General features: G+C 38.1%; 14 protein-coding genes and 1 pseudogene across 23 annotated transcripts; 8 read left to right on the forward strand and 7 right to left on the reverse strand.

Moving 5' to 3' along the window:
* Nucleotides 1-28,128: 28,128 nt before the first annotated feature.
* Nucleotides 28,129-60,905, forward strand: LOC137574133 (uncharacterized). Its single transcript, XM_068286266.1, has 5 exons — nucleotides 28,129-28,734; nucleotides 49,835-49,937; nucleotides 54,593-54,615; nucleotides 60,034-60,371; nucleotides 60,445-60,905. The coding sequence occupies exons 1-5, from the start codon at nucleotides 28,245-28,247 to the stop codon at nucleotides 60,814-60,816; spliced, it is 1,326 nt and encodes a 441-aa protein (XP_068142367.1). The 5' UTR covers nucleotides 28,129-28,244; the 3' UTR covers nucleotides 60,817-60,905.
* A 1,228-nt stretch (nucleotides 60,906-62,133) lies between these two features.
* Nucleotides 62,134-63,214, reverse strand: LOC137574105 (TD and POZ domain-containing protein 3-like; annotated as a pseudogene).
* A 175-nt stretch (nucleotides 63,215-63,389) lies between these two features.
* On the forward strand, nucleotides 63,390-67,494 carry Strump (WASH complex subunit strump). The gene is made up of 6 exons (XM_068285759.1): nucleotides 63,390-63,611; nucleotides 63,670-63,772; nucleotides 63,839-65,317; nucleotides 65,393-66,780; nucleotides 66,850-67,221; nucleotides 67,278-67,494. Exons 1-6 carry the CDS (start codon nucleotides 63,490-63,492, stop codon nucleotides 67,429-67,431), a joined length of 3,618 nt encoding a protein of 1,205 aa, XP_068141860.1. The 5' UTR covers nucleotides 63,390-63,489; the 3' UTR covers nucleotides 67,432-67,494.
* Pgm1 (phosphoglucose mutase 1) lies at nucleotides 67,441-69,952 on the reverse strand. The gene is given in 5 exon segments (XM_068285760.1): nucleotides 67,441-67,743; nucleotides 67,812-68,707; nucleotides 68,709-69,031; nucleotides 69,428-69,674; nucleotides 69,779-69,952. Coding segments are annotated over 5 exon segments (1,683 nt in total). The 5' UTR covers nucleotides 69,857-69,952; the 3' UTR covers nucleotides 67,441-67,604.
* Nucleotides 69,953-70,921: 969 nt separating this feature from the next.
* SsRbeta (signal sequence receptor beta) lies at nucleotides 70,922-72,114 on the forward strand. 2 transcript variants are annotated; one of them, XM_068285889.1, is made up of 3 exons: nucleotides 70,922-71,038; nucleotides 71,248-71,625; nucleotides 71,694-72,114. In XM_068285889.1, the coding sequence occupies exons 2-3, from the start codon at nucleotides 71,251-71,253 to the stop codon at nucleotides 71,889-71,891; spliced, it is 573 nt and encodes a 190-aa protein (XP_068141990.1). In that variant the 5' UTR covers nucleotides 70,922-71,038; nucleotides 71,248-71,250; the 3' UTR covers nucleotides 71,892-72,114. The 2 variants fall into 2 exon arrangements, with proteins under 2 accessions (XP_068141990.1, XP_068141989.1); XM_068285888.1 differs by having other exon boundaries at nucleotides 70,962-70,980.
* Nucleotides 72,094-72,709, reverse strand: Trs20 (TRAPP subunit 20). Its single transcript, XM_068285890.1, has 2 exons — nucleotides 72,530-72,709; nucleotides 72,094-72,471 (listed from the first exon to the last, which is right to left on the reverse strand). The coding sequence occupies exons 1-2, from the start codon at nucleotides 72,614-72,616 to the stop codon at nucleotides 72,139-72,141; spliced, it is 420 nt and encodes a 139-aa protein (XP_068141991.1). The 5' UTR covers nucleotides 72,617-72,709; the 3' UTR covers nucleotides 72,094-72,138.
* A 250-nt stretch (nucleotides 72,710-72,959) lies between these two features.
* Nucleotides 72,960-74,084, forward strand: thoc7 (THO complex 7). The gene is made up of 3 exons (XM_068286039.1): nucleotides 72,960-73,040; nucleotides 73,101-73,224; nucleotides 73,285-74,084. Exons 1-3 carry the CDS (start codon nucleotides 73,031-73,033, stop codon nucleotides 73,982-73,984), a joined length of 834 nt encoding a protein of 277 aa, XP_068142140.1. The 5' UTR covers nucleotides 72,960-73,030; the 3' UTR covers nucleotides 73,985-74,084.
* A 613-nt stretch (nucleotides 74,085-74,697) lies between these two features.
* On the forward strand, nucleotides 74,698-79,971 carry Prp4k (Pre-mRNA processing factor 4 kinase). 3 transcript variants are annotated; one of them, XR_011031938.1, is made up of 10 exons: nucleotides 74,698-75,079; nucleotides 75,321-75,704; nucleotides 75,796-76,816; nucleotides 76,885-77,127; nucleotides 77,212-77,444; nucleotides 77,608-77,716; nucleotides 77,789-78,325; nucleotides 78,392-78,660; nucleotides 79,186-79,328; nucleotides 79,785-79,971. XR_011031938.1 is itself a non-coding variant. In XM_068286145.1 (8 exons), the coding sequence occupies exons 1-8, from the start codon at nucleotides 75,060-75,062 to the stop codon at nucleotides 78,593-78,595; spliced, it is 2,751 nt and encodes a 916-aa protein (XP_068142246.1). In that variant the 5' UTR covers nucleotides 74,698-75,059; the 3' UTR covers nucleotides 78,596-78,738. The 3 variants fall into 3 exon arrangements, 1 of the variants encoding a protein (XP_068142246.1); XR_011031939.1 differs by lacking the exon at nucleotides 79,785-79,971 and having other exon boundaries at nucleotides 79,186-79,752; XM_068286145.1 differs by lacking the exons at nucleotides 79,186-79,328; nucleotides 79,785-79,971 and having other exon boundaries at nucleotides 78,392-78,738.
* A 718-nt stretch (nucleotides 79,972-80,689) lies between these two features.
* Gk1 (Glycerol kinase 1) lies at nucleotides 80,690-84,815 on the forward strand. The gene is made up of 3 exons (XM_068286018.1): nucleotides 80,690-81,425; nucleotides 83,199-84,329; nucleotides 84,392-84,815. Exons 1-3 carry the CDS (start codon nucleotides 81,162-81,164, stop codon nucleotides 84,605-84,607), a joined length of 1,611 nt encoding a protein of 536 aa, XP_068142119.1. The 5' UTR covers nucleotides 80,690-81,161; the 3' UTR covers nucleotides 84,608-84,815.
* Nucleotides 81,427-83,045, reverse strand: NitFhit (NFT-1 protein). Its single transcript, XM_068286019.1, has one exon. It carries the CDS (start codon nucleotides 82,932-82,934, stop codon nucleotides 81,513-81,515), a length of 1,422 nt encoding a protein of 473 aa, XP_068142120.1. The 5' UTR covers nucleotides 82,935-83,045; the 3' UTR covers nucleotides 81,427-81,512.
* A 1,113-nt stretch (nucleotides 84,816-85,928) lies between the features above and the next one.
* On the reverse strand, nucleotides 85,929-89,036 carry mri (mrityu). Of its 6 annotated transcripts, none has more exons than XM_068286273.1 (5): nucleotides 89,020-89,036; nucleotides 87,446-88,290; nucleotides 87,016-87,213; nucleotides 86,633-86,950; nucleotides 85,929-86,458 (listed from the first exon to the last, which is right to left on the reverse strand). In XM_068286273.1, exons 2-5 carry the CDS (start codon nucleotides 88,116-88,118, stop codon nucleotides 86,235-86,237), a joined length of 1,413 nt encoding a protein of 470 aa, XP_068142374.1. In that variant the 5' UTR covers nucleotides 88,119-88,290; nucleotides 89,020-89,036; the 3' UTR covers nucleotides 85,929-86,234. The 6 variants fall into 6 exon arrangements, with proteins under 6 accessions (XP_068142374.1, XP_068142377.1, XP_068142372.1 ...); XM_068286276.1 differs by lacking the exon at nucleotides 89,020-89,036 and adding an exon at nucleotides 88,427-88,627 and having other exon boundaries at nucleotides 87,446-88,264; XM_068286271.1 differs by lacking the exon at nucleotides 89,020-89,036 and adding an exon at nucleotides 88,427-88,627.
* A 603-nt stretch (nucleotides 89,037-89,639) lies between these two features.
* On the forward strand, nucleotides 89,640-104,884 carry rno (rhinoceros). Its single transcript, XM_068286184.1, is given in 9 exon segments — nucleotides 89,640-89,733; nucleotides 90,416-90,889; nucleotides 91,004-91,758; nucleotides 91,830-92,024; nucleotides 92,108-92,324; nucleotides 92,392-92,581; nucleotides 92,658-93,349; nucleotides 94,012-94,588; nucleotides 94,591-104,884. Coding segments are annotated over 7 exon segments (11,388 nt in total). The 5' UTR covers nucleotides 89,640-89,733; nucleotides 90,416-90,889; nucleotides 91,004-91,192; the 3' UTR covers nucleotides 103,542-104,884.
* A 3,486-nt stretch (nucleotides 104,885-108,370) lies between these two features.
* Aplip1 (JNK-interacting protein Aplip1) lies at nucleotides 108,371-111,665 on the reverse strand. Its single transcript, XM_068285944.1, is given in 6 exon segments — nucleotides 108,371-109,026; nucleotides 109,100-109,284; nucleotides 109,359-109,802; nucleotides 109,804-110,072; nucleotides 110,212-110,627; nucleotides 110,819-111,665. Coding segments are annotated over 6 exon segments (1,536 nt in total). The 5' UTR covers nucleotides 110,968-111,665; the 3' UTR covers nucleotides 108,371-108,953.
* A 2,560-nt stretch (nucleotides 111,666-114,225) lies between these two features.
* Nucleotides 114,226-117,318, forward strand: Trhn (tryptophan hydroxylase). 2 transcript variants are annotated; one of them, XM_068285908.1, is made up of 8 exons: nucleotides 114,226-114,511; nucleotides 114,581-114,899; nucleotides 115,564-115,729; nucleotides 115,824-115,874; nucleotides 115,971-116,252; nucleotides 116,316-116,442; nucleotides 116,542-116,774; nucleotides 116,837-117,318. In XM_068285908.1, exons 1-8 carry the CDS (start codon nucleotides 114,329-114,331, stop codon nucleotides 117,147-117,149), a joined length of 1,674 nt encoding a protein of 557 aa, XP_068142009.1. In that variant the 5' UTR covers nucleotides 114,226-114,328; the 3' UTR covers nucleotides 117,150-117,318. The 2 variants fall into 2 exon arrangements, with proteins under 2 accessions (XP_068142009.1, XP_068142008.1); XM_068285907.1 differs by having other exon boundaries at nucleotides 114,226-114,899.
* LOC137573850 (uncharacterized) lies at nucleotides 117,180-119,053 on the reverse strand. Its single transcript, XM_068285909.1, has 2 exons — nucleotides 118,618-119,053; nucleotides 117,180-117,847 (listed from the first exon to the last, which is right to left on the reverse strand). Exons 1-2 carry the CDS (start codon nucleotides 118,635-118,637, stop codon nucleotides 117,415-117,417), a joined length of 453 nt encoding a protein of 150 aa, XP_068142010.1. The 5' UTR covers nucleotides 118,638-119,053; the 3' UTR covers nucleotides 117,180-117,414.
* Nucleotides 119,054-121,896: the final 2,843 nt, after the last annotated feature.

Genomic DNA, 121,896 nt, shown 5'->3' on the forward strand with positions numbered 1-121,896 from the left:
GTTGCTGTCCGTTGATTTCATTTGAGTTTGTGTTTACTCGTTTCTACTTCTCTGTATACCCTTTCCTTGAAAACGAAAGAGTACATTTACTTTAACAAGCAATTGACGAGACTTTTGTTAGTGTTTCAGGGGCACTCATTTGCTTGCTCTTCCGCTATAATTCATCTCGCTTTCTCTGTCTCTGTCCACCACTCTTAAAGTGCCACGACAAGGATTAAAATGCAAAGTTAGTAAGGGTATAAAGACTATGTTGCAGAATGTGTGTATTTTGTTCTGGTATTTCTCTCTCTCTCTCTGTCTCTCTCTTCTTTTGCAGCAATTAATTGAGGAAAGACCAAAAAAGAAAAAAAAAAAAGAAAATAAAAAGGAGAGAAGAGGGAGGAAGCAAACAAACAAACAGAGACGTCATCGTCATCATGTGAACTGTGCCTGGGCCTGGACTTGGGCTTGGGCCTGTCTCTGGGTTTGGGTTTGGAAAGTGTCTTTGTGTTTTATATATCCCCTCCATACCCCCATATCCTGTGAGCTTGTCCATTAATGGGCTCCCTAATCAACTTCAGCTTAACTCAGTCATGTCTGGCTGCTGCTGCCTTTACCCCTCGCTCCACCACCCCCTTTTAACCCACCCTCAATCCAGTCATAGTCGACGTCGTCATCGTCGTCAACCCTGGCAAATTGATTCATTAGTCAAAGTGACTCTTATTTAGTCAAAGTCAGCAAATGCATTGGTTCATCGTAATTCCCATCGTTCTTTCTATCTTTTTCGTTTTCTCTGTCTATTTGTATGTGTGTGTGCGTGTGTGTGTTTTATTTTTTGTTCGAATTCGCATTTATTTATCGCATTGCATTTGATTTGCTAATTAAATATTCTATTTATGCTTATTAAGTCTATGGCTAACCGGTTTCTAACCAATCTCAAATCGAGCCGCTTTCCCATACCCTGTTGTTTCCCCGCCGATTCTCAAGGGTATATTAGAGAATAAATGAGCATTAGAAACAGAATTTGTCTCTATATATTTATATAACAAAGAACAAGACAATCGGAAATTTATTATTAAAAATTATTCTAATATTTTCGGCAAGATCGTTACAGGAAACTATCGAGTCGACTTCTTTTTTAAGTATTTCGTGTTAATAGTTTCTGATTGTGATACAACGAAATCGATTTAGGCCTATGAATTTATATTTGTATATTTTGTTAGGTTTTTTGTTTTTATTACCAATTTTAATGACAAATAAATGTTCGATTAGAGCGCGACAAAAAGCAGCAGGAGGTGGGACTTGGCCAAAACTTGAAACAAACTTGTTAACCCTTTTCTGGATTGGAGAAACGCAAACCGAACGAAATCGAGCCCAGAGACGAAGAGGGAAAAAAATCTCCCACGCCATGGCAAATCATTGGCCCGCCCGGTCTGGCCATTTCGATGACTTCACCCCCTACGCAATTTATTTTGCCATTTTGGTTTCTTTTAGTTTTGATTTTAGCGCTTTTTTTTATTTTTGCTGCGTGTTGCGTGTAAAAATGATGAAGCTTAAAGATTGTTTGTCGAAGGATGGTAGCAGGAAGAAGAGGTTGGCAGACAACATGGGAGGGAGGGGAGTTAGCGAAAAAGACTAATGACCAACATTGGCCAACTATAGGGAAAGGCCAATTAGTAGGATTGCGAAATGAAAGTTTTTCCCCTGGGGTGAGATAGAAAGAGAGAGAAAGAGTCAACCAACAGCAAATGGCAAAAGACACAGACAATCCTAGTTTTTGCCTATATTTGTTGTCTTTCAATTCCTTGTTTGGTATTTGTAATTAAACACACACACACACAGACACATCTCTTGTGTGTGTGTGTTGCTGCCATAAAATGTTTTAGCGAAAATCGAAAAAAAAAAAACTAGAGAAATAACACAAGATCATCAAAAAAAATGTTAACAAAGCCTACACTTTGGCTTAAACTCTTGCCAAAAGGATTTCATTTTAAAATAAAAACCTTTGAAAGGGTTTGAAACTAAAAATACATTATTAAAGAAAGTTATCATCAACTTTGATACGATCTGATCACTTTCACTTTGCTTGCTTAAGCCTTTTGCCCAACTGTACCTTTATCTATATACATCTTATACATACAACAATAATAATAATAAAGCCTTCGCTCACGTGGAGAGTTTTGGGGAGTGGGGGGGAAAAAAGGTGGAAGGGGATCGTCTGGGCAAGTCAAAGTGTCACCTTTTGCGGTTCAATTCTCAGCGTCCGCTTGTCAGAGCGTAATTTTATACGATCAGCTTTCGATTTGCCTGCCTGGCTGCCTGCCTGTGTCTGAATCTGAGGTTAAAAATGAACATGGTCCAATGCGAAACATTGGCGATAAGTTGGTAGATTGGGGATTGCCAACCAACGGAAAGCCCCCTTCCCAACTCAATGTAATTTTGTGGTTTTTCGTACCAAAAAAAAAAAAAGAAACGAAAACGAAAACAAAAACCCAAACGAAACGAAACATTGCAATTGATATGGCCAAGCAAAAAGGGGAGCGTATGCGGATTCGATTGTCAAAGCCAAATGGCAAAAATGCGTGTGTTTCTGTCTTGTGTGTGTGTGTGAGGTTGTCAGTTGGTTTATTCTGTGTGTGTGTGTGTCTTGTATCTTCTCTCCCTTTGCTGCCTTCGCTTGATGCGATATGAATTACACAAGTTTCCTGGCAAGGTTTTATGGTCGTTTTCCTCTTTATTATTATGCAGCCTTCACAGTGTTCTGTGTGTGTGTGTGTGTGTGTGTATGTGCGATATAATATAATAATTAAACGAATTGCCAAAGTGTGTCCGCAACAGACGTGCGTCGTTCGTCAGACCCCCTCTAGCACTGTGTGTCTCCCCCTCTCAACCATGTATAGCACCCCTCCTTATTGTCCCTATCCAACTGCAGCGGAAAGAGCTAAAAGCGCTGGGACGTGTTCTGTATGCACATATTTGTAGCATGTCTTAGAGATGGTAAACTAAAGAGCAAAGAATAGCTCAAAGAGAATATAATATAATAGGATAATAATCTTTTACCATGAATCTGGAATCATCATTATCAATTTGTTCACTAGATTTAAGGATTTGCCACTAAAAATTCTTTTTAAAACCAAGATAAATCTAAGAAGTCGATTTCGGTGGCTAAATGGAGTACAAGATCAAGTTAAGGACATGAACTTTCTAAAGGAAAAGCCCAATAAATTGCCCCTCTTGTATCTTCGAGTATCAGTCAAAGGATATAGCTTAATTGTTTTTCGATTCGATTAACTCACGTTGTCATCGCTAATATAGAAGTGCGAAATGTCAGAGTGTGAATACGTTTGGGCTGAAAATAATATAAATATGTACATACATACATACATACATATTTATGTGTGTATTAACGTACATAAGTATTTAAAAAAATACATATATATAGAAAGCCCAGCAGGACATCATCACAGCAGAGCAAGTTTCTTTCGAGCTGTCGAAAAAGAAAAAAAACAACAAAAAAACACCAAGCAAAGGGTTTAATTTTTTTTCCTGGCTTTATTTCACATCTTCCTCTCCCTCTCTCTCTCTCTCTCTCTCCCTCTCTCTTTCTCACACTTGAGGTGTCAATTTCAACGCCCTTCTTTTGTTTGGCCAAAAAAGGAGGAAAAAAAAGCATTGTACATGGTTCTCTATATATGAACAAATATGAATATTACCCTCGTTTTATTAATTTCTGCCAAATTATGCAAAAATGCTAAACATAAAATAAAAGGGGTAACATACACTGTAAGAAATTCTCTGTTCCAGAGACGCCTACAAATGGATATTTAACATGCCTCACACACAAGGGCGATAAATTAAAATGCGAACATACAGAAATTGCCTTCTCCTTTGACTTCTTGGGCTAGGGAGGGAGGGGGCGTACCAAATCAGCACCTCATACATACATAAATATTTTTCCTATTTTTGGGTGTGTACTTTATACATATGTACATACATACGTCTGAAACGCAAAGGGGGCGTGGCTTGTTGCATTTGCATCTAGTATGCATGTGTGATATGTTGTGATGTGTGTGTGTGTGTGTGTGTGTGTGTGGATGTGACATCATGTGGCTTGCTTGGATGCAACTGACAACTCAATAAAAACCGACTAAAACGTTGAGAGGAGCAAAATGTCGCTATTTTAATTTCGCGCTCGCACGGATGTGGCTAGCAAACTGATGACGATGTCGACGATACCGACGTTGATGATAGTGATGATTCAGTTGATGATGTGTATATTGCCATGTAGCATTATTTTTTTTATAGCTTTTAATACCAAGAAAATGCAACTTTGTTGAATATTGTTTGGACTCATCGAGCCAAACAACAAGTCTTAGAAAAACGCTGAGTTTAGAAAATGATTTCCAATGTAAACAATTGACTTCGTTTCATTGAAATTGGCTAATGGCCACCTGAAATATCACAAAAATCAAAGCCATTTTCGAAATCTATTCCTCCAGATGAAAGAGCTCAAATGATTCTTAAAAGAATTGCATTAAGTCTTGGAAAAAAAATGGTTAGAAAACTTTTCCGCCCATTTCAATTGAAAAGAAAATTTATCAGCTTCTAAAAATCGAAAAATGAATGTAATTTATAGCAAAAAAGAAACAAAAAAATGCATTCTCATCATTTCCAGTCATTTACTCTTGGTCTAATGCATTTGCCCATTTTGGTTTTTGGCATTCTATTAAATTAAACGTTTAAGTTTGAAATTAATTTTAATTACGAATAGATGACGATATCATCAATTTGACGGAAACAGCGGCACAGCGGAAGCAATTGCAACTGCAACAGCAACTCGAAACGGAATGGCAACAACTGAAGCATTTCCATTTGGCAATTGAGCGCAATTTTTTTTTTTGTTGCCTGGCTTTGACTTTTTATATACCCTTTCCCCAAATAAAGGTTACAAAGAGACTCGTTAAGGCAATACTGAGAGGGATAATAGAAACGATTGTGGCTAGCAAATAATTTGCTTTAACTTTATGGCTTTCGCATCATCAGCAAGTAATGGTGGGATAAGAGTATACAATGGTCGTTTTGATTTCAATTTAGCTTGGTTCAATGGTTTCTTTGCCTGCCTTTTGGTTGGTTTGTGGTTGCACTTTTATGCATCTCTCCGCCTCCCCAGCCCACATCCTGCCTGCCTCTACTTCACTGACTTTGGCTGGTTGGCTGTCTGGGGGCCTGTGTTTTACTCAATATTAATGAAGTCATTAAGAAGCGACATCTTCCTTGAGATCGCGCGTAATGCGAGCGAATTATTATTAACAACGTTCCAAAAGCACGAAAACAAGCTCCGGTTCCGCCACAATCGTCCCGGTCTACCTCCAATTCCCTCCCCACACTCCGTCACGCAGTTCAACTTGAGCTCTCTCAAGTGGCGTGTTCACAAAACCCGCCAACGGCATCAATAAACAAAACCCAAAAACAAGAAAAAAAAAATCACACACACACACACACACACATACAAAACACAAAAAAACAGAATTAATACACAAGTACCAACCAAAAAAAAAAAAAGAAAAAAATCACAAAAAAAAAAAGAAGCAAAATCAAGGAATATACGAGTACAAGGCGGCTTTCATAAATTTGCATGTCGCCCCTGTCGAGAGGTTGAGGCTGAGTCTCTCTGTACGGGGGGCGTGACAACAAGTCAATTCGACAACTCTGTGCCTCAAAATGTGGCACAGAAAAACCTCGAGCAAGACAACGGAAGAATTATGAAAAATGAACGACAAAAATACAAAAACCAAAAAAACAGAATACAACAAAATCTCGAATTTTGTGTTAACCTGGTATTAAGACAAGGCAATAAGATTGTTAAAGGATTTCCAAAGATTATTCATCATGTCTTTATATCTGAAGCGGATATAGTTAATACAGCATCGTTGCCATCGTTCCTGCAACTTGCTCCTTATAATTTACTTGAATAAACTTCTATAGTTTTTCTTACTTGAAGATTCATTGTCCATAATGTAAATTGACAAGAAATTTTTTAAGGATTCTTTCGCCTATTACAAGTCCATATAACACCACCCAGAAAAAAAAAGGGTAATACTTAGAAATGCTGTTCGCTACATTAAAAGTAAACACCATGATAGACACCAAAAAGAAAAGAGCTAAGAAGAAGAAGAAGAAAAAACAAAAAATAAACCAAAAAGGGAATTTTGCTGCAAAAGCGCTAAAAATTTTTTGAACGCATTAGAAGATTGCTGCTGGCGGCTGTTTGTACAGAGCGGTGGGGTTAGAGGGGGGTGGAACACACAGGGAGGGTTTTTGGCTATCATCCGCTTTGCTGATGCTGGTCCTGGGCCTTTGGACACCAAAGTGATTGCAATTTTTGCCATGTTTACTTTGTGCATGAGCAGATTTTCTTTTTTATTGGCATACAGAGAAAATAAGAAAAATAAAAATGGCAAAATAATAAAAAACGAAATGCAAATGCAAACACAAGACGAATAGAAGTAGTCGCCAAAGTAGAAGAAGGTTTACTTCTTTTTCAATTTCTTTTTTGTTTTTTGGCAACACAACACAAAAAAAAAGGGAAAAACTGGGTTAATAAGATCGCCTAGTCATAGACATGCTGGTTGGATGGACGGATGGTTGGTTGGTTGCCTGGGTTGGCTAACATTAATAAATAGCTGCTTTTAGCTGAAACTAAAAGCGACTCATTTATTATGCATCAAAGATAAACCTTAACTGAGATTAATGTCTCACTTCAAAATGAACGACAGAGGCAATAGAGCAAAAATGTTGCCACCGTTTCGTTGGATGTGGGGGGCTTGGTGTTTGGAGATGACAAGGGGTGTTGGGGCAAGGGGTGTTGGGGCAATTGGGAATTAATCATCACACAAGCTTTAAATGCGAATTCTGAGAAATTGCTTATTGTATTTATATTCCCTACTCAATCATTGGCAATTATGTCGACAAGTGATTCCCTATCCGGCTTGCTATCAATTCCAATTGCATTTAACTTTACTTTTTTGCCTCCCTTTTTCTTTATCTGTGAGGCTGCAAGTGCAGCTGCAGAAATGTTGCAACACGCAAACCTCAAAAGTTGTTGAAATTGAGTTAACCTTGGCTCTCGTTTGGTTTTTTTTTTTTTTTTTGTTTTTTGCTAATTTGAATTAATTTTGTTGTCAACACATAGTCATATAAGGATGTGAACGCTTAGCACGACAATGTGAAAAGTAATTGATGGCAATTTTCCAAGGGGACCACTCGTAAAGGTAAACAAGTGCTGGATCGGACTTACTTTGAGTTGGACTAAAAAAGAAATAAACAACGAAAACCCTTGCAAATATTTTTAAGAAATTACTTTTCAACAGTTTCTTCTGGTAATGAGAGTACATGAAAAAAAAAGGCAGTGCAAAATGAACCTGAAATACTCTCTCTAGCAGTATTAATCGAATATCATCGATATTACCTATCGATTAACTCGATAGTTTGCATAACAACAACAAAACAAATAAAACAACTCACCTTCATCTTTGTCCATCTCCATTTTTACTCACACATACAATTAAGCGCATTCACCTTGCCCACAACAACAAGCAAAATTGATAATTTTCTAATGCTTTTATCTTGAAAACTACTCAGTCTATTTAAATTTAATAGGCAGCAAAGTAAACACCACAGAATACACTAAACCGTTAACTGTATTTCTATTCACACAGCTTCGCAATTAAACGATTTTAAATGCGAATTAAAAAATATAAAACACTTGCAAACTATAAGTGAGCGCACGCCACAAGCAGCAAATTAGAACTGAAGAAGAGATTAGCAGTATTAGAGAGAGTGTGAGTGAGAAGGCAAACGCTTACGATGTTGGGGGGGAGAGCATGCAAGTGCGTGAGAGCTAAAGATCGAGAGAGCGCATTGAGCTTTAGCTAAGCACAAGTGTGGGTGTATGTGTGCATGTGCGTGGAAGGATAAAACAAAAGGTTTGCCATTCTTTAGCTCATGACGTCACAACACCATGTAATGTTAATGTTATCTTCTCTTTGATTAAGCTTGAACATTTATCGATAGTTTATTTTCAAATAATTAATTTGAATTTGATCAATATACAAAACGCTTTGAAAATAATAAATATAAAATATGTATAAATAAAAATAAATATGTATATAATGAAAAATCCAATAAAGAAATAAAAAAGAATTTGTTTATCGAAGTTTCCAGTTGTAACATTTTTCCACTATGTATCGCTTGATATTCTAGTTTATTTTAGGACTTAAAATCCTGTTATCCTAAGATTGACTACACTTACTGATCCATCATCCTTCTTTATAAAATAATATAATGACTTGCTCTAAAACTAACACAAAATGCCAAAACTATTAGCATTGTTACTTAAAAAAAGAAACAAAATAAACTGTATTTAGTCTCTATGTAGGTTGATCTCCTCCTACTCTCTCCTCCTGCCTTCTACTGCCGCCACCGCCACCGCTAGTTGATTTGATCAAGGCGTTAAATATATAGTATCATGATCTTTTCATAAATCAGGGGCATATTTCTCAACACTTTTAAACCTCTTATTAAAAACCATTAAGAAAAATATTCCGACTGCATAACGTAAAAGCAAAAAAATTATGGCGTAAATGATACCTCCCCAATTTTCCCACCTTCCTTTTTTTTTCAATACCTGACTCAATAAGCGTTTAAAGCCAGATTGTTGTTTGGTGTTGTTGTTGTTGTTGTTGCTGGTGTTTTTTTCTCCTTTTTGGCTCTTGGTTTCTATGTCATTTTCTTGTCTACAAGTCGAGTTTAAGCGTCAAATAAATTTTCGTCCACGAAACCAAAATTTGTGTTCTTTGCCTTAGCATTTGCAACAATTTGTTATTGGCCATTTAAGCCGTTTGTTGTTGGCCCCGTTGGCACTAGCTCTACAAAAATCTGTTGAGTGTTAATGACATTTTTATGTTTTAACGCTTGAAAAGTTTCCAGTGCCAGTGCCAGTTCCAGTTTTTCTTTTTTTTTTCTCCCTCTTTCCCAGTCTCTGTCTATTTTGGGTGGCGTGGCCTAGGCCTGGCTTTGACTCCAGTTCTCTGGCCTCTGTGCGGGCTTGATGTTCGAATTTTTTTTGTTTGTTTCAGAAAGAGAGAGAATGGGAAAGCAAGTCCAATTGAAATGCTGGTACTTGCCACAGCACTGGTGGCCACCATGTGCTCTAAAAAGAGATGAAAAACCAAATGAAATAGTGCTGCTAGTTTGAGTTATTGGCCTATGTTTTTTTTTTTTTTGGTTATGGGGGCATTTTGTGGTTTATTTTACGTTAACATAAAAGAAATGACAGGTGAGTGCCATGCCACATTCTATGCCATGCTATGCTAGGTGTGAAACAAGGAAGGTGAACCCTATTTTACAATGCTTTTTTGGCCGGGTCAAGCTTCGAGGCCTCAAATTCTCACTCTGTGAGAAAGGTGTAGGTTCCCAGTAAAAAGCGACTTCTTGTTAGGATAACAAATCGGATTTATTTGGCCAAACGCTTAATATAATATAGTTTCCATTCATCACACACACACACACACACACACACACTTTGCCACCTTTTGCCATTTCTGTCGCCGCTCCTAATTCAATTTTATTTCGGGTCGGGATGATGGAGTTTCGTTTTGTTTCTACTCCATTTTTTTTCCACCAACTTGTGTCAACATTAATTAAATTTCTGCGCACATTTGCAAAACTTTGTGAGCAGCTAATTGGATTTCGGTTGCTGCATCACCAACAGCAACACAAAATAAAAATTATAATACAAAAACAAAAAAAAAAACTAAAGGAAATTCGCATGCAACCGCGGACTAATAACCGCTGAAGCAAAGCCAATTGAAGCCGCAAACAGGAGAAGACGGCAGAGCCCAAAGCCGGAGACGAAGCCGCCAAAGTCGCGACGTACAGAGAGTAAAAAAAAGGCCTTTCAATTGTCGACTTTTAAAATATCCTATATACCTGTCTTATGGGGTTTGATTAGATCAGTTCTTATATCAATTACCCACTTTGACTCTTAGATACATTTGATTTCTACGTTTAATATCCCAACTATCCAAAATATCAATCATCACACAAAAAGATCCAAGAAACAAGGATCTCATGGACTTATTGCAAACAGATATTATCAAATTAAAGCTATTTTTGGACAATTTTAACATTCATTCGCTTTTTCTACTTATAATTCCCAACTAGTTTGATTAGTTTGTTATTTACTCAATATCCCCATATAAAAGTACAGGGTAAACCAATTCAACAGCCAAACGAAACGAAACCAGTTGGCTGTGCCAAGTTTCCTGCTGCCTTCCTTCAGAGTGAGGAAGTTTTGTTGAAACGAACACAAAAAACAAAAAAAAAGAAGAAAAAAAAACCGAAGAAAAAAAGGAAATGCTCCTATTAAATGTATTCCTTTGTTTTGTTTTTTGGCTTCAGAGGCTGAAAAATTTTGTGTGTGCAAGTGAGATTCGATAGGGGGTAGGGGCAGGCAGGTGGTGTGACTGGTGGTTGTGCTGGTGGTGCAGTGCGTGAAATGTTTGCGAATATGTCAGCAATTAACAAGTGCAACGACTTTCTGCCATCTCTCACTTCTATGCACTTCCGATAGTAGGAGCTCAGCAACTAATAACACTTAAGGTAAACCCGCCCACCTAACAACCTCAAACAAAAGACACAACTCGCTCATGGGGTTGGCCCAAAAAACCAACAGCTACTGAACGTTTCCTTCTCTGAGCGCAGGATCAACTCCAACTGCAAGTGCATCAACATCCATCCAAAAGATGCAGTTGCCATTCCTCTACACTTACCATTTTTGTGCGTTTTTTTTTTTTTTTTGCAGTTTAATTTTCTTCTTCTTTTTTTGTAGACTTCAGTCAATGCACTCTCTATGACGTCGTCGTCGTCTGACTGCACAAAATGAAAAAGTTTCAAAAAAAAAAAAAAACAAAGTACAGCAAGGAGTAAAAAAAAATAACAAAATCCAAGACCCAAAAGGAAAAAAAAAAAAAAACCAGAAACAACCAAATGTTGCCAAATCGTTGAGGATCTAGTTTATACCCTAGCTTGAAAACAAAAATATAAATCAAATTAAAAAGGACATATAAAATATTTCGCGATGAAATTAAAAAATCAAATTTTTTAGATATTCTGGCAATGGTTTCCATGTTCCATCGATGTCAGATGATCTGTAGATCTCTTTCTCCATCAAAGCTACTCCTAGTAATGTCCTTATTGAGAATTCCAAGCAACTTTTGCTGCCTTTGCTATAGTTTTTGTAGGGTATTTAAGAACAGCAATTTCAGAGCCAACAAAACAACACAAAAAAAAAAAAAAAAAAACCGAGCCTACTAGCAAAAAAAAAAAAAAAAAAAGTGGGAAAAAAGCTCGTTGCATTTTTGCAAAAAGTAGAAAAAAAAAACAAGAACAACACAGAAACATACAGAATGATTATTAACGCCTGTTGGGTATGCCACAGGACGATGTCTGCAACCGGCTACGGCTGCGATTCCGCCCACCGACTCCCGACTCCAGACTCCAGACTGTAGCACCTTCACCTTCACCCAACTCCGTTATCCGTCCAAAACGACTGCAACTCTGGGCTCCGACTGGCTCCCATCTCCTCAGCTAGGACCAGCAGCAAAGCAAAGCAGAACAGAACAGACCAGACCAGGCAGTGCTAGGCTACTGTGCAAACAGTTTTCGTCATGTTGTTGTCGTTGCATGTGTTTTTTTTTTCCTCTCAGGTTTTTTTTTTGTTTTTTGGGTGCATTCGCCTGCAGCAGCTTTTGGATGCAAAATGCAACCGGGCAAAAACAACGGCAAACATGTCGCAGCAATCTAGAGAAGGAGTCAAAGAAGAAGGAGAAGATGACGATGATGATGACGATGGCGGAGTAGGAAGTCCAAGTCATGACTGCTGCTTCTCCATCTCCACTCATTAGGCGTTTGCTGATGCTGCTGCTGCTGCACTTGCTTCACGGTCTCCTCTCACTTCTGTCTGCACTTCATCCTGTTCCCTAAATGTGTGTGTGTGTGTGTATGTGTGTGTGCAAGGAATTTTTTTGGGGGCGGAGGGTAGCCAGTGCATCCTGAGGCGGACGTTACGTGTCTCAGGCAGTTGCAAATTACGCTCTCAGACTCAATTGTCTTGAGCCTTTGGGAGCTTTGCAATGTACCCCAAAAACAACAACAACAACAACTACAACAACAATAGCCTGCATTTAAACGCAATCTTTTGCAATGGCTAGACAGACAGGCCACAGACTCCCAATGACTCCCTTCCAACCCAGACGTTCCCCTGGGATGTGTTTTCGGTTAAACAGTGAGGCAAAGAGAAAGAGAGAGACGAATGTACATAGCATTTGGTAGGCGTGGCAGCAAGGTGTTCTAAACAAAATCGTCTAGTCATCGTCGCGACTTGCACTTCACTTCTACAAAAAGAAAAACCTCTAAAAACAAAAACACATCAACATGATGCTGAATGCTTGAACGCCTTGAAGTAGGCAAAACTTTTTACCGCTCCAATGTACTTATGAAAATTGTGCTTACTCTTCCACCCACCACGAGTACAGTTGTGTGCGATCTTGGTAATATTTTCGATCCCCCCAAGGAAATTAGTAAACTCAACATAAACGCAAATCAATTTGGAATCATATTACACTTAACGAAACTTGTTGCCTGATGAAACAATTGAAACTAGATTTTCCAGTCATTTTCCAATTTGATAAGCCTATTCATATGTAAAAACGGAAATAATGCTTGCTTAGGGCATTATTTTTCTGCCAAAAAATCCTCTAAATGTATCAGAACATCAATTATTAGACTAGTTATTGCATACTTTAGAGGGCAAAGTAAAAACTGGCTTTAGAATTCTTACACTGCTTTTTGCTTACTTAAGGAGGGTAAATTCTAACTGACTTAAACTCTTACATAAAACTCTTTCCCAAAATTTGTTAATTATAAACAAAAACCAAAATATTTTGTATAAAAAAACACTTTAGTAAACAAAAGATGGCACATTTTCAGCTTATTATAAAAAATTCATCGATTCTTTTCCTTCGAAATTGTTTTTCGTATTGATTTTAGCTAGAAAATGTTAATTTAAGTATTTGTCTTCTATTCTTTTTGTTTTTTTAAGTGCTTCTAGTCATTAAATAATTTCATCATTGATCAATGTTGGCATTATATAGTTTAACTGATTAATATTATATTTTATGTTAATGTTTTCAGCATTCATTTTGAAATGAAAATTTTTTATGTAATCACAACCTTTTGCGTATTTTCTTTCATTCAGATTAATCCCCATTTAATGGCTGTAAATAAATTTACATTAAAGCCATAAAAAAAAAATAACAAAAAAAACTATATATATATTTTAAATACGTTTTTAATGCTCTTTGTTTTTCTCTCCTATTTCAGAACTCGCCCATGGTTTTATGAGGTACGTTTGAAGTTTGAAATGAAAAAAAGCGGCTTACGATTATGAGCCAAGCCCCAGCCAACTACATACATATATGTATATAATCAACCTGCACAAAATAAAGGCAAATAAAATCATAAACGAATCTATTATGACAAGTGCGTGGGTTGTACAAAGCCCATAGAGGTATTTTTTCTCTCTTTTGCGGCATTTCAACAAGAGCCAAAACGGAGGCTGATGAGCTGTCCAAATTATGTGAAGTGTGTTTGAAGTTTGGTGTGTCTTTGGTGTGTGTGTGTGTGTGTGTGCGTCTGCCCCCATCATCATGTCAAACGGCAGCCACAACATACAAAAATAAGACAACAATACACACAACAAAAAAAAAAAAGAAACCCTAACGATAAATTTAATAATAAGACCAAACAAAAGCGCCAAAAAGCCTTATGCCGCTAAAGGGCCCAAAACAGCCACGCCCCGAAGAAGGCAAACAGAAGAATGTCTTATTAGAGTCTTTACTTTTTGATTGACAACTATCTGTTGAAATATCAAATTATAATTTCATAATTTGACGAGGCGAAATTTTAGTAGAAGAAGGGCTCAAGAGGGGAAGACTCCCATGTATGTATATAAATCAGGTAATTGCCAGATCTATTAGGCTATGGGGCGGACAGAGACTTTTCAAGTTGGACCGTAAGATTTGAAGGTCAATGACAACAGACATAATTGATTACATATTAAACTGTTAAAAGGTGGGGAGAGACAGAAAACAACGTTAAAATTCATTAACCAATATGGAGAAAACATGTTTTAATTTCATGCTTAAGATAATTTCCTAGAGCCCAAAACCAAACCCCACCCGGAGAATTTTAATTGCCACAACCTTGGCATGGCTTTTGTGTGTGTGTGTGTGTGCAATAAGCTATTGGACTTTGACTACTACTATGCTTGGGTTTGGTTAGGTGCCACATAATTCTCCTGCATTGCTGCACGCGCCTCCAGCCAAAAGCATTTTCACACTAGCAACCCCATATAAATCTATATAAATATATATATTTATATACATATGTACATACATACATATATAGTCTTTCATTATATGATTCCGATATCCAAAGTGAGAGAAATCCAATCAATGCTTCGACCATTTTCAATTTGCTTATATGGCCATTTTGGGGGGAATCGGATATTTGGTTTGGGGGCGTAACTCCAATTTTTATTTATGCTCATATGTGGGATTACTTTCTCGCTAGAACTTCTCAAAATGAAATTGAATTGGCACAAAACTATCAACTTGTTTTCCTTTTGGCACGTACACGATTTGAAGTTGCCTCAAGACTAAAGCAGAAATCGAGGCGGAATTGGCGGCCAACGTGGGGACTCCCATGGCAAACTGTGACAGAAAGCTTCTTTTTCGCCCAATGTGTGGGCTAAATTTATTTAATCATTCAATTGTCACTAAGAAGAAACTTAAGGTAGATCAACTTCAAATAGTTACGATCAATTTAAAACAAAAACCAGAGGGCTGGGGCTAATTTCGACCGCGTCGAAGTTTGTATACCCTTGCCAGTTTATTTCGTTAATCTTTCCTTAACTAAAGCCCTCAAAGTGGAAAACGTTTTATCCACAAAGTCTTATGGACGGCCTTCAATCTTGGCGTGAAGTTATTGATCAAAGTCACTGTTTCCAACCGAATGTTCCCATCAGAGCCATATGACATAGTCACCCGATTTCGATCAAATTTGGCACAATCTTTTATAGGTGTAATAAAATAACCAATTTCACGGCAATAGCTCAGAAAATAACGAAGTTATTGAGAAAAGTCATTGAAAAAAGTATTAATGACTTTGCCGTTTGGATGGAAACTATATGATATAGTGGTCCGATCCGACTGAATCCAACATATACAACCTGTGCAGTATATACAAGCCTACATGCCGAATTTCAGCTCTGTAGCTCTTACGGTTTAGGAGAAGTTTGCGCTGATACAGACGGACGGACATGGCTATATGAACTCGTCTCGTCGTGCTGATCAAGAATATATATCCTTTATATAGTCGGAAATGGTTTCTTCTATGCGTTGCACACTTCTGACCAAAATGAATATACCCCTTTTGCAAGGGTATAAGCAGTGACGTGTGGAGGGGGGTAAATTAGAAACCTTAAAGAAAATCTGCTCGTAGATTTAACTATTTTTTGCGGTATGGACTGTGAAATTTATATCGCAGTGGCAAGGAAAATCATTAAAAACTTTAATTTTTCTTCTCATTTTTAGCTTTTTACAATTTCCTCTTTTAGTCTGTCATAAATCAATAAAAAAAAAAAACTAATAATAATAATAAAGGGGGGGAAACCTTTGTGAGATGGGCTGCTAAGACTCCTCCTTAAATGGTTTTGCCAAAGATAATGCTCCCTCTCTCTCTCTCTCTTTCTCTCTCTTTCTTACTCACTCACTCTCGTTTTGTCTCTGACTCCTTTTGTACATTCTTTCTCTGGGGCTTTTAATAATTATACGCAAAAAGCCAAGCTGCAAACTGTGCAGAATTTTTAGTTTACGAGCACATAAATGTAATTGGATGCGCAAAAATAGTGGCCATATATGACTAGATAGAGAAAGAGAATGAGTGAGAAAGAGAGAGAGAGAGAGAGTATATGTTTATAAATTTAACAGAGATGCCGCTTATACCAAGTGCCTTCGCCAAGTTCCCCGACCATCCCCCTTCCAATCTCCTACACCAAATGCAATCTTCACTGTCATTTTGGTCTAGTGTGCAATTTGCCGAGGCAAAAACTTTGCGCATGGGCAGAGGCAAAACGTGTCATCATCGATTACGTAGAGCTGTTGGAGCAGCAGTAGTCGCCAGCAGCAGAAGCAGGAACAGGAGCGGGAACAGGAACAGAGCACTAGGAGCCGCTGGCCTATCGCTTTGTGTTATCGTTGACGTTGGCAATCCCTCTGGCGCGTAACTCAAAGCGACATCACTTGACACTAATTAATACATACGCACCGACCTGGGAACTGGGTATGGCTACACTGCCACAAACTCTCCGGCCTGCCATCCAACTGCCACCCACTCGGTATGTCGACGCGCTCGTCGCATTTCAATCAAGACCATGTCAGTTAGTCAGTCAGTTGTGTCGAGTCGAGACGAGACCGAGAGTCGAGATTTTGACTTGATAAAGTTGTTTGAAAGTGTTGCAGGTTTGCACACACACACACACACACACACACACACACACACTCACACCACTCATATAGTTGAGTGCCTAACTGGCACAGCTGCTTCTGAATCTGGTAGTGGCAAGAAGGAAGTGTGTGCCATTGTAACTAGGCGATGCTTATCAGTTTGTCGTCATCGCTGCCGTCGCGGTCGTCACACGCAGCCCCCATTGAGAATAGGAGAGCTTGTTGATAATGTTTACCGTTGCATTTCCTATGCCTGATTAAGGCTAGTTCACTTCGTGATGGTAATTGAAGAAATTGCTGGAAAACGAACAAACTGAAGCTAAAGCAAAAACAGATGCTACACCACACCACCACATCACATTGGGCGCCACATATTTAAATGGATGCCTTTAGACCAGAAATATGCAAGAAAATGACTTCATGTGAAATCATGGGCTAAGAGGCGAGACAAATCGGACTTCCTTGACTGCGAAATGGGTTATAAACTGTGCCAATTAGTTACAGTGTACATATATATAGGAAGCCGAAATTCCCTGAAAATATCTAAGAATATGTATGGGCGCCACTTTCTTTGTTTCCTTGTACTTTCACCTCTCTTAGTAATGGGTTTTTATTTCTCCATTCGAAAAGGTTATTAACTCAAATCGAATGAATATCATCTATAGACACAAAATGGTCGTCACTCGTATGAGTGACAAGTTCCCTTTACAATTTTATCGACGAATTTAAATTTGAAAGAAAAAGATTAGCTCATCATCATGTTAGAAACATAAACACACCTCATTCAAAGGAAATTAGAATGTTAATTTTAGTAAATTTTGTTTTTATATACCACGCATAAAATGTTAAACAAATTATTGAGAGAGTTAGCATGAGAAGCGTAACAAATTTCTGGCTCACATTGTTAACTTGGTTTTTCAATCAAGCACATTCCAATTGGCCAAACTGGCAGTCACCTATTGGCCATTATTTCGGTTTCTATCGATAAATGGGGGGTGTGTGTGTGGGGGGAGCCGTAGCAAATTCTGGAGTCGAAATCGTGCCTTTAAAATCTAATCGCAATGGGAAAAACAATATCTATGCTAATCTTACTACAAGATCATTGACAATAAAATGGGAACAAGAACCTGTAAAACAACCATGGAACAACCAAAACAAAAAAAAAAACAACAACAACAACAACAGAAACAACAAGCACAACAACAAATAATGAGCCGTAATGAGCAATGGTCTATGGATGGTCTCTCTCTCACTCAGCCCCAAAAATACACACAATTAGCCAAAAAAAAAAAAAAAAAAAATTTTTTTTGGTTTTTTTTGTTTTTGCCAGCTTTTTTTTTTTTTGGAGGGATTTCGGAACAAATTAAAACAAAAAACTTGACAAAAAAATACACACGAAATTAAACAAACAAACATTGAAAAGGATGGAGACGGTTGAAGGAGGAGTTTTATATGGTGAGTTTTTTTTTTTTGGTTTTTTTTTTTTTTTTTGTTTTTGGTATCTGCTGTAGTTGTTGGAAGACTAAATTGCTGGAAAATTACAAGAAAATCGTGCAACTCTTGTTTGCCACGATAAGTCTAGGACCTAGGCTATACCCCCTTAGCCCCGTTTAGGCCGCTTGAGCCGCAGACGGTTGGCCATAAGCTCTCTTCATTACTCTCCTTTCTCTCTCATTGAACAAATTTAAACGTTACATGCGAGTAGATTTCAACGCGATCATCGATTGGGGCACCCACACACACACACACACACACACACAACGCCATGGGGCATGATGCAATGTGGCTGCAACATTTGCCCTCAGGTGTTTGCTCATTTTATTTTGTTTGGTTATTTTGGAAGCTTTTCACTTTTTAAGATTTTACTTTGAGCATTTCTGTTTTTTGTGTGTTTGTTTCGTTGATTTCAATCGATTGGATTTGGCGTAACGAAAACTCACACAAAATAACTGCAACTGTCATTTTCGATTCGCGGCGGCGACCTGCTGGGCTTGCCGCGAAACAACTGCAACAACTGCAACACTGGCAACAACTGCAGCATTTTCTTTACCTGTCAAGAGGCAAAATGTCAATTTGCGTTGTTTGCTTTTAACTTGAAATTTGTGTTGCTGTTGCTGTTGTTTGGACTTTTTGGTGGAATTGCATTCGTTGCGCCTTCAATTGCCGCAATTTACCTCTTTCCCAGCATACCACCCCCTCCTCCCCCCCTCCACTGCCTTCAACTGTCTTCTTAGTCAGAGTGAGCCTCACTTCTATAAGCACCTTTTGACTTGGGCTTTAGGCGCGCCTATTGAGTGTTAATTAAGCATTTATTCAACTTGAAGTGTCAAAGTTGGCTTTAAAGAGCCGAAAATTAATGCCATTGGCTTTTCCTTTGTTATCAATTGAAAATGTGTTTTTTTTTTTTTTTTCATTCAATTCGATACGAATCGATTCGATTTTAGGCAATAGGGCATTAAAGTCCAAGGCGCGATACTCGCCATCGATCATTGTGCGGACTGCCAAAGGGGGCCAAAGATCTCAACATTTTTTCGATGAATCATTTTCACTTCTATACAAACAATATCATTTTATTGTTGTCGTTGCTTATTTTGTTTAATTGGTTAATAAAAAATTCAGAGAGTGAGAGAGAGCGAGAGATGGACCGAAAACGAATGTTAGCCTCTTTTAATAGCTGCCAATAATAAGAGAAGGAAATGCCAAACAAACACCAAAGACCCCAACTCAATTTGCATATATTTATTGCCACAAAATTTGACAGTTAAAAATGGTTTATTAGTGTCTAAAAACCCTTAAAGCTCACTCAAAAAGAAACCAAAAATAACTTAAAAAAAACTTGCTAAAAACAGGAAAATCAAATTGGAAACAATTTACTACTTTATAAGCCGTGGAATGAAGACAAGCAAACAAATCATTAATTCTGGACAAGTTTTAATATAAGTTAAGGTCAAGAATTTCAAATGGAATTCAGATTTTAGTTTGCTTAAGTTTGATTTGTAGGAATTTGTGCAACGCATAGAAGAAAACATCTCCGACCATATAAAGTACGACGAGACGAGTTCACATGGCCATTTCCGTCCGTCTGTATCAGCGCAAACTTCTCCTAAACCGTAAGAGCTACAGAGCTGAAATTAAGCATGTAGGCTTGTATATACTGCACAGGTTGTATATGTCGGATTCAGTAGGATCGGACCACTATATCATATAGTTTCCATACAAACGGCAAAGTCATAAATAGTGACTTTTCTCAATAACTTCGTTATTTGGCATGCTAAGATTGTAGGCCGTCCATAAGACTTTTTAGGTAAAACGTTTCCACTTTGAGGGCTTTAGGTAAGGAAAGCTTAACAAAATAAACTGGCAAGGGAATACAAACTTCGGCGCGGTCGTAGTTAGCCCCAGCCCTCTGGGTTTTTAGTTCTTTAGATGCAATTAATGTTCAACTTGCTAAGTAAACTATAGAGTAAAACTATTTTCCATTCCATCTTTTCGCTTTCTGTTCATCATTTGAGTTTTGCACTAGCCGCAAAAAGCAAAATTGCTCAATTTATAATCCAACTGAGTGTCTGTATGTGTATTAAATGTCTTGCCTTGACTGAAACTTACTTTTCCACTTGCACGTTTCGTTTTTTCATAACTAAACTTTTCTTTTCTTTGGCTTTGTCCGTTACGAAGCATCATAATTTTCTCACCTTCAGCCTTTCAACCTGATTCTTTCTCTTTCATCACACTTTCTAAGAGCCGCCACACTTCAAAAGGTGACAATTACTTTCAATTTTCCGCTAAACTTTCAACGAATCGCCATCAAAAAGCAAAAGAGATATGCATTTATATGCTTGTATTTCGTTCATCTTGAATTCTGCCAGAGCAAACGTGATGCAAAACAGATTTCAACTGCAACATCTTAGCTACGGATATCCCAGAGTTTCACCTCAAAAAGATAGAGAGATGGCGATGGAGAAAAATCTTTTTGCCACAGTCACAAATTTTTTGAACTCTTGCCCTTTATGTCGAGCATTTTGTGGCCTGCGGCTGGCAAGCTGGATAGGCAGGCAGCAGGCAGCACACTCCATCGAACGGATTGCTTGAACCTGACTGCAATTTGAAATGTGCAGCAGCCGGCAGAAAGTGTGCAACATGATCAGAGCTGCACACAGACGACCAAGAGGACCAAGTCCACGACGACGACGACGATGATCGCCTCGCTTCGATTTGTATCGCTGTTGCCTCAATCTCTCTCTCTCTCTCTCTCTCTTTATCCTCCCCATTCCACGTCCTCCTCATCCACAACATCAGCATCTTTCACCCTCTTCCTGCCATGAGTTCCCATTGTGGCTTGGTCCGTGCCGCATGCTTTATAGATTTGTAAGTCCATGCCGGCATCGTTTTACATTGAAGTTCCAATATTTCATAATAAGTGAGACTGAAACTCGACAAGAGGGAGATGGAAATGGCGACCTACAGCAGACCAACTCAACTTTAGGGGGCCATTAAAAGCGAAAGTCATAAAATCATACACAAAAAAAAATATATATACATATAAAGAAAAAAAACTTTAGAAATCCCCCCCGAAGCAGAAGCAAAGGCAAACTTTGTCATATGCAAAATCCCAAAAAAAAAAAAAAAAAAAAAAGTAACAAAATTTGTGTGTCGATTTGAAACAATGGCCAGCCTTAAAAACAAAGTTTTATGGCATCTTCCAATCACGCGAAAGGAATTACATTTCCAAATCACATACATATACACATCGATATATGTATGTTTATGAGGCAAAACTTTTCGCTAGGGCAAATCAAGTTTCATTCGAATTTGAATTTTATGTAATATGTTTTTAGAACTTGTGATTTTATTGGTCACACGAGGCGCATTATAAGCCCCATGGATGATTGGTCGTCATAGCAAGCCGATAAGGCCAAAAGCGTTTCATACTCGTATTTGGAATGTTGTTTGCCCATCAGCATATTAACAAATTCATCACTTGCCATGACTAACTTTAGCCAGAAATTATTAAACAGGAACCACACAGAAATGAAAAATGAATTTCAAGTTAATTTTGAAATTTTATATCTTTATTTTATGGCTAACAATTCACACAATTTTCACAGATTTTACCCCACTTAGATTAGTGGAAGATAAAATGGAATTAAAAGAAAAGTCAAAAGGGTCTAAAAGTTTTTCTTACTTGTTGGTTTCCAATGTATTTCAACATCCTTTGAAAATCTTCTTCAGGGAATTGTTCTCAAACCTCAAAAGTTGTTAGATTTCTTTAGACTTTTCTTTAGGTAATTTCTAAAAATCATTAAAATTTTCATTTAGTTAAAAATTAATTTAGTTTAATTCAAAAGTATTTAAAAATTACAAACCAAAATTCCCTCATAAAGATTTTTCTACATTCTTTTTGTGATAGTCTGGATAACATGTTAGGCGAATAAAATTAAATTTGAAAATGAAAATAAAAATGAATATTTTTATTAACATTTTTAAGGTCTTATGGAATGTTATTGAAACTTTCTATCTAATAAAGATAGTTCATTTGATTTTTGTTCAATTGTTTTTCCATAGTTATTTGTAAAAGTTACGGTTTTTATTTTCTCCCACCTCTTTTGAAACCGAAATAAAAAATAAAATGAAATTTTTTACAATCAATGCTGTTAAAATCCAAGACACAAGGCGCAAGCAATTAATTTTTTAACTGACTCTCTTGTATGGCATTCACAACGATCTTGGCTCTTTCTTGAATAAAGACTTCAAAATCATACCAAAAGGTAGGCCTCCCTTCCCACCACACACTACATACTGCACACACACACACACACACATACCAAATCGAGGCAGTCAGTCAAGCGGGTTTATGCCTCGATTGCTTGCAACATTTGCCAGAGTTAAGAGCATTACATGGCTGCACATTTTGCCAACGGGATGCAATGCCGGCAACAATAACAACAACAACAACAACAACATCTCATCTCGTCTCGTCTCGTCTCGTGCATGTGCAACACTTATAGCAACAAAATTAAAGGCAAATCGTAACCAATCACAAAGATTACCCCCATACATTCCCTCCCACACTCACACACCAAAGTTGGAGGCGCCCCCGCTTTGGCAATCTAGGGAAATGTGGGATATATACACACATCTGTATATATAGAAAAGGAGAGAGAGAGAGAGAGAGTGAGAGAGAGGGCGATGGGTAACCCAAAGGCGCCTGTTGCATTGGTATTTTAAACACTGCCAAGGCGCATAATCAAAACGCTTAAATTATAATAACTTTATTAAGTCTCGACTCTCTGACTATGTTGTTGTCTATGTGAACATAGACACAGGCATATCCCTCCTCTCTTTTCTGACAGTGGCGTCGTAGATATTCCCAAGGGTTTTCACTTCACTTTAGTTAGACTTTTCTATTCCCTTTTTAGGTCAGGGACTTGCAACAGCTAAAAGTCATAATTAGAAACCTTTTTAGCTAAGTAAATCTGAAATCGAGTTTCAAGCAATTCACCCAACTTGAGTCTAATCAAAGAAGCTTATTTTAAGGATTTTTCCTTGCGAGCAACAAAATTTGACTCATTGTGTTGAAATAGTTTAAACATTTGTTACAACTATTTTTTGTTGTTTTGGCCCCCTATGACTATGTCCATGGTTGGTTGTTCTTTTATTCGGTCCTGGGTCTAGGCCTGTGAACAGGTGTAGTGGAAAATGAAAGCAACAACAACAGCAACAACAACAACAATGGTAAACAGGTAAAAATTGTGAACAAAAACCCAAGCAATTGTCTGTTGATGGTTGCCGTTTTTTGTCTTCCCCTTGCTTTTTTTTCGAGTGGATTTTACTTTGTACACACTCGAAGCTTTTGGTGTATCTAGTTGATGTTGTTGTTGCTGCTGCTGCTGCTGCCTGCTGTTTATGATTGTTTTTTCATTTTCTCAAGTGATGAGTAGGATATCTGTCTGCTATGGCAACTACAACAACTCAACCAACCAGCCGACCGACCGGCAGACCGTCCAACCAAACCAAGCAACAACTCCAACAACGCCAACAACCGGCAACAACAATTCAAGCAACAAGCTATTTGCGACTCACGACTTTTCATGCAATTTTGAATTTAAAATTCTTCACACACTCTTTTCATTATGTGTTGTTGTTGTTGCTGTTGTTGGATTTTATTCCCTGAGCCTTCAGTCGGCTTGGCCCGCCATCGAAGTTGGGCCACAAAATAAGATGCTACTCTTGTGGCCATCTTTGAAGTGGTTGGTTTGCCTTGTAATGGGTGTGTGCGAGTGTATATGAATGTGTGTGTGTGTGTGTGTGTGTGAGCTGAAGAGACGCCTCACGCGCCATTCAAGCCACTTACAGTGGTTATAGAGTCTAACGATGGCTCAATACCAAAAACATGTCCCACAGTAAAACATTTTGTTATCACACCGTTTAAAGCCAAAAGTGGCATAGCTTTGCCATTACCCATTACCAAAATCTAAAGGAGTAACAAATTTTAAGGACAACTCTAAGACTAAATCTTAGCTAGTTCTCAGTAAACCGTCTCAGAGTCACAATGAAACGCAACTAAAAGCTGAAAAAATATTCAGAAGAGGAAGTCAACGGAACTTGTTCAGATTTTAAAACTCAAGTCTGAGTAAAATAATACAACCCACTTATCTATAGTTTGCTGAAACCATAGAATATGAATATATGATAGTTAATCCTTTCAGGACCACGGGCAACATTTTGTGGACACTTTGTGGAAACCCATTTTAATTCGTTCCTTAAAAACTTAAAAGACAATGAACTAACTAATCTGTTGATTGTGCAAAGATTTCTCTAACTTTCCATTCCATTTTGCACCTTCCAGATTAGGTATACTTTAAGTATGACAACACTACGAGTTATCTTTAAGTAAAGGTGGCAACTCTGGAAGTAATCCTTACCCACAGTCAGAAGGTTTCCCCGGTGTCTTATCCTAGTATGAACTCAAAGATCAAGTTATTTAAAACTTCAAATATGTAGTTTAAAAACTTTAATCTTAAATATGAATGTTAGGTTTATCGCTTAATTTGGTGGAGTTGATAAACATATTTAAGTCATTTCTCAACTACTGTACTCCATGCGTACCTATACACACACACACACACTCGCACACATATTTCTGTCATTCTGAGAGATTTTTTTTTGTGTTGGTGTTGGCCAAAAAACATGACGATGACGATGACTGGCCGCTTGCCCAACTCTGATAGCTCACTGTGACTACGTCGATGTCTTGGTCTTGGTCTTGGTATACTGGGTAGTGCCGTTTGCCACTTGGTGGTCCAATTCAACGAATTGACTATAATCAGTCTAGTGCCAAGTACATTTCAAGTGTCTACTCCATGCACTTCTCTTCTATGCATGCTGTGTGTGTGTGTTTGTGTGAAAAAGGAGGAGGTGCAGCCGGTCGGCAAGTTCCAAGTAGTTTGCTCTCATATGCAAATGGGCTCCCTGAACCACTTCACTCACTCACTCACTCGCCCGCTCACTCATTCCACTTCACTCCACTGGCTGGCTCCACTCGAATACACGTCTTAAGAGTGCCGTGCGTCGGCGCACAAAATTAATTTATTACAATGCAACAAATTACATTACTCATTAATATATTTAAGCCAAGTTTACGCATACATAGACGATGGTGTGGTGTCCGACAGTGCTGTGGAACGAGCTGTAGCAGGTTCCTTGGGCTCTGGGCGTCGTTCCCAATAAATCTGTAATTTGTAATTAATGTGAAAAATTGCCCAGCCAGACATCAAACAAGACTAAATTGTTATTCCAGTTGACCAACAGCAAAAACCTGCCCCTAAACTGAGCTTATGTGTCGCACTCGTTCTCATTTTCATCCATTTTCGGTCCACACACACACACCACCACCAACACACACTTGTGGGTCAAAGCCATAACTCTTCCACAAGTTCGGCAGTTCGACGTGTGTCGGTATGTTTCATAAATATAAATTAAGTCACCTGACTAACGCAACATGCGTGTGCTTAAGTCTCCGCGAAACCAGAGAACCAAACAAACTAACAAAAAGTAAATGTTGGTCAAGTCACCAAATTACAAAAAAAAACAAAAAACACATGTAATGAATGCACTTAACGACCTCCAAAAGAGGTGGCGGGTGGGTCAACATTTACAACTTTCAGAAAAGCGGTCATAGAAGAAAATTTATAGCTTCAACTGAAAAGCATTTCTTCCTTGGAATGTTCCATACAAGACGAGGCAAGAGAAAAGCTCTTTTAACTGATCCATATTCTAGTATATATACTGATCTTTGATATCGTTAAATGTTTCTTTGATGTAACTCCTCTTCAAAGTTTTCTTTATAAAACAACCTTTTGAAGTCTACAACTTTGGAAACAGTGAAACGAAACAGATCTTTTAAGAAGTTGAATCTTTTAGTTATGATTCCCAACTGGTTCATGGCATTGCAACTCTGATGTTCTGATGATGATCCAATAGAAGTTCTCCATTTTGCATTAAATCTTTCTCATGAGACAAACATTCAATAAATCTCAAATACATTTTCAGTGATTCTAGTTGTAGATTTTCAAAAAGTTTTGAAATTTATATTGTAAAGTTTTGTGTTTTATTCCCCTCTCTCGGGGGGAGAGTAACACAATTTATCCATTAAGCAAATTTATGATGTTGTAAAACATTTGCTTCCGCCGACACAAAAATGGAGAGGAGGCGGATTCTGAAATGTCTGCCTTCGATATGATTGATAATATTACGGAAAGTTCAATAACTTTTTTGATATCCAAAGAAATCAAAATGACCGCAATTCGCAATATTTGTCCCCCAACCCCTTCCAAATAAAATTCTCTAACCATATCCATCTATCTCTGTCTAACAATTCGCTGCGGTCAAAAGTTAGTTCAATTGCTACCCCGGATCGTTTCAGTCAATGGATTCAAAACAATTTTCAATACCCTACAAAGTAAGGGACAAAGAAAAGGTTATACTAGTTACGTCAAAAGCCTATACATATATATATTTTTGATCTGTGGATTGTAGAAAGAATTTGTAAAGCTAAATTGTAAGTTTAGTTGATGAAAATTTTGAACCGTCTCTTTCACTTCCTCCCCCTTTTGGGTAGTGGGTATCTTTTGGGTCGTCGCCATGGCTTTAGATTATGGAATTTGCTTCACTTTTTTTTTTTTTTTTTTTTTTGTGTGGTTGCCCAAAAGGTAAAGAAACGCAGCTTGAGTGAGTGATTCAATGGAGCAAAACGTGAGTTAAGAGACGTGATACAACAACAACAACAAAGAAATCGCCGTTTATACGCCTGATGAGCGAAACTGAGCGAACGAAACGATCGAACGATCAGACGGGTCGGATCGGCCAGTTTTTGACCAAAACGATATAACATTTTTGTGTGATATTTTTTGGTTTTGGTTTATTTCTTTGACGGTTTCTGTCTGTTGTTTAGCTTTTCTCAACGAATCAATCACAATGATTATGATAAATGATTTCGGTTATTCACTACATTCATTGTTTGATAGTTGAATAAATTTTTTGTTTCCCCCTTGATTTTTTTTTCGCTCTCTTGCATTCTCTCTCTTTCTATCTATCTATCTATCTGTATGTCTTTCTTTTTTTTGATTTCGCATTATTACACTGGATAATAGACGATCAGCGGAGTGGGAGTCTGGTCTGTAATTGCTATTTGTGGGGGAGGAGGAGGAGTTTGCTTATAAATCACAATGGAAATGTATAATTTCTGTTGGACGATCATCTACCTCTTTTTGATTAGCACATTTGTCTGGCAAAAAAGTGAAACTCTTTTGTTCCCTCCCCCCATTTTCGTAACGCTGACCCATTGAACTTTATGCGTTCAATTGTCTCCCTCTCTCTCGCTCTGTCTCTTTTTCTTTGTACTTGCCATTTCACGATAGTCTCTCTTTGTCATATCTCATAACTATCTTGTTTTCTTACCTTTTATCTATTCGCTGTAATCTTGTTAGAAGGAAACTTCATTAGTGTCAGCTTCCTTTGGACATTTGATTAATGTTTTTTTTTTTTGGCCCGATACTTCAGGGGGACGACCACCAGGCAAGTGAGACAAACTTGATTTGCCACCAAGCAAAAGGCAAGTCAAAGCCAAGCCAAGCCAACTAACTGAACCACTGACTATGTTTGCATAGTGGGGCCACGCCCATTTCATAATTAAATGACAATTTAAAGTCTTTATATAAAGTGATATTGATGGCAGATGGAAATTAGGTTGCTTATTCAGAGAAGGCAAATTAAAAGTTGCCAGGATCCATCAAAATCAAAAGGGGTGAAATTTTTAAAGTTTGCTTATTAACAGTTTCGACGATTTCCCAATTAAATATTCAATTGATATTCATATTTAATTAACATATAACGTAATATTTGTTTTGGGCAGGACAACTTTCGAAAATGTTTCGAACTGGCTTTTGAAGTTGTTCGGCCAGCCAAACGTAATGTCATAATATTTGCCAAGATTTTAACCAGTTTGTTTTTCATTTTCTTGCAGATACTTTTTTTTTTTTTTTGGTTTTGTTGGTTTCCAGAGGACGGCAATTGATGTGGCAGCTAAGTAGCGATTTGGGGCAAAGGAGCTAATCGATAGAATTCGAGAATCCTTTGAAAATGTTTCCACGTCTGCCCGCTGTGAGCGGTGGGTCGGCAGACATTTATCAGGATGATGATGCCAGTACCACAATGCGTTCAGTATTCCCAAATTCACGACTCGATTCGCTGGCCACACATCATCAGAGTGGCGGGGATCCTTATAATAATCATCATCATCAGCAACATCATCAGGGCAGTTCGGGTGAGTCAGAGATGCCAGGACAAATGCCACCGCCGCCTTCACCGCCGCAAATGCCAGCGCTGCCCGACTATAATCCCCTGCAGGATGATGATAATTGGTGGGCCAATGCCATTGAGGTGGACACATTCGATTCACCATTGGCTTTCGATGCCAGCGAGAATGGCCTGTGGAATGGACATTTTGTACCGCCGCCGCCACGTCCGCCCTTTTTGGATGAAAGCGTCGCCGCTGATGGCCTGACCACCTGTGATCTATGCACGTGGGCATGGCAAAGGAATGCCTACTCTTTGGATGGTTCATCGATAGGTGAGTTTCCTTACTTGCCCTCTCTCTCTCTCTCTCTCTCTGTCTCTCTTGCATGTATTCTTTGTTTTTTTCAATTAAAAAAAACTTTACAAAAACCCAAATCCACTCCTTCATCGGATGCTTCTCCTGCTGCTGGTGGTGCTGCTCAAGCTGCTCCTTCTTCATTGTTGGCAAGACAATAATCTTTGTGGCTCGGTACATCGGATCGATCGCTGATATCAATTTATCAAACTGATGTTGGGGCGTGCGTGGCTCTCGATTGCTTTTCGGCAGAGAGCACCCCCTCTACCCCCCATTCTCCGACAACTCAAGCACCATCTCTTGGCTTTAAGCTTCAGCTCCTCCTACCACTTGCATTTGCAAATTTAATTTTTAACCATAACTCTTTGTGGCAGCCTCTTTGCGCCCCAAAGATCTACCATATCCGCAGCAGATCCCGATCATCGCCAGTCATTTGTCTCTGCGCAACGATGATGCCATGAAAATAAAGAAAAATGAGGCTCACTTCGCTAAGAAAATCCCCAGAAAATATATAAAGCAGTGGGCGTTGTCTCTCTCTCTCTCTCTCTCCCTCTGGTGGGGCTGGTGGTGCTGGCGGCTAGTGCTAGATAGCTATCGAAACATTACCAAAGGATTGCCCACTGGCTTTTTGCTGTTTTAATTTATTTTGTGTTAAAAAAAAGAGACTACAAACAATAGCTACTATTTAGAAGTTTTTAAAGTTTAATGACAAAATCATAATAGACGTAGATTAACTTAAACTATAATCAATGCCTGATCTTTGAAGAAAAAGTGTAAAGGATCGAATTTAGTTCCAAGTCCTTGGATTTCATAAAACTAAAAAGACAAAAGCCCCTTAAAAGAGAGAGAGAGAGCCACCAGAAGGAGAAATCTTTAATGAAGATTTGTTTATTTGTATTAGAAAATCAGTAGAAAAATTCACAATCTCAAACAATTTTAATAACTTTGAGAACTATGTTAAATATTCATCATTTTTTTAGTCTATTGATATTTTATATGGCTTAAACAAAATCAGCAACGTTGGAAAATCTATTAAACAAATTGCCACAACCTCAAATCATTTGTTCACTCAATTCAATTAGCTTTCTCATTTTAATGGCTACCTTAAAATAAAAGAAGAAAAGAAAACGAAAACGAAAAGAAACCAACTCTAGGCAATCTTAAACCGACCTCCTGAATCTTATTGTCAGTTAAAACTGCCGCTTAAAACTACTGACCCAGTGCCAGTGCCAGTGCCATTGAAGAGACGTTAAGCAAACCATGGAGCTTGCCTCCATTAACCAAAAACTCCTGCCATTCATTGTGTCGAGGTGAAATTAAATTAAAATGTAGGTGAAATCTAAACTTGGAAAATGGCAAATGGAATAACTGGCATTAAAAGACAAGAGTCGTGCTCATGCTCACCATCACCAATGACACCAACAGTCACACACACACACACATACACACAGATACAGGTGGACTTGGTAACGATTCAATGGTCAATTCAATGATGCCGACTAACTGGCTTCTACTATCCTCCTCCTCCTCATCCTCCTCCACGGTATCAAGTAGAAGAAAGACATAAAACCAAAGGTAGATAGTTTGGTTTGGCAGAAGTTCCCTTCTTGGTTTACTTGGTCAAAGATCATAAAACCTTTTTTTATGAACTGACAACGACATTGATGACAATCCACTAAACAAAAACAAACAAAAACACTCCATAGAAGAAACTATAGTAAAACTAACCATCGAATCGTTCCCCATTTCCCAAGGCGTCTCTGTTTACTCTAACACCTAATGTTTAACTAATTTCAACTAGGCAGATATACATACATACACACTGTGCACCTTCTATATAATATACTTTTACGACTCGGATACCATCGAAATGTGACTGTTTACCTAACTGGCCTACCTGGTCAGGGGCCCCCAAAGCGTTCGGTAATGAAGGTACCCCATGTCTTAGGTTTCGCTTCATAATTATTTTATGAGTCAAGCCAACAAGCAAACAACATTGGACACATAGTCGTTGTCGTTGTCGTTCTACTGTTTAAATTTTGATTAAAAACCCGATGTGTCTCATAGATAAATGTCAGTGTAACTGTTTGCTGTTGACTCTTTCCGCCATGCACCATGATGATGATGATGATGATGTTGATGATGGGATCGTGCCCCAAACTAGTTACATTTTGCATTTGCATAGGCACACACACACACACATTAAAAGGGTACTTACACACACACTTAGATATGGATCAAGGGGAACACTAAAATACGTTTCTCATTTTAACGTTCTTTTATTTTCTTTCTTTCTTCTCTTTTTTTTTTACGATATTTATTTAATTTGGCCTTTATTATGGCGTATGTGTGTGTGTGTGTGTAAAGAAATTATTGTTATGTGTATAAATATACTGTTAAAAAAGATCTCTTTAAGATAAAAACAGAGATGAAACTACATCAAACATTGTTGAAAAGATAGTAAGTTTATTTCGATACTCAACCTGCTGAAGCAAAATATTTTCCAGAGATGTCAAAGAAATGTTAAATATTATAGTTAAAATCCATAAACAATTTCGAAACTTAACGTCAAAGTTATAAAATATTAGTTACGGAAAACGAAAAGAGATTTATTTATGCTTCTCTTTACTCCTTTCTATTTTGCTAGGATATTGATAACATTTCGGTTGGGTTATTGGACAAATTTCGTTTTCATATCCTTTTTGCAACGTCTAAGTTTTTCTTTGTGTATATTTTTCCCCATCCAAATTTCTTTATGATTTTCAAACAAGTTCTTTTCAGAAGGCGAAGTGTTTCTTGTAGTTTCCCTAAGGAATCATGCTTCTTATATGGCATCTAGATGGTCACATAACTTTCCTACTTTTGTCTTACCTTCTTTCATTCTAAATTTCTGGCGACAAATTAATTTCATTGATCTGTTAATTTAGCTTGGCCCTGATCCTTGACCTCGATCCAAAAAAGATTAAAACTGCTGTTTCATTTGAATATCAAGGAGAACTTGTAAATCTTAGAAATTTGTAAACCAAAACAGAAAAAGTTGACTGTTCAATTGTTTGACTAAGTTAAAATTGTAAACTTCTCTGCTAATTTGAGTCTTAAAGTCTGTCGAATAAGCAACATAAAAGAAGCTTAAACAGGACTTCTGCAAAATAGGACTTCATACAAATAGGTTATACTTATACAGAACAAAGTTGGAGCTGGTTTACTAGGTTCTCTAGATTCTCTTTTCTTATATTCAACTAATCAAATGGAAAATTATTCGTTATCCACAATCGTTTCCATTATCCCTGACGGAACTACCTTTTAGTATTGCTTCATCGGGGGGAAACTCCACCTACGTCGGGGCTCGAACTCGAGCACAAAAGAATTGTAGTTTTAGTAGGTCTCCATTGAGCCACCGACTAGGTAACCATCCAAATGAGTAGTAGATAGTTTGTCTAACAACTTTCTTCCTTCAACGATCCTCCGATCCTATAAATATATGTAGTTTCTTCCTTTGACCCATGCATCATGGAATCTATAGCTTTCATTTGGCCATATAGAATTTAATGGCCATAAAGTAAGTGACTTTAGCCCACTCAGAAGCTTTCTTTTCTGGCAGCTCGACTAATCCAAAATAATCATAAAATATTTATCTAAATTGTTTTGGCTTTATCATATGTGATGTATGTAAGCCTACTTATAGATACAATAGCTTGCCTTTCCACTTTTCCACATTTTCACTGAGTCATGGCAAATGTCTGCTGTTGTTTTTTTTGTTTTTTTTTTTACAACCCCTTTCCAAAGCTATTAAAAATAACAACAAAATATATATAAAAAAGCTAAAATATAAGTAGAAGAGACAAAACATCTTTGAGCACATTTTGTGCTATATAAATTATCAGCTAGCTGTAAAGAGAACGAGATTTTCCATTTGGTCGATCTTGTGGGTAGCATAAAATCGAATGGAGGCGTGTCCACGCAATGTATTAAAAATGTATTTCTTTTTTTTTTTTTTTTCTTAAACGGCAATCCAGAAATAACAGCAGACGGGCTTTTTTTTTCCTTATTTTGTTTGAGGCTCATAAATTAAACATAAACTTTTTGGAATCATAAAAATTTTATATAAATATATTTTTGTGTGGAGCTGTCCTGCCCTGCAGGGTATCACTTAGTCAGCATTGCGAAATGGCTTTGCATTGTTTTCATCTTCATTATTGAAAATTTCTGTGTTTGCGCTTCATTAAATTGAAAACGACTGAGAGAAGAGGAGATTTGTTTATTTTCTTTTATACTCAATTGGGTTTTCTTTTACACAAAAAGTTTCTGCCTAATTGCCTTAGTTCGCGACATTCAAAATTAGGGGCGTGGCACACAAGATTCATACATATATTTGCTGAGAAAAGTTTTTGTGTTTTTCTTTGCTGTCGAAAACTAATTAAAATTCAACTTGAGCAAAAAGTTTTTGGCCTAAGCAATAAATATTGTAAAATATATGCACAATAGGGCACACGCCCACCCTTAACCTCCCGCCTACACCCGCAAACGAAATATAAAATCTTCTTGATTTCTTGAGAAAATGGCAAAGCATTTTCTTTCACTTTCCCATTTGTCATTTGAGTGCGAAAATTTTGAAAGAGAGGCAGGAGAAGAAAACTGGCATTGATATTTGGTTACTTATTTGCAAAACTTTTCAAATATTTGTCATGACGGTGAATGGTGGGAGATTTTTTAAAGACTAATTACCGGCTTAAGATTAAGTCAGTCTTCAAATTCAAACTGTGACACTTTAATGGCAAAGCCAACTCTAAAATGTTAAACAAATGGCTAGACACTTAAGCAAAATCTGAAATAATGAGAATCTAGTTGCTGGTATAGTTAATTTTCCTCATTTTAAGAATTGTCGAAATCCAAGTGAAATTGTAGCGAAATTGGGCAGAAATTGTAGCGAAATCGGGGAGAAATTGTTTAGAGCTCTTCAAATATAGAACGAATCTTAATCCAAACCCAAGCGAAGTAAATTTCTGGGAATATCATCGAAATGGTAAGAAAATTTTAGCGAAATCTTCAAAATCATTAGTGAAATTCCATAAAAATTACGAAGGAATCGTTGTAAAACAATATCCTATCCAATTGTTTCGTTTCCTATAATTTATAGTCTTAACTTCGACGGTAACTTTCGAAATATTTATGATATTTAAATGAAAGTTTCTCTTTAAATTCTTTCGTTCTGTTGATATTGAATTTAATTTAATTTCACCTTTCAATTTTCCCCGATTATTCCCCTACTCTTTCATTTGTTAAAGAATATGATCAACAGCGCGCTAACAACAAACACCTGAATATTATGCCTACATAAACAATATGTGGAAAATGAGAGGGAGAGGGAGAAAGAGAAAGAGACAGAGACAGACAGAGAGTCAAAGTAAAAGAAGCATTTATCATGGGGCATTAAAACTCGAAACAGGAACTCACTTGGCCTACCTGTTCTCCGTCTCAATGGGGTGCCCTCATCAGTGGAATTAGACGGGGGCCATAAAATGAAAGAGAGAAAAAGAGAAAAAGGACAAAAGGTGAAATGTTTGGACCAAGAAACGAGTGTGATAAACCTAATGAGCCTGGCATTTTGTCTCTTTGCTCTGCTAATCAACATTTATACCCTGTAGAACTTTTGTTCTAAGTCCGTCTTGATCAGTTGTTGGTTACAAAATTTGCTCAAAATTTCAGAAATACTTGCGAATTATTTGTGAAAAGTAAAAGTAATACAGAAACAGGCAGACTGGGTATCTTCAAGTCGTTTCTTTATTTGAATCTAAAGAATTCCTAACCATAGATAACAATCAATAGAAGCAACAGAACAGAAAGAAAGGGCAACATTATACAATAGTCAGCCGTGTGGCATATAAAACTGTTGTCACTTCATCAGCCAAGACTAGTCTAGGGCTGACATTTAAAATTCAATACCAAAAGAAAAGAAAATTTCAATTCTATCTAAAAGGTTTTCCATACAGTTTTTCCTATTCCCCCTGAAAATGATATCAGATTCAATTAAGACATTTCAACATTAAATGGGGCCGCTTCAGTTCGAGGTGACTCGATGAAATATCGAAGAAATATTTATAAGTCGAGTGGACAACAAAAATTTCCAACTAAATAATTACATAAATGTTTAGTAGATAATTTGTTGGCATTGTTATGCAAATGCAGATTAACACGAAAGCTAAAAGAAGTTCTTCTTGTGTTTTTCTCTCTCTCTCTCTCTCTCTCGTTAATTGAGACATTTTGCCGCTTTTTATTTGGTTTTTTTTCGAATTCAAATCGGTTTCGATTGTATGTAAATCTTCAAACCGTAGCGAAAACTATTTCAATATGCAAAGAACTTTTGCATATTAAATGAGCTTACTATTCATAATTTTTTGTTTTGTTTTTGTTTTTAAATACCCTAAACATTTGAGTAGAGTATATGCATTTTCGCTCATTTCAAATCAAAAATGAATACTTTTAAAATGAAAAAATTTGAATTTAGTTAAATTTCTTTAGCCTAAGTGTAAGAGAAGTCTATTTTAGAGTATGAGAACTTCCTTATGACCAAACCACTTTAGGTTCTTGTTATCTTGGTCGGTAGAGTAGAGTAGAGTCAAGTTCGCGTTCTTTTTTTTTTGTTGTTTTTTGACAAATGACTTGGGTTTCTCTCCATCACCCACTCTCTGGTGGATAATTTTAATTTGCTTGAATTCTCTACAGTTCTCTTTGTTCTCTTTGATCCCTTATCGGAGTCGGTTTAATGCCTAATTTATGTGGCATTCTTTCGAAAGTTGGTTGACTTAATTTATATCGGCCCTCTAGCCGCAATTCTTATTTATATATCATAATGATATTTTTTTTTTTTTTTTTGTTTGTAACCTAATTGTTTTTGGCAATTAATCAATGTTTATGTGGGAGCAAAAGAAAAGTTTGTCTTACACATGCCATAAACAAATAAATAATAATTTACGTTGACATTACATTACATTAATTCAATGCAATGTCTAGGCCAGAAAATCTACATACATATGTATGTATGTATGTATATGTATTTGATTTGTTTTCCCCTACTTCTTGTTTCATAGAAATCACCTAAATTGAATTGAATTGTGTGCTCCTTTCTCACTCTGTCTCTATGTCTCTGTCTCTGTCTTTTTGCATAATTGAATTTATTCTCAGTTGTGACAGTCAACAGATTTTGGCTTTTTACTTGACTTTGCTATGGCTGCCAATGGGCATCAAGCCAAATAAATCTGGAAGCCAAGAAAACAGAATCTTGCATATTGCGGAGAAGTGCACAAAGCACCAAAGAGGGCATAAAAAATCAATGTATAGTTTAAGAAGAAAAGGCATGGACCTTGCATTATCCTTTAACAATAAAAAATATACAAATTTCTGTTATAGTTAAATGTTTAAATCGATATTTTCTTTCAATTCTGACTTGTATTCTTCATTGCTCTCTTCTGTTTCCTTATTCCTCATAAGATATATTGATATTTAATAGTCTATTGGTCTGTTCATCAAGGATTATTATGGCCATCAACTCGGCCATTGGCTAACAGAGGGTATCAAAATAAGGAAGGAGTAATCAAGTTTGGAAGAAAAAAAAAAAAAAAAAAAACTTGGCAGACAGTTTTTTGGCATTCATTTTGGGGGAAAATTGAAAAAGTTTTTTTTTTCCTATATAGAATTTGGTTTAATTCTCAACCGATTTAGATTCAAATATTTGCAGCTTTTGCTTCAATGTATTCTATAAAACACTTTTTCCTCTAACTAACAACAATTTATTAATATTTTATCAATAAAAAGAGAAAAGTTTTGAAAATTACAAAAATTACATATAGTTTATGTAAAAATTTAAATAAACAACCTTCGAATCAAGGCAACAAACAACTACAAATCTTAACAGATTTGTAAAATTTATAGCTATAATGCTGTAAGATTGGATATTTCCTCCATTCTCTCCTCTCACCTGCCTGACTTTTGGGTCGCGGGCTAAAAAGAGCCCAGACCAGACAAGACATTTTCTCCCTCTAGTTTTTTGTTCTCCAAGCATAAAAACCATTTAACCATGCCAGAAGAAGAAGACGAAGTAGCTAAGCCATTTCTCACCCACAAAATGCTAACAAAAATTTAATGCTGACTGATGTTCATAATTATCCGCGCATGGCTTTTCAATTAAGCGAAATTTATGTGCATTTTTTGAATGCTCACGGCTCATTAGTAAATTAGATTTCATACATATACAAAATGTAGAAGTGAAACTAAAAATATACACATACATACGTATCTACTATGTAATGGCAACACTTTGTAGTGCATTATATGGGGGGAGGTCCCTCAACAGATCGTCGGCAAGGGTGTGAGTAGTTGATTTGGCAGGCCATCAAAAGAATTTGTCGCCTCAATGCAAAATTTCGTAAGATGATGCCGACGCTAATGAGCTTTGCTGTCGAGCAACATTTTGAGTGAGGAAAATAAATAAATAAAAAATTGATTTTTAAATATTTTTTTTTTTTTTTTTTTTTTTTTTGCAAAACAAATAGAGTTCTGCCACCTCTGCCACCCTTCAAACACCAACCAAATGCTGTGTTTATGTTTATGTTGGGCGTAAGAAAAACTGAGTCTACAATTTCCTTTGATGTGGCTGACTGAGACAATGTTTTCAGAGGTCTCTTTGATCTAGATGGTTATTCTATACCGCTAGAGGAGCCTCCACCAAAGACCCCAAAGACTTTAAGTAAATGAGGGTCTGAATTGGGGCTGGGTGAGGAGACTCTGCATAAATTATAATTAAAAAGTGAAACTATTTTAATCAGCATTTCAGCAATTCTATTAGCCCGCATCTTTACTGTCTGTGCGTGTGGTCCACATTATGAGTATGATTATTATTATTTTTCTCTCTGGCAGTTTTTGTTCTCCCCTTTTTCCCTTTTGGCTTAATTGATTACAAAAAAAAAAAAAAAAAAAACGAACAAAAGATGAACAGACGACGCCACAATAAAAATGCGAAATGTAAACAAAGTTAAAAATATTATTATTATGGAAACATCCCATCCCACACACAGATACTCACTAAAGAGGAATCCAGAAACATAATTTCCTTCAATCTCACGCATTTTACTTTTACCCTATATAAAGGATATACAAACAAAGTCATTCCCTAAAGGTAATTACAATGAAATTGACTCCCAAAAGTATGCTAATGGTCTTTGAATTGAGCACTTAAGATTTAAAATATCTTATTATCGAGAAAAATATCACAAATAAATCTTTTAAATATGCACAATTTTATATATTACACCTGTAATTTCCCATATTTCTTGAAATTGGAGAATTTGTCTCCCAAAGGTATGCTTTGTATTTTTAAGATGCTGCAACTTGACCACTTGAGAGATGAGTCTTAGTTAAGACTTGTTAAACGAAGGGTATGAAAACTGCGGCTTGATTATTGCACTTTGTTTTCTTCTTCTTCTTCTTCCTTTTTTTTTTTTTTTGCGCATAACCACAGATGATTATGAAAAATTCCATGAAAATAGCTAAAGAAGTTTTTGTTTCCCCTGTATTTTTGTGTGTGTTTTTGTTTTCTTCTGTTTACTGTTTATGGTCTTTGGGGGCCGAGAATAGAGTTAAACCAGAGAGAAGAAAACACACACACACACACACTCACACATACATACATACATAGTTACACCAACAAAAGAAGAAGCATTCCCCCATTTCCGCCTTATAATTTGAATATTTTCAAACAGACGCCTGACCCCATGATAATGTTGGTGGTAAGGAAAAGGCATAAAGATAAAGAAAATAAAACAATGCTGCGGTTATTTCCTTTTTTTGCATAAATTTTTCACATATAATCGAGAGATTAGTCATGAATTTATATTGTATATATACTATACGAATTGTGGCTAGGTGTTAACATAAAAATTTCCCTTAAATCTGCCATCACTTGGGGAGAGGGGAATCGGTTTTTTTTTTTTTTTTTTTTGAGGGGCCTCATCTGGACAACATTTTCAGCAATTTCCCTTACGGTTTTGTCGTTTGGTAATAACTCTTCGAATTGCGTTTATAGCACATAAATCTGTCAATAAATATATTTATGGTGATTTTTTTTTGTCGATTTTTATGCTCTATGAGAGAACCTGCTTAACTTCCATTCTCATAGAATCAGCAACTTAAATTTATTTATTTGAATTTATTTCGCCACAACAATAAAAGAGGGGGAAAAAAAAAAACACAAACGAACGAACCAAGTTAATGGGGGAAGTGGTTGGCCTAAAGGGGATGGGTAGCTTAGGCGAGGGGTATCCACACATAATAAGGAACAGCTGCCTTTTGTCATTGTTTGTTTGTTTGTTTGTTTGTTGTTATTGCCATAAAACATTCACAAAGTCAAATACAAGTCCTTTTTGTTGTTGGTGTTCTTGTTGTTGCTGCTGTTGTTTGGCCTTTCATTTTTATTGTGCTACAAATTGCTGTAAATATTTGCTGAATATTTATATAGAATTGTTACCCTTTATGCTCTTTTGTTGTTGTTGTTGTTGTTGCTGTCACTGGTCTCAATAATAAGCAGTCGTTTTATTTCAAATCACCTCAAACCGAAGTAAGTATACTCTACACACAAATTAGACAAATTTATTTTCTATCGATAGGTCTAGCAATCGATGATCAAGAAATATTATCGATCTATGCTGATCATCAATCGATGATTATACAAAATCATCTCTAGATCACACGATATGTTAAATATCGATAGCATTGACTATTCAATGATGAAGAACTTTGTGGTGAAAGAAAAGCATTAAGAAATCAGACCATTTGTTAACGATACATTTTGTATACCAAATCTGTATTAGCTTTCACCTGTTACCAACACTTTATAGATCCTGTTAGACTCTTCTAACCACAATGATTTGTAGGGTATGGAAATAGAAGTGGAAATCTGTTAGTATGTACGGCCGAGGTGGGGAGGAAAAAAACATAAATTATATAAAATATGTTGTTGAAATAATCAAGCGGTTAACTTAATTTGCCATAAAGGAACAACTCTTTGTTTGTGTATGTGTAAAGGCATCTAGGGATGGCCTGTTTGAAAAGGTTCTGTGAAAAGAAAAGAGTTTCATCGATGGGTTTTACAACGATGTATCGATTCCATTGATCCATGAAAACTTTCCATTTCTCTGATAACTATGACATTTATGGAACATATCAAGCAACTTAACCCATAAGAAAAACTTTAAAACGATTCCCTTCTCAAGAGACTCAGCTCTTAATTTGTGACTTAAATGGCGCTTAAATCGTTCAATGTACATATTTCAAAAGAAATCTAGGAAAATTTTGTATATAATTAAGAGATTTAACCACAATTCATATCAGTCACGCTCTCATCGCCAGGGCTCAGTGGGTCGGTGCTGCAAAACTCATAATTAAGACATTCATTCCGGGTTGGGTTCAACCTTTTTTTGGTTGGTTTCGTTATTTTTGGAACAAATTTTTCTCGTTAGAATTCTAAGAATTACCTTCGTTGGCACCCAGCAAGAAAAAAAAAAAAAAAAAAAACCCAAATGTGTCGTAGCAGCACAGAAAGGAAACCATTTTGTTAGGTTGTTTGGGTTAGCCGATTGGTTAATTCGGTTTGGCAACGTTTTTCCTTTAGCCTTTTGTCGAATTTTGCATGCCATTTGATTAATTGCCATGCAAATTATGGTGTAAATATAATAACATTTTATTCAGCTGTCAATTCTGCAGAACACAGAGGACTAGAGAGAACAGAAAACCAGAAAACAAAAGCCTAGACATGGGCACGACGATGATGACGATGACGATGACGATGTCGACGACAACGACAACGACATGCAAAAACTCAATTTGCTTTTTGGGATGGATGGAATGAAGCGAAGTGAATGGCATTCGCTGCAGAATGAGAAAGAGAGAGAGAGAGACCCATTGCTGGGGATCTGGACAGGCACGACTTTGGGCGCTGACTAATCTGCCCTGAAACACCTAGGCACAAAATTAAGACATTAGTCAAAAAACAAAAAAGGAAACATTCATATACTTTTTATGTTGTTGCTGTTGTTGTTGTTGATGCCGCTGCTAAATATGCTGCAGAGTTAATCCCTACAAAAACAAAAAAGAAACAAACTAGAGCCATAAGCTTTAGCCGCAGGTAGTTCCAGGGAAATGACCAAACAGAGAGTGGAGACCATTTGAGTGTTGCAAATTAGTTGACACGTCGAGCGAGCAAGCAAGTTCCCAGTTCCCTAGTTCCCCTCACCACCCCTCCCACCCAGTCATTCATTGAAGTCGGCATGAATAAAGTCATTTATCCTATATATATGAGACTGATGAAAAATGTTTGGCCCCCGCTTTCAGCTCCTCAATGCCCAATTCCGATTCCCCGTACACTTTTTTTTTTTTTTCTTCTTTCTCCCTCGCCACTTTGCCTCAATGTTCTCTCTGCTCTATAATTAGCCTAATAACGGCAGGCACCCAGAGACCCCTGTGGGACTTCTTTGCCCGTTCCCTCATATAGACCGATCTCTCGGTCTCCGTGTGTTCTTTACTATGTATAATGACTTCAATTTGCCCTGAAAGCGATTCCTGGAAATCAAATACAGCAAAACGGCAAAATGCCATGCCATCCTATAAACCAAAAAACTAAAAACTCCAACTCTAACTCATATATGTATGTATGAACATATATAGTATGTTGGCATATGTGGCCAACGGTCATTTGGCATTCGCTTTGTGTTATTATTTTCAACGTATTTGGGTTATCGGGGTGAGTAAGTGAGTAAGTGAGTGCTTCTCTCCTCTAACCTTTGAGTAATTTGCATTTTTAAAGGAACTAATGAACAGAGTTGGTGGCTATTCACTGATTCACATACACATACATACATTTATCAAATTGCTAGTGAAAAAGTAATTAAAAGTAATTGCACAAACAAAAAGAAAATACTAAAATTGACCATTTACACTATTGCGGCAGTTATCGAATGAGAATTCTAAAGAAATTCAAAATTTAATGGCATTTACTGCTTTTATTATTATTGACACGATTGAGTCTGATAAAAAAAATGGTTACCTCTATGGCTATATGAATTACATTTAGTAATTTCTTTTGAATATTTCGATTAATGCGACAAAAAAAGCTTTTCCGACTCCATAAAGGATATACATATATTCTTGATCAGGGTCAACAGCCAAATGGGTCCATCCTTCCGTCTGTCTGTCTGTCTGTCTGTATGAACACCTAGATCTCAAAGACTATTAAAGCTAGACTCACCAAATTTGGAATGTAGACTCTTGTAGTACCATAGGTGATAAAGTTTAGTTTCAAACTTTTGCCACGCCCACTATCGCTTTCATAATCTTCAAAAAACACAATTGCATGTCGCAATTTTTTGACTATGGAACCCAAATTCAGCAGACTATTAAAATCGGACTAGAAACATGGAAAATATACGAGCTTTACTAAGCGGATCATAAGGGCGGGAGTTAGCCGCAGGAGAGAGTGAGAGTGAGGGAGTTGGCATATGCTATGAGGCATGGTATACCGAGATCGAGGAGACGACTTACTAACTTTATTTTCTTATTGAAATAGTCTTAAATGGGCTCATTTCCCTTGCATATGACTCCCTTTTTCAAATCGATTCCTACTCCTCGCTTATTTTGGATCCCATTTTCAGTTTAAAAAAAGTAACTTTTGCGTCTTCTCTCAATAAGAATCACTGGTTTGATCTATACCAACTAGTTCTAACAGCTAGTTATGACTTAATTAAGGGGTAAAGTTGTTTAAAAGCTGCAACAATTTCCTTGCAGATGTTAAGGCTCAAAGTGAAAGTCTAGATAATTATTATATGCACCTGCCGTTTCTTAGTTAGTTAGTTTTGAAAGCAAACAACAAATTTACTAAACACCCTTCCGTAGGTAACAACGAAAATGAAGTCATTAGAAAACCTCACTAATGATGGTTACAGTAGCTCTATGTACTTGCTCTCTCACCTGCCAAATTGGTAACTCGAATAACATTGTTATATTGACCACAAATTAACAGTTGTAAAACAAAAGAGAACAGAAAAACAAAAAAAATTAAACCCAAAAACAAGAAAAAAGTGTGAGAGAGAAAAAAAATTGTTTAAAAATACTCAACATTGGCGCCGACGTTGTCTGCAGTGCGTAATTACGGTGCACATTACAATCACACACACACACACACACACAGTCAAACACACTATAGAGTCGCATTTGCACTTAATTGTGGCGCTTAATTAGACCAAAAAGGTGCACACACACACACAGAGAGGACCAGACAATGGCCCAAAGCGTTAAAAAGGGGCAGAGATAGAGACGGGCAAGCGAATTGGAGTGTTGAGTGACGAGAAACTCACATGCAATTCAATTCAAATGTATTTACATACATACATATGTATATATGTTGCCTCCCTTCAGCCCCCCACACACTCACACACACACTCATCAACCCGTGCTCTACGTCTGAATTTGACAACTCAATTTCACTTAATTGTTCGTAATTGTTGTTATTGTGCCAGAGACAATCTTCCCAAGGGGATGAATGAAATGCTATTATACATACATACATACATATACATATGCAAAATATGTACATACATATATACATACCCTACGATTCTAAATATAAAACTATAATTCTAACAAAATCATGAAAAAAGACTGCATAATCTCTCTAGAGCAGCTAGAACTAGTTGAGAATTACAACTGGATAAAGCGAAAACAGTAAGCAAATGTTCATCTCAATGGGGATTAGTATGGAAACAGAAATTTATGGATTTCTATAAAACTTTGCTTGATCTGAAAGGATTTTGAATTTCTTTAACACACACAAATTGCTCACTTCTCAATGAACTCCCCCCTCCCCCATTGCAAAAAGAGAGAGTAAATAAAACAAATTACAAAACAAGCAACAAAAATTAGCCAACTCTTAATTCGTTTTTCACCCTTTTTCACCCTTCATTGTATTTTTAATGTGAGTATTCGTCTCTTTCGTCCCGTTTTTAGTAATTTTTTTTTTTTTTGCAAGATTTTGTTGTTGTTGCTGTTGTTGTTTTTTGTAATTAAGTTGAACCCCACGAAAAATTTCACGAGAAATTCTTTGACGTTGGCAACTTCTGTTGAAAATTTTCGGCATATGTCGCATATTCGGGTACTCAATCCACATTTTGTATCTGTATCTTGTATCTTATGGCGCCGCCGCTGGGGGTCCTTCTGTCTGTCTGTCTCCCTCCCTCTCTGTCCCTCTTTTTCTTTATCGCGTTCTCTGTTTGCTTGCGCGCCTGCGCATTCAATTTTAATTTTTATTTCATTTTCAAAAAGTCTGCAAAAAAAAAAGTTAAATAAACGCACTTTTATGGCTTGTATTTTGCTGCTGCTTGTCGTTCATTTGATTATCGCCACTGTCGCCATGTAATTTATTATATTGGCTTTAACCTGGCCCTCCGCATTTTGCCTGCTTTTCCTCTCTCTTCTTATTTATTTTTATGGCTTTAACCTCTTGGGCAAGAAAAACGCGAGCCGCATTGCTGACATTATTTAATTTGTCATTTAATTCGCAAATTTTTAGGCAGGCAGCTTGCCGGTTTCTCGGTCAGGCCTTCCGTTAGCCGGGTGGGACAACTTTGACTTGTTTCTGTTTCTTTGGCCATATGCTGTTGCCAAAAGAAAGTTGTCATGTAATGAAATAACTTTGGCTAACTTTGACTTTCGGCCCACATATTTACAGACACAAGCAAACAAATATATACCATTCGACTTCCGCCCAATTAGTTGGGCTTCACTGAGCCCCTTTCAAAATTATTATATTCAAGATGATTCGTTTTCTTAATTTATAAAACATCTCAAAACTTTAAGGATAACAAAAACAAGAGAGTCAGGGAGTTGGCGATTTCTTCTTTTTGGTTTTAGAGGACTTCAAGCATTGCCCCTGATCTGAATCCCCATTAATTAACCTGTTCTTCATAATGTTCTTGTAGCCACAGGTAGCCAAAGGTGTTTTCTGAGCCTTTCTATTAGTGGCCGCTTATTACCAATTAGGGAAGTAGTAAACCAAAGCCGAAACGCTGCTTGGGAACCAAACATGATGGGCAGAAAGAAAGTATTACCCTCTAGAATGCAAATATTAGTTAAAAATTTGTTCATTGAACTTTATCAATACATTCTTAACTCAAGGCCAATTGCAAATCGCTTAAATCCAGCAAACTGCTGTCGGATGCTGTCTTTTCGATCTGAATATAACTTTAGGAAAAGTCTCTCGTAAATAGTAAGCGAAAGACAAGACAACCTGAACAAGTTTTCAGTTAGGGGCCACTGTAAAAGAAAGAGAAAGAGTGAGAGAGAGATAGAGGTACGGCCATCTCCCGTTTTGGGGGCCAAGCGGATCCCTTTTATTTATGCCAACAGGTGTGCCAAGACACACAGGGACTGACTCATTTAATTCAACTCAATTCAACTGAACTCACACTCGTTTCTTCATTCACTCACTCACTCACTCACTGACTGACTGACTGACTTTGGCTCTCTGATCTATTTAAGCCTAATTGGCAACTCATTAAAATAATTTCTGGACAATGGGCAAAACATAAAAAAGCAAAAAGAACTTCTTGTAATAGTCTCTCTCACTCTACTTCCATCTGCATGATTTTGTTGTTGTTCTTTTTTTTTGGCTTTGGCATAGAACATGGGTTTTTGGTTTTAAGTTTTCTTGGAACAAATATCTCTTGTGTGTGTTGCAGCTGTGCAAAAGTTCTTTTTTTTTTGTTTTGTTTTCCTTTAGCTGGAACTTGCCAAGGCAATGGCAGCAGCAGCAGCAGCAGCAGGAGGTTGAGTTCCCCAAGATACATCCATCAGATACCTACATATATAGGTATATATGTGTATGTATGTGTGTGTTTATATACTTGTATTACGGAGGAGTCAAACCCGCAGAATCTCCCCTGCTCTTCCTACGATTTTGATTCATTTGCTGCCTGTCAGCAATTGTAATAATCGATCTGTGTACGAAAATGATTGATGACTGTGGGCCCAAACTGCTGCTTGGTGAACTCATTCTGATATCGGCCATCAAATATAAAGCGACATAATTTCGATATTTTGCGACATTTATGCGAGCATTATCTCATAGCGTTTTCTATATGCAAATTTCGACACCAACATCTTAGCCTCCATATCTATCTCTAGCTCGAGCTCCAGCTCCTCTGTCTCCATTGCCATCGCCATCTCCAGTTTTGGCTCCCACCTGCTGCTGTAAATCATTAAAAAATTGGAGCTCTATATGTAGGTAATGTTGCCGCAGGCATTGCAGCTGAACATTTTATGGTTGCAACTGTGCGACAGTTTGGGTTTTTTTTTTTTTTTTTCTCTTTTTATTTTGTATTTTAATTGCCTCGCAAAAATGCCGAAAATGAACAGCACTAACAACATCCAGTGAGATACTTTCCAGCAGCTCGTTTTTTTTTCTGTTGTTATCTAACTACCTATCGACAGGGCGTGGCCGTTTGCCTGCTTTTCGTGTGCCCAACTGCTACCAAAACTTCACTACTACGACTCAATTAACAGTCCACACAATTAAATTAAATGGTCGCATTTGTTTTCAAATTGAGCAATTAAGAAATGATTTACTATAGCTACGTATTTTGTTGCCCATTTTTGGGCATGGCATTTGTTAGCCGTAGGAGGGTGTGGTGGGAGCTGAAAGCGACTAAAATTCAAATTGAATTCCATGTAATTAGTTTCAAAGCAAAAAGAAGTATCAAGTCAACAAATTCAATTACTGTCAACATATGAAAGCTTGTGACATAAATTGATGATGGATATCATTACTTTTACGACTTGAATCAATAAATCATTTTGGAATTTAAGCCATATAGTCAATATATCTGAGTCTTACTAGCAAATCGACAAGCGTTTTTTTTTTCTTATACCCTACATTCCTAGGGTGAAATGGTATATGAAAGCCGCCAACCTATACACATTTGTCTGTCCACCTAGATCTCGGAGACTCTTAATGCTGAAGCTTTCAAATTTAGTATGTGGCCTTATGTACTATGCACGCATATTAATTTAGTTTCATATTATTGCCACGCCCCCTTCTTCTCCCCCAATTGGTGTAATTGTGAATTTCTTTTCACAAATTAGGTAAACTATTTATTACCTCCCACAATTTATCATCTATGGCAATGAAATTTAAGAATATAAACCTAACAACATTTAGAATCGGACTTAAAATAGTTATGGCTAAAACATCGGACATAAAGGCTAAGTTGTGCGTTGACTACTAGCTAGTATGCCCTTCAAACATTCATTTCGTCTTTGAAATTTAAAATAATTGTTTCTTGGCGAAATGACTTACTAACAAACGAACAACCACAAGAATTACATGCAAAAAAAACCCAAAAATGTTGATTGGCTCCTTGATATGCCGTTTATTTTAGATCTACAACTTCTTTAAATATCGCAAAGACTGCGCTAAACTATTGAACAGCTGGAAACGAGGGCTATTTGCCCTAACATACTGACCACCACTGTATGGAAATCTCCATAGAAACATTTGGCGGAAATTTCTAATTCTAAAACAAAAAAAACATCGTGAGAAATTCGTTTCGAGTGCTCTTTCAAAAGATTTGAACGGAATAGATCGAATGGACAAATCAAATGGCAAACATTTTGGTTCAGGGAATAAATTTTTGTGTTGTTTTCCTTTTTGCATTTAGAACATTTTGTGTGTAGTTTTATATTTAATGACTTTTTTTTCTTCCTTCCACTTTGTTTGTTTCTTTCACTCCATTCATTCTCGTTAGTTCAATTAACAAGTTGAAGTTGAAGTGTGTTGTTGGGCATTTTTTTGTTCTTCTTTTGTTCTTGTTATTGTTGTTTAACACTTTCAGAGGCGCCGCTTATTAACGCGAGTTTCCTGTGCCATCCAGCCACGCCCACATCCTCAATTGAAACGAAAATTACTTTTCATTCAACTTACTCATTCTGTGTTTGTTATTAATTACACTGGACTAAATGAGTTCTCGGTGTTTTTTTTTTTTTTTTTTTTTTGGCCAATTGAATTATTACACCTAAGACAAAGAGAAAATGGCGTAAGAGAAGAAGAAGAGTAAGAAGATGCCTAATGGCGTTTGTTTTCTTCTCTCCTCTCTCTGTCTCTCCTTATTCTCTATAGCAGCAGCATAAATATTTAAGCAACTGACAATGAGATAACAAACGATGAGAAAAGGTGGCCAGAAGCCAAAAAGGAAAAAAAAATAACGCGCCAAAATGAGGTCAATTTGGTTTTTTTTTTTTATGTAATTCTCAGATCTAATATAAAAGCAGGAAGGATGAAGCAAAAACAAGGATGCCAACTGATGGCAGGGTGAGGTGGGGGGGGATGATAAAAAGGGAGTGAAGGGTAAATGTTAGCAGTCCATTCATCTAGACAGTTAATATATATGGCAAGTAAATTACTTTCATTTTCGCTTGTTATATTACGATAGAGTATAGAGAGCCATAGGCAAGCAATTCACGAATTTCTTATAAAGTTTGCGAGAAATCTGAAAATCATAGAAAAAAAGATTATGTATACTTTATATAGAAGGAAATTAAACTCAACAAAGTAAATCCAATGTAAAGATTTGTTTCATGAAATCGAGAACTATAGAAAGATAATGTTAAAATAATTGTGCCCAGATCCCAATCCAATCCCAATCCAAAATCAAGAGACAATAGGAAGGAATTGTGGAATTATGAAGGAATTATACGCCTTAAAGTATGCTAAACTTTTCGATTTTAACTTGAAACATTATTATTTTAGGTTAAATGACTTATTGCATACTTTTGGGAATAATTTCATAGCATTAGAGTTGGTTGAAAGGGTATCTAGAGTTCACCATGTTTATTGCATTAGTTTACACTTTTTCACTATCTCTCTGTGTCAGCTACTGCAATAATTTCGCTTCGGCTTTTATCAAAAGGATGTGGCGAGAGACTTTGTGCGGCATTGCGCGCTCTCTCTCTCTCTCTCTTTGTCTTTGTGTTTGTTTTCCTTTTCTTACGGGCAGAACTGAAATATTTATATGCGTGTTGATTTCTGTTTGCTGAATGGTAACCTTTTGCCATTGGGGCTCGAGTTTCGTACCCCTAGTCACTTTCAGATGCCCACTTGAAGATAAGGTCGCGCACACACATACAAAGAGAGAGAAAAAAAGGGTCAAAAAGACTTGAGGGAGACAGAGAGAGATAGAAAGAGTGAGAGATACCAATATGCCTCCCCTCTTTAACCATTGCTCGCCTCATTTAACTGTGCCCATAAATATTCTAAATCACCAGCGGGGGCAGCAGCAGCAACACGAACTTCATCTCGTCGTCAACTTCATCATCATCATCATCATCTGCATCGTCATCATGATGGTCACCATCGACGTCGTCGTCGTAGTCGTCGTCCACATTGTCGACATCTCGTTCTTATGATAATAAAGTTTGTAATTAATTTTGCATCGTTAAATGTTCTATTCGAGGAAGAACCGCTTTTTTCTCTTTCTTTTTCTAGTTTAATTTCAGAGTTTCGAGAGCAATTTTAATCGTCTCGCCTAATTGACTTTACTCACGATGCTTGAATACGAGTTCGAGTACGTTTTTCGTACGTTTTACAGCTAGATAGATGAACAACACCTTTTATTTTTGCCATCTGCCTGACTGGCCATCTAGCTGCCTATTCATATTCATATTCATAACATTTTATGAATTCATCATCTTTATCGCCATCGCCCCATAAAAATTGCATAATCATAAAAAAAAAAAAAAAAAAAAAAACAGAATTACATCGACTTTGAGTTTGGTTTTTGGGGTGGGGTCCCCCACACATTCTACTCCAGTTATCGAGTTGTTGTTGCTGCTAGCCCAGCCTGATTATCCAGTTTTATTATACTCATTATATACACCACTCATACATATAACTGCTACACATATTCTTGGTTTTCTTCCGTTTACATTACATTTTTTTAATGTTTTTCTCTCTCTCTCTCTCTCTCTCTCTTGTTTTCTCTTGCAGATACCGCTGGCGAACTTGGATGGGCATTCACCCTAATCATAGTTTCAATCATATCGGCTATTATAGGTGCTATTGTAATGGTCATAGTTCTAAGATGTAAAAGGTAAGTGACTTCTTCTTCTTTGCTTGGCAAAGACTAAAAGATTAGCAAAGACTAAGAGCTATTTAACCCACATTTAGCTATTCGCTTCTCCAAAATGTAGTACAAACTAAAGCTAATAAAACTAATTTACCCACCGAAAGGTTGAAAAAGTTTAAATAGAGCCAACAATCCATAAAATTTGCTAATATGTTGAAACCACCATGGCGGATACGTAATAAATTTTGTATGTTCTTTTCCACAGACCATAACTACAACCAATTTTCGACTGATATCAATCAATTTAGCCCTAAATTTTTGATCCTAAGTTCAACATTTCTTCCAAATTAGAAAAAGTTTGAAAACGGAATGAAAATGTTTATTCAAATGGGAAATAGGCCAAATTTATGTCCATTTTTGATCTCTTTTCACATAAAATGACATATAAAGCCCTAGATCAGAAAATTTCACTTAGTTGGAGCTTGGCAAAGTTTAAGTTTATGGCTTTAAGTCTTCCCTGGACTTTTTGGGATGACGAAAGATCTAGAGAACAATCTAAAACGTTTTTGAATCAAATTTTCTATCTCATCTTTGTAATTATATTTGACACATGTCGAAGTATTTGTGTTAATAATTTATAAATTATTTCCATAAACTGTGGCAAATAATAAACATGTTTATCGCTTAAACAATTATATGGTTTATTATTTGCAATTTATCTGTTTATTAATAGTTTTCAATTGCATTAATAAATTTCGAATATTTAAGTATCAACAGTAGACAATTGCTCCTTTGGCATTTTAGCTGGAAAAAATGCCATAATTAGTCATGATAAAGCCAACATTAATGCATATGTATGTGTGTATGTAGATATATTGAATGTTTTCTACATACTTATAAGCAAGTACATTCAACTCTCTTAACCCATTGGCGACCCCAGCGATCCGTCATGTGCCGCGACATTTACAACACGCCAGACAAATTGAATATATGTACATATATAGATATATATGTATGTGTATGTGTGTGTGTGTGTGTGTGTGTATTATATCTAAACTGTGGGATCTCTCCCGTTCTCTGTACTCTGTAGACTTACCCACACACACCACAAGATCCAAGGCATTGGCAATAGGCAACGGCAATTCAATTAAACGCCCACCAAAAAAGAAAAAACACTGCAAAAATCCAAGTAAATAAAACCTTTTAAGTGAAACTAAGAATAGCGGCAACAAAATAATCGACGCTAAAAGACAAAGGAACATGAAATTGCTTTATTACTTAATTGCTCTTTAAAGAAAAAAATAAATATAAAACACACACACACACACACACACAACAACAACAACAGCAGTTTATAGCCAAAAGGCATTTTTATCTTTTTGGTTTCTACTCAACTCTATTCAAAAGACATAGAGTGGGTCACACACCGAAATTGCGACAAGATACATTTAAATGGGCATTCATTTAGCATTGTAATACGGGGGCGGGTGTGGAAAGGGTGGGGCGGGGAGTGGGAAGTTGGCGTATATGATGAGGGCGAGGACGACGGCGAGAGCGAGGGCGGCGACAAACTACAACACACGCGAGTGCCAAATTAACAGAAATTTTAGCGATTTCCAGTTGGTTTTTTGTTGGAATACATATACATACATACATATGTACATATGTACATATGTAGTGCTTCCAGCTTCCAATACGAATATACGAATTTGAATTTGAATGAACTGCCTGCTTGTTGCGCCTGCTGCCGTTAGTCTGGCCGCATGTCGCGTCCAATTAAATTGTCATGTCGCGTCTTATTTGGCGGCATGTTTGCATAAAATTAATTTTGCGCAAAATAATTTGCCAAAGCCAAATCAAGCGAAAGACAAACAAACGAGTTAGAATTTGTATAAATCGTTTTTAGTTCAAGTTCGACCATACATGATACCCTCTGGCAATTAAAAATGTCTTGAAAAGAATGATTATTAAATTGCTTCTGAGATTTCCAACTCTTTCAAATGCAGTGTCTATGAGAACTGTTATACCAAACTGAAAAGTATTCTAGAGAATGTTCATTGAGCTGTTATACACTATAAGGTAGTCCATAGAACAAAAACTCTACCCAGAGAACTCTAATACAAACTATTAAACGCACACTTAAGGAACCACAAAAAAACGTTGATGGAAACTGTTATAATACATGTTTATAACACTGCCCATTGTTAAGCTGAACATCGTTTTGTACAGTATTAGAAACTGTTCTACAAAGAGGCTGTCCGTCTCTAGTTCGGAGTCCAATGTCTTTACGAAGTGACAAGTAAATCTTTAGCACAGTTTATTTTCAAGTAAACTGTTATACAGTGATGGCAAACAGATTGCTGTATTAACTGTTTGTAAGAAGCAAATCTTCTAACTATTTTCTCAACTCTATCTTTAAATCGTAATGCAAACTGTTATACAAAATGTTATTCTAAGTGTTGAATTTAATTTTTTTTAAAAGTGTTATACCAACTGTTATACAACTCTATTTTAGAAAATGCTTTAAAAGTTGCGATGAAAATAAAAAAAAAAATGCCCTTGGAAACGCAATGAAAAATGTTTTTCCAAACTGTTATATCTAGCATTCGGGTTTTCCCCCTTTCTTTGCGACCTTGTCGAATGAATACCCAATGCTACCCTGTATTCTGTTGACAACCCTGACTTGTGTCCCACAAATCAAGTGTATTAGCAGTTTTTGGTGGGGCAGGTCATCTCGAATGCATTCTCACGGTGCTAGTCATTAGTGAGGTTGTCCCCCTTCCGCCTTGCCAGCCACCTCCCCACCTAACAGACGATTTGCCCTCACCAGATTGTCAAACTGTTTACCTTCGCCATCAGCTTAGTCACTCACTGTTGCTGTTGCTGTTGCTGTTCTTGCCTGATTTTCGCAACTGTGTTGTTAAGGCGACTGTGTAGTTTGTTTGGACCATGTCACGTTGTGCTCGTGGACGTGTTGGCTGCCAAATTAGCAGCAATTACATGTAATATCGGTTACACTTAAGTATATATATGTACATATGTATATATATCTAGATATTTATTTTGCATATATGCTGATGCTGATGTTGATGCAATTCTCAATCGGCGTTTAATGGCGTTATAAATTTGCTCATGGCACATGTCCCAATCGTATTGCCAACTGTCAACTTGTATTTGTTGTTGCTAGTGTTTGTTTCTAGTGTGTGTGTGTGTGTGTGTGTGTGTGTGTTCGAGTCTCATTGGGGAGTAAGTTCAGTTTAAGTGGCACCTGCCATTTCAATTTTTTGGACAATGTTTACTCAATGTCTAGACATGCTTTAATTTTTGTGTCGGAAAAATCTCAAAGTGACCAAATTGATTGCTGACATCAGCAACGAGAGGGGTGACGAGAGACAGAGACAAACTTGAGTGAAAGTAGATGTAAATGTTACGGTAATTGCTTCACTCTCACGGAATGTTAATACCATATAGTATACTTAGCCACAGCAACTTGAAAGATCTAAACTAGTGCGTATTAGCCATTGATCTACAAGTCAACTGCAAAAGACAATGCAACCAATCGATATTGGTGGGAAATGTCCCCCCCCTCCCCCCACTTGAAAAGGTGACCCTCTTAAGTGCAATCATTCTGCCCATTCTTATCTTCCTATACACTCGTCTTTCTTATGGTATTTTTCAGTATGAACTCACAATTTAAACTTTTCAATATCCAGAAAAACCAGACTTTTTCCAAACGCTTCAAGGTTCCTTAACTATGTTGTTGTTAGTTATTGTTAACTTGTTGAAATTGTTTTGACAAAGAGTTAAATAAAATAAATCTAACCGTTTCATGACTCTGAACTAACATAAAAAGGCGTGTTCAATTAGCGTGGCTAAACTCGATCAAGGTGAAATAAAAAACACACACAAGAGAGAAATCGTAAAACAAGCTTGGAAAATTGAACATAAAACAAAGCTTGGCCCACAAAAGGAAGGAGAAGAAAAAAAAATTGAAGAAAAAAGCACTACAACTAAAAAACACAGTTGGAAAATTAGTGCAGAAATGAACGGCAAACGGCAAATCGAATGCTTAGGCCAGGCTTGTTCATTGAAATTGAAAAATCGAATGAAAAAAAAAAAAAAAATAGAAAAACCAAAGGATGGATGAAAAACTCAAGACTCAGGTTCGAGTTAACATTATAATCGATCAAGGCAAAGCGAGGGGAAAATATTTGCAGCTCAGCGCATGCGGCCAGGTACTCAATCAAATTGAATTCAGACAGTGGGGACAGTGGGACGCCCGACAGTCACAAGTTAATTGATACGCATACAAATCTATAAGCATTTAGGTATCAGGTTCGTGCTCTCTCAAAATGACCCAGAAAGCAGCAAATAATAATAATAAAGAAACAAGTGCAAATAGTTAGTTCAGTTTCTGTTATAGAAATTCACTTCTAGAAAGTCAATCCGGTTTTCTCTATTCCTCCTTATCTGCCTGTCTCCCTCTCTCTCTCTCTAGTAAATCTGTCGATATTTGTGTAGTTGTTGTTGTTGTAGTTATCTGTTTGGCAGTAAATCTAAAATGTCATGCCAAATGAATGTCACACGCAAGTTTGTGTCTTAAGTCTTTCGTTTTATGCTTTTCCATATACACAAATTCGTTCAATGTTTAACTAATTTTCTTGTTCTTATCTTTACAGAATTAAATCGGCGAATGCAAATGGTATGTAATTCAAGTATTTTGAATATGTTCATTTCAATATTTCAGATAATAATGAACTTTAATTAGCAAATGCTAAGCAAAACTTTAGTAAGTGCTTAAAGATAATGAGTAGCAGAAAACTGTTGTACGAAACTATTTGAGCAACTGTTATATGCAACAAGAAGAGATCATACGCTATAAAAGCTGTTATACAAAAGTGTCATACAAGCCATAGTAGAATACAAAAATGTTATTTAAAACTGTTATACAAAACTGTTATATGCTCTTAACATCCAAATATGAAAACGTTGCTACTCTAAAACAGTGGCATACAAAAGTGATCACTATGCGTTATACAAAACTGTTATACAAAAAAACTCTTCTAGACAAAATAAAGTAACTCCAAACGTTGCTGAATCTGTTATACATGAATAGTATTTCAAAATCAAATTAAACTAGTTGAAAAATTGTTACAACGAGTGTTCTACAAATCAGGACATACTCCTGCAATGACAAACTGTCATACAAAAAGGTTCTATAATATAAGAAAGACATTTCTTTGAATGTTAACCGGGTTCTGTGTTAGTCAGCTTAGTTAGTTATGCATATTAGGGTATGCAAAGTTCGTTGTTTTAATGATTAGTTTTCAACATTTGCTGATCAATTAGCCAACTCATCTCATTTCCTTTAGCTAGATTCTAGTTTCTTTCTTTTTTTCCCCCCCATTTTTCTATTTTCTCATTTCCATTTTTAATTGCATAATTTTGCTTTTGCATGCAATTCCAATGAAGAAGCCAGAAGCAGAAGCAGAAGCATAAGAAAGAAGATGCAGACAAGTGGCAACATTTTAATTTGTATGTTGCTGGATTTGTTTGGCTTTGGTTGACAATGCATGAACTTCATGTTCGTGCCACAAATCTAAGATGCAACTGCAACCACAATTGCTACGTGCTTTCACAGTGAAACAAATAAAACTAAAAGGAAATTTGTCAACAAATTAAGGCAAAAGGCACACAGTCACAAAGAGAGAGAAAGAGAGAGAGGGAGAGAGAAACACGTTTAAAAATCGTGCTACAAACACAAAAAAACAAAAAAACTTTGTCAATTTTTGATTTAGTTGCTTGAAAAGAGGGTTTAGCTGTTGTTTGCCTGGATGGATGGATGGATGGATGGATGGATGGTTGGTGGGGTAGTATGGCCTTTTGGGTCCCTTCCCGCTCGCTTTCACACAACTGAAAGTTGGCGCCAATTTCACTGTCGCTTCTCATGACAATCGGACATGCAGGACAAATTGTTGACGGCATTTAATGTCACAGCAGCCAATTAGTTGTATCCCAAAATGAAAATGCTCGTTTCGGTTTGTTGTTTGTTTGTTTGTTTTTTTTCGCCGTACGCACGGCTGCAAGAGCAACAACAAAAAAAAAATCAACAACCAACAAAAAGAGAAACAAACAATTGCCGCAAAATCGTTAAACTGTCAGCAAGCGTTTAAAGTCTCGTGATTATGTCCAAAGTCAAACGTCGAGAGTTGAGAGACAAGCGCCAGTTGCCAGTTGCCAAAAACTGTTTTTTTGTTTTTCTTCCTCTTGAGTTTTTTCATTGTTTTCTTTTTGAGTTTGTTGTTTCGTTGATTATTTTCGGTATTTTCGAAAATGTCAAATGGAGAAAATTTTCAATTGCCCAAAAATGTGCATTTCAACATTGAACCAAAAATGAGGGGAAAACTTTTTTGGAAAATTGAAGAACTTTTAATATGAGATAATTGAGGAGTGTTTTGAATTAAAAATTCCATAAAGTAATACACATACCTGCATATATATATATTCTCAATCACAATCATCAATCGACTCCAGTTGTCTGCCATCCGTTTTCCTGGCACAAACGAAATTCAAGAACTCTCAAAATATTACAAGGCTCCAAAATTTATTATTAATTTCCAAAACTGAAAAACACATGAAAATATTTGTAATAGAAGTAACCAAAATGCCGTTTAAAGGATAAGTAATAGATTTTAGATTTGAGATAAAATTGTGATATTAAACCCATTATCCTTATGTGTTAAATTCATTGTCTGGTAAATGTTTACTATTACTACTCGAGATTTCAGTGTTGAAAAGTGGAAAAATCGGGTAAAGCTAGATTTCAGTGTTGTCAAACGGTATTTTTTATTTGGCGCGCTGTTTGACTGCCCTGGTAGCCAAATATTTTAATCTAAACTCTAAAGTCGAGGAATATTCGGCTGCTCGGGCAGCCGAATATTGTATTCTAAACTATATTTGTTCTATAAAATCAAGAAATATTGTAAACTCAACAATATTTTCGTTTGTTGAGAATAGTGCGAACAAAAGATTCAAAATGCCCGCGTATTCAAGTGTCCAAAATTCGGCATTTGGCAACACCATCTCAAAATTGAACAGCTTTTTTTAGCCGGAAACAGCTACTTTTAGCTATAGTCCCGCCAAAAATATTAATTTTCTTTTGTTAATTACTCAAAAACTACGAAATAAATCGCCAAGGCGCACCTGAGGTCGTGCTCGTGGAATTTTTCTCTTTCGTTTGATACCAAAATTATGTAGTTTAAGCGCGTTTTGGGCCCGAGTAGTAATAGTAAACATTTACCTTGGATTCTATAACTCTTAATTAATTTCACATGTGGTCTTATTGGCTATATTTCGAGAGAGTGTGACCGCCCTTCGTCTTAGTAGATTATACAGTTTTAGTGTGACCAAATTCGATTATCGGGGAAATAGTTCATTGAGGAGATGAGCGTGCTTATTTGGAATATTCTTAATGTTTACAAAATAATAAATCTAATAGTAATAATTATAATTTGGCCATTCTGAATTCCTGTCTGCTAATAAGCCTTCAAAATGTTAAGATGACGACGTTTTTGACTATACTCTAACATACTGCCAGGATATGATTGTCCCCTGGCAGGATAGATGAAGCCAGGTGAATGGAGTTATACATATGTATGTATGTACATATGTATGTATGTAAGTAATAATAATAAAGCCTATGTTAACCTTAGCCACATCCGTTCTGCTTCCTGTTTTTCTTCTTTCACGACTTTGGCTCAAGTTCTGCCTTTCACTCTCATTAAACCGGGCCAAAAAGATGTTATGCAGAGAGTGGAGCCGTCTCGGCCATCTCCGGCTAATTAGTGGAATGCATACGCAACCAAATGACTTTAATACTTACAAACAAACAAACAAACATATGTATGTATGTATGTATGGGGTTAGCTTGGGGTTTTCCTTTTAAGCCAATTTCCCAAGTTATGCACATGCATAATGCAGTCTCATTTTACGAGTATGCTTATGATTTATGTACTTCATAGAGTTAACTCTTCCAGCTCTTGGAGCTCTTTGACTTTGGCTCGTTTGGACATTGGCGATTATTAACCAAGTTAGCCGGCTAGAAAAGAAACGCCAAGCGACAGCAAAACGTTATCGTATGTAGGTGCTCATATGTGTGTACATGCATTTTGTGCATGTCAGAGACACAACGAACCAATATCAAATGCATACAAACAAACAAACACAGAGACCACATCTAACTTCAACTACAGAGTTGAATTCAAAGTTGGTTTTAATGGCTGTTTTTGTGCTGTGTTAACGATAGTTTGCCACAGCTACCGCGAGTACCGAGTACCCAGTACCGAGTGAGCAAAATCTACGCACAGTGCTTACAAATCTTTAATGAACACACACATTCACATTCTTGTACTCATATTAGAGACCAGGTGAGAGACTCTTTTAAAAGTAGTTTTTCTTCGAAATGAAGAAGTCAACAACTTAAATGCCATGTCTCTCTTTAAATACTTTTACTTTTGGGTAGTTTTAAGTAAAGTAAAAGAATACTTGTTGAATTTGATAGAAAATTTCAATTTGTATTGAGTAATGGAGTTTGAAAGCCCAAGCAAAAGAACTCCAGTTAGAAATGTTGAGTAAACAAAGGGTAAAGCTTGGTCATCTATTAGGAAACTTATATTTGAAATAGTTTTTGGCTTAGATACACCGACTTTTCACCGATTCTTATAAGGCATAAAAAACTGTAAAAGGTCCTTTTCACATTTCTAAATATAAACTTTATTGCAACATATTTTCATAATTTGATAGTTCCTAGAAGGGGGGAAGACAAAAAAGTTCTTGGATATCGAAATTCGAACAGTTTCATAGAGTAATATCTCGCTTTTAGTGTCTCATGACTTTCAAGATTTCATTTATGGCAACATCATTAGTATAGAGTTTTAAACTTTAAAATATCTAAAAACCGATGAAAATAAACAAAATATGTTGAATTGAAGCCAAAAATTCTTCTTGTTTAACTATGTGGCACGAGATCAGATTGAAAGCATTTGTGTACCACTGTGCACAGTCATTTCAGCTACTGCAAGAGTAGCACCTCTACCTAGTGGCTTTGGGTCTTATCTTACTCAGCTTATCTGAAGCCAGGGGCAACAAATGGCAAAATTTCTGTTTAACAAAATATTTCGCAGCCAACAAAAAGAAATAAAATAATATCTATGTACGTACATACATACATACATACATAGAGGTAATAACAAGCATTTGATAGTTGGAATTCGTTTTTGTTGTTTTGTGTTTTACTTTTGGTTTTGGTTTTGTTTGTTTTAACAAAATGGCAAATATGACATGTGTAATGAAGTCTTAATAGTTGGCCAGATAATGTCCGAAAAGACTTTGCGGCAAAATGTCACCAGTTCTTTATTTATTTTTATCGTTAAGGTGCATATAATTAAAATAAATGTTACGCATACGACACGTTGACCACTTAGAGAAATATGTACAAAGAAAAATATATATGCAAAATCGTTTGAATTTAATTAGAATTGCACAATTTGACATTTCAATGGGTAATTAGCGAAATATTTTGTGCACATAACAAAAATGATGAGGAAACTTTTCAAAAAAGGAAAAACGCGATTAAAGTCTAAACCAATTGGCATGGATTTTGTTGGCTTATAAACGAAACGAAACGAAACCACCTCTCACCTAAGATCCACATATGCTGATAAGAAAAGGATCTCTTGCAAACAAAAACAGAAACCCAAAAAAAAAAAAAAAAAAAGAAAAATCAGCCATTTGGCATTTTGTCCAATCGCCAACTGCAACTATTGGTTGGTTGGTGGTGCAGTGGTTTAGTGGTGTTGCACTTTATTTTGCCACCTCGCCAACCAGTTGACAGCCATTTAATTTACGCTTTGTTTGTTGTGTGTTTGTTTTTTGTTTCTTTTGGTTTTTTCATCGTTTTCCTTTGTCTGTGGTGAATGTTTGATTTATCGCTCGATTATAGAAGAAATATATGTATATGTATGTATGTACCTTATTTATAAGAAACTGCAAAATGTCATAGCCACTTGAATCTCTCATGTATGTATGTATGTATGTATGTATTTGGTGTGCTCTTTCGCAGGTGGTCGCCCTCAGCCTTGGTGGTGTCGCAATAATCGCAATGGTAATGGTCAAAATCGTTCACCCATATCGATAAAACATTCGGCGGATAGCATACGCCGTCCCACCAGTAACTCAGGCGTTTGGACCTGGCTAGGAGGCAGTCGTCGCTCATCGTCCGGTGGCCCCGATCAAATTGGACCGCCATCAACATCACCGGCCGAGAATCATTATACCCACATGGATGATGCATACAGTCCGGTGGGTGTTAGTGAAGCTCTCTATGCCGAATTGGATCGCGAATCGGTACGTTCCGCAAATCCCTCGTATCAGAATACCGCATACAGTCAATGTGGTGAGGTGAGTAATCCGCCAAAGCACGCCACGCTAACCGAAACGAATCCTTATCCATCCATTCATTTATCTATTACAGAAATACAATTTCCAATCGCACGAACAAGACATTCCCATGGTAGTATCATCGGCTCCAAGTAGTGCATACTATTCGGATCTTTCCGTAACAGCCATGCCTGGAGGAGCCAGTGGCAGCGGTGGCAATCAGGGAGCCTATGAAATTGTTGGTCTCAATGTTATGTCCCAGCCTCTGCCCAATTGGGATCATCATGGTGGCAACAGCGGCGGCGGTAGCAGTGGTGCTAGTGGTGGTGGTGGTGGCAACAACATTTCAGGTGGCAATGGTCTTTCACCTGGTGGCGAGCCAGTGGCCATGACACAACGTCGCATACCCAGACTGGCGGCCATCAATGAGACCAGCACTAGCACAGTGCCGTCGGATTATGTCTAAAAAGTTACAAGAGTGAGAGAGAGAAAGAGAGCGTTAGAGAGAGAGAGCAAAAGTATCCTTCTCTAAAGAGAAGACATCGTTATGGTGTGGGGGGGGGTGAAACAACTTTCTAAAAGAAGAAAACGAAATTAGTAAATGTATTGTGAAATGTTCAGCGAGCTTACGTTATATATTATATTTACACACCATAGATTTTAGATATATCTATACATACATATATACATATATATATATACATACATATACCCCATATACATATGTATACATATATTTAAAATGATGTATACTATTGCATATACAACATCTAGTTTTTAGTGTCGACTTTGTGTCTTTGGTTTAAATGTCTGAATTTTTCGAATGAATAGTGTCTAGTTTTTTTTTTCTTTTCTTTTTTTTTTTTTGTGTATCGTTAGATTCTATTGTAGTTTTAAGCAACGATTTAATCGTGGGTGATATTTAGCCTAAAAATATGCTATATTCTTATGTTCTTATGTACTTTACAAAAAAAAAAAAAAAAAAAGGCATTTTTGAAAAATGTGAAAAAAAAAAACAAAAATATGATATTGCAAAAAATCACATAAATAATACATAAATCTTTATATAATATATTGAAACATATTTATAATTCACAAACAGACACACTTACACAGACACACACGAGGCAGCTATATATGTATACAAACATTCAATATTTACAGCAAAAAAATACATTATATATATATATGTATATACATATATAAAATTTAGCTCACAGAATATATATGTATAACAATCTATCTATTTAACGATCTAATCATATAGCAGATGAAACATATTTACAACGATTTTAAACAAAAAAAACAAACTACAACACTCATCCATATCATGTTAATCAATAGTATCTACCATATTACAAAAAAAAAAAAAACACTCACATTCATACATATACATATGTATATACATACATACATATATAACTATATACATACATATATAAACGAATGTATTACATCTTTTTTTTTAATATACATAGCTATATACATATATATATAGATATATATCTATATTTATTCGACTTTAGGTTTTTTTTCCCAATACATTTTGTACATTTTGTTGTAGTCGAAAAACATTATATACATATACATATGTATATGTACCTATATACATACATATATCTACATAGACATATTTATATTTGTTTCGAAAACAAAGAGTAAACAAAAAATGAAGAAGAACAAAAAATAAAATTCCAACAAGAAATAAATTTGTACATGAATATTTATATTTTTTTTTTTTCAAACCCAAAACAATTTTTTTTCTATCTTTTTAGTGGCGGATTGTGCGCTCGATTTGAATGGGGGGGGGTGATTCCCCATTTTCAATATGTACAACTCCAATTTCTACAATACTGACAAAGTACACTTTTAGGTCCAGTTCCATTTAGCTTCTGGGAATACATAAACTTTGCGCGGTAGGTTAGCAGACGAGAATTTCCAACAATTTTATAAAATTCGTCCTTGTTCATTTTTGTATAGTCTATAGTATCCAAAAGACGGTAAGTGAACAGCTTAATATTATTTTTGTCCATATCTTCATCATGTTCATCATCGCCTTCAACGGTGGTTTTTTTATCCGGAGATGAAGGTGCCGAAGCATCAAATAATTTTTCAGTTAATAGTTCTTCGAGTGGAAAATGAGCTGATATATATGTTTCAATCATTATGAAACGCTCTGATTGCGACATAGCCGTAGACACTTTGTTAACATACTCTTCAAAAACACTTGTGGACAATTTCATGACCTCGATGAGTTTTGCCCCTTGGCTAAATTTTTGGGGATTCCTCTTAATTGCATCCGTAACCAATTCAATTAGTTTTTTTTTGGACAGTTTATGACCAAGAGAAAAAGAGAAACCGATTCCTCGGTAGTCATAGTTGCCATTTTCTGTTTAAAAATAAGAAGGCACTCTTTCACGATAGATGGTACCAGGAATCGGTCAGCAAGCTCGAAAAGATTTTCCAAAATCGGTAAGCTAAACTTAGCCATCTTTTCTGCATCGTACGAGTATATGTATGAAATAAAAATTTCAAAAATATCCAATCGAATATCCTCCAAGGGAAAGTCCACAGATTCGGGCTCTTTTTCAAACTGCACTTTAAAATATTCTGATGCGCATGCTAAAATAACTTTGTGACACGAAAAGGGCTTGTTCTGAACAATGATTCGGCAATCTGCGAATTTTTGATTTACCAACAGATCGCGAAACGCTGGAGCCAACCTGAATGTTAATTGAATATAAATATGTATTATTACATATATATATATATTTATTGTATTAAATACAAACCATTTATCCATGTTGAAGAATTATTTAAAAGTGGATGCCAATTTGCATTGCAAAAGTATTGGTCCTTGCCAGATCGTTTAGTTTAGTTTTCCCTACTTTTCTTATCGATAGATGAAAATAGACATTCCGGAGCAAAACCTATCGAAAATCGACATTCCGGAGCAAAACCTATCGATTAATCGAACTAAAATCTCGATAATACAAAATTTTGCAACACCATCGTTTTGATTAGTTGACTTCACTGCACAACACTTAAAAGACATCATTTGCGAGCCAATGAAACAAAAAAATTTTAATTAAAGTAACAGTGAAAAGAAGCAATTCGCTATCTATCTCTGCCTCTAATTATGACAGAATTTCTGGCGGAGAACAATGCGTGTGGACAAAACCTGCTCAATATCGTATCCGTTGGCAACTCCATAATCGCCGAAGTTCTCCGCCTTAAGGATTATGTTCCATCAATTTATCGGTTAGTTATTGAAGTTATATACCATATAGACAAATAGATAATGCATATTTATCAACAGCTTGGAATCAAAAGCTGATAAGCAGAAATATGGCGAAGTTATCTTGGACTTTAGCTACTTTAAAGACGCCGAGGCCATTGAGAAAAAGATTGAGGAGAGCCGGGTAAGATGCATTCATTGCGCATATTGAAAGTAAATAGGATAACTTCGTGTTCTTGATATACTGCAGGAACTCAGTGAGCTGGATGATGAAGTGCGTTCATCCCATTTGCCATTAATACAACGCTTCTATTTGGCCTTTCAAAGTATCCATCATTATGCCACCGACTTGCAACAATTTATTGATGAGCTAAACACGGGCTATTACATACAACAGAATCTGGAAACATTGCTACAAGATGAGGAGGGCAAACAATTGCTTTGCGAATCGCTTTATTTATATGGTGTTATTCTGTTAATACTTGATTTTCATATATCAGGTGATGTGAGAGAACGTTTAATGATTGCCTATTATCGTTATGCCACACCGAATGGTAATGCCTTAGCTCCTGGTTGCGGTGTTGTTGTTGGAATGGGAGGACTTGGTGGCGAAAGCAATATACACGATGTATGCCTGCTGTTGAGATCCACTGGTTATCAACAGCGATCAACAGAATTATCTGCAAATCATCATCATCAGTCAACGAGTGTATCGAAGTATCCTGAAGCATATTTTTCACGTTTTCAATTTGATGGAACATTCATTGATTTGGTTATTGCCCGTTTACGTTGCGATGACATCTACAATCAGTTGGCCATTTATCCACATCCATTGCATCGTTCTACAGCCTTTTCCACTCAAGCAGCTATGCTATATGTTTGTCTATATTTTTGCCCCCAAATGTTGCATACACAAACATCACAAATGCGTGAAATTATTGATAAATTCTTTCCTGATAATTGGATCATATCTATATATATGGGCATTACCGTAAATCTCTTAGATGCCTGGTCTGATTTTAAAGCTGCCAATTTGGCTATAAATCAAGTTGTTAATCCTACAATGGGCATCAAATCCATATGTCAAGCCAATAAGGAACAGATGTTAAAGACATTGCGAAAATCTCAAGATATTCTTCATGAGGGAATACTGAATGATGATTTTGTTTTGGAACATGCCAATAAAATCATTATACTAATGCGTCAGGCAAATGTATTATTACGCTGGTATTCCCTACATACGACAAAAGCCGTATTCATTATTAATCCATTGGCTGGTCATCATCAGGCGGCAGCAAATCAAGTGCAAAAGTTACTAACCAACGAACTAAATGTGGAGAAACAGCAAATCTATCAACTTTTATTAAATTGCAGTCAAATGGAATTGGTTGTTAAAGAATTGTTAAATGATATACATTCCTCTAAATCTGAGCGGTTCTTGAAAAGTCGCTGTGAGATAATCGAAAGACTTGGCGAATTGAGTGAAGCATTTGCCGGCTCACGTCCGTTGACGAAAATCGAGGCGAATAGCCACCTACAGCAATGGTTTGGTCAAATGGCTAAGCAACTAAACAAATTGGATTTGCAAAAGCCGCAAAAATCGGGTAGATTGATCATACAAGTAATGCAGGCATTGGATGAGGTACAGGAATATCATAATCTACATGCCAATATGTTGGTAAAACAGCAATTACAAGAGATACGGGATTTGCTCAATAGAATGGCTCAGGTGAATAGTGTGTATAATATATTTAATAGATTTAAATATATATCTCTTTAAATAATAATTTGTTGTCCTTTGCAGCTCATCAATCTGAAGGAGGATCTGGAGATACAAATCCAAATGATATGTGATTTCAGTTATGCCTGGCAATTATTACAGCGGGATTACACTGCCCACATGCAGGAGCATATTAAACGTCAGCCACGTGCAGTTATTGGCATTCGTGCCATATTTCTTAAACTGGCCAGCACTCTGGAGGTGCCCTTAATGCGTATCAATCAGGCCAAGAGTGAGGATCTTGTTTCGGTTTCAAATTACTATAGCACCGAGTTGGCCAACTTTTTGCGTAGAGTCCTACAGATTGTACCCGAAACTATGTTTAATATTCTAGCCCGGATTATACAATTGTTAACGAATGTGATTAAGGAGTTTCCCACACGCCTGGAGAAGGAGAAACTACGCGAATATGCCCAATTTGAAGAGCGTTTTAAGGTAGCCCAATTGACCAATTCCATTGCTGTATTTACCAAGGGCATACTGATGATGAAACGGACTCTGGTGGGTGTTATCGAATTAGATCCCAAGCAATTGCTAGAAGATGGCATACGTAAGGAGCTGGTTAATCATTTGGCAAATGCCTATAATTTGGGTTTGATATTCACCCCAGAGAAGGGTAAATCTCCGGTTCAAGTACTACAGACGAAACTTCAACAATTGGCCAAAACGATTGAGGGTTATCGACGTTCCTTTGAGTATATTGAAGATTATTTAAGGGTTCAAGGTCTTCGGATATTGCTAGAAGAGTCACAGCGTATTATTAACTATAATGTGGAAAAGGAATGCAATTCATTTCTTAAAATCAAAATCCAAGAATGGCAATCTGCCTATCAATCGCCAACAATACGCATTCCAAATTTTCCACCACTTCAAGGTGATGTCTCACATTCGCAAAATTTTATTGGCCGCTTGGCCCATGAGATATTGCGGTGCACTGAGCCCCGTTCCACAATATATCTTGATCTCAAGATGCGCTGGTATGAGAAACGTACGCCACATCATGAGATATTGGCCGCCTCACCATTCTTTGCCCTACTACGGGAGGCATTGGCTCCAGCGGGTCTGGTGGGACTAGAGCGTCTATATAGTCATATGTTGGCCAATGAATTGAAAATAAATCTAGATAAATTGCAAAAGAATCTAACCCAAGATCGTATGTGGTGTGAGGCATTAGCAAATTTAACCAAAGAGCTCGAATCCCGTGAATTTCCTGGTGACATAGCCGGCAAGCAGCCATCAAAATACTATCAATCCTATTGCCAACGTTGGCTCAAAGTGTGGCCAACCATATTGGATTGGATCCTTGCGTTGGGCCAAAAGCAATTATTGCGTCAGCAAATAGCTGGCGAATTGAGTTTTAGCAGTAAATGTGATGCCAAATTATTGGAAAATACCACCGATACATTGAATAAGTGAGTGTAAATACATATATGTATGTAGTTTAGAGTTTTCAATAATTGAATTGTTTCTTCTATTTGCAGAGCCTTCCTTTTGGATCTTTCGCTTGATCGGAAACTATGCTGTGAGCAGGGAGTTGGACTCTTAACCGAATTAAGTGATATTCTACTTTATACAGGCAACTATGAGCCATTGGAACAGGTTTTCTGCTTCACCAAGAATACGCACAACGTTTCGTTATTTCTAACACTCTTCACCATCGCCCATGTGGGTCGTCTGCAACATTCTGTGAATACCGATTGCCTTTTACCGCGCACAGCCAAAGATGTGATAGATTGTTGTCCATTGATAATGGGCCTATTGACAGTATTGCAACAATTCCATAAAAATGTTAAAATGCTGTATATAAGCTATTTGAGTCAATATGTTGTCACCCTGGCCGAGGCCCAATTAATGTAAGTTGTAATCTAATAACTAATCACTTTATTTTCATCTCTATTTTCCCTTCCAGTGATTCTAAAATCCTGTCTTCTGATGTGGTCACTATGCTACATTTTTTGCAATCATTTGTACGGGTGGCTCGACTGCCGCTTAGCGTGCTGGAGCAACATATTCCTAATATGATACTCAGTGAATTTGAGTATTTGGCCACGCCCATTAAATGACATGGACAATCATGACAATCAAAATACTTTAATAAATTCGAAACATAACAAATAAGAGGAAAATGTTTGAGGAAGAAGTTTTTAACAATGACAGGGGTTAAGTGTAAGTGGCGAATCTCGAGTTGATTTTTGTTGTTTTCGCTTTTTTTTTTTTTTTTTTGGTGTGCCTTTATTTATGTAATAACAGTGGGTGCTTGTCGTCCAGTGAACTTGGGCAGCTGTGAGATTTCCAAAGCAATGTCAATCAATGGCTTCAGCATAACACTGGCCTGACCAAGGACATTCTCCTTTTCATAGGAATCAATGTAGAGGCTGCAAGGCGAAGAGAAATTTTTGTAACAACTTTTTTGACTACATTGTGATTTTGATGGCTAACTTACCGCACTGTGGCTCCAGAGCTGCCAGTGCCGCTCAGACGCATCACAATGCGACTGCCGTCTTCGAAAACGATACGCAGACCCTGCTTGGTGGCCACGGACTTATCCACAGGATCGGTATAGCTAAAGTTATCGGCTTCACGAACTTTGTAGGTTTTGCCGCCACTGCTGAAACTTTTGCCAACAAATTCTGGTGAGGTAATGGTCGTCTCTGTGGTGGACATCATCTCATTGCACGGATCCAATTCGCATTCCTCGTAGTCATAGCGAGTGAAATAATTACGTCCATAGACCGACCAATGTTGCTTCAATATATCCTCAATGCCCTTGCCCGTGTGCTGCATAACGGATATCCAAGCGAGGACAGCCCAAATGCCATCCTTTTCGCGTATGTGGTTCGAGCCAGTGCCGAAGCTTTCCTCTCCGCACAAACACAGACGACCGGCATCCATTAGATTACCAAAATATTTCCAACCAGTGGGCACTTCAAAGACCTCTTTGCCCAATTTCTTGCCAACCAAATCGACAGCCGAGGCAGTGGGCATACTTCTAGCGAACCCTTGGACACCATTCTTTTGGAAATATGGTATGGCCTCCAGATAATGGGCAATCACAGCCAATGAATCGCTGGGCGTAACAAAGAAGGCTTTGCTGCCAATAATCATGTTACGATCACCATCACCATCAAATGCGGCGCCAATATCATAATCACCCTTGGCCACTGTCTCAACCAAATCCTTGGCGTAGGTCAAATTCGGATCTGGATGAAGACCACCAAAATCGGGCAATGGTGTGGTATGAACCACTGATGCTTCACTTGCACCCAAACGATTCAAAAATATCTCTCTCACATACGATCCAGTGACCCCGTTCATTGAATCGATGCGCATCTTTAGGGGGTTTTCCCGTGCTCTTGCCACTCACGAAATCCTTCAGTTTGGCAAAATCAAATATCTCCTCCATATGACGGACATAATTGGCCACCGCATCGATCACTTCGACAACGAATTTCTTGCCACCAATATCATAGCTAGTCTCACCCACTTTCGAGATATCAATCTGTAGTTGGGGCACCAATTTGTAATCCTTAATCTCCGTTGATAGTTTATAAATATTATTGGTAAAGGCATCGGGAGCTGGGCCACCATTTTCACAATTGAATTTAATGCCAAAATCATTCTCAGGACCGCCAGGATTATGAGAAGCAGTCAACACAATGCCACCTATTGACCAGAGAGGTCGAGAGAGAGAGAAAGAAAGTTTGAAAGGGAGAAAGAATTAATCGAGAGATTCGTCAACCTGGGTCACCTCTAGACGAATGTCGCCATATAACATAATTAAATGAAGATTCTTATCAATTAAGCTCATCAAGATTGAGAAACAAAACGTACAGTGAAACCGCCTATAAAGGAAGACAACAATCTTAAACGAGAAGCTAGACTAATTATATATGTATATGTAGAGGATTCAATATATCCTCAATGGCACAAATTACTTTTCCTCTTGATAATACTTCTAATATTACTTTTTAAGGCTAGAATCTACATAGGGATTAAATCATTTTCTATATATGTACTAGCAACCTTAAAGTATGGAATGAAATCTTAATTTTTGCATACCCAATGCCTTGTTATGACGAATCAAACTGGAAACGGCTGGAGTGGAGAGTATACCATTTTGTCCTACCAACAATTTGGCTACACCATTGGCCGCCGAGATGCGTACAATCAATTCGGCAGCCTCCTTGCAGTAGTAACGACCATCACCACCCACAACCAAAGTGGAACCGGCCAGGGCAGCTCCATTGGCATCCAAAATGCATTGAACAAAATTTTCCGTATAATTGGGCTGAGTGAAAACCTTTACCTATGAAATGGAATATATACATACATACACATATGAATGTATATACATATGTGGTTAATTTTCCTTGTTGTGAAATATTATTTTGATGGTAAATCTAAATCTACCTTTTTGCGTAATCCGCTAGTGCCAGGCTTTTGACCCTCGTAGGGTTTAGTTTGCACAGTTTCCACTTTAAGCGACATAATGCACGAGATGGAGAAGGATAATGCACTGGAGTTTTCCTGCTGCTGGTAAAATTCCAACTGAAAATCAAGCTGACAAGCTACAACTAAGCGAATTGTCTCTCACTCACTGATAACAGCGATACAAGCAGCGCTGCCGGTAGTATTTTCTTTGCATTCGGCTACATGGGTAAAGATAAGCGCTATCAAATTTAAGTGTGGGCGAAAACTTTCGCAATTATTTTTAATGGGTGTGTTAACAAAATATTTTTGGCTTTTTACTTAATCAATCTAAAGGAAAGCTACCAGCTTTACTCAGGTTTATCTGCCATTTAAAGCAATTCAAGTTCAAGACATATGTTAATTAATCTATAGGCTCGTTTATGTGTAGGGTGCAAGGGCATTCAAGGGCATTGAGTTTGTTGTTGTTCGAAGCCGGCGTATAGAAAGCCTAAAACTAAGCTAAGAATGGTATTTAAACAACTGTTCGACAAAAATTTGTGTCTAATGCTGTGTTCACTTAATAAGCGAAATTTGTTTAAACAAATAAATAACATAAGTTTCAAAATTTGTTTACATCTTGTTTGCAGTGCTGCTATTTATCGATAACCAGCAAATGGCTAAAATTTTTAAAATGAAATTGGCCAATTCTATATTATAAATACTAAAGAACTATATACCAGAAAGAATAAAGTTAATGTTTAAACGCAAAAATGCAGAAACACATGAATAAACAAAAATTGACTAATTTAAAAAAAAAAATCCAACTTATACAGCCTTGAATTGGCAGTTGAATATTTTCTGACCTTTTTCAGTGATAAGACTAAAAATACTTATAGTTTTGTATAAGACAAAGATATTTATTTAATTATATTTGAATAACTGAATTACTATAGTTGAATTAAAAAATAGTTCAATTGATTGTTTGTACACAAAATTTGAAAATCGTTTTAACCGCCAAATAAAAAATATTTTCGATATTCGATACTTCGAGCTTTTGTTGTCGATATTTCGATAATCGCATCGATATGTTATCGATAACTGGTGAAAGTACTCGATATATCGACAACGGTCGTGACGTGGAAACGAACGAAAACGACATGAGCCGATTCCGAGCCGTGGCGAGCGCATTTACCAACTTTGCAGTAAGAGTCAATCATTAGTTTTATAGAAATACTCTTTAACTAAATAACCAAAATTCAAGTAAGTTATATCAAAACAAAGCTAAAGTAATAAATTCATTGTGAAAGGCGAATGTACATAACATTTCATTGAAAATAACAATTTATTGGGCCTCTCAATCAAAAAGCATTGCCACCGGGCCCTTCCACGTCAACAAAAACAGATGAAAAAGTGAAATCATATTAACCTTAACATTTTCTCATCTTTTTGTATTCATTGACTCTGCTTAGGCCATGTTTAAACAAATCCTCACATTGTGTGCCCTTTTGGCCTTTTGCCAAGTGTGCCTGAGCGAAGATGAGACACGCGCCCGTCTCCTGGTTTCGAAGCAAATCCTAAACAAATATTTGGTTGAGAAAAGTGACCTACTAGTCCGCTACACCATCTTCAATGTGGGCAACGGGGCTGCCACGAATGTACAACTGGTCGACAATGGTTTCCATCCCGATGCTTTCGAAGTGGTCGGTGGCCAACCCACTGCCACAGTGGATCGTATTGCTCCACAAACGAATTTCACTCATGTTGTGGTAGTGCGTCCAAAGGCTTTTGGTTATTTCAATTTCACAGCTGCTGAAGTATCCTACAAACCCGTCGAGGAGGCTGAAACCGTAAGAATTCCATCGTGTGAATGACGTTTCCCCAGTTTTTTAACTTTCTCTGTCTCGATTGATTGTAGGTTCAATTGGCCATCAGTTCGGAGCCTGGTGAGGGCGGCATTGTCAACTTGAACGAGTATAACAAGCGTTTCTCATCCCACTTCTTTGATTGGGTGGCATTTGCCATCATGACTCTGCCCTCATTGGCCATTCCATTGGCTCTGTGGCACCAATCTAAGAGCAAATACGAACGTTCCGGCAAGAACAAGAAGCATTAGAAGAGCAGTCCCATCTAATGGGTTTATGATGTCTAAGAAGGTCGCCAAACACTCGACTGAGATTACAGCAACAAAAACATCTTTAAATTGATTCCACATTATTCCTTTTTTTTTGTCCATTTGAACACACACACACAAACACATCTGTCGTCGTCGTTGAATCGTTTTAGATTTGATTGAGAAGAAAAAGAAACGAATTGAATAAATTCTAAATCAAATTTAATCTAATCTTTTGTTTTTTATCAATTTAGGATAACAAATATTTTCGTCCAAATATTTCTGATTTCTTCTCAAACACAGCTGACTTGATGGGCGTGTTTATCTTGTAGAAGGCATTCATCGAATGCTTAATATAAGTTTCATACATTTCGTTAAAGAAATTCTTAATGCCTTCATCGTTTTTATTGTCGTGGACAATGATGAATCGTATCTGGCTGGCGGTGATGAAGGCAGAGACAAACCATTGATTGAAACGGTCTATGGATTTAAGCTGCATATTGGCCGTTTTCCATTTATGTTCATCAACTAAATCCAAAGCGGCATGGGCTATAAACTGGCTCAAATGTCGATGGTCTTCCTTCTGCAAAAAGCAGGAGAGGATTCTAATAGTCAACGAATTGCAACGGCCTTAAACTCACCCTTAGCTCTTTGTTAACGGTGCTAAATTCTTTCTCATAAATGGGATTATCGTTATGGCCCACAACAACAAAATAATATGTAGACATTTTTCAGATATTTGTGAAAACAAACTAGATCATAAATGTTGTTTTTCTTTTTGTTGCTTTCCTTGCGGCCGGTGTGGCCAGACAACTATAACAACTGTGAAACAGGCTGACTAGAGATGAGCGTGACTCACACGAGTAGCAGTAACTACATACCAAAAAAAAAACTGAATCAAGACATCGAAAAAAAGCTAATGGTAAATAATAATGGAAATTAAGATAAATCGCACGAAAATAAAACAAAATATGGATTAATAAGGTTTAGGTACTAAATTTTTAAAATTATTTTAACTGTCAGTTCACATTCACAATTCAGTCACGAATCACAATATTTCCTTGTGACTTTTAGTGTTTTGCCATTGGTCATACTGTTCGACTTGCTCAGCCGGCGGCAAACAACAAAATCGAAAAAAAAAAATGAATGACGGTAAAAATTTATAAACATTATAAACATTTAAATCAAATAAACATGAATTTTCTTTATTAGAGGAGATCATCAAGCAACGGCTGCTTATCGATGGAGATGGAACCGGCGATGATCGTCGCTTAAATGTCCTGCTGAAGCATTTCCTAAAGTGGGCCAACACCAAGAACGACTCACCAGAGACTAAGTGGGTGATTGAATCTGGTACAGGTAGCATCTCCTATACTAATCTTATGATCATTTGCAGTCAGATGATGTACGATCGCATGATGGCCCACTATGCCCAGTGCAATCTCTGCGCTCTGAAGAACGTGCAATTGCGCCACATGCTCAACGAAGAGCGGGAGAACTACAGCAAGTTGACGGAGATGCATCAAGAGAGCATCGAGATAGCCAAGAAAGAAATTGATGCCAGCAAAACAGAGTTAGCGCTGGCCAAGCAATTGCGCAAAAATAAAATGGAATATGATCTCCTGGCGTCTCTTATTAATGAGCAGCCCGATCGAAGTAATGCCGAACACCAGATTGAGACCATTAAAAAGGAAATTGATAATTTAATACATCAAAAGATGAAAATGGAGCGTAAGTTTGAAAAGCGACGCAATGATTTCACACTCCTTATGTTCACCATACACGAACTGGAAAAGGAACTCGACCAGGATGACAATAACAGCACGTACTCCTCCTCATCTTCATCCACGTCCTCGCTGGCGACAAGTGAAAACGACTTAAGTTCTGGTGCCGACTTACATGATAATAATGGCATTATGGCTGTAAGCGAAGACGAAGGTGATGAGCTTAATAATAGTCATAGCAGTGCAAATAAAATGGAATTGCCATCCGTATCCACCGAAGATTCTAAAGCCATGTCCGTCGAAGAGGATGCCGTGCTGGAGCTCAGCATCGACAAGGATGAGCATGATGTGGACGTAGCGACGGTCATTTGAATGTACAAAACAAAAGTCAAATTTCAAATTCTAACATTTAATTTGACAAATTTTAAATATGCTTAACTTTAAGTGAAATAAATGTAATTGTTCTATAGTACTCTTGATCCTGGAATATGTTCATGGGCGTAGTAGGGGGTGTTTTTTGTATAGTGACAGACGTAGGCTTCATCCTCACCTATGCATATACTGCAAGTTGAAAATACATACATACATACATACATATGTATGTATGTACATATATAGATTTCATCTTGGAAACTGATTTCTTATACTTAAAACAAAAGTCGTCTTTATTTATAATTTCGGTAAAAATAAAAAATAAATAAATACATAATTGTTAATGGAATTTGACACTAAATTAATGAACAATTTTTTTCAACATTTATTCGAGACAATGAGAGTCGCTGAAAAACTTTTGCAACATACAGCATACTGACTTCAACTATCGTTTAAAACTACAAGGTCATAAATTGCATTTCTATAATTTATTTTAAACAAAACAAATGAATTCTCGCATACCCTGAGAATCTTTTAAGCTGTTTTAAGGTGTTAAGTTTATTATTAAATAACAAGAAACAAAACAAATGTATAGTAGAAAATGTAGTAAAGCATAAACATGTAATTTAGTGACCCACGATATCATCGCTAACTAGTTCAGCTAGGGAACAAAGTGACCGTATTTTCCACATTCGCCATATAAATTGGTAAATTTCCATGGTATTTTCGCCAGTATTTAATTTATTCTGATTTAGATGTCGAATTTTTTTCATAGTTGTGTTTTTGTTTATGGGCGAACTCGTAATTAATAATTAGTACACCTATATAAAAGAAATAAGCAAACAACCCGCTATGCTCGTTTCCCCCCCACCTATGCGACCCACTAAACACACCAAATAAGTTGCTCAAAGTATCCTCCAGAAAAAGAGAGGGTACCACGGCAACTTACCACCCAACAAAACGAGAAAAAAAAAAAACTGGACAGAAAAGTTGCCAATTTCAATAAACTCTAATTGCTAATACTAAAACATTGTCAACAAAGCCTAACCAAAAATCTCAATTGAAACGGCCAGCCATGACGAGTGATGAAAAAAGGTAAGGAAAAAATAAAAAAGTGGTAAACGTTTAACAAATAAATTGAAGGAGAGCTTCATTTGAGGTTAAGGTTTGCGTGTGTGTGTGTCCGTGTGTGCATATATATATATATATATATATATATATACATATACATATATATATATATACATATATATATATATATATATATATATATATGCTCAAAACCTCTTGAAAATCGTATATCTCATAGATGTATGTATGTTTATATTTCATATAGTTACGATTCCAGCGAGCTAAGCGAAACGGAAGAGCAACAACGTCGTTCATTATCGATCAAGCATAAAAAGTCAAAGAAGCACAAGAAACATAAAAAATCATCATCGAGTCGGGACAAGGATAAAGACAAATCCTCCCACCACAGTCATAAAAAGCATAAAAAGTCTAAGAAACGTCAGCATAGTGACTCGGAAACGGAACACCGAAACGATGAGAATGGCAAAAGGCATTTGATGGAATCCATGCAAAAGCCCAGCCGCAATGGCAATTCATCCAAGACAACAGATCCTGGTAGCCTGGTGGATGAGATAACCAAAACTATACAGAATAAAATACAACCTAATGCAGTTCTGGAGGTGGCTAGTTCAGGCAGTGATAATGAAGCGTAAGATCTATCCAGATAATTTTTTTTTTTTTCTGCCTTTTAAATTTTTCTTCAGTTAGACAATTTTTTTTTATTTTTTGTGTTTCCTCAGCTCATTGGATGTGGCCAGTCCTATCATCAGTCATATCATTGAGGATGAGCTTAATCTGGAGGATTTGATGAGACAGAAGGCTTTGCTGCAGGCTTGCTTGGGTGCCTATATGTCACCAGATCCTCCGGCGCCGCCTCTACAGCCGGCGAAGACGTCCAAAGGGTCGGGTGTGGCCATGGCGGCAGCTCAAAAGTTGCCAACACCTTTACTTTTGCCGTTGCTGCTGCCTGCAACTAGTAAACATGTTAATAATAAACAATCTAGCGTCCATAACTCAAATGAATCCGATGTTATATTATTGGATGATTCTAGCGGTGGTCAGCACACACCTTCGCCCCCATCAGAGGAGAAGCGACAGCGCCATCATCGTCCGTCGCCCGCACCCGCGAGAAAATCAGCCCCCCAACCAGGACGGCAAGAGCGACGCTCCTCTAGAGACAGGGAACGAGAACGAGAACGGGAACGGGAGAGGCAAAGGGATCGAGATCGAGAAAGAGAGCGCGATCGTCTTCGCAGTCGTACATCGCCACGGCGACAACGGAATCACCACATGGAGGATTTGCGACAAGAGATCAATCGTGACAAGCAACGGGAACGAAGGGAGCACAGTCGAGAGCGTCGGCCCAATCAGTCGGGGACAGCGGCAATGGCAGGACGACCGCGTGAACGAGAAAGGGAGCGTGACCGCGACCGTGATAATCGCTTTCAACGTGCCCAGCGTTCCCATAGTCGCAGCAAATTCGAATCCGATCGACGACGTGAGCGAGAACGTCAATTGGAGCAGCGAGATCGAGGCCGTGGTGGTGGTGGTGAGAGAGGACCACAGCGGGGCGGCAACCATGACAGAGCCAATAATTCCGATCGTGATCGGTATAAGGGCTCGTTGAGCGAGGGTCAAAAAATGCAGGAAGACAAGGATAGCACTGACGAGGAGATCAATCTCGACATTGACATTGAAGACGATGATGATGAAGAGCGCATCATTGAGCAGCGTCGCAAGAAACGGGAGGAGTTACTTAAGGTGAGCCGCAAACCACAAAATACATAAATAAATTTACTTTAATCTTTTTCTTTGACAATCCTCACCAGAAACTCGGTACTGCCTCACCCGACCGAGTATCACGTAAATCCAACTCCTATGAATCGGATAGTTCGGCAACTCCACGACGTTCACCCACACCATTGAAAGGGGAAGAGGACGATCCCGTGAAGGAATCCAATCATCAAGATGAGAAGTCGGATCATCTACAACCCGATCAACCACAAAAATTCAAGGAGAAACGCAACGAATGGGATATGTTTGCCGATCAAGATGTTGATTCCAATTTTGATGTGAGTCGCAGGCTTGTAAATTTCTCAAAAGTTTAGTGAAACATTAACCCTTTAACCTAATATGCTTTACCTTTTCATTTCCAGTCACCCAATACTATTGTCCATAGCAAGCATCAGAATGAGAATCCTGCTCTAACAGACAATTGGGACGATGCCGAAGGCTATTACCGTGTACGAATTGGTGAAGTTTTGGATAATCGTTATCTAGTCAGTGGTTATACGGGTCAGGGTGTATTCAGTAATGTGGTACGCGGTCGCGATCAGGCCCGTGGTCAGGCAAATGTGGCCATTAAAATCATACGCAACAATGAGATCATGTAAGTTTAATATAAAATTATACATCTGGGTATTGTGGAAGGGATGAAAAGAGATTTATAAATTAGCTTTAGATTAATTTTTAACCAGTTCAATTTATTTGTGATAATGGTGTAATATGGTGTTTTTTTTTTTTTTTTTTTATTTTTTATTTTTACTTTGCAGGCACAAAACAGGTTTACGTGAATTGGAGATTCTCAAGAAACTAAATGAAGCCGATGCTGATGATCGTTTCCATTGTCTACGCTTATATCGTCACTTTTTCCACAAACAGGTAAGAAATTAGACATCATGTGATCCATGTATTGGAGCATTCACCAAACGTATCTCTTTCGCTTTTTTGCAGCATCTTTGTATGGTATTTGAACCGCTGGCCATGAATTTACGTGAAGTACTCAAAAAATATGGCAAAAATGTTGGGCTACACATTAAGGCTGTACGCAGCTATACACAACAACTATTTCTGGCATTAAAATTGTTAAAGAAAACTGGCATCTTGCATGCCGATATTAAGCCCGATAACATATTGGTGAATGAGAATAATTTGATATTGAAATTATGCGATTTTGGTTCAGCATCGGCAATAACTGATAATGAGATAACACCCTATTTGGTATCACGTTTTTATCGATCGCCAGAGATTATATTGGGTATACCATATGATTATGGCATTGATACATGGTCAGCGGGTTGTACCATATATGAACTATATACGGGAAAGATATTATTCAGTGGCAAGAGTAATAATCAAATGCTTAAATTCTTCATGGATGTGAAGGGTAAGATACCGAATCGTATAATACGTAAGGGACAATTCCGGGAACAGCATTTCGATCAGAGTTGCAATTTTCTTTATCATGAGATTGATAAGCTGACAGAAAGGGTAAGCAACTAACGAAAACTAAAATATATTCAAACTAATTTTGATTTGTTTCTTTCTTTATTGCAGGAGAAAATTGTGGTAATGCCTGTTGTGAAGATTACGCGTAGCCTGCAACAAGAATTAATTGCTGATCAGAATTTACCTGAAGATCAACATCGTAAAGTGACACAATTGAAGGATCTATTGGAGAATATGTTTGCCCTGGATACCACAAAGCGTATATCTTTGAATCAGGCCCTAATGCATCCATTTATACAAGAGAAGATGTAAACAATTAAGACGATAATAATATCGATGATGGGATGGGATGAGATGTCCCTCCGTGTACCTAGCTAGTAAGGCAAAGTTCTTCATAGTCTGTAGTTAAATTCTATTCGTTAAACACTTTCGCCCACCCTCCCCACCACGACAAATCAATCAATCAATCACTTTCCTTCTATATTTATTTAAATACACATATATCTGTATGTATGTAAGCATGTTTATATATATATATATATATATGCAAGTATATATACGTATATATATATAAATATGTACGCATTTACATTTATATAAATGTATATATACATAATAAGTTCGTGTTCCAGTGGCGCGTTTTGTGAAACAAAAAAAAAACAGTTTGAGAAATTAAAAAAAAAAACAAGGAAAAAATAAGTTAATAGAAATGTTTACTCAATTAATTTAAAATGCTTAAGTATTTCCTGCATGTAACTCACTCTCACACACACAGATACTACACACACACACTAAACATCTCCTGACACACACACACACAGAGAGAGAACTTATCCTTTACCTCTCTATTTTGTGCAAAAATTTGTGAAACATTTTAATTAATTATTTTGCTACCTTTTCAGTGTTGCCCGATTTTTAGTATTCAGATATACTATACTATAAACAGAGAGAGAGTGAGACAGCGAGTGAGAGAGAGGGCGATTGAGAGCTGTTCCTACCAACCCCCCTCCCAAATGAATTAAATATGGGCCCTTGCTCAAACCTGGTAATAATTTATGTGTATAACCTGGCAGGGGGTAAAAACAAAAAAGAATAGTTTAATATGTTATTAGAGCCAGGTCCTGATTGCCCTGTATCCCACTTCACCCCAAATTTACAACAAATTATAGTTCTCATCTAAAATATTTATATGTATATAAATGATATAAATAGCAATCTCTTTCATTTTTAACAAAACATTCACTAAACGTAAGTTTTAAGTTGTTTCTGTTATTTTTATTTATTTTTTTTCTCGCTTTAAAAACAACCTTAAATATGTAGAGATAGTTTTTTTGATTCTTTTAAAAATTTGTAAGAATTAGGTTTCAAACACATAATAGAATTTTCATTCGAAGAGAATAAGTTTCTGACAAAAGAGATAAGAGGAAGGAATCGCCAAAGTGATCAATAAATGGTTACAAAATTGTTAATGCTTTCAATTTTTCTTTCTCTGAACTTGCAGCCTTGTTGCGGTTAAAGGACTCTCAATGCCCGATTCCCAACAATGGTGTTTGACATCCTGAGTCGGACTCTGGTGGGTAAGTAAGATAAAAGTGGATATATTGGTTTAAACACAGGTTAGTTAGTTTTAATTCTCCATTTAAATACTTCTTAATTGATGAAATAAATACAAGTATTGAGTTAAAGTAGTTCTCTTTGGTGCCATATTATCCTATATATTAATTAATGTTGCTTTATTTGTGATTTTAAGAGTTCTACGATCAGCTTTATAAACATTTTGTTCAAACGATTTCAAGTTTGATTTATATATGATATGATTGTCATCAATTAGTCGAATTGATATAGTCATGAGTAACTCGCTGAGTGTTTTTTCTTCTTCTTTCTAGATATTAAAGAATTTATTAGAAAACAAACGCAATATATAGATAATTCTATTAACATTTTCAACAAATAAAAACACATTTCAGATATGTATGTAGCTAGATTGTTTGGTAAATCAAACAGTTACTAAAAATGGTCAGTCAATATTTATAAAAAGATGAATTCTGTCTAAAATAGGTATTTGACCTATTTTCGGCATATTCTTTGAAATAATTGGTTTTTGACTTTGACCGCTAAATGTCCGCTGCATTTGAAAAAATTCCGTTAGCTTACCCAACACCGATTTACGATCGTCTTTTTTATTTATCGATAGTCAGTTTGGCCACACGACTCAAATATCGTGTATTTAGAGGTGTTTAAAACAAACATACGCCTAAGCATTGCAACTAAATGACTAAGAACTGAAGAGTTTTCAGTTGCTTTAGTGATTGAAAAGTTTTGAACAGTAGTTTAGTAATAAATAAAATATCAAACGATAAACTTGTGATGAAGTTCATCACGTTTAAGCTGACTGCATAAACTGTTTTTTTTTTTTTTTTTTTTATCGTTTGTTGTTGTGGTTCAGCCATTCGCATTATCATATCGGGGTATTTAAACGCCTTTCCGCCTGTTTTCTGTTATTGTTGTTGGAAACCAGTTTTTGCGCTTGTTGTTGTTGCTTCTTTTCCGCTTAAGAGCATATGTAGTTAGTTAGTTAGATAGTTGCACCTACTAACCAGCGTCGATTACCACACATACACACATCGTAAAGGAGGGCACGTCGCCGCCGTTGTCGTCTTTGTTTGCCATCACCACGACTAAAAAACGCTGCCTTATCTCTTATCGGAAACATTTATTTAGTCGTCCCCGTCTCGTCCCGGCATCTTACCCCTTCCGATTCCAACATCTAGCATGTCAATTGAATAACATACTTACTTATACATATATAGGCAGTGCCAAAGTCAACAGTCAATATAGACCGAGAGCTTCAAGATCGTGTCAAAAAATTCCTAATACTATGTCATCTGTGGAACAAGTGGTGGAGGGAGGAGGTGTGGAGGGCCCCTTTGTGGGTGCAATTGACGATGGCACCACATCGGCACGTTTCATTATATTCCGAGCAGGAACCGATGACATTGTCTGCTATCATCAGATCGAAATCCCATCGATATTTGCCAAAGAGGGATGGTGCGAACAAGATCCTAAGGTGATAGTCTCCACGGTCAATGAGTGCATTGTCGGAGCCTGCAAGAAGCTCAAACAATTGGGTGGACAAGTCAAGGTAAGAGCAACAAATATTCCTTTTCGTTTTATTATTGATTTAAACATATGGAAGATTAGAAGATAGGGGATAATAGAAGAGGTATGGCTAGCTCTGTAGTTCTTTTAGATGCTGACGATACATTTGCGCCTCATCGATCCTTTCCTGCAATGTACGCGGTGGCTTATTCTCAGCACGTTCATCCAATTTCACATAGATCTGATCATTGTGACCAAAGTCGCCATTACGTCTTGGCATCACATGGAAGTGAACATGGGGCACTGTCTGACCCGCCTGGGCACCATCTTGCACTGTGACCGTTGCCGAAGTGGTCTTATAGATCTTCTCCAGCAGTCGCTGAATCATGCAAACGGTTGCAAATAGATCCGTCATTTCGGCACAATTTAAACCGCAGAGACGAGGCGTGACTCGCTTTGTGGAGACCAGCACATGGCCCTCGACCACACAGCGTAGATTGGTGAAGGCATAACAATGTTCGGACTCATAGAATATGGTGCGCTTGTCCACCGTGTTGTCGGCAAATGCACGATCTTCACCAGCTTCCTTATCGCTCAGATTGTAGGCTGTCAGGCTATAGAGATCATTGCGACGATGCTCAAAACACGGCATGGCCTCATATAGCACGGGCAATTCATTAAGATTCACCTCGGCAGTTGCTATGGCCAGTGGCTCCTCGCCACCACAATCGGCCAGGACTTTACCCCACGGTGAAATGATCATACTGTGACCCCAACTCTGACGTTTCTGATTGTGCCAACCTTGTTGGGCGGCAGCCACTACAAAGCATTGCGTCTCAATGGCACGAGCTCGCAACAAAATCTCCCAATGGGCCTTGCCCGTGGCATATGTAAAGGCAGCCGGATAGGTTAGCATTTGAGCACCCAGTTTTCTTAACAATATGGCCGGCTCTGCGAAACGTAGATCATAGCATATCTGTAGACCAATATTACCCGCTGGCGTTTGCACTGGTCGCTCTAGACGTTCACCCGGCGCCACTGTATCGGATTCCCGGAGTCTGATCTCCTTGGTTGTGGCATCGAATAGATGCATCTTACGATAAACTGCAGCCAATTCGCCTTGATCATTGACCAGGACATGGGCATTGTATATTTTACGTTCACCCTCCGCCGTCTCTTGTTTTAATTCGTGTATGCCTCCCAATGAGAGCCATATCCCTTGATCTTTGGCCAATTGCTTGTATTTATTCATCAGCTGGCCATCAAGGGTTTCGGAGAGGTCCAAAGTCTGGCCACGATTCTCGCCCACAAAGTCACAGCATTCCGGTAAGAAAAGTATTTTCGCATGCTTTGCTTTGGCCCTGGTTATCAATTCTTCCACTTGGCAGAGATTCTCCAGTTTGTTGTTGGTGGCTCTCATTTGGCCAACGGCTATAATAGCCGATCCTCCAGCTGCTGCTGCTGCTGCATTTGACTGCATTCTGGTGTAGGTTGTGCTCATCTGGCGGTAACTCAGGGTCCGTCGACAAAGAATTTTGGCCAGATTTGACATTTGGGAGGAGCTACTGGAGACGACGGACGGGTTACGTCGTCGTCGGCTTTTGTTATCAGCAGCAGCAAGTCAGTGCTTGTTGTTTTTTTTTTCTATTATTTTTATTGTATACAATTACAATGTTATCGTAATCGATAAATCGGTCTATCGAAAGTTTATGCAGTGTTGTACATTCACGATATGAAAGACAGTTACTTTTATTTACGATATTCGATTTTGAAAATTAGGTACAGAAATTTTAATAGGTAAAATCTATAATTTCAGGATATTGTGGCTGTTGGTATTACCAATCAACGTGAATCAACTGTGATCTGGGATCGAAATACTGGCGAAACTTTGGCCAATGCCATCATTTGGTTGGACAATCGGACTACAAGCACCGTGGAAGAATTGCTGGAGACGATACCAAACAATGCAAGAAACATTAACTATTTACGTCCGCTCTGCGGATTGCCCCTTTCGCCTTATTTCTCCGGCGTAAAGCTACGTTGGCTACGTGACAATGTGCCCACAGTGCGCAAAGCCATGGAAAGCGGCGATGCCATGTTCGGGACTATCGACACTTGGCTCATGTACAATCTGACGGGAGCCCAGAATGGTGGCGTCCATAAGACAGATGTTACCAATGCCTCGCGGACCATGCTAATGAACATAGAGACATTGCAATGGGATGACAATTTGCTAAAGTTCTTTGGTCTGCCACGCAAAATACTGCCCGAAATATGCTCCAGTGCCGAGCATTTTGGTGATATATCCGATGGTGTGCTCAAGGGTGTACCCATTACAGCTGATCTGGGAGATCAGCAGGCTGCTCTTGTAGGTCAACAATGTTTGGCCAAGGGCCAGGCCAAAGCCACCTATGGAACGGGTTGTTTTCTACTCTACAATACAGGACCCTCGATTGTCCATTCTCAGCATGGCCTTTTGACCACGGTGGGCTATCAATTGGGTCGCAAGTCAGCACCCTACTATGCACTGGAGGGAAGTGTGTCCATAGCTGGCGCTGCATTTAATTGGCTCAAGGATAATATTGGCCTCATCCAGAATTGGGGACAAATCGAGCCCATGGCCCAGACGGTGGATAATTCGTTGGATGTGTACTTTGTGCCAGCTTTTAATGGTCTATATGCCCCATATTGGAATCAGGATGCACGCGGTGTGATCTGTGGCCTCAGCGAGGAGACAACCAGTGAGCACATTGTCCGTGCCACCTTAGAGGCAGTGTGTTTCCAAGTGCGCGATATTCTTGATTCCATGCACAAGGATTGCAAAATTCCATTGGCCAAGCTGATGGTGGATGGCGGTATGACAGTGAATCAATTGTTCCTTCAACTGCAATCCGATTTGGTGGGCATTCATGTGCTACGGGCCAAAATATCGGAAACCACAGCTCTGGTAAGCTAAATGGTCACTTTACTTTCACTTTTTTCATCTAATTGTTTCGTTTGTTTTGTCAGGGCGCTGCCATGGCTGCCTATAAGGTGGTCGAGCCACGTTTCAACATGGAGGCTCCACTATCCAAATCTGGCCCAAGGGAACCAATTACACCCACAATTAATAGCCATGAACGTGATTTACGTTATAAGAAATGGAAAATGGCCATCGAACGCTCTTTGAATTGGGAAACTTCCACATTGGCCCAAGGGGAACGTGAAGCCTTTGATGGTGCCTAAGAAAATCCTCATGCAAAGAGGGCAGCGGCAACTAACCATGGCAATTCGAGTATTTCAAATACTTAAAGGATATATATATATATACATATATATATGGAAAGATACATATACATACATACATATGTGTATTTTGTTTACGCTTCTCCTTTTTTTTGTTTTATGTTTACCATGTTATATCCAAGCAAATAAAAATTTGTATTTTTGGGAATTAGTTGTATATGTACATACATATGTATGTATGTTAAGGTATCTATCTCTATCTCCTGCAGTTCAGTGACTGATTTAAGCATCTTGCATCTCTTTCTCTTTTGTATGTTACGTTTAGAAAACAAAATTGAGATTTGTTGTTGCTCCCTTTGACACTTTGATTCCATTTAAGGTCTTTTTGACTCTCCTAAATTCGAACCTGTTAAAGGTTTAAAGGAGTAAATACAATATAATATTTATATTTAAATAAATACACCTTCAAAAGGTTAAAAATATCTAAGAATGGAAAATGAAGTCGAAAAAAACTTTCAGGAATATTTTATAAAATTTAGTACCGATTAATAATGTTTTTCAAGTCAATATGTTTAATATAGAATGGGGAAAAAATTAAGAAACGTCTGAACCATTAAAAAATTATGAATCTTTATAAAAATCCCTAATGTTTAAGGCTTAAAAGTTGATTTCAGATCTGTGGCGTTTATAAGTGAAATCTACTTTTAAATCGTTCTTCAATCCTCAAGGAATGCTTCCTGTTCCCTAGAAAATCCCAGAGGAGTCTTAATTTTCTAACGTTTTCCCTACCTTTTAAATTAAGCGAAAAAAAAACGAGATTTATATAGGGTAAGAAACTCGATTTAGGAAATTCTTTAGCAGAATTTGGGAAAAATAAGTAAACTGACTATAGTCGATCTGAATACATAGGATCTAAACCCGAATTTCTCAGTTTTTAGAATAAAAGGTAAACTTAATCGAGTTAAACCTTTGCATTTTTTGTATGCTCAAGAGCTTAAGGTTCTCTGCAGATTTCAAGGAAAACGTCGGGGAAGACGTTACTAAGAGAATTCTATTAAGATGGGAAAAATAAATTTCAAAAAGTAAAAACTTATTACAACCGAAAAATCAGTTCAGAAATAATTTCAATATACTTTTGAAAACAAAAGCTTGAAGTCTACATATAAATTTCTATTGGGTCTTATCTAGAATGGGTTTCGAAGAGCTGAAAGTGTTTCAAGTTGATCTAAAGGTCAACAATTTTTTTCAGATTTTGTTGAAAGATTAAAAGCTTCTAAAACACACTGAGAAACGTGTAAAAATTAACAACTACGCATGATAATTGTTGTTTGTTTGGATCCGAATCGAAATCGTATTTCGAATCGTTTTTTTTTCTTTTTGTTTTCTTCGTATATTTATTGCATAAATGTATGTGCTTTAGATGTATGTATGTATATGTATATATGGTGTATATATAATATATATAAACTGTAGAAAAAAAAACTGTAGAAAGCATATCGTCCTGTGCGACTCTTGAGTGCTGTGCGCATTGTATTCGTGGCATTCCTTTCTGGCAGTGTGTGTCTGTCGTTTCTTTTATGTGTGTGTGTGTGTTCAAAGTCTCTTCGAGTGATCCATTTGCGCCGATCTACAGCTGCTCGGCACCTGCCGCTGCCTGTTCCAATTGATTGAGCATCACAATGCCACCGGCGGCCTCATCGACAGCCACCACACCAGCTGCGGCAGCGGCAGCAGCAGCGGCAATTGGAACTGGTTGGCCACCGCCGCCGCCGCCCACTCCACCACCGCCGTCCGCATTAATCGCATGGGGATTAATTGGCATGGCTATAAGTATTGGTATGGGATTGCCACCTAAAATGAGGAGGAAGAAGAGGAGGTGGAGGAGGAGAGTAAAGGAGTGTTATGGGGTTTTTTTTTTGTTTTATGGGTGGGGGATTAGGTGGTGTGGGAGAGCAAGGAAAAGCAATCTATGAATATATTGATAGCCCATTGATTTGCGAGAGAATTTGTGTTCATCTCACGTACTGGCATCCAATTCCAAGGGCGGATCAGCATTTGCCTCGGCGAGATTTGTTACTGATTTCGATTTGACACACTGGAAATCAACATGACGACTCTTAGCCTCCTCCTTCTCCCAGGACATGTGTATAAATGGACGCTGGACATAGCTATAAATCACTTCAGCCCTGCCGCCGGGACGACGACGGATTTTCTCTTTGTGCGTGGGATAGCCTTCGATACCGCAACGTATCTTCTTTAGTCCACGATCCTTCATCACTTGTTTCGCCACATCGCGATTTTCGATATATTTAAAGAACCGATGCATGGCAGTGCTATGAACAGCTGGAAACGATTCAGAAACCATTATAATCTCTATACAACAACGGGCGATAGATAGATGCACTTACTCTGACAGTATTCCTCGCCCATTTGTGGGGGGAATTCCTCATCCCAGTCAACCATATCGTCTTCAAGAAGAACAACAACATGACACTCGCGATCACCACGTTGGGCGGATGCTACCATTAAGGGCAGGATTAGATCCTCCAGGAATAGTTCGAATTGCTGACGGGCTCCCTCATTGCTTAGCTCATGAAGCAGGCCTCCTTTTTGGTTGTTGTTGGGTTGGGGAATTGGGAAAACAAATAGAAATGAGAACAAAAAACAAAAACAAAATAAGGTGGCAAAAAAAAAAAACATGGGCGAGAAAAAGATGACAAGAGACAAAGAGTGTTGGAAAAGAGAGAGAAAAAGAGAGAAGAAAAAAGGCAAATGGCCTTAACTAAGTTCCCACACTTCCTCCTGCTTCCTTCTCCTTGCAGATTTTTGTCTACTCACTTAGATTCTGACATCGTACGGTGGTGGCATCAAAGGGTATAAGCAGATAATCGCACGCTTCTTTCAGTTCCGGCACCGACACAGTGGGCGGGCAACGTATTATGCCCGACTTATAGTACTCCAATATGGCCCGAAATACCAAATGTGATATCCCATCGGCCACATCATAATCGCCTCGCTCATTGGGATGAACAAACTGGAAACCGGTGCCAAACATTGTGCCCAACATGGTGGTGGGATGGGCAGCCAGCAGGGCTTGCTCCACTGTAAAACGAACACCATCCACCAGCATCGATATACGATCTGGTGGGCCATTTAATCGAGAAGCCGCCGCCGCTGCCGCTTGACTGCTAGTACTAGCTAATGAGGCACCACCAGCCCCACTACCCGACATATACGATTTGCCAACATCATGTTTGGGCACAGCTCCTCCTCCACTGCTGCTATTACTGCCACCTCCTGCTCCTCCTCCAGCACCGCTGCTCCCACCCCCTGCCGAATTGTTCATGCGACAGCGACTTTTTAGAATACGCCGTCTACGCTCATCTCTGGGCAAATCGAGATTATCTTCGCTACTGTCGCTGTATGTATCCTGCTGTTGTTGTTGTTGCTGCTGGCTCTGATTGCTGTTGCTATTGTTGCTCATACTATTTGAATTGGGTGTAGTTGACATTTTGCTTGGTTTTTGCCTTTGTCTTGGGCCTTTGGTGTTAGAAAATTCCTGTCTTTCTGTCACTCCTCTCTCGCCTTTTAAGAATAACGGCAATTGTTGCACTCACGAACGAGGACTCGGTGTTTTTATTTTTCTTTGTTTTAGCTCTGAAAGTGAATGGAAATTTGCCCCACTGTGCAGGCTTAAGACATAAAGCAAAGGAAAATTTTCTATTTTCTTTTTGTTTGTTTTTTTTTATGAAAAAAATAGGCAGGCCTCAGTCAGCAGAACATATACATAAACACACATACACACAGACAGGAACGTACGGTATACGTTTATGTTTTTGCACAGCAAAAAAAAAAAAAAACAAAACAAAATCCTTTTCGATTCTCGTTGTTGTTATTTTTGTGAAAATTTAAATAATTTCCATTGGGCTCTCCCTGTTTCTTGGTTCGCTTCCATTTGCGTTTTGATTGGAATCTTCCTTTTATTTCTATTTTTTTGTATAACAACGAAACAGAGACAGAACACTCGCGAATTTAACAGTCTCGCTGGGTTGAAGTCAGAGCAAAATGACCGAACTCAAACATTTTCTGTAAATGTGTATTTGGCGTTTCGCGAAAAGTAATTTGTGATTGTTTTCAATACTGAGCTTTAATTTAAAAATGTCATTGTAACAATTTACAGCAAATAATACTTTATGAAACGTCTACACAATGTAAATAATATAAACTGAATTGCTTCGCCGCGTTAGATTAAAATGAGTATACCCCCTATTTAAGGGGTACGAATTGAGCTGTTAATAACATAACATAATAGAGATGATAGCGTGAGCTCACGTGATTCCAATATAATGGTTCACAATAATATTTAATAAACTTGTGAATATATTGCACCAGTTGGGGTTTTCTTTACTTACAATTAAGCACCTTTGCTGCGCATAATTAGAGCCACAATTTGTTTGTTTGTGAATTTAATGCCAAGAAAACATATTTCGATTATTTATACTAATAATTTTGAACATTTTGAATGATATTTCCAAGCATATTTACCTGGATAGACGTGTTTATAACAATACATCCATTTCTTAGTTTACTAATATTTGCAATTCCCACTTAAGAAATCACTTGATCAAAAACATATTGTAAGAATGTATATGTAAGTTAAACGGCGAATGTGTCGACAAAAACTAATACTAAAACTAAACTCGGTAATCGGTGATACTAGGTCGGCACCATGGGTTTATATCTAAAATAGGGAAAAATAATTGCGAATCCATAAAAAAAGTTTAAAATTTATGTTGATCAAAATGTTAATAATTATTATCCCCATTTAATGATTATATTGTAATACAAATATTTTAATTTGTTTAAAGCGTGACTCCCAGTGAATCCATGTCCCATCTCTTTAGGGTTGCGTTTAACTCAAAAGAGTTGTTGCTTTTAATCGATTTATCGCACATATACGTGCAATAATAGCGCAGCTATCGATTTATCGATAATTCATTTACAACCCTAACGCAAGATGGAGTCGAAAATTAATGGCGACAAAAAATAATTTTTTTCGCGACAGAAAAGAAAATCAGGTACAAAACGAAAAAGAAAATCAGGTACAAAACGGAATATGGAATCAGGTACTAAACGCAAATGATGAAAAGCTACAAATCGGAAAATACAATTAAGTGCGAAACAAAACTGTGAAAATGTAAAATAATAATATGCCAAACAAAGTAGAAGCAGCAGCAGCAGCAACACCAAGAACAACAACAACAACAATGTGAAACGCAATGCAAGAATTTGCAACTAACAACAAAATATGGGATAACTTACAGCAAAATATGCAATAACAAATATAATAAATAGAATAGAAAAAAAATACAAAAAAACGTAGAAAAAGGTGCAAAAAAGCAGCAGAAGCAATAGTGATGATATGAGAGAGAGAGAGACCGCCAACGAGGGAGAGAGAGAAAGAGAGGGAGGCTGGCCCGAAGACCAACAAAAGCTGACTACTGAAACACTCAAGCCACCTGTTTTTCTCTCGCTCGCACTAAGGACAGCAATAAGCGCGCCCTTTCGGCGAGCGAGTGAGACAAAACGAGTGAGCGGTTGTATGAGTGCCAAAGCAGTCAGCTGTTGTCCGAGAGTGGCCAAGCGATTTTCTATTTTATTTTTTTTGTGTGTGTTTTTGTGTATATTTACGATAATAATATATATATATAAATTCTTTAACCCACCAACTCTCCGAACCACTTTTTCCCAAAAAAAAATCGCATAACTAGAGAAACTTACAATTTAAGTAAAACTAATTTGAAAAAGAAAAACTTTAGCTAAGCAAACAGATAAATAGAGTGAGCCCAACACAGAAAGAGAGTGAGGGACGAGCGAGCGAGCGTGCGAGCGAGAGAGAAAAAAGACAGAAGAGTGCGTGCAAAAACATTGAGAATAAAAAAAAAAAAAGAAAAGTAAAAAAATAAGAACAAAAAATAATCGACCAAAAATTGCAACGAAAGAAGGAAGTAATATAAAAACAAAAAAAACGTGTGTGAGTGTCACCCAAGAAAGAGAGAGAACACAAAATTAATCTCTCGAGAGGGGCACCAAATTGAACCAGCAAAGTGGCGTCCCTACTCAGGATACGGGCTGGGGCAGCAGCAGCGGCGTCGTCCATGTTCCACTACAACAAAAAAACCAACCAAACCAATAATCAGAGCAATCACACCACAACCAGGAGAGCGCCAGAGCAGCAGCCGCCGCCGGTGTGGTGTCGCCAACTGTGGCCTTAAGCATGTAGTAAGTAGTAATTGTGACGACTTTGCAATCAATTCTCATATATATGCTATTTACATATATCAGTTTTCCCATTAATCCATGGATATAATTCCATTCAATCTCATCTTTTTTTAGGTCTTGGACGCTTAATTTCCTGGGGTTCTCTCACTCTTAACTTGCTAATAAAACAGTAGCAAGCACACGTCAAAGAAGTAGAAGAGAAGCTAAGCAGAAGCAACAAAAACAACACACACACACACAACACACACACCATATACACAACCAATCCAACAACAACAAACACACACACAAAGCCAATGAAAAATGTCACAAAGAGGTAAACGCGGTACTCAGCCAACGCCAACGCATCATCCGCCGCAGGCGCCTTCGCTGCATATATCGCAGCAGCAGGTGCCATTGCCACCGCCACCACCGCCGCAAGAGCAAAAGCGTAAGGATGTTGAGCCACAACCACCGCCCACAAAGCGACGTAAAGGACGACCGCCCAACGGGGCAACCACAAATACAACCGCATCAACAACAACAACGACGACAACAAATGCAGCAGCAGCAACAACATCAACAACAAGCAACAAAGAGCCAACAAGTGCTGGCCACGATAATCAAGATCAGACGTCAGATGCTGCTGCAAATCATCCTCCCAGCAAAAGTAAATCCACAAAATTGGCAAAATCCTCAAGCAAAAGTAAATCACAAGGAGCTGGAGGAGCAGGCGGAGGAGGCAACGGTGGAACTGGATCGGCAACAGCCAAAGGAGCCAGCACTAGCTCGAGCACTACAAGCTCATGGCAAGCACGTTCTGTGGCCGATATTAAAATGTCGAGCATATATAATCGTAGTTCGACTGAAGCTCCAGCTGAACTGTATCGGTAAGTTTCCTCCCAATCTCTCTATATTTGAATATATTTTTATTTTTACTTATTTTATTTCGTTTTAACAGCAAGGATCTCATTAGCGCTATGAAATTGCCCGATTCAGAGCCATTGGCCCATTATGAGTATTTAATTGTTACGGATCAATGGAAACAGGAATGGGAGAAGGGTGTACAGGTTCCAGTCAATCCAGATTCATTGCCCGAACCCTGCGTTTATGTGCTGCCTGAACCAATTGTATCGCCAGCGCATGACTTTAAGCTGTAAGTTGGCAAACAAAAAAAAAACAAAAACCTTTAATCAAAACTAAATTCAATTCAATTCAATTTCATATTTTATTATGTAGTCCAAAAAATCGCTTCCTGCGCATTACCAAAGACGAGCACTATTCGCCGGATCTGCATTGTCTGACGAATGTGGCTGCCTTGGCGGAGAACACATGTGCCTATGATATTGATCCCATTGATGAGGCCTGGTTGCGTCTATATAATGCTGATCGTGCCCAATGTGGAGCATTTCCCATTAATGAGACGCAATTTGAAAGGGTTATAGAGGAATTGGAGGTAAGTATTTTTTAAATATTTCTCATAATTATGTATATGTATATGATGTTTTTGATATTTGTTTTAGGTACGTTGCTGGGAGCAAATTCAGGTCATACTTAAACAGGAAGAGGGTCTGGGCATTGAATTTGACGAGAATGTCATATGCGATGTTTGCCGTTCACCCGATTCCGAGGAGGCCAATGAAATGGTATTCTGTGATAATTGCAATATCTGTGTGCATCAGGCTTGTTACGGCATTACAGCAATTCCATCAGGTAAGAGGGAAAGAAAATGAGTGCGGGAAACTAATTTAAATTCATTTCAATTCGAACCCCATTTGTGTTCCTTTAGGCCAATGGCTATGTCGCACTTGTTCGATGGGCATTAAACCGGATTGCGTTTTATGTCCCAACAAGGGTGGCGCCATGAAATCCAATAAATCTGGCAAACATTGGGCCCATGTCTCCTGTGCATTATGGATACCCGAAGTTAGCATCGGTTGTGTGGATCGCATGGAGCCGATAACAAAAATCTCAAGCATTCCGCAATCACGTTGGTCTCTCATCTGTGTCCTTTGCCGCAAACGTGTTGGCAGTTGTATACAATGCTCGGTTAAGCCATGCAAAACAGCATACCATGTAACCTGTGCATTCCAGCATGGCCTGGAAATGCGAGCCATTATCGAGGAGGGCAATGCCGAGGATGGTGTTAAATTGCGTTCCTATTGCCAAAAGCATAGCATGAGCAAAGGCAAAAAGGAGGGCAGTGGTGGCGGTGGTGCGGGAGCTGGTGCTGGTGCAGGAGTTGGATCTAGTGGTGTTGGTGCTGGCAGTTCATCAACCACAAGTAGAGCAAATAAATATGGCACTGGAGTGGGAGCAAAATTAGGCTTAGGTCATCATGGAACGGATGATGGCAGCAGTCATGGATTGGCTGGCGTTGGCGGCTTAAGCGGCGAAGAGCAACGGAGACGAAAAGCGCATCGTAAAAATGATTCCATGACCTCCGAGGAAAGGAATCAGGCTCGTGCCCAAAGGTTACAGGTGAGTGGAAATATGAAAAGAAGCTTATTTGTTAATTGTAAATTGTATAGATTCCAATAAGAAGATTCTATTTCCAAGTTGAGTCACCCCATATTCTTTAGTATGGGTTTTCCACTTAGATTCAGTTCAATTTATATATGTATAATATTTAAATTGCGCATATGATTCGTCATTCATTCGTTGATGCATTACACAAATTGCATTTTTATATATTATCAATTGTTTTCAAAACAAAAATATTTTCTTGTTAGCATGTCTATTCATATACTATACGTGTGAGAGAGACAGGGTGATAGATTAAAAGACCAACGCGATACATTAAAGAACATTTTTGGCGGTTTAGAATTTTGAATTTCATCAGGTTATGAAAGGGTATTAGATATTAAATTGGAAAAGCTTTAGCACCAATTTTTAGACTTGGACTGAAGTTTAACCAGGGATTTGAAAAGTCTTCATTAGTAGAACTAGCAGTTGATTAAGGAGTAAAAGCAAGTGTTACAAATTAGCAAAAGGATTAAAGCAGCAGTACAAAACACAAGCACTAGAAGATTCTAAGGGTACATCTAATTCTTTTGTTAAAAAAATACTCTCCTTGAACTAAAATTTTTATTTTGTATATACATATATTTTTGTTATTTATTCTTATTTTCTTGCTTTTTTAGGAGGTCGAAGCCGAATTCGATAAACATGTCAACATCAATGACATCAGTTGCCATTTATTCGATGTGGACGATGATGCCATTATAGCCATCTATAATTATTGGAAACTGAAACGTAAATCCCGCCATAATCGTGAGCTAATACCACCCAAATCCGAGGATGTGGAAATGTTGGCACGCAAACAAGAGCAACAGGATTTGGAGAATCATAAATTGGTTGTTCATTTGCGACAGGATTTGGAACGTGTACGAAATCTTTGCTATATGGTTAGCAGAAGAGAGAAACTATCACGTTCATTATTTAAGCTGCGAGAGCAGGTCTTCTATAAGCAGCTTGGTGTACTCGATGAGCAGCGTGTTGTATCTGCTGCGGCGGCGGCATCATCGGCAAAATTGGATAAATCCTGCGCCGCTGATAAACTAGAAAAGTCAGATACTAACAAACCGCCATTGGATTTAGAGGCTGTTATCTATGCCAATGATGGTCCCACACTATACGATCCCTTCTATAGCTCATCGGCTCTGAGTGGACCGGAGGGACGACCAACTGTGCCGGCACAGTATCGCAATTTGGAATATATACTGAGCAGTTAATGGGTAAAATGGTGAAGCAGAGTTCTGCTGGTAGCGGCAATAAACCGGGCAGACCGGCAGGTCGACGGGGATCTGCCTCGCAATCGCCCACCAAGCGTAAGCAGCAGCAACAGGCAGCAGCAGCTGGCAAAGGCGCAGCAGCTGCTACTTCTCCAACCAAGAAACTCAATAATGGTGCAATAAACTCCTCCTCACGTACATCTTCACCTGAAAAGCCAGTTAGCCATCAGGTGAAGGCCACTGCCGGCGCTTCATCATCATCAATCACCTCAGCCATTAAAACGCCTTCTAGTAAACAAAATAACTCCGGGAGGCGTGCCTCAAAGAGCGGTACGGCAACGGCGGCGACGTCGTCCCAACAGCAGCAGCAAGCGAATAAAATTCAGCCACATCAACAGCAGCAACAGCAGCAGCCGCCACAACGGACTAGTGGGCGCCATAGCAGTGCGTCCTCCCATACGTCAAGCGGCAGTTCATCATCGGGTGATTCCAGCTCGCCGCATGGCTCTAGCTCATCCTCAAATAGCGCTTCCTCAAACAGTGATTCAGGCAGTGAAAGTGCCGGTAGTTCCTCATGCAGCAGAAGAAGAAGAAAAGCAACAACAAATACAATGGAAGCCACCTCAACCACCGGAGGAGGAGCTGTTGGTAAACAAAGTTATAGTCGAACCATGGAGCAACGGCAAAAGCAACGTCAACAACGCCAGCAACGTCAACGGCAATTGCAAAATGAGGCGTCTAAGAGTACAACTAAAACGGCTCCAGTTACCACCAATCCAAACAGTAGCAGTAGTAGCGGAGGTAGCAGCAGTTCCAGCGATGATGAGGACGAAGATCATGAGCCTGAGAGAAGGAAGAAGAAAGATGAGAAGCATCAGCAAAGGGGAACAACAGCAGCAGCAACAACAACAAAACGCCAACAACAGCAACACAAATCAGTACCTAACAAAAGCCAGCCAACTAAGTCAAAGTCAGGAGGAGGAGGAGGAGGAGCAACTGCATCATCGTCAACGGGAAGAAGAAAATTATCTTCTTCGACAGCGGCGACAGCGACAGGAACAACAACGCCAGCGACAACAGCAACAACAACGGCAACGAGGGGATTAGCACAAATGGACAAAGATGCTGCTGGTGCCAGTCTCTCTAGTGATGAAAGTGAAGAGTTAATGCCCCTAAAGACAACTGAAAGAACCGCTGCCAGTGGCAATAACTCATCCACGCATCAGCGTTCCACAACAAATGCCATCAATTCGGCAAGCGGAGCAGGAAGCAATGCGGCAAGAACAACAACAGCAGCAAGTCGTAAATTGGGCCAACAAATCTATTCCGATTCGGATAGCAGTAGCAGTAGTGGCGGTAATTCCAGTTCCAGTTCAAGTCGCACCACATCCTCCAGTCAAGGACGCAACGAAAGGATAACAATGGAGAGCAATATAAGTGATTCACAGAATCAACAAACGATACGAACTAAGGCAGCTATGAAAGAATTTGTGCCGGGAACAACACCAAATGCACCAACACTACTAGCACCACCACCACCACCACCCGCTTCAGCACCTGTTCCTGCGTCTGCATCTTTGACGACAATCGGCGCAGCATCTAGAAAATCCTCGAAAGAATTAACAGCGAAAACGAAAACAAATACAAATGCCAAACAACAACTGCCGTTTCCAGCTGATTTACTTGTGGTTCCTCAACGACAGGCAGCCAAAAAAGCCTCCGAAAATATGCGTTCCACGAATCTCGCCAGCAATGCACTTAATCAACCCGATCCAAATGAAAGATTACGCGAACCCGATAGTCCTGCCACTGGAATAGGAGGTAAAAGTAAACTCAAAGCGGATGGTTCAACTGGCGGTGAGAGAGGTAGGCCACCCAAGGATCACCAGCATCAACATCACCAGCAGCAACAACAACAACAGCAGCAACAGAAATCCACACCAGCGGGCACAACAACAGCCGAGCGAGGTAAACGTGGACGACCGCCAAAGGTGCCAAGAGAACCACCGCCGTCAACGACGACGACGACGACGGATAAAGAGAAATCATCTCCACCTGCATCTCTGGCATCGACTGCGGATGTCAAATCATCATCATCGTTGTCTGCTGCTGCACCCAAGTCGAATTTCGCTGTGTCCTATGTACCCCAAAGACAGGCAGCCAAAAAGGCAGCCGAGCAATTAAAGAGCAGTAAACCCATCCAAGAGACATCTCTAATCTCTGCCGAAAAGGAGCAGACAACAGCTGAGAAAGACAGGGATCAAGGACCTAACACCTCACCACTTAAACCATCAAGAAGAACTTCATCTCATAAGGAGACGACGTCAACATCAGCGAATCGAAGACGTTCCAAAGGTGATGAAGAATTGTCGCACCAGCAGCAGCAACAACAATTGCTGCAGCAGCAACAACAGCAACAACGTTCCCCTGTTAAGCGCCGTGTGGCTCCACCAAATCTCTCTAGCTCTAGCTCGGGTGGTGATAGTGATAGTTCTAGTTCCGGATCAAGTTCTGGCTCTGGCTCAAGTTCCAGCAGTGGCAGTGGCTCCGATGATTCCGATACCGAATCTAGCGATAATGATACCAAACATTCACCAACTAAAGAGACTGCCTCAGCCTCAGCTACAACCGCCACCTCATCATCCTCCTCCATAGTGCCAAAGCGTTCACCACGCAAATCGCTAGACAAGCCACCAGCATTAGCTGCTTCTTCTACACCCATACAACCACCAACAGCCGCAACAGCAGCAGTAGCAGCAGCATCAGCTGGAATGCCACGAACACGTCAGAATTCCACCACCACACATACAAGTAAATCGCCAAAGAGAACATCCCATAAAGGTGAAAGTCAAAGACGTAAATCCTCCATGGATGAGCAACAGCAATCACAGGCTGCGACTGCGGTAACACCAAACAAACGTTCCTTACGCAATTCCAAATCACGACCACCATCACCAGTGGCAGTGACAGCGACAACAACAGCCACACCGACCAAATCCTCGCCAGAGAAATCCTCTAGCAATCGTCGCAAATCTCGTGCCGATGAGTCACCCAAAAAGGCGGCATCAGCAGCAGCAGCAGCAGTTCCAGCTAATCTGGAAATGGAGATTAGTCAAAGAAAGGCTGCAAGTGGAGGTAGATCGATTAGTGCGTTGGACAAATTGTTGGATCGTAAGCAACAGGAATTCAATGCCCGTCCATTGACACCAGCTGCTCCCGCTCCTATTTTAGCGACAGCAGCACTGCTAGAAGAGGACAGGCCAAAGGATAAAGAGAATCGCAAGGAATTGTTGTTGGCCAAGGAAAGAGAACAAACACCGCCACTGACGACGACGATAACAACGACGACGCCGGCGTCGGAAACGTCGACGACAACTCTACCTCTATCTACAGCTCGTTCCTCTCATCGAGCGAGAGATGTGGATTCCCCTTCTGATCCACAGCCTGATGTAGACCAAGCCTCTTCCATTGAGTCTGGTGAAGTGCCCATGGATATTGATGAAGAGTTAACCACTGCGCCCACTCATACTCAACTCTCTGGGAATGCTAGCAAGCTGGCTGACATCATTATTGATGATGAGCGACCACCGGCCGCACCATTACCCGCCTCACCTACACCGACACCGACATCGAATGATGATGATGATCTATCCGATGGCAGTGCTGGTGATCGTGGACGTTGGCGGCCACGCAGACGTCGCCGCAGACGTAGTCATCCACGCAGTCATGACGATGATGAGGAGGAGGAGCATACCCATCATACCCAGCATTTGCTCAATGAAATGGAAATGGCCCGTGAGCTTGCCGAGCAGCGCAAAAATGACTTATTGGCAAGCAATGCTAGTAAATATTCAGCATCGACTTCATCTCCAGCTGTACAGGTGATACCGCCAGAGCCACCAGAGATTATTGAATTGGATTCCAATTCGGCCAATTCTGGAGGAGATCAACAGCAGCAGCAGCAACTACAACAGCAACAACAACAGCAGCAGCAGCATTCACAACTCCCGCTTCCACATCATGGTCTAGGCGAGCATCATACGCAGCAGCAGCAACAAATGCAATCAAACACCACAATGCCAGCCTCGGTTGTGGTTACTCCACCAATGAATCCTGTTGCAAATACAACTCCAACAGCCGCACAATTGCCGCCAGCAACACCTTGTGTCTTGGAACCCATTGTGGATACCATATTGGAAATGGAAGATAGCAAATATGCCAATAATTATCCATCAAATCTAACCAGCGTTCTAAATCCACCAAATCCTGGACAATTGGTATTACTTGGCTCGCAGCTGGTAGAGGGTGTGAAACAAATATCCGAAGAGGATAGCATTCAAGCAACTCGTAATCTGCTTGAGAAATTACGTAAAACGAAACGTAAGGCACAGGAAGAACCACCGCCGGTTGATCTATTGCCACCGACGCCAGCGATTCCTTCGGTCTTTCCATTTCATAATGCTGCCGATCCAGAGGATATTATTCATGCACAAAAGGAGCTACAGCAACAACAACAGCAGCAGCAGCAACAACAACAACAACAGAGTTGTCTCTTCGGTGGCAATTCCTCACATTCCGCACCCAATTCGGTGGCCAGTTTGACCATTAAAGACTCACCAATGACGGCAAATAGTGGCAGCTATGCAAATAGTTTAACCAATACTCCGAATGCCACGCCCAATAATCTAGGAGGCGGCGGTAGTAGTGGCCAATATCAAGTCAACTATCAAACCAATCAACCATCACAAGGCGGAGGAGCTAGTGGTGGTTTATCCAGTTGCTTTTTGGATCAAAAGTCACCACATCAACAACACAAAAACACACCCCTCTCCTCGACCAACGGTGGAGGCGGTGCACCAGATTTTGTGGATTTGGCAGCGGCAGCAGTGAAAAATAATCTCGTTGCCTATGCCAGTGGTGGCAGTGGTGGAGTTGGAGGGGGTGTTGGTGCCGGTGGTTCAGCAAGTGGTGGCCAGCCTGTAAATAATAGCAAATTGAGTGACTATGATGAGAATACACGAATGCAGTCACCATTTGGCACCATGCAGCGATGGAATGAGAATGATTTAATAGCCGCCAGAAGAAGCAGCTCACCCAGTTCCGTATCCGAATCGAATGATCAGCCACCAGCTTCAGCTCCAGTACTGCCCACAGGAGCAGCAGCAGCAGCAGCCCAATTGGAGGCCGGTTGCAAAAGCTTCTTCAATAGCTACGCTGCCGCCGCGGCCGCAGCCGCCGCTGCTGCTGCTGCTGGGAGTGGTGCATCAGGTGGTGCAACAGCCACACCATCAACGATTCCACCGCCAACAGGAGGAGCTGGTACAGTTGCTGGTCCACCTACTGGTCCCCCAGCAACGGGTAATGCTCATCCAGCTTATAATCATGCTCCACTGGTCAATGGCATAGATTCAATAGCAGCCATGTATAATAATACAGCTGCGGCTCCAACTACTGCCCAGACGACACCCACGCATAACCAGAGGACACCGAATAGTGGACAATACAATGGTGGAATCTATTCAAGTATGGCTGCAATGATGCCGCCTGCCGAAGCCACAACCAATCTGTATGGCAATGGTGGCTATAACTCTGGATCAGGTTATGGCAGCATAATGCCAGTGCCAGCAACGGTTCCAGTGCCGATACCACCAGCAGTCAATGTGACCACAACACCGAATCATCAATTTGTTGATAATCAAATGCCACCATATCCGATTGTTGCCCCCACAACGACCATGATGCCGGCACCAACGCCGCCTATTCCGGTGCCAGTGCCCATAGCCACTAAAGATTCACCAGTGGGCAAGAGAGGCAACTCCGGATCATCGAAACAGAAGCAGCAGCAACCGCATAGGAGCCCACAATTGCCAGGTAAATCGCCACAGGGTAAATCCCCAAGGCAAGCGGCAACCGCAACACCAGTTTCGGTAGCAGCTGCTGCCGTTCCTCCAGTTCCACCGCCACCTGCCGCAGCAGCAGCAGCTGTGGCAGCCGCCTCTAAATACGATCCGTTGACCCATACATTGCAAGGGAAACCACGCCAGCGGGCACCACGTGGCAGTGGATCGGGTGCTGCCGGAGCAACTGGCAGCGGACGTGGGCGAGGCCGAGGACGAGGTCGTGGACGTGGCGGAAGTGCAAATAGTGGCATGGCATTGCCATTACCATCGCCCATGGCGGATTATGGTAGCAATACGCATATTGTCAACAATCTGGTAGGCACTCCATATGAGTTTGAGCTCGATGAGCTCACTGGACCGGGAGTGGAGAATCTGCAATCATTGAGAAATCGTCGTCGTAGCTTTGAATTAAGAACGCCGCGTGGACAGCAGCAGCAGCAACAACAACAGCAACAACAGCAGCAACATCCGAAGCCAACGCAGCAAACGCCATCAACTGCAGCCGGAGGAGGAGGCGGAGGAAGTGGAACAACAACAACAACAACGACACCGAATCCTTTGCTTCATCCTGTTTTACCTGGCCCCGTTGACATGAGAACCTACAATCTGGACTTCGAAGCACCGCATAGCACTGCCTCACAAGAGGCATATCAAAATAATCTATTGGGTGCCTTTGATTCTGGTACGGCGGATCAGACGCTCAGTGAATTCGATGAAGAGGATGAACGACAATTCCAATCGGCTCTGAGGGCAACAGGAACCAGCACTACCTCACCGGCAGCAGCAGCGGCAGCATCTATGGCCGCCACACCATCATCAAGTGGTGGCGGCGGCATTGGTGGAGGAGTAGGCGTAGTAGGAGGAGCAGGCGGAGTAATACCCACGCCTACAATGGCCACAACGGCCACTGTTCCATTGGTTAGTAGTCTGCATTTGCATTCCACCGAAGCGAATCAAATGGCGCCCAGTTTGGTGGAGGCTTCTCTTGTTGAGGCCTCCTTGGAGGCAACATCCGAAGAAGTGTCCATTGATTCGGATACCACAAGCTTGACGGCAACCAAATTGAAAGTGAAAATCAAAGATCCAGCTGGACTGGTTACCACCATAACGCACAACAGCAGCAGCAGCAGTATCACACATCATCATCATCTCCAGCAGGCCTCACTCATTGGCCAGTCGACGAATCTGAATGCCCAATCGACCATGTCGACATCGGTGGCCACCACAGTGGCCTCGTCGTCCTCCTCATCGGCGGTTGTCAGCGGCAATTCGCGACGTATGCGGAAAAAGGAACTCCTCAGCCTGTATGTGGTGCAGAAGGATAATCTCAATGATGATAGCTCTTGCGGAATGCTTGGCGGGACTTCCGATAGCCTTGGACAGACCATCGACAAGTCGGGACATCAGGATATCGAAGTGGAACAGGAGCGCACGAAGCGATTCAAAAAGAATCCAAGCAATCGGGAATTGCGTTCGCTAGACACCAGCGTTGAGGATCAATTGATTGGTATCAGTGATATATTGAATCCTTCGATTGGTAGTGGTAATAATGGTGGTGGCTCTAGTGGTGGCAACGGCGATGGTCGTCGCCGCAGTGCCTGCAGTTCGGGCAGCAATGGCGATGGCAGCGGCGGCAATGGCAACGGCAAAACGGGAGCCGCTTCCAGTGCGGGCAAACGTCGCGGACGCAGCAAGACCCTGGAGCAGAGCAGTGAAGATGATAATGGTGGGCATGGTCAATCGGCACCGAAATTGAAAATCAAAATTCGTAGCATACCGGAACATATCATTGGCAGTGGTCTTGGCAATACCATGGGTGGCACAAGTGAGAGTCATAGCTATAGATACGAGATGACCAGACGTGCTTGTCCGCCCAAGAAACGTTTGACCAGCAATTATGGTAGCACACCAACTCTCGAGGAGATCAAACGTGATTCGATGAACTATCGGAAGAAGGTTATGCAAGATTTTGACAAAGGTGAACTGGATCATGCGAATAGTAAGCGAGATTCGAGTGGAATAGCCACCGATATGGAAATAATGATGCCTCTGCCGCCGCCCACCAAGAAGGCCAAATCCTCGAAACCGAAAAAGGATAAGAAGGAAAAGAAACGCCAGAAGCAGCAGCAGCTGCAGCAACAGCAAGTGTCATTAAATAGCAGCTGTAGCACCACCACGACCACCATGACAACCACATTAATTGAGAATACGGCAAGTGCATCGCCGGGTGATAAACCCAAGTTGATTTTACGTTTTGGCAAACGGAGAGCTGAGGCGTCAACAACGAATATCACAGGGAATAGCAACACCAACGCCGCCAGCAGCACCACCAGCAGCAGCATGGAATCATCCATAGAGGCAGCACCATTGCGTTTGAAAATTGCACGCGTCTCATCGGGTGGTGGCTATGTGATTGGAGCAAAGAAGACCGAAGAAACACCCGCCTCCATGGTGGTGGCCATGTCACCGGCCAACGAATTGCCATTGATACCCGCCTCACCGCAGTTGAATAGCTTTACGCCGCATTCCCAAAATGCGAATGCATCGCCGGCATGTCGTATGGGCAAGGATACGGGAACCCCATCGCCGCCGTGTTTGGTCATCGATTCGAGCAAAAGTGCCGATGTCCATGATTCTACATCATTGCCAGAGAGTGGGCCAGGCGTCGGTTGTGGTGTTAGTAATGTTGGTGGAGTTACTGGTGTTGGTGGTAATGGTGGTGGTGGCGGTGGTGCTGCACCATCGACGCCAAATTCATCGCTTGTGGTCCCGTTAAGTGTCAGTGTGGGTAACTATGAGAATAGTCAAAATTCATTGCCATCGGCGAGTGGTTCAGGTTCGGCGTCCAGTAATTCCTGTCAGAGCAACAACAACAACAACAGCAGCAGCAACAGCAATAATAATAATAATAGTAGTAATAATAATAATAACAATAACAGTAATAATAATAATAATAATAATGGCAGCGGCGGTGGAGCCAGCACCGGCTCGGGCGGGGGCAGTTTACTTCCATTGAAAAAAGACTGTGAGGTTAGATGATAATCATAAACGAAAGACCGAACTGAAAGATCGATCAGAACAAGAAGAAGAACAGAACACAACAGAACAGAACGGAAACGACAGGAGATAGAGAGAGAGAGAGAGAGAGAAAAAGAAGAGCAAGCAACAACAACAGAAACAGAAACACTTCCATTTTTATTTCCCATTCGCACTCGCATTCAAATGCACTCTTGCTCTTTATCTTCCTATCTCTTTCTTACACTCTATTCGCTTTCTTCACTTTCACTTTAAGTCACTTTGTTTCCCATATGGAGACTACTTCTCTTTAATCTTCTTCTCTACGCTTTCCCTCATCCCCTACTCCCTCACACCAACCACCAGCAATTATTTTTTTTTTTTTTTTTATTAGAAATTGTACAGTTAGTTTATAAGATAATCCTCTAATCTTCCGCCCCCCCTCCTTTATTTTTTTATGTGTCTTTGTTTTTAATTGTTTTACAAATTTTTCTGTAACTTTTTTATTGTTTTAAATTATTTTTCAAAAATTCGCTTTATAAATGTTTGTCGACTTTCTTTTTGTGTTTGCGAACAATTCTCTCGAGAAAGGGATAATGGAAGGGGGGGAAAGAAATGAGAGAAATTAATTGTAAATTATAGCAAGTTTTTTTTTTTTTTTTTTTTGTCTGTAAAATAATTGTGTATTAAAACAAAGGAAAGGAAATGAAGAAATAATCCAAAATGCTCCCGGGAACGCCTGTAAAATGCCCCCAAAATACAATTCAATGATCGGATAAAGCCAAGCATCTATTATATATATATATATATATATAAATATCTGTATATATATATATATATATATATAAATTTACATTAACTATTTATTAATAACTATTTAAATGACAAACAAAAAATGCGTAAAAATAATCGTAACATTATTAGCAAAAAAAAAGAAAATTTAACTTGTTAAAAAGAACAAAAAAAAAAAGCGAAAAGCAAGAAAATGGAAAAAGAAAATTCTTCAACAAGAAAATTGTAGCCTATAGTCATTAATTGTAGATCTTAGCAAAAAATCGAAGTGCATATATAAACAACAAAACAAAAACACAGAAAAAACGAGGAAACATTTCAAACGCAACTCCTTCCTCCCCTGCCCATCCCACTCCACACACACACACACACACACACACACAACCTTTTACATCTTTAATATGCCCTCTCGAACCACATTAAAAACGTAAGGGGAAAAACAAAATGTCCTTTTGTATTTAGTAGTAGCAATTAAGTGAACAAGTGCAACAAGTCCTGTCCCCATTTACACACATATATATATGTATATGTATATATATAACAAAAAATATATATAAATAATTTTTTTTGTCTAATTGTTATTTTCCAAGTTTTTTTTTTTTGTGTAATTATTATTATTATTTTTTTTTTAGTCTCTTTGCATGTATGTGTGTGTGTTGAAGCAATAGTAATATAGGTAAAAATAAATAAAAACAATACAAAAAAAAAAAACCCCAACAAAAAAAAAAAAAAAAAAAAAAAAAAGTAACAAGTAAAGTTTAAAATGAAAAAAAAAAAACAAAACAGAAAAGTACACTGGTTTTCTATAAGCAAAAAAGTCAAGAACACAAAATATTTCATTCATGCCCCACCCTCCCTTCCCTTCCCCCACACACACACAATTCTCTATTTACTCTTACTAAAAAAACCAAACTTAATTTAAAAAAAAAAAAAAAAAACACGCGAATAATAACGACGACAAATTAATTATATATATATATATATAAATACTTGAAAAACAAAACAAAAACTTTAAAAATATTTATTCCAGCATAAGCAACAAGAGAAACAAAAATTGCAAAAAATATCTATATATATATATATATATATATATATATATATATATATATATAAAACATCGTATCCTAATTATAATTGTAAATATATGCAAATTTTTTGTGTGAAATGAGAATGTGTTTTTAATTATTGTAATTATTACGTTTAATATCTAAAGAATTATGAATTAATGATTATATAATGATTAATTTTAAATTGTAGTTTTTAGCAAAAATTTAAATAAAACCAACAAGAAAAAGCCTTATTTAAAAAAAAAAACAACAACAACAAGAACAACCAAAACCAACACGAAAAATAGCAACAACAACAAGAAGAAAAACATAAAACAAAGCAACAGAAAACAGAAAAAAACCAAAAACCAAAAAAAAAATCTTTAAACAATTGCAGCACAACCACAACAACAACAACAATTTACTTTTCTTAGTCAGGTCAGCATAAATACATCTAAAACATATATACATGAATCGGTATATATGTATATATATATATACAACTAATTGATCTGCTAAAGCGAAAATCATTTGGTCAATTAAGGAAAATATTGCTAAAAAGGCAGGGGATAAAAAACCAAGCGAGCAGCATGGCACAGTGGTCAAAAATGTATTTTTTTTTTGGGGCAACAATTTTTTTTTTTTTTTTTTTTTTAGATGCTGCCAGACCAAATAATGAAACTATTCAGAGAGAGAGAGAGAGCGCTCTCCTTTCTCCTGTTCGATGGAGTTAGTTATGGTTAGGGGTTTGAGGGGTGGGGATGAAACTTTAGCCATAGATCTTTTGTATATAGATAACTTTACAATAAAAACCCGATTTCAAGATAATTAACCAAAACGGAAAAGCCAATCGTTGTATAGAACAAAAAGAAATCAAGAAGGCAAAGAAATAAGCAACAAAAAGGAAACCCCCAAAAGTTAATACTAAAATAAGAAATAAAAAAAAAAAAAACAAAAAAAAAAAAAAGAATTACGTAAAACAACTCCTTTTCGGAATTATCGAGCAACCTCTAATGATATGCCTAACACACACACACACACACACACAGAACGTACATTTGTAAGTCAACTTTCAATTTATGTAAATTAACAAAAAAAAAAAAAAATAAAAAAAATGGAAAGATGATAAAAACCAAACAAGAGAGAAAATAAAAAAAAAAAAAACCACACACACACACACACACAATAAGTATTACTAAATGAAAATTTATTATTATTGCAATAGATATTTAAGTGTTGCAGGTTGAAAATAAAAACAAAAAAGAAAACGATAATTATAATTATAATGATAAATTGAATATTTAACCCAGACAGGCGGCAGTTAGGCCAGATGGACACGATCGATGATTGGATCGCTGCTAGACATATAGACAGATATTTTAGGTTATAGAAATCGAAACACACAAGCTAACAAGAAGTTAAGAATAGAGAACAAAAAACAAAACACAAAAAGTAAGTCTAGTTCGATATATAATTATGTAATGTAATGTAATGTAATGTAATGTAATGTAATGTATAATGGTGGTCAGGTAGGGAAATATACTCGTAGCCTATATAAGAAGTATGTAATCCGATTTAGTTATAGAATGGCGACTATCATCAAGAAAACAAAAAACAACAACAACATGATCATTATGATTATGAGATCATGACTATAAATAATTATCATCTGAATTCGTAATCCACAAAAAAGAATGAAAACGAAAACGGTTTAAACAAAATGATGAGCAAAAATGAATAATGAACAACAACAACAAAAAAAAAAAAAAAAAGAAAGAAAAAGAAAACAGAATTCCCAGAAAATTATATATACATACTGTACTATATTTTAAATCAAATTTTTTGTATTCGATAAGTATGTTAAAATGCAAATCGAAAGAAAAGAAAAACTCAAACACACACACACACACACACACAAAACAACCCAAAAGAAAATCATGTAAAAAGCAAATGCAAAACAAGTCCAATTTTTTCCCCCAAATTCCCACCCCTTTAAAGTCCTTTGAACCCTTTTCCAAAACTCCTTCCAAAACAAAAAAAAAAACAAAAAAAAAAGAAAAAAAAAACAACAAAACAAAAACGAAAACAACCAACCATCTAGTAAAGAATTATACATAAATTATTGAAAACAAAAACTAACAAAGTAAACGTTTCTTTTTTGAAATTTGAAATCTTATGCTGTAAAATGAGAGGAACCTATGCTCCCTAAAGTATGCAATTTAGGGAGAAACTTCTAAACAAGCTAAAGTTACAAAAAAGAAAGTTGCTGATGTCTAGCCTATTGCATACTTAAAGGGGCAAAGTGGTCGAACCACCTGCGCTAGATGAAAACCTCCTCCTCCCGTTGAATGAAAATGCAAATTGATTTTTCAAGAAAGTTTCTTTATATATATATATATATATAAGTATATATAGTGTTCATTACTTTTTCTTTTTTGTTGTATACATATATACTCTATATATATATATGTATATTTATTTGTGTATAGATTTCTTATATATTGTTTTACACATCTTAGATCTGGTTAATACTTCCGGGACGAGGGGAGAGGGGAGAAACAAAATAGATCAACATAATGACAATTGTGGGGAAAAGCCATAAGTCATAAGCTAGAATAACATGAGAGAACGATCGTTTGATAGATCGATGATATACCATATACGATTTACAGATTCATTTCATTCTGGTTTACATATATTTTTTAAAGAAGAATCAACTATCTCTATATATTTGTATATAAGTATGTCACTATGCGTGGCTTGACATTTCCACTTATTGATCCGATCATCGTCATCAGCTTCTGTCTTCCCATCTGATTGTGTGTGTGCATTTTTTTTTTTTTGTGCAGTTCTCCTACAAAACTTTTGGATGTGTAGTGCAAAAAATAAAAATAAAAAAAAGCTATTCAACCGAATTGAACTATTTACAATTGATCTGTTGATTAACTCTGGATGAAAATATTGTTTTAGCAAAGTTTTCTGTTGGGAAAAAAATGATTGAAAAAGCTTGCGAACTTCTTTAAAAGGGATTCAAGTTTTTGCTATTTTATTTTCAAATGAAATTTGTTTTAAAATTTTGAAAATAACTTTCCAAGCAAAAGTAACTTTTTTGCTTAAAGTCTGAACAGTTCTCAATAAAAATTTGCAATCTAATATTTAAAATTTTGAGCAAAATACAACAATATTTTCATCATGAGGTGGTGCTCTGTAAAATTGATCTAAAAGTATTTCTTTGGTATAAATCATAAAATAAAATTTCAAGAATTAGGTGTGAATTTTTTATAGCTATGATTCTATTGCGAGCTTATCTGAAGAATTTCCTTTTTCGCTTTTTTTTTTTTTTTTTGTATATATATATAGATAGTAATTCTCATTCATATTTGTATAGAATTTGATTTTAACGAAGACCGAACATTTCTTGGAGATTTTTGGGTGTTTTTTTTTTTTTTGGTTTTGTTTATTCGTTTAATAACCGCACAAAAAAAATATATGAATATATATATTATTCAGATTATTATTTGAAGTAGAAGCATTTGATTGCTTTTGTTTTTGGTTTGGTTTTAACTTTTTTTTTTTTTTTTTTTGTGTGTTTCAACTTTTATTCAATATAAATATCCTCGATGGGGTAAGCGGTTTCAATGAATTTCTGATAGAAGCGTTGAAAAGCACGTCTGAAAGTAGTAGAAAAGATGGAATTCATATTAATTGGAGAATGTTGGGGATGGGGATTAGGATTAGACTTACCCCACAGCCTCGGCCACTGGTCTTGTAGACTCGGAACCCTTAAAGACATGACAAGCGAAACGCTGTACAGTTGGATGTTTGGTTATAAAGCCAATGAAACGATGATCACGTGGATGAAATGCACAGAAGGATACATTTTTCAATGAATAGAAATAGTCTATGCAGGGTTTCTTCTCTTTTTTGTTCTGTGGGAAATATTGAAACAAAGATTTGGGTTCTCATCTGTCCATAGAATAGGTCTCTTGATAGTTATTCTTACATTTGGTGTGGATCGATCGACCATGCGTAAACCTTGATCGGAGATCTCAAGGATGCATGTCTGACCGGTTGGAGAGCTGCCGTATTCACCGACAATTTTACGCACCGCCTGACAAACGACACCGGTGCCCTTGTGGGCCAGAGTCTCCACCGAGCCGAGATAGCCGAGTAGATAGCGTTCCTTCTTAACCAATTGCACCGTGGGATCGAATTCATTGTAATCCAAATCGACGGCATAGGCCGATGGGAAGATGCCCTGACGACCGGTGCGTAAGTTAACACCCTCACACCATAGATCCTCGGCCTCCTTTTGCACATAGATGGCATCGCCGATCTCTAGCTCAATCTCATCGTGATGTCGTGGCACAAACTTATGCAGACCGCGATGTGTGGCCTCCAGCATTTCCAACTGACCGAAGGGCACACCACCGAAGGGCGGGGGGAAACGGTGACTGTGAGACCGGCGACGTTATCTGTGGTGACATGCTCTTGAAATCATTTGGCGAATGGGCCGTACTATGGCCACTGTCCACATCCCCGAGACTCTGCAAACGCTCCGAATCGGGACTGGAGTCCTCGTCCAGCAAGTAGCCGCATTTCAGGGAGAGGAACGAGCGATGCTGTTGCTGCTGCTGCTGATGATGATTGGAATTACGTGGCGTCGCCTGTCGAAACTCATCCGCCAGTGTGCCAACCGGTGTTGAGCCACCTCCGCCTAGAAGATGCAAAATGGAAGCTAGTGCCATAGAAGGCCATCAATTGATTAGCTACCAACTACGTTTCTTGGGGACTCATGCCGGGAACGAGGATTCAATCTAAGCTACATGCAAATAACTTTCCTTACATTTACTTACATTTCTTATTTTTGGGTATTTCGGGTAATTTACGACGTCGTCGTGTGGCGGCTGCTGCATTTGGGGCCAAGAGTTCAGTATTCACCACTGTATTTGTGTTGGTGGTGTTGCTGGTGGTGGTGGTGCTTATGGAATTACCAGCCAATGAGCCACCATTGATGCCAATAAAACCACCAATGGCATCTTGATGATTCAATGGATACTGTCGATGCGAATTGAATGAATCAGAATTTGTATCCAATGAACCATCCGATGATAGAGTGACCTTTAGGCCGTCGCCAAGCTCATCGTCCTCGACTTGTCGCCGATTATTTGTCGATGATTCGGTTGGCATTAAAATGCCATCCTCCTGATCGGAGCCTTCGCCCTCACTTTTCGATGAATGAGAATCATCCAGATCATCGTTGGGTATAAGTCTGAGGAAAAGTTTCCAAGCACATCAACAAAAAATATTAGAGAAAAGATAACTTTGTTGACACCCCCCACCACCCCCTTTGGGCCAATTACAACGACTTCGTCGTCTTGTCTTGTCTTGTCTTGGATTGATGTCAAGTGGGCGTTATTTTTAGCTTCCACGTGGAAGCATCTCTGTTTGGGGATGACTTACGAGTAAAATGCATGCGGATTATTTTTATTCTTATTGCTTGAACCAACTCCAGAGCCGACAACTCCGCTCATGTGTCCCACGCCGTAGCCATTCAGGGCATGTGGCTCAAATATGGGCCTGTGGAACTCCTCGAATTCACTATCGGCCATTTTTTGGTCTCTCTAGGCCTGTGTTGTGTGTAGGCTCCTTGTTAGGCTTGAGCCCAAAAATTTTGCCACACCCGTCCACACGAGCACAACGACAACAATCAAGGAACCACAATCGCACAATGAATTGTCCTGTTTTACACACAATCAATTTGTTGGCAAGTGTTTTTTTTTTTTGTCTATTGTTTTTGAAATCCTTGAATTCCTTTTCTCTTCTCTTCTTTACACGTTAGTTCACAATTTTCATCTCACTGGGTGAAAATCAATAATTTCCTTGACGTAGTGCTCCGTGGTAAAGCTCAGTTTGACATTCACCAGTTAAGTGCTTGGTGCTCCGTTTCGCCACGAAGGGGAATTTCTCTTGTGTTTGTTGTAACTGTGAACTCTCAACTGTCAGTTGGTTTTGTTCCTACTCTCTCACAAGGGAGAGAGAGAGAGATTCGCTTCCGTTTTGCGTAACTTGCAACTTGTTTTTGTTTACAACTTTCTCCCTCTATCTCTCTCTCTCTCTCTATGACTTTCTCTTCATACATATATAGTTGGTCAGTCTCTCTCTCTCTCTCTCTGTTTCATGTACTTAAGGGTTGACAAGTTGCAGACATGCGCCTTCCGGTCCACAAAAGTAAAACGGCATTCGCTTTTGGGGGGTAAGTAAATTGCAATACTGTTGCGCCACCAACGTGGATGTCATATGATATGTGGCCAGGGCTGGGCAGGTTGCGCAGGGACTCAGCGAAACCAAAGGCAAAGCCTTGAAATCGAATTGCTATCGATTCTGCTAAATGATATTCAAAAATATATATCAGACTGAAAAATATTACAGTTCTGGACCCCTTCAAATAGTTTGTGTGGTCAGCCTACTACAGTCAAGCATCTCTATAATAGATATTGGACTTTCAGGGTAGATTGGTTTCATAAATCATGGAGAGAAAAGTTTTGAAAGTGAAATTCCAAATCCATCCAGCGTGTAGGAGAAAGAGTGGTATTCCCCCTGGTTCTGGGATATCCTTGGTAAAACCTTGGGAAAAATTCTCAAATGTACTTAGAACTTGTAGCATATACATAACTGCCGATATTATGAGTCATGAAGAATTATGTCACCCGGAAACCCTTGGGTTCCTTCCTTCTTCTTTTTACTTTCAAAAGAAACTTCGTTCGTCGAAGATCAAGATAAGATCGAAAATTAGGAAATTTTTAATTTTGAAGAAGATATAGTATTTGAATTCTAACTACGGTCTTGCTTGAAAACTTCCTCTATTGGACGGACAATCAATGTACGATCATCAAGGAATATCCTTGCAGTAGTAAGTAAATTCTATAAAATTTTCATAATAACTTTGAGAGAATTTGAAAATGATTTCTTTGAAAAAGTACTAAACTCATGGGAAACTCAAGCTAATCTCTAGATTCTACAGAACATCAAAATCATATAAAATTATAAATTTAAGTTGAATGTTTTGCCTGTGTTGAGAAATGTTTATTAAATTAGGGACAGGGCAGGGAACCAATACAAATTTGAATACATTCAAAGACCTAATTCAATTGCTTGCGTATGATGCATACATACATATGTACATATAAATACACTCAGTGAGTCAGTCAGTTAGTCAGTCACTACTGAAATCAAAAGCAGGCCATTTCCCCTCCATTATACCCCTTGAAAAGGCCGCCATGTTTGGCATCCACTTGCAAATTAGTTGGCCTAACTTAATTATGCCAAAATCAAGTTAATCAACAAATGCCATTCATGATGAACTCGCCTCGACTCTTTTCCTCGAGACAAGCTATTTAAAGCTGTTCAGGATATACATAGTATATCCTGTTGCAATAAATCCATCAAAATGTATCCATCTCTCTCTGTCTTTGGTCTCTTTGGTTTCTGGTAAGCAATCACTTTAATAATGTCCAAGTGCAAGTCCAAGACCAAGTTAGCGTTCAGTCTGTCTGTCGACTCGTTTGTCGGTCAATCAGTTATCTAGGACCATTAAGTTTAACGCCAACCTACACACACACACACACACACATATTCTGAGAGAAACAGATACACTCACTCATCCCACACACACGTGTGTTTCCTACTCCCGCATATTTGAATAGCCAAGTAGGCCAGCCTCTAGCCTCTTTCTCTCTGGTCTCATCTACTTTTGCCTCTGTTTGTTTGCCTTTCTCGAAGCGCAAACAAAAGAATCTAAAAGCCAAGGGAAAACTGCTAAAACGGAACGTAAAGAAAATTGCCATTTATCTATTATTGACTTGATGTCGTTGCGGTAGCGAAAAAAAAAAAAACTGGGGAAAAACTGAAACTCTCTGGCCATTGGCATTGTCAAGGCAAACAGGCAACAGGCAGTCAGCGAGAAAAAGCATCAAGTGGTTGAATTACACTGCACACAAAAAAAAATTATATTATAAAATCTAGTGAACTCGATAGTTTATATGTTCTTAGCTTTTCTTCTCCTTTATTTCATATGTATATTCAAGCGAATTCAGGACCATAAAATTGGAGAATCTTGCTCCTTCAAGTAGGCAACAAAAGAATTTCTGGATTGCTTATTGCATACTTTAGGGGTCTATCTATATATCTTCCTATCCATATTTATGTAACAATATCTCCATCTTAATAGATATATCTGGATATATCTGTTATTGTAAAGGAGAATTTCTAGTATTTCGAAATCGAGACTAAAAATACTTGATAAAATATTCATTGGAGAGAGATCTTCTCCTCTTCCTTTCTAAATCTACTTTCTAGAAGTAAATTAGAAACACATTGATAATAGATGGTAATAAACCATCTTTTGGTTTCAAATGGTTTTAATTGCTCTGGTTTCTCTCAGGGTATATACATTTACATATACATATGTGTGTATATAATATGTATATATGTATTTGGTATCATGCCCGCATAAATTAAACCCAACCATTTGAAAAAAAGGGGACCAACTCAGCGCATTTAAAGTTGCTGCTGATGCTGATTAGAAAGTGAAATGACGTCATGCGTTAGTCCTGGCTACTGTGATTCCATCTTGATTTGGCCAATCAGAAACGAGCCATACTAAAGAAAAATAAAACCAAAAACAAAAAGGAAGGTGGAGTCTGCGAAAAGCAAAAGCAAAAGCAACATGCAACCAGAAAAAAAAGTTACTCACTTGTAGCTTTTATATCCTTGAACGAAAATTTATCTCGCTACGCACACTTAATAAAATACAATTGAATATGTATAAATGCTATCTCAGTGGTATGTGTGTGTGTGAGTCCTATTGGTTGCCTATAAAAGCCAGAAACCAAGCCAAAGGATCTTTCAGTTGCCATTTTGCTCGAGACGCGTGTGAACCCATCATAGAGAAAGTAGATAACCTAACTAGCTATGAGTGCTTCGGGTAAAAGTCTTCTTGGTCTCTGGCTATATAGAAGTGGTGAACAGGAATGGTCTGTCAAACAGGGCAGTCCTTTGCATCAGCTAAGCAAAAAGGATTCAGCTCCATTGTCCGGAGGAGTTGTTGGCGATGGTTCTGGCAGTGGAACCACAACCACAAATCCCTCATCTCATGCAAGTCTTGCGCGACATGCCTCAGCGCCCAGCCAAGACAATTTCCTTTTGTTTTCATCCCAAAAACAGGATCGCAATGACTCATCACGCCAAATATCGCCTGGTGACCGCATCTCCATTATATTCACATTGAAAAATCAAGTTGGCAATTTGGCCAGAGCCCTGCAAGTGTTCCAAGAATTGGGCATCAATGTCCTGCACCTGGAATTGTCGCCATTGGAGGCAACCACGAATCAGGCAGATGTTCTCGTCGATGTTGAGTGTGATCCACGTCGCTTGGATCAGGTTGTCAAGATGCTGAATCGTGAGGTGGCATCGGTTAACTATACAACGGTCAGTCCACAGAGTTTGGCCAGGGCACCATCTTTGTCGGCCTGTTCCAGTTTCGGTGAGTTGCCTAACAAATTCTAGAAATACAATTTTCCTAAAAAAGTGAAAGTTATTTTTTTTTGTGTGTGTGGAAAATGTGTAATTATGAGTCACAAATTGAATTAACAAGTGAAATACTTAGATTCTTGCAACTTTAAAAGTTCAAGGATTCTTTTTTTTTTTTTGTTGAATTCCTCTTTAAATAAAAACTTTTGACTTGATTGATAAAAATTCGTGCAAGAAAATATAAAATGAAATTAAATTTTTATGTCAACAAAAATAAAAATCGACTTTCGAGCTTCTCAAAGAATCCTAGACTATATTTCTTCCCAATGCCACGAAGTATGCTATGCAAAATACTCAGTTAGAGTTACTCAAACCTCTAAGGACTTCCTCGCTTCACCTTAGAAGTATGCTATGCAAATTTTAAATTTTCAGCATATAGAGAAATTTTGGTTTGTTCAATAAAATGTTTTTAAAAGTCATATTTTTATTTTATCGCCCACTTTTAAGGGATTTGAATGAACATGAATAACATTTGAAAATCGATATTCTTTGAGAGAAAAGTCGATTTGATTTTGATTTTATTTAAAACAGTTCTTGAAACTGTTGCAAGCTTTTCCGTTTCTTTATAAGCAAACGAATCTTAAAGTGGTAAAATTTTTCCTTTTTTGGCTATACAGATTTCGGTGATATGGTTTGGTTTCCTCGCAAGATATCCGATTTGGATAAGGCACAAAACGTTTTAATGTATGGCTCCGAATTGGATGCCGATCATCCTGGATTTAGGGATAAAATTTATCGCAAGCGACGTGAACAGTTTTCGGGCATAGCCAATAACTTTAAACAGTAAGTGAGAGTCAAATCTACTAATTGAGTTTACTTTCGCCTAACAAGTACTTCACACACTCGCACCAACCTCCCCCTCTCTATGCACATGCAGTGGCAATCCTATTCCACGTGTCCAATACACAGCCGAGGAGATAAAAACTTGGTAAGTTTGTTGATTACTTTCACTGTGCTAACATTTAATTGAATTGCTGCCAAGACTTTGATGACTTGATTTAAACTTGAATGTTGTTGTGTTTAGGGGAACAGTTTTCTTGGAGCTGCATCGATTGTATGTGCTGCACGCTGTCCCCGAATATATGGAAAATTGGCCCGAATTGGTTAAATATTGTGGCTATCGTGAGGATAATGTGCCTCAATTGCAGGATGTGAGTGTCTATTTGAAACGTAAAACTGGTTTTCAATTACGTCCAGTTGCTGGTTATCTATCGCCAAGAGATTTTCTCTCTGGATTGGCATTTCGGGTATTCCATTGTACTCAATATATAAGGCATTCCTCGGATCCATTTTATACACCAGAACCGTAAGATGAGAATTTTATTGAAATGATTGTTATTTGAGACAGAGGTCTCTCTTGATTTTGCAGAGATTGCTGTCATGAGCTGTTGGGCCATATGCCTCTGTTGGCCAATTCAAGCTTTGCTCAGTTCTCACAAGAGATTGGCTTAGCCTCATTGGGAGCCAGCGATTTGGATATTGAAAAACTCGCAACGGTGGGCACTTTTTTTTTTTTTGAGTAGTCACAATGATTAGAGATTGAATTATTGTAACTTTACATTCTTACCTGTTTTGGTTGGCCCTTCTTTCTGTAGCTCTATTTCTTCACTGTCGAATTTGGTCTATGCAAGCAAGCGGATAATAGTTTTAAGGTCTATGGTGCTGGTCTCTTAAGCTCGGTGGCTGAATTGCAACATGCCATCACAGCGGAGCAAAAGATTAAGAAATTCGATCCAGAATTGACATGCAAAGAGGAATGCATTATAACATCGTACCAGAATGCTTACTACTATACCGATTCGTTTGAAGAGGCCAAAGAGCAAATGAGGTAATAACTCGAATTCGAGAAATTCATCAATCACTTTCTAATGGTCGAATGGTCATCTTTAGAGCTTTTGCAGAAAGCATTCAACGACCATTTGGTGTGCGCTATAATCCATATACCATGAGTGTGGAGGTCCTATCGAATGCCCAAAAGATCACAGCTGTGGTTAGTGAGTTGAAGGGAGACTTGAGCATCGTTTGCTCGGCATTGAGAAAGATATCGGCCACCGATGAGAATCTGGATGTGGATAGCATAGCCAATATGCTGCAGAATAGTCTCAATGTGCGTTCCGGCAATGGTGGCTCGGGTGGTGCAGGTGGCAGCGGTAATGCCAATAGTCCAGATAATTCCGATAGTTCTCTGGCTGAAGGCGATTGAATCGGGAATACAAAAGAAATACTAACAATGTTTGGGACCATATATGCTATATTATTAATTATTACTATTATATTATATTATTATATACATATATATACATATATACTTATTCATGTCTATTTGTTATTTATTTGCATTACTAAATACTAGAAAGAAACTTAAAAAGAAATAAAAAAAAAACTTTCCCTTCACTTCTCTTAATGTGTAGCGAAAAATTCGAGAGCTATTATTATTATTATAATGTTTTGTTTTCTTTCCCGTTCGCCTATTTGTAAATCAAATCACAGTCACTATTAAGAAAGAACTTTTTGCTTATGTAGCTGGTAGAGCATTCCATGAGGAAATTGGGTATGGTCCAGAGATTGAAACTCAAGGCCAGTGTGCGCCATTGTTGGAGTATTAATCGGACATCGTAGAGCCAGCCAAAACGATTGCCCACCCGTTTGGTCACCTGACTGGTCACACCGCGAACCATTCCACCGGCCAATCCTGTTACACTGACCCGCCGTTTCTTGGATGACTTTGAGGATGGCTGCTCTTCGCCATCTCGTGGTGAGCTTGGCGATGTTAGGGCACGTCGCTGATCGAATTCAGGCTTCATTTCGACACGTGGTGCTATTTGTATGCGATCGACTGTATCGCAGATTTCCTCATTACTGATTAATATGCCAGCCACAATGTACATCAGCTTAAAGACTCTGCAAAAGGAGTTTCAAATTGATATTAAATGAAAGCTAGTTATATCTTCATGTTCAAACATTTTCTGCCAAGGATGTGGGCTACTTGAATAAACTTATAACTTTGCTTCTTTCTGGTCTTCAAATATTCATAATGTGATTCACCCACGAATATAGAACCTATTCATTTTCCTATACGATATAATTAAATTTCTTAATCTTAATTTCAAAGTACTCATATTACTTTTCATCAAGTGTTATAGTCATTGGACCTCAACCTAAGGCCACTTGGAATCACCAAATAAGTTAACATTAAACACATTGGCCAACACCGAATGACGCTTGGGTAAGTTATCAATAATTGGTCAAAATCTAAATAACATAAAGATAAAGAGCCCAACAACAGTTTATCAATAAAGTTGTATGTACATTGAATATTTGTAAATAGATGCAATCTAAATGATAAGATTCGAAATTATTGAAAGTTTTTCAATCAATCAATCAGGTAACAAAGTAAACTTTGAGTTATAATTCTCAAATAGTTTTAGCTTTGAATAAGAAGCAGACAACCCGCTAAAAAAGAACCCCTCAAGCTAATGAGAAAAACTTTAAACTTTGAAATGAAAATCTTGATTTCAAATCAAAACAAGTTTCAAACAAATTGAAAATACTTTTGGGATTGCAAATTGAAAATTCTCCATTTGCTTCTTTGTAACTTGAAATCACTGAATAGCTCTACGAAATCCTTTTGGAAATCAACAAATTTCTGGATATTCGAATCTATAACTCACCTTACTGTGTGTGAAATCATCCTGTATGTGTGTGTGTGTGTGTGTGTTTAGCAGAAAATATGCTGTTGCCTTTTAAATTTTTGTTTTATTTTGAGTATGTTTTTAGGTCTTATCAGTATGGGTTTTATTTTTTGACTATGGCTCTATATATAGAGAGTCTTTTTGATCTTTTTTTTTTTTTTTTTTTTTTTGTTTTTGCTTGTGTATTAGTGTTTCATGTGATTTGCATTGAATTGTTGCGAATCTGGTGATATTTTGTTATTTTAATTATAATTTGACTAGTTTTCGAGCACGTGGACGTAGATAAGACAGTGGGAACAAACAAAATATATGTATACATAGAAACTTTTTGCACTTTTCTTTTTCGGGGTCTTTGATACCCCGCCGAATTGGATTACCGCTCGAGGACTACAGACCAGTAGACTGCTCTGATCAGTTGCTGCAAATCAACTAAATTGATGGGCCACATGTATTTACTTGAAATGGACGGACGGTCCTCCTAGTATATGAAACTGATAAGATTTCAAATTTGTATTTATTTTTCGTTTTCTATTTATTTTTCTTTGCGTTTTCTAATACTATATATTCTTTGAGCTAATGTTGCCTTAGTAGATATGATTTTTTGTTAATGTGTCTGCACATTGATTGAGGTTCTTAGCAGAGGTCACTCCAATATCTCTCTCACTCTCTCTCTATCGCATTTCCTTCTCTACTTTCACTCAATATTTGTTCCCAGCAATCTTTTGCTCTCTCTCTCTCTCTCTTGTGGATGATAAGAGTTGACTTATCGATCGAATTTAATGGATCATTTCTTGGCATTTTGTTTGAATCGCTTAGAAACACTACGCTACGTAATGTTGGTTGTTCATTTGTTGGACTTTGTATTCCGAACTCACGATTAAATGGAACTTCTATGAGCTGGCGTCTCAATCATAAAAAAAAAGGAAAATAAATACCCGCTAGACGATTGATACTTTTCTTGTTTTTTCCCCCTCCATCATACATACATACATACTTTGGTAGTCCATTATCAATGTCTACGTCTCATAGTTCTAATGTTTCCCCACGTTAGTAACATTCTTATCATGTTATTAGATCAGGCCACACTATCAAGGAATGATTTGTTTTTACTTGTTTGGGGTTTGTCGCATGTGCGCAAATCTGTATTATGAAATCAATATTAATGACCATTCAAAATTCCCGCCTTAGCTTCTCGGTTTTTAAGTTTCAAGCTGCAAGTTTAGTCGAGTTTCATAGAGCTTTTTGCTCGGTGAAAGAACTCAGTTTTAGCAAACTTAATTGAACCCTTTTTCAAAGAGGAAAATGGATGAATTCCTTAAAGCTTTTCCTTAACGAAAAAGTCTAGCTTAAAGCTGTAAAAGCTACTTTCTTAAAAGGATTAGTGAAATTTGAAAGAAGCATTTGAAAATGTATTTGAAATTTATTCAATTTAGATTAAGATTTGATTATTTAGCTATGTTTCTTCTAATTAAGTCAAGGCTAGTAAAATTGCATTCCCAAAAGTTTATTATATGTTTATTTATATGTTTATTCTCTTAGTTTTGGTTAATGTATAACATTTTTGCCCCTTTTCATCGACAAATGTCGACTTACTTTTGGTTGTAGAAAGTTTTGGCAAGTCAACTTTTGCTATTTTGCTGGTTACCTGTTAATTTACGCAACTTTGAAACTCTTTGAGCCATTCAAATAATAACCACAGCCACCACGAAAAGTTTTACTTGCTTCCCCCTTTTGCTGAAAATGCAAAAGGATGCACTTTTACCAACCCTCAATTGTTTAGTTTCAAGGACAATTAGTGGAAACTTTGCCAGATGAGTCAACTTCTCTTACAGATTATTTAGACAAAAAATTATTAAAGTGTCTTTTAATTTCCTCTGTAACTAAAGAACTTAAAGGAGTTTAGTCTTTATTCTATGGACTCTCTCGCATTTATTTTGTGACATCAAAAAAGTCAGATAAGATTATGATAATTTTAATGACCAAAACCCCCGCAAACAAAGAAATAAACTAAACTCTTATTATTGCCAGGTGAAACCAAATTTAATACTAAGTATTAAGTATGGATTAACTTATCTATTGAGTGTTAACTTGCTCCTCTTATTGCATTCCAGTGCAAAGAAAAACTAACAAAACCATCGCAAAGTTAGCTAAGGCAAACCGAAAAGGAAAAAACCTTTGCATGGAAAATGTAAAGGATATACAGGAGCAGTAAGAAGTTTAGACTATTGAAAATGATAAAGTAGAAAAAATATGAGAATAAAAGTTCATAAGCAAGTCAAAAGAAGAGAAGACTTAAGGGATAGCAAAAGGAAATTAAAGCCTGCAATTCAGAAATGAAAAGCCATTCAAATGGAAAAAGGAAAAAAAAAAGAAAGAAAGGAAATAAAAAATTACACAAAAATTAAAGTGGAATATAAATTAGAAATTTAAATGCATTTAACGCTTAATAAAGGACAAAAGGTAAGTGCAAGTAGCCTATTAAATAGACTTAAGTCAATTCAATCTGTCAAATAGGCAAATAGCCACAAACTCAACAGCCACAAAATCATTTAATTTTGGCCAAAAGGAAAACCTATCAAAATAATTGACTCTTTGTAGCCACACACACTCAGTCACAGACACACACACACACACATTATTATATATATATATATATGTATGTATGTATATGTAGATGCAGACATAGATATTTTCACACAATGTGCTAACCAAATTCTTAAGCAAAAGTCCAAGCATAGAAAGAGACTTTTCACACATAAATTATTTAGAGGATTTGACCAGTCGGACCCCAGTCAGGCAGCCAATTGGACGGACATGAGACTAGAGTTGACCAAGTGTCGACATGAGAACTAAGTAAGCAGCCGAGACGGATACGGAGACGGAGAAGGAAACGGAGACTGAGCCATGAGACACAAGTACAAGTTTTGGGGTGTAAAACAAGATTATTTACAAATGTACAAACCACAGAGAGAAAATTGTTTGGGAATCTTAAACACAAAAGGAGGTTGAGGAGGTTTTTGTGTAGACCGAGAAGGAAAACAATTTAAGCACAATTTTGTGAAACACACACACACACACACGCAAGAGCAAACACAAGCAGGCACACACACACACAGAGAGAGAGAGAGGGAGGAAAGGGGGCTAGAGGAAGAGATATAAGCAAAATAAATGTGAATAAAAGTCAGAAAGTTGGGCAGACAAGTCTGAGCTGCCAAAAGGTATTCCCCAAGAATGTCTACCACACAGCTAAAAGGACCA

This window comes from Drosophila tropicalis, unplaced genomic scaffold (genome assembly GCF_018151085.1).
Source record: "Drosophila tropicalis isolate 14030-0801.00 unplaced genomic scaffold, ASM1815108v1 contig_443, whole genome shotgun sequence".
Lineage (NCBI taxonomy): Eukaryota > Metazoa > Arthropoda > Insecta > Diptera > Drosophilidae > Drosophila > Drosophila tropicalis.

Excerpts from the sequence above, each read along its gene's own strand:
- LOC137574133 (XM_068286266.1), top strand. The coding sequence starts at position 28,245 with ATGTTTCCACGTCTGCCCGCTGTGAGCGGTGGGTCGGCAGACATTTAT. Across the intron at positions 28,735-49,834 it reads TTTGGATGGTTCATCGATAG|ATACCGCTGGCGAACTTGGA; the intron begins GTGAGTTTCCTT and ends TTTCTCTTGCAG. Across the intron at positions 49,938-54,592 it reads ATAGTTCTAAGATGTAAAAG|AATTAAATCGGCGAATGCAA; the intron begins GTAAGTGACTTC and ends TTATCTTTACAG.
- Strump (XM_068285759.1), top strand. The coding sequence starts at position 63,490 with ATGACAGAATTTCTGGCGGAGAACAATGCGTGTGGACAAAACCTGCTC. Across the intron at positions 66,781-66,849 it reads ACCACCGATACATTGAATAA|AGCCTTCCTTTTGGATCTTT; the intron begins GTGAGTGTAAAT and ends TTCTATTTGCAG. Across the intron at positions 67,222-67,277 it reads CTGGCCGAGGCCCAATTAAT|TGATTCTAAAATCCTGTCTT; the intron begins GTAAGTTGTAAT and ends TTTCCCTTCCAG.
- SsRbeta (XM_068285889.1), top strand. The coding sequence starts at position 71,251 with ATGTTTAAACAAATCCTCACATTGTGTGCCCTTTTGGCCTTTTGCCAA. Across the intron at positions 71,626-71,693 it reads CCGTCGAGGAGGCTGAAACC|GTTCAATTGGCCATCAGTTC; the intron begins GTAAGAATTCCA and ends GATTGATTGTAG.
- Trs20 (XM_068285890.1), bottom strand. The coding sequence starts at position 72,616 with ATGTCTACATATTATTTTGTTGTTGTGGGCCATAACGATAATCCCATT. Across the intron at positions 72,472-72,529 it reads CCGTTAACAAAGAGCTAAGG|AAGGAAGACCATCGACATTT; the intron begins GTGAGTTTAAGG and ends TGCTTTTTGCAG.
- thoc7 (XM_068286039.1), top strand. Across the intron at positions 73,225-73,284 it reads AACGACTCACCAGAGACTAA|TCAGATGATGTACGATCGCA; the intron begins GTGGGTGATTGA and ends GATCATTTGCAG.
- Prp4k (XM_068286145.1), top strand. The coding sequence starts at position 75,060 with ATGACGAGTGATGAAAAAAG. Across the intron at positions 75,080-75,320 it reads ATGACGAGTGATGAAAAAAG|TTACGATTCCAGCGAGCTAA; the intron begins GTAAGGAAAAAA and ends TATTTCATATAG. Across the intron at positions 76,817-76,884 it reads AACGGGAGGAGTTACTTAAG|AAACTCGGTACTGCCTCACC; the intron begins GTGAGCCGCAAA and ends AATCCTCACCAG.
- Gk1 (XM_068286018.1), top strand. The coding sequence starts at position 81,162 with ATGTCATCTGTGGAACAAGTGGTGGAGGGAGGAGGTGTGGAGGGCCCC. Across the intron at positions 81,426-83,198 it reads AATTGGGTGGACAAGTCAAG|GATATTGTGGCTGTTGGTAT; the intron begins GTAAGAGCAACA and ends CTATAATTTCAG. Across the intron at positions 84,330-84,391 it reads TATCGGAAACCACAGCTCTG|GGCGCTGCCATGGCTGCCTA; the intron begins GTAAGCTAAATG and ends TTGTTTTGTCAG.
- NitFhit (XM_068286019.1), bottom strand. The coding sequence starts at position 82,934 with ATGTCAAATCTGGCCAAAATTCTTTGTCGACGGACCCTGAGTTACCGC.
- mri (XM_068286273.1), bottom strand. The coding sequence starts at position 88,118 with ATGTCAACTACACCCAATTCAAATAGTATGAGCAACAATAGCAACAGC. Across the intron at positions 87,214-87,445 it reads CGTACGATGTCAGAATCTAA|GAGGCCTGCTTCATGAGCTA; the intron begins GTGAGTAGACAA and ends ACAACCAAAAAG. Across the intron at positions 86,951-87,015 it reads GGGCGAGGAATACTGTCAGA|CTGTTCATAGCACTGCCATG; the intron begins GTAAGTGCATCT and ends AATCGTTTCCAG.
- Trhn (XM_068285907.1), top strand. The coding sequence starts at position 114,329 with ATGAGTGCTTCGGGTAAAAGTCTTCTTGGTCTCTGGCTATATAGAAGT. Across the intron at positions 115,875-115,970 it reads GCCGAGGAGATAAAAACTTG|GGGAACAGTTTTCTTGGAGC; the intron begins GTAAGTTTGTTG and ends TGTTGTGTTTAG. Across the intron at positions 116,253-116,315 it reads CCATTTTATACACCAGAACC|AGATTGCTGTCATGAGCTGT; the intron begins GTAAGATGAGAA and ends TTGATTTTGCAG.
- LOC137573850 (XM_068285909.1), bottom strand. The coding sequence starts at position 118,637 with ATGATTTCACACACAGTAAG. Across the intron at positions 117,848-118,617 it reads ATGATTTCACACACAGTAAG|AGTCTTTAAGCTGATGTACA; the intron begins GTGAGTTATAGA and ends CTCCTTTTGCAG.